The sequence below is a fragment of the Melanerpes formicivorus genome, unplaced genomic scaffold (genome assembly GCF_026170545.1).
Source record: "Melanerpes formicivorus ecotype bairdi unplaced genomic scaffold, bMelFor1.0.p_v2 SCAF_24, whole genome shotgun sequence".
Classification (NCBI taxonomy): Eukaryota; Metazoa; Chordata; class Aves; order Piciformes; family Picidae; genus Melanerpes; species Melanerpes formicivorus.
In genome coordinates this window covers 12487430-12631608 of record NW_027142376.1, presented here as the reverse complement: position 1 = coordinate 12631608, position 144179 = coordinate 12487430, and the positions used below count along the sequence as shown (strand labels likewise).

Here is a 144179-nt window from a genome sequence, read left to right as displayed (position 1 = left end):
GTGGGCTTGGCAGGTAGGTTGTGAGTTTGAACAGCCTGGTGCACAGCAGAGGTTTTATGAGGCTTCAGCAGCATGCTTCACAGTCCTGGGAGGCTTGAAGTAAATTTTCCTCCCTAGTATGGCCTTATGAAGGACATAGGTACTTACAGGTGACAGCAATGGATCAGCTAAAGACAGGACATTTGGATGTGCCTTAAAGGATGTTATCAGTATTCTGCCTTCATAGCAGAATTCTTGTCCATTTTCAGGAGTGAGAGCTGTTTCAAAGCACCTTCCTTATCTTCTGTGATGCTTTTTACCTTCTTTAAAAATAAAATAAAATAAAATAAAATAAAGCTTTGTCCTATTTCTGTTTAATGCACCAAAGAGTAAACATCCTGCTGATATAGCTCCAATCCCTTAGCAGCATCTTTAGGAAAAGTGATAAAATTCCCTTGTCAAGGAGGGTGCTGACTTGGAGAAACTTCTTTCCTTAAATAATATAACCTAGAGATAAAACTTGGGGGGAAAAAATAAACTTGGCATGGACAGTAATTGCCAGGAGAGCTGGTTGTACAAAACTGTTAGCATGCAAATAACCTTCCACAAGACCACTGTACTACCTTTTCTTCATGGGCTCTTAAATCCCATATAGTAACTGACTTTATGAAATACAGTATGGCTGTTAACCAACAGAACTGAACTCTTCAGTTGCTTAGTAACTAATCCAATCCAAGGAGAAAATAAAAATAGCACACATAATTTTAGAACCTTTAGGACCTCTGCCAAGCAAAATATTCTCACTAGTAGCAGTTAGGTTTGTGATTTGAATAAGTTAGCTTAATAAAACAGATTCTATTTGGTTGATGTAGACAAATGGCCGTTGCTTGTCCAATCTGAATTAATTGCATATCTGGACCATTAGGTCTTGTAGCTTCTGTACTCTTCCTCAAGTTTATTGCACTAAAAAAAATACCTAAATAAAATATAGATAAAAATGGGAATAATGTTTCTCTTCAGCCTTAATCTGGTTGAAAAGCTGAAGACTGCAGTATAACTCAATAAATCACTTTATATTGCCAGGAGGAATGTCATAAGCATCTGCTTAATTCAAGTGCAGTATTTTTTTTTCTATGCTCATCTGTAAACCTTGTTGAGAGGGGGGGAAAAAAGGGTATTATTGTAAAAAATATATTAACACCACCATTGGTGGAAGTTGCCATATGCATAGCTGTGGCAGTTCTAGGCTGTGGCTAGGAAATTTTCCACAACCCTTGACTAGAAAGTAGTAGAATGTAAATAAGTTACCATTGGATTTAAGAAGGGAAATAGTGATAAGGTCTAAATAGTCCCATTGGTCTGATGGATAACATGAGGTCAGTTGTGTAAATCAACTCTTTCACTTTTCAGGTTAGAATAGAATAAACCTTTATTAGAATAGAATAAACCAAACCAGGTTGGAAGAGACCTTCAAGATCATCGTGTCCAACCCATCAACCAATCCAACCCACCCAAACAACTAACCCATGGCACCAAGCACCCCATCAAGTCTCCTCCTGAACACCTCCAATGACGGCGACTCCACCACCTCCCCAGGCAGCCCATTCCAATGGGCAATCACTCTCTCTGTATAGAACTTCTTCCTAACATCCAACCTGAACCTCCCCTGGCGCAGCCTGAGACTGTGTCCTCTTGTTCTGGTACTGAGTGCCTGGGAGAAGAGACCATCATCCGCCTGTCTACAACCTCCCTTCAGGTAGTTGTAGAGAGCAATAAGGTCACCCCTGAGTCTCCTCTTCTCCAGGCTAAGCAACCCCAGCTCCCTCAGTCTTTCCTCACAGGGCTGTGTTCCAAACCCCTCACCAACTTCGTTGCTCTTCTCTGGACTCGTTCCAGCAAGTCAACCTCCTTCCTAAACTGAGGGGCCCAGAACTGGACACAGGACTCGAGGTGTGGCCTAACCAGTGCAGTGTACAGGGGCAGAATGACCTCCCTGCTCCTGCTGGCCACACTGTTCCTGATGCAGGCCAGGATTCTTTCACACTAGCAGATACTAGCTGGCTTTTGTTAGCTGTTCCTGACCTTGGCTGTGTTTCTTTGTTGTGGCTAAGGATAGGATAGGATAGGATAGGATAGGATAGGATAGGATAGGATAGGATAGGATAGGATAGGATAGGATAGGATAGGATAGGATAGGATAGGATAGGATAGGATAGGACAGGATAGACCAGGTTGGAAAAGACTTTTGAGATCATCAAGTCCAACCTATCACCCAACACTATCTAATCAACTGAACCATGGCACCAAGCACCCCATCCAGTCTCTTTCTAAACACCTCCAGTGATGATGACTCCACCACCTCCCTGGGCAGCCCATTCCAATGGCCAATCACTCTTTCTATGAAGAAGTACTATAAAGTACTAACAAGCTCTGCTCTTCTCTTTCCCTTGTCCCATGTACAGAGCGGGGGAGAGGAGGAAGCTGTTGGTAACCCCCTGGTTTTATCCAGGGGGGATTCTTGTGTTGTTTAGAAATTGTAAATACATATTAATCTTGTATGTTTTGTACAAATTAATTTAATCCCATTGCATTGTACATATGAATTGCATTACATATCTCTAGATTGTAGTTTTGCTTGTAAATATAGCTCCCTTTGAATAAACCTTTATTAGAATAAACCAAACCGGGTTGGAAGAGACCTTCAAGATCATCGTGTCCAACCCATCAACCAATCCAACCCACCCAAACAGCTAACCCATGGCACCAAGCACCCCATCAAGTCTCCTTCTGAACACCTTCAATGACGGCGACTCCACCACCTCCCCGGGCAGCCCATTCCAATGGGCAATCACTCTTTCTGTATAGAACTTCTTCCTAACATCCAACCTGAACCTCCCCTGGCGCAGCCTGAGACTGTGTCCTCTTGTTGTGGTACTGGCTTCCTGGGAGAAGAGACCATCATCTGCCTGTCTACAACCTCCCTTCAGGTAGTTGTAGAGAGTGATAAGGTCACCCCTGAGCCTCCTCTTCTCCAGGCTGAGCAACCCCAGCTCCCTCAGCCTTTCCTCATAGGGCTTGTGTTCCAAACCCCTCACCAACTTTGTTGCTTTGCTTCCATCTGAGCTAGTCTGGCAATTTTCTGTTGGGGGGGGGGTGGGTAATTTCAACTCACTACAGTAGTGCTGCTTAGTAAGGTAGGAACCTGATGCATTTGGTGCCTCTAAAAATAATTCTTTAGCCGACAAAATATGCCTCCCGTCTTAAAATACATCTTCAAAAATTGAACACTTGTCTGCACTTTTAGAGACTTGCTCTATTTATGCACACTGCCCATGCTTTTGACAAGCTTTGTACACAAGACTGCAAATTACAGTGAGGATCTGCATTTATTTCACACACACACACACACGCAGAGTTTTGTCAGCGTCGCCAGCAGATGAAGGGTTTGTAGGACTAAATCCTACTCCGTGTGAGTAGCATCGCTGGCGTTGGCTATCTTGCCCTTACTGCCAAGTGATGTAGGCAGTATGGGATCTGATGTTCACATCAGAGGTGTTTTCTGGAGCAGCCACAGTGTGTTGGGTTATCAAAACAGATAGAGCACTCCTCCTACAAAACAACCTGAATACCAACTCCTGAGCACACAAATTCTAATTTCATTCCCTGCTCCTCTGAACCATAGGTTTGGGAAGGTCTCAGTTATGCTTCCAGATTGGATGTGAGGAAGAAGTTCTTTTAGGCTGGATGAAGTTCTTCGTAGAAAGAGTGATTGGCCATTGGAATGGGCTGCCCAGGGAGGTGGTGGAGTCACCACCACTGGAGGTGTTTAGGACAACACTGGATGGGGCACTTGGTGCCATGGTTTAGTTGATTAGATGGTGTTGGATGGTAGGTTGGACTCAATGACCTCAAAGGTCCATTCCAACCTGGTCTGGTCTATTCTACTCTACTCTACTCTACTCTACTCTACTCTACTCTACTCTACTCTACTCTACTCTACTCTACTCTACTCTACTCTACTCTATTCTGTTCTTCACCATGAGGGTGGTGAGGCACTGGAACAGGTTGCCTAGGGAGGTGGTAGAAGCCTCATCCCTGGAGGTCTTTAAGGCCAGGCTGGATGTGGCTCTGAGCAACCTGATCTAGTGTGAGAGGTCTCTGCCCATGGCAGGGAATTTGGAACTAGATGATCCTTGAGGTCCCTTCCAACCCTAACAATTCTATGATTCTCAAGCTGCACCAGGGGATGTTTAGGCTGGATGTTAGGAAGAAGTTATTCATAGAAAGAGTGATTGGCCATTGGAATGTGCTGCCCAGGGAGGTGGAGTCACCGTCACTGGAGGTGTCTAGGACGAGACTGGATGGGGTGCTTGGTGCCATGGTTTAGTTGATTAGATGGTGCTGGGTGATAGGTTGGACTCAATGATCTCAAAGGTCTTTTCCAACCTGGTTAATTCGATTCCATTCCGTTCCATTCCATTCTTCAATCTCTTTCAGTTCAATAAGTATTTTAATGTAGGCTGAGAAGCACTTAGCTTCAGATTCATGTGGCTGATACATTTTGCTTGAAGAAGGATACATTTATATATTTTTTTTAGATGTAGTGATTCAGCAGTTTTTCATTCTACTTTAGGATTATCATCCTGCAGGGCAAAATGCTGCATATAGCAAGTGCATGCCTCGCACAGTAGTTTAAGTATTTTTTGCTTGATGCTTTTTTTCCACTGGTGAAGTTTTAAGATGCTGTTGTTACAATTTTTGGCATTGTAATTTATTAAGAGAATCAACAGGCTTGTCTGAAGCAAGTTGAGATGTTTTTTCATCATGGTGTGCTGTAAGAATAGCATGCCAAATTGAAGGGGAAGTTTCCCCTGGAAGATTGCTGTCATTAGTTTATGTGCCTGAAACTGGGAGTGATGCAGTAGGTATGTCCTTAGGTGACCTAATTAGGTGACCTAATTGTGGCCTTCCGGTATCTGAAGGGGGCCTACAGGAAGGATGGGGAAGGACTTCTCAGGATCTCAGGTAGTGATAGGACTAGGGGGAATGGAATGAAGCTGGAGGTGGGGAGATTCAGGCTAGATGTGAGGAGGAGGTTCTTCACCATGAGAGTGGTGAAACCCTGGAATGGGTTGTCCAGGGAGGTGGTCGAGGCCCCGTCCCTGGAGGTGTTTAAGCCCAGGCTGGATGAGGCTCTGGGCAGCCTGATCTAGTGTGGGGTGTCCCTGCCCATGGCAGGGGGGTTGGAACTAGATGATCCTTGTGGTCCCTTCCAACCCTGAATGAAACTATGAAACTATGAAACTATGAAACTATGTCAGTGACTGGGAAACAGAGGCACAGGAGTTACCCTGCAAGCACACCACAAGGCCCACAGGGGTACCTCGGGTGGCATTTGTGCACACAGCAGCAGGAGACATGGCGTGGTCATCCACATTTGCATTTGGGGTGAAACCAGCTGGAAGGGAGTGCTTGCCATGTAGCCAGTGCTTGTTTTCTCCCTGGAGGTCCTGGCCTTTGCCATCTCAACAGCTCACCCAACCTCAGAGGTCTGCCTGAACAAATGTATTTTATTGATGATGAAAAGAAAAATGCAAGTCCTGTGGTAAAATGGAACTTGAATCCCTACTGTGGGTTTTTTTTCCCCCAGAGAAGTTCAGAAAACATTGCATTAATGCAAGGATTTGTGGCTAAAATGTATTATGCAGTTGATTCAAGTAAATTGCAGTTACTCTGTAGCAAATAATTGCCCCCTGTTTCACATCTGCCTCAAATCCACTCTTAAGTACAGCAATCTAGTCATCATTCTTGTATTAATTACGTAGTTTTGTTATTTGCAGATAGAATTCTATTTACTTACCTGATTCACAACATTTTTTTTTCAGGTCATCTATTCACAGAGTGGTGAATTTAACAGCCTCCTTTTAATTTGTTTATTAAACCTTCCACAATTATGTTTGCAATGCATGACAGGGCTCCCAGTATGCCACAGACGTTCAGTGGCCTTTCTCATCATGAACCATGGTTGGAAGAGTGTAGCTTACTGCCTACTGCCCTCAGATCTCAGTGCCTATTTCACCTTCAAAAATAATCCACATTAACTTGTCACATGCAGTCTCTTCTGCTTTTTCAAAGTCACACTTTGCAGTGTTAAGGTGGAAGCTTCTGGGTGGCTTGTTCAAAGCATTTGAGATGCTTTAATGTTGGGATGGACAGTGAGGCAAGTAAGGAATTTTAACAAGAACTCTCACTTCCTGCAAGAGGGGCCAGGTATAATGGAAATGCAAAGACAGGAACAAAATCCAAATGTGTGCTACATGAAAATACTCCAAATAGTCTGCTAGCAGGGCTTCAACTTCTCATGCTTTGTGCCAAGCCTTCTCACTTGCAGCAAGATGTGTTGTCATTGTGGTTTCTTTCAGTGATGCACTTCACAACAGAACAGTGAGTGTGGGAAGGAAGGTGAGGGGTTCATTCCTTGCAGTGCATCTAGGCCATCCCCTGAAATCACAGAAGCAAAACCAGCTGAGCAGTGAGTCAGGCCACCCTGCCTCTCCAGGACAGGAATAGCAAGAATCAAGAAATCCTGCCCTCAGCTGTGCTGGCACACAGGGATACAGTGGAAAAGCACAGGGAAACACGACCAGTCACTCACCTCTGAGTTTCAGGGTTTTACTTTACACCCAACTGGTATGTATGGTTTTGCAGGTCTGATATTGACAGCAAAACATGACCCCTCCCTACTTTCATTCTGAGTTAGGGTGATTTGCCTCCCAAGATGTATTTCTGTGGCAATAACCTGTCTCCCCCTGAGTCTTCCAACTTAACTAGGAATTAACATTTACATTAACCTCTCTCACAACAGGAACAAAATTCTCCTCCATTAGAAGCATCTCTGCCTGGTTGTGATGCAGTGCTCATGCTCGGCACATGCAGACAAGGGAAATCTGGATGCATCATTCTGTTCTGACATACTGCTCCTGAAGGGGAGGGCAGTGATGGGCTGTCATCAACAAATATTTGTTGAAGGGGCAGGGGGGTGGTGGTGTGGAAATTACAGCTAATAAAAATTAAGCTTGGAGGATTCCAGGAGAATGACTTGCAAACTCAGCAGCACTATTGCAGGTCTTTATGATGCCCCTCAATACTGTCTGTCAAAATCTCCTATTAAGGAACATTGCAGATTAGTAATTATGCGCCTCTATTAGCTAAGCAACCTTTCTTTCTCCTGAATGCTTTGTGGCAATATCTCTCCAAAGAAGCACATATCTCATCTAGGTGTCTGCTGGGTGGCCATAACACCTCCCGAAGGGAGATGCCTCTGATAACAGTATATTAAAGACAGGACTTGGGTTTGTCTTTTAAACTGCTATCACACATGCCAGCGCCCAACAAAAGCCACCTCTTGTCATTTTGTAGACAAACGCTAACAAAAGCTGCCTGCACACGTGTGCACACACAGAGAAGAATTCCATGCTAGCCTTGCAGGAGGCTGTGATGATGACAGGAGTTACCTCTATTGTCAGCTTTGCTGGGGAAGAAAAAAAATAACGTGCAAATAACCCGAGCTTAGCTTTACTGCTGAGCATCCTATTTGCTTGTGAGTGTGTTTCTGCAGCTATGTGTTTAGGTACCTCTTCTCATCTTCAGATACTTATGTTTGTTTGTTTTAAACAGTTAGTGCCTTAATAATACATGTACAAAAAAATACATGAGCATTGTACAGTAAGAATTCCACTTATGTGGTGGCTTTGGTGTTCTGTTGTTTGGGGTTTTTTAATGACTGAACTTTTTACTCTTGAATTTTCCTGGATTATATTTTCTGCTCATTGATGGAGAGTGAGTCTGAAAAAGCACAGAGCAAAACTGAAGGCAGAAGATAGTAAAATCCATTGTAATTAATTAAGCTGAAATCCTCAAACATGCCTCCTTCCAACTTATCTTCCAGGCCCTGGATTACTTCATTCTTTCAGTGACTGCTGCTAGACAGACGCATCCTGTTGTCATAAGGGAGACCAGCTGGATTTAGGACCGTGAGTTTGCTTCTGTGGTACAACTGACCATATGTGATTCTCTGTCAAGTTTGCATCTTTAATGGGAAATCTCTGAAGTATTTGCACTTTGGTTCATTTATTTTCACTAGTTTGGTAACAAAAGAGGAGCTGGCGTTGTGCAGCTGGCGTGCACTAACCTCGGCTGCAGTGTGGCCTTTGCAAAGGAAAGGGAAGATCTTGCATACTTATCCTTACCAGTTGCTTTGGGTTGATTTTTTTGTTTTGGTGTGTTTGGGGATGTTGGGGGGGTGGGGGGGGGAAGTCTAGGACCAGAAACCACATTTCCATTTGGATTCTTATGCTGATTGTGGTTTTTATCTGGCTTCAACAGAACTGAATAATTCTGCTAATTGTTAATAGTCTTCCTGCCTGCTTTGTGAAATGTGTTATTTCCAGCCTCTGTAGGCCTGGGAGAGAAGGGTGGCTATTTGTGAAAGAAACATAACAAACAGCAGACAAAATCTGGAGGAGTTTGGAGTCTTTTTTTTTTCTGTTGTTCCTAAGAAGCAGCCCTATTAGACCTCTGGTTAACTTTTCTGATATTTCTGACCTCAGTGTAATATATTTGAAAGAGTGTAAAGGATGTGATTTCCAACCTTTTATGCATGTACAGTTCAATCATTGTCTAACCCCCTTTGCCCAGAAGATTGTATTTGTATAAGCTCATAGCCCTGAATTTCTCACTGATGTCTTTTAATGCATATATTCTTTATAGATAGATAGATAGATAGATAGATAGATAGATAGATAGATAGATAGATAGATAGATAGATAGATTCTTCATATATATTCTTCTCTTGCTCATACAATAATGGACATCCAGTGTCTCTGACTGAAGAGAGAAACGGTAGGTTGTTGCAAACCTTGTCCAATAAAGTCAGCATCTTTAAGAAGGTTTGTCTTCATTCTGACCTACAACAGCCTTGCTGATCCCTGAGGTTCTGTCCCAAATGCTGAATTATGCTTCCCATCCACTAAAGACACTAGTAGCTCTGGAGGCCTCTATTTCCTACAGCTTAATTAGATCTTCTGTAAACCTGGCCATCACATTATGTTAGTTCTCCCCGTACCTGAACTGTGACTTGGCTGTTTAAAAGTATGGTGGACAAGAGCTGAAGGTACCTGTAGCATTTGGCTGAAGGGAGGAGGGAGAGACTAGGCTTTATATTGATGGTAGGCTGAACATGAGCCTGCAGTGTGCCCAGGCAGCCAAGAGGGCCAATGGCATCCTGGCCTGCATCAAGAACAGAGTGGCCAGCAGGAGCAGGGAGGTCATTCTGCCCCTGTACACTGCACTGGTTAGGCCACACCTCGAGTCCTGTGTCCAGTTCTGGGCCCCTCAGTTTAGGAAGGAGGTTGACTTGCTGGAATGAGTCCAGAGAAGAGCAACAAAGTTGGTGAGGGGTTTGGAACACAAGCCCTATGAGGAGAGACTGAGGGAGCTGGGGTTGCTCAGCCTGGAGAAGAGGAGACTCAGGGGTGGCCTTATCACTCTCTACAACTACCTGAAGGGAGGTTGTAGACAGGCTGATGATGGTCTCTTCTTCCAGGCACCCAGTACCAGAACAAGAGGACACAGTCTCAGGCTGCGCCAGGGGAGGTTCAGGTTGGATGTTAGGGAGAAGTTCTATACAGAAAGAGTGATTGCCCATTGGAATGGGCTGCCCGGGGAGGTGGTGGAGTCGCCGTCATTGAAGGTGTTCAGAAGGAGACTTGATGGGGTGCTTGGTGCCATGGGTTAGCTGTTTGGGTGGGTTGGATTGGTTGATGGGTTGGACACGATGATCTTGAAGGTCTCTTCCAACCTGGTTTGGTTTATTCTAATTTATTCTAATATTCATTTTCAATTTTGTTAAGGAGGAAAGGTGAAGAGAAGGACCCTCTCTTCAGTGATCAAGATTGAGAAAGTCATTGCAGGTTGAAGAATGTTAGCATTTATTGATCTTACAGTTTTGAGAGCAATACACATAGAAGCAAAGCACAGTGGTAGTCACAAGGACATTGAGGAAATAGGAAAATTCCCTTCCTTTTGCACTCCATGCAAGTTTTACTCAGAACATGCAGTGAGTGTGTTATTGTTTTTAATCATTAAAATAATTTCTCTCCATTCTGTCTGCTCCTCCAAGCTCTCTGGATTTCAGCCAGGAAAGTCAAACGCCACAGGAAGATCTCATCTTCTATGATTTGCAGCCTGAAGGCACTTGGCAAGGCATCAAAACTTCCAAGTCAGACAAGTGTCTTGAAGTCTTCTGTTAAACAAGCACTGAGAGAAAGTGGAGGTTAACACTCTGTACCCAGCCCTGAGCTTACTGTTTGCCCTTTAGTCGAATACTTCCCACGTTTGTATTTGATATTGCTAGTGGCTCGTGGCCAGATTGTATCTTCTCTGCATCTTAGGAAACGCTGAATGCTTGAACAGGACCTAAATTTTAACAATCATTGTTTGCAAAACAGCATCTTTTAAGAGAGGGAGCAACTGATATCCACCTGAGAATGTCAAACACCAGGGACTGAGCAAAGTAGGAAAGGCAGGGAGCAGCTCCCACCTCCGTTGCTCAAGATGATGCTCAGTAGTACTGCCTTGCAGAAGATGAGGGAGGTGAGATGCTGCTTGCTGAATTGCTGCACCTTGATGGTTTTCATCCAGGACCTCTGTGATAAAGGAGTGGCAGAAAGGAGGCATATGACGGGCTGTGCAGGCATCTGAGCCTTTACTCACCTCATGGATATGGAAATCCTTATGAGGTGAGGGAGGATGCCTTTTGCTGCAACCGGAAGGGAGAGGCAAGGGGCTGATGAGCATCCAAATGCTTTTCCTGAAGTGTCCATCATTTCAGATTAGGTGCCAGAACCACTGGTCCAGGGGCTGTGTGTCTATCACATGGGGAGTGGATGAAGAGAGGTGAAAAATATTCACACTGGTGACCTGTCACTTGGTTTTGATGATAATTCCTCTGAACAAGGAACAGGTAAAACTGGTAATGAGTCACAGATTTCCTAATGAAAGCCAGCCCATTGTCACACAGATGTGAGGTTTTTCAGTTATGGAGTTTCTGTAATGGAGGCATTGCTATCCAGTCCTTGGTGAAAATTGTGTGTGTGTGTGTGTGTGTGTATAAATATATATGTGAAGGCTGCAGTATTTAAGTATGCTGGAAGAAAATGGTACACTTAAGTATTCTGTGCATATTTGAGATCCTTTTTCATGTGAGGCAAAACTTTCAATTTTTCTAAAGCTAAAAGATGTTCAAATTCAAAGGAACAGTATAAAGTAAAAATGATCACTCTGTGTCCCTGAAGAGGCCATACTACAGCACAGCATTTAGCAAGGGCCACATAGTTAGCTGCTCCAGTGGTGGGATACTGGTGGGCAGAAGGCTGCTTCCAGGTCTTCACAGGCCCTACTGATGTAGCTGTGGTGCTGGCAATCAGTTTTGCTATTTGATGTGCTGTTTTACTTGGGCTGTTCTATATTCATGCAAATCAGTTTCCTAAAATGGGTATGGGTTGGGATTTTTCTTCCTCTTAGACATGTACAGTTCAATACTTGGAAATGTTTGATTTTATGACTTGGACCCAAATCTCCAAGCCTGGAAAGCAGGTTGTGTGAAGTACCACAGAGTGCGCTCTGTCAGGAGTTCCAGCAGTGCGGTCCTCCTGCTGCTCACATAATGGCAGAAAGGCTCTGATTTGTCTCAATATTGCATTCAGCAAGCAAATCTTCATATTCTGCCTTTGAATTAGAGTGGGCAGTGACACCCTACCCTAGTATGGTGCCTATCAGAAGTGTGCATTTCATCTAAACATGTCTCAGAGAGTACTGATTTTCTCATTCTAAAGATTATGCTGGCCCAATGCAAATGTCTGAGCGGAATGCATTTTGTGCAACGAAGCAAACAGATCTAAAACAGTAGCAAGAATCAGGCCCGGGTCCTAGGAATGCTGAAGAGTGCTTGCTTTCCCTTTTGTTTTGTTTTAAACACCGTGTGAGTCCCTGTGCTCACTGGCTTCTGTCTCTGTTAGCCTCATAAGGGCAGTGACTGCACACACCTCTCTCTTTCAGAGCACAAGAAGTTACTTTGCAGAAAGCAGATGACCTAGCAGCTTGACACATGGGAGTTTTGGGTTGTATTTTAACGAATGTTTCCTTTGTCTGGACTTTAAACATTTCCATACACAGTAAGGAAAACATGAAGATGTCCTTTGTCAACAGATGTGTTGTTGGGAAGGAGTCTCCTCTGCACAAACAGGGCAGCGTACAAACCCTGTGATGTTCCCTTTTGTTGCCTGCAATCAATAGCACGTAGCAAGAGAAAATAAAGCATATGAAAGATTATTTTGAAGTACACAGGTATTGTTCTGGTGGAAACACCAGAGAAAGGCCAGAAAATCCTTTTGAATTTCACCATGCTGAAACAAAGTCTCCCTCCATCAGGATATCTAAAAGCAATCCTGAAGTCCCCAGTGATCGACGCTGAATACAAGGTGATTTTTCCAACAGAGAATCAGATCACTAAAACCCATCTTGCTGTGCATATAGAGCGTGTACCAGCCTTTATTGAGGGATCTGCTGATTATTATTCTGTTACCAGCTTTTATTTTTTCCTTCTACTCCCTCTCTTGCAGGAAGGCTGCATACAAATACAGCAATCGATTAGAGATGTTCTTCCTTTCCAAGATTAATTACAAACATAGGGATGCTGTGTCTAGCCTGCATGTATGATTGATCTTGTAGGAGGAAATGCAATAGGAAACTAATGCTTCCTTTTATCCAGTAAGCAAAGTTCAGAGATATTTACATTCTGCTAGGTAAGCACAGCTGTCTAAAGACGTGAAGATGGATAGAGTGTCCTGTCAGCACAAATTCATGAAGAGGTAACAGGCTACACCATCTCTGCATACCTCTCTCTGGCCAGGAGGCTATAGGGCCAGAATAACTAATTTAACAAACAGCTTAACTGTTTCACTTATTAATTGGCATGCAGATATAGGCAGAGCCAGTGTGCTGCAAGAGGCAGCAAGAAGGAAGGTTTTGCTGCACTGCACTGGTGGGCGTGTGCAGCAAGAAGGAAGGCTCCTGCTGATCCTGAGCATAGGGCAGCTAGCTCTTCAGAAATTTCTGGAGTTTTCTTCTTTAAAATCTGGCTGCTGTAAGGAGAAATCTGTGTATTCACTCACTCTCAGCAGCTCACAGCTTGTAGTTGTGGAAGCATCTGCAATAAATGCAGCACTTAGCTGCCATTGTTTCTATCTGTCTATAAATATAACCTTATGAGCCCTGGATTTGGCTCAGGGTCCTTCAAAAAGGTTCATTTTTTTCCCTTGGGCACAGACTAGCACTTGTATTTAGGCTGAGAACAGTGTCATTGGTGAGGGATCCAGCTTAGTAACTCAGCCTTCTTCCTCACTGTATTTTAAATAATGGATGTGCTACTGCTGATATTTAACTCCTGCCAGAGCTGCTGAAATATATGGTGCATTTAAAATAATGATAGAGTGTGGAATCTCTGCTCAGGCAGGGAAGATGATCTCCACCTGGGATTGGTTTTCTCACAAGGAAAAAGAAATCGGAGGAGGAGCAGCACAAGCCATAATATCTTGTAACAGTGTAAAAAAGCCCTTCACCTGAGGCAGTAAAGCAGTCAGCTCTAGCAGCATGTTGATGGAGAGTCCTGAAATCAATGCTGCAGTCTGCATTATCTTTACACAAGCATATGCACTGCTCTGATGACAAGGGAGAGAGAAGGCTGTTCCCTGTGTTAAAATAATTAGTGTAATAAATACAGCCTGGGAGCGCCAGAGGAAGTAGGGATCCCTTTGTTCACATCTCACCACTTAGAGCTGGGTAAACAAGTCTTGTGGAGTTAAGCTCAGGATTTACTTACCCTTTCATTCTCTGTCTAGGGGTCTTGAGTAGAACGCTCTGCTGATGCCAGACTTAACAAGCAATGCTGGATCTCTGCTGCCTTAGAGCAACCTCGAGGATTTAAGGAGTTCTTTTTCTTCTTTCTGTCCACGTAAATCCTGCCTGATAAATACAGATCCCTTTGCTGTTTAACAGGCAGTTTGCTAGGCTTGACAAAGGTTATTGTAATAATTGATGTTCCTCTTCTAATAATTAATGTTAATGAGTCCACTAAACAGTAAACAAGACAACAAAGAACTGTTAATGAGAGAGTCTTTAGCCATTTGTTTAATCTTTTAGTAAGATAATGAGCGATAAATACATTGCTATTCAGCCATCTTCGAGCCCTTAATGCATGGAGAGTGTTTTAAAAAGAGGTTTGAGCTGATTTTTTACACTTGCATTTAGTAAATTCAGCTGACTGAGGAGGTGGGATGTCTGAAAGAACTAGGAGACCTATATAATCGAGTGCCTTGACATTCTGCTTCTGAAGGACATTGGCTGATATCCAAATGCTATGTTCTGCTCTCAAACCATTTAATTGAAACCATACAGGGGGAGGGGAGAGCGAGAGAGAGAGGTCTTGGCAAAAACCTTATGTGCAGTTTTTCGCTATTGGATTGACCAGACAGGGCAACAAAGCTGATGAAACAGGATTAGCAAAATTGCATTGTTGGATATTATATGCTGTGTGACATGTACTACAGCAAAGGAATTTGGCAGGATTAACCTGTAGAGGATAAAGATGTACCAGACAAGAGGCCTGAATTAATAGACTGCTGTGATCAAAGCAAGGAAATCTATTTGCATAGGATGTTAAGGGTGGTAATAACCTTGAGGGGTGGGATGCAGCTGATGGCCCAAGTCCTGCACTGACCCTGCACCCATGCACTGCCCACCACCCAGAAACTCAGCAGACAGAACCTTGCTTGTTTGTATGGTTTCTCATTACACTTTCTGTTTCTAAACATGTTTTAAAATGCTAATTCCTGGGCAGGATTGTCTATGTTGCTGGTTTGGGGTTTGGTGGTGGTGGTTGTTTCAGAACTTTATTTCACTCTTTATAGGAGATGAGATTCTCCTCCTAATGCACTAGCGTCTTTAGGGCTTCTAGACCCAGCTGGCTGGACAGCATGGGGGAATGCTGTTCTCTAGCTGTTACTCAGCTCTTTAGGAGATTGTATACTGATAGATGCATAACCTAGCTGAAATTGTAAAACAACTTCTTAAACCATGTAGAATTAGAATTAGAATTAACCAGGTTGGAAGAGACCTTTGAGATCATTGAGTCCAACCTATCATCCAACACCATCTAATCAACTAAAACATGGCACCAAGCACCCCATACACTCTCTTCCTAAACACCTCCAGTGATGGTGACTCCAGCACCTCCCTGGGCAGCACATTCCACACATTCTTTCTGTGAAGAATTTCTTCCTAACATCCAGCCTAAACCTCTCCTGGTGCAGCCTGAAACTGTGTCCTCTTGTTCTGGTGCTGATTGCCTGGGAGAAGAGACCAACCCCCACCTGGCTACAACCTCCTTTCAGGTAGTTATAGACAGCAATAAGATCTGCCCTGAGCCTCCTCTTCTCCAGGCTAAGCAACCACAGCTCCCTCAGCCTCTCCTCACAGGGCTTGTGCTCCAAACTCCTCCCCAGCTTTGTTGCCCTTCTCTGGATGTGTTCCAGCAACTCAACATCTTTCCTGAACTGAGGGGCCCAGAACTGGACACAGGACTCAAGGTGTGGCCTAAGCAGTGCTGAGCACAAGGAATGAATGACCTCCCTGCTCCTGTTGGCTACACTATTCCTGATACAGGCCAGGATGCCACTGGCCTTCTTGGCCACCTGGGCACATTGCTGGCTCATGTACTATCAACCAGTACCCCTAGGTCCCTCTCTGCCTGGCTGCTCTCCAACCACTCTGACCCCAGCCTGTAGAATGTGAAACCTATTGCCAATAAATAAGTTAATAAATCCATACTAAGTAAAACTAGGGGAATGATAAAATTTCAGCTCTGATGTACTCTTGTGTTGGACTGTTTGACCAAAGAAGTAATGAAGCAGGAACCCAACCTCCACTGAGTACGTTAAGGGGAGAGAAAGTCTTAGATGAAGTGTTCATGTCTCACTTGTACAACATATAATACTGGTTTTTACTTGAAAAGGCTTTTAAATTGGCTTCTTTGGGGAGCAAGCAATGCATATACAGTGGCCTGCTTCTTGTAATTGGTGTGATACACTTCAGCGCCGGTTGCGTGAAGGGTTGCAGAAGGATTTAAACAACCTTGCAAAAGGCTCATATAGCTTGCTTTGCTTTTCCCACCCACATTACTAGTGATAGACTTTGGTGTTCCCAGGGAACAGAGAATGTACAAAAAGTATTTGGCATGACTCTGTGCGTGACACAATGTGCTTTGTCAAGTGTGCTCAGCGCCATCACACGCAGTGACAGATCTGCTCAGGGGAGGCAATTCACCTTCATTTGGCATTACTGTGTCACCATTGATCAGCACCAGCCACAACACAAGTTCAGTTTTCAGGCTCTTCCTATCAGGGTTGAAGGCTGAATAATAGATACACATAAAATATAAATATATTGGTCTTTTTCAGCACATTAAAATTCCAGAAACTGCTCTTTGAATACAGAAAAATCTGCCAGTACAACTTGACTGAGACTTTACAAGGCTCTGTGTGTGTGCACAGACCTCAGAAAATTTAGCTCCATTTCCTCCAGGAACTGAACTACATAACATGTCCCTCTGGAATACCTTCTCTTTCTGCTTTCTTTAGCTCTGCTGAGGGAAGTCTGTCATACACAGAATTAAGTTTATTATTTGTTTAGTGTTTTGCACGTGCCTTGTCGAATTAACCCAGTAAAAGAGTTGATAACCCTGAAGGAATGACCTGTTTCAAGCAAGTCATTGGACTTCCCACGCAGCATTTTCAGGGGAATCACTTTGAAACCTGTGTCCTTGAAACGCTGCAGGACAACCTGGGCCCGTTCCCTCCTCTGGGCTGTTGCTGTAGTGTTCAGCGTTGCAACACTGAACTCTTGTGCTGCCAAGGAGACACACTGCATGCAGGTTACAATGAGGAGCTCATCAGTGTCAGCCCTGTGCAGCCAAGGGAGAAACAGGCACAAACTGGGAACATTGAAACTTTTCACCTCAACATGAGCAAAAATTTCGTTGAGGGTGACAGAGCACTGAATTAGGCTCCCCTGAGAGATTGTGGAGTCTTCTCTGCAAATACTCAAAACCAACCTGGACACAATCCTCTGCAACCTGCTTTAGCAGGGGAGTGGAATAGATGATCTCCAGAGGTCCCTTTCAACTGCTACCATTCTGTGATTCTGTGATTTCTTTTTCCCCTGAGCATTGTGAATGTCCTGGAACCCAGTATCACAGTATCACAGTATAACTAAGGTTGGAAGAGACCTCGACAATCATCAAGTCCAACCTATCAACACAGACCCCATGACTAGACCATGGCACCAAGTGCCACGTCCAATCTCCTCTTGAACACCTCCAGGGATGGTGACTCCACCACCTCCCTGGGCAGCACATTCCAATGACGAATGACTCGCTCAGTGAAGAACTTTCTCCTCACCTCGAGTCTAAACCTCCCCTGGCACAGCTTGAGACTGTGTCCTCTTGTTCTGGTGCTGGTTGCCTGGGAGAAGAGACTAACCCCTTCCTGGCTACAACCACCTTTCAGGTAGTTGTAGAGGGCAATGAGGTCTCCCCTGAGCCTCCTCTTCTGCAGGCTAAGCAACCCCAGCTCCCTCAGCCTCTCCTCACAGGGCTGTGCTCAAGGCCTCTCCCCAGCCTTGTTGCCCTTCTCTGGACACGTTCAAGTGTTTCGATGTCCTTCTTAAACTGAGGGGCCCAGAACTGGACAACCCATAACAACTTGTGTGGATTTGAGAGATTAGCTTTTCTGGTCAGCAATGGGATGTGCTCTTCAGTTTCTGTGAGCTCCTGAGGGTTGGGTGTGTTGGAGGCGAATAAAGGGCTTGCAGATTGAGACATTCGTGAGTCCCAGCAGGACTTCTGTTGGATGGGAACATTTTCCTGAAGGCCAGCACACTGGAGAGCTTCTAGGAAAGGACCACACTTGCTGGTATCTCACCCATGTCAAAGGAGAGGGCAAGGTACAAGCATGAGGGTAAATGGTGGTGTCATGCTTAGAAAGCCACATGGTCCCTGGGGCACCACATTGATTCTGACAATGTTCTGGGATCTGTGAAAGAGCAGTCTGTTTCTCCTGTATCTCTGAGGGCTTGTCAGAGTTTCTAGGTTGCTTCCCCTGCCTGCAAGCCCACATCCCTCCTGAGATGGAGGAAATGCGTAGCAAGAATGCAGCTGTAGCATTACCAGCATCATGCTGCAGTGCCAGCCTCTACAAAACAGTAGATCACAGTGTCACTGTACACTAGAGGCTGGAAGGGACCTCCAGAGATTGAGTCCAACCCCCCTGCCAAAGGAGGATCACTTAGGGTAGCCCACACAGGAACTCATCCAGGCAGGTTTTGAATGTGTCCAGAAAAGAAGACTCCACAACCTCTCTGGGCAGCCTGTTCCAGTGCTCTGTCACCCTCACTGTAAAGAAGTTTCTCCTCATGTTGAGGTGAAATCTTCTATGTTCAAATTTGAACCTCTTGTTTCATGTCTTTTTCCTGTGCACCACCAAAAAGAGCTTGGCCCCCTCCACTTGATGCCCACCTCTCAGATATTGATACATATTGATGAGATCCCCTCTCAGTCTTCCCAAGACTTAGCAGCCCCGGGTCTCTCAATCTCTCTTCATAGGGTAGATGCTCAAGTCCCCCAGTCATCCTCATGGCTCTCTGTTGGATACTCTTCAGCAGGTCTCTGTCTCTCTTGACCTGGGGAGCACAGATCTTGAGTGCAGAGCTAGTTTTCCGCTCTCATTTCTGTTTTGCACTGGGAGGGGGGGGTTGTGTCATACACCCTTCACACTTTCACATTTTGAACATGCATATAACCTATGGGATCAACGGACCTAACCCTGTCACTTTGCTTTCCAGCTCACAGTGGTGTGGAAGATGGACCTTGGCAGAGGGCAGAGCGTGGAGGAGCCAGGCAGTGGGGTGCCCGGTCGTGGGGCCCCCTTGGGTGCCGTGCAGCAGCTGGTGTTGTGAATCAGGCCGTCACCAGCTGGAGAACGGCTACTTCACAACACCAGGGTCGCACCGCATCACAGTTCAACCACCAGCTGGAGAGAAGCAGAGGTTCTCATGGGCAGGCATGGGATGTGAAGCACCTTGGACTGCCTTCACCCAAGCCCAGACCTGCAAAGGTAATCAGGTACTCAACTCCTATTTAGGCACCAGCCTCCAACTGAAGTCTGAAATAGAAGTTAGGCTCCTAAATATCTCTGTGGGTCTGGCCTGAGACCCTGCTCTGCTGTACAGTGCAGAGCAGTGTTTCAGCAGGCACAGGCCAGTGTTGTCAGCAGCACTGTCACTGCCTGCTGGCATTCTGTGTGCGTGTTAAGGAACAGGTAACTTTGATTAAGTCTTGGTGAAGAGTTAAAAAGGCTTCTGTATGCTCCATACTCCTGACAGTTGTGTCTGTGGTGCTCATCTGTGACTAGTCCTGATTCCTTCCCTGTCTAGACACCCGATCACATGTTCTCTGTAAAGATGCTGTACATACCAAGAAGGAAGCCAGCCTCCTTGGAAATGACACTAAAACAGCCCTAGGCATTGTAATGAGTGAAAAAGCACCAAAACTACTTAGTGGGGTTGTCCAGAAGCGGTACCAACAGCTGCTGTCCTATAAAAATCAACAAAATGTTTGATTTTTATGTTGCTTAATCAATGCTCATAAATTATTAGGCATACACTGACAGTCAAGTGCACTCAAACCAACCAGGTGCAGAGTGGCCCTGTAAGATGTGCCACGTATTTCAGGTCTGAAGTGTAGAGTCTTTGCTGCTGCTTCTCTTGTACTGCCATGCCAGCAGTTTGAGAGGAGTGGGTTACAGCAGAGTTCTTTCCACTCAAATCCAGAACATGGTCATGGAGGTCAGCAGAAAGCTGATAGCTGTATTCAACCCTTAAGTCAAACTGTAATGCTGTTGAGTTTTGATCTCTGTAAGCAGTCATCTGCTTCTTGCAGCTTTGGGTTTTCTCTTGTGGGTTTTCCCTTCAACCCTCCAAGATGGACTGGCTATATGCTCTTAATGGTCAGTTGATGGTTCTCCTGTATGACATAACACTAGAAATGTCCAAAGCAATGAGTGGAGAAATGCAGAAAGCAAAAAATCAAGGTCACAAAAATTTCTTTTTCTTTGTTATCTAAACTCATCTCATTGAAGCCAGCAGCAAAAATTGCTTAAATAGCTTCCTGGATGTCTGATTGCTGGCAGGGAGATAGGTGTGGAGCACAGTCAGGGTATACACAAGATCAGAAATAGTATGGGACAGCCTGGAAACACAAGTGAGACAATGGTGATTGCATTGGACCCATCCTAATCTTTCTATTCATCGAATACATAGAATAGACCAGGTTGGAAGAGACCTTCAAGATCATGGCATCTAACCCATCAACCAATCCAACCCACCTAAACAACTAAGCCATGGCACCAAGCACCCCATCAAGTCTCCTCCTGAACACCTCCAATGATGGTGACACCACCACCTCCCCAGGCAGCCCATCCCAATGGGCAATCACTCTCTCTGTATAGAATTTCTTCCTAACATCCAGCCTAAACCTCCCCTGGCGCAGCCTGAGACTGTGTCCTCTTGTTCTGGTACTGGCTGCCTGGGAGAAGAGATCAACATCCGCCTGTCTACAACCTCCCTTCAGGTAGTTGTAGAGAGCAATAAGGTCACCTCTGAGTCTCCTCTTCTCCAGGCTAAGCAACCCCAGTTCCCTCAGTCTCTCCTCATAGGGCTTGTGTTCCAAACCCCTCACAACTTCAGGTGGGCTTCCTACAGAAGTAACCCTGAATTCCTTTTACAGCAAAAAGTCCCCAAGCAACATCATGAACAATCTAAGAGGTGTATGGAGGGACACTCACTTGTACATTAGGAGAGGCCAACCTGTTGTTGAAGACTAGCATTGAGATTTTCTCATTGATTACAGGAAAATCCAGACTGTGTTTGTAGTTCAGGCAGGCTGGCAATGAGGATTACGAATTTGTCAAACCAGCACACAAAAAGTCTGGTTTATTAAACTTGTTCTCTGCTAACAGAAACAGTGTGCTCTGTGTGGTAGTCTCATTTTTCATTATACCCTTCAAAGCTCAATACCTTTCACTCCAGGGTTTGTTTCATGGGGTAAAAACGCACAGTTGTTTTGAAACAGGAGGCAACAATGAAATAGCCTCAATAACCTCTGCATACACACAGATTTACATGAGGAGCTGTTCATATATAGAACTAAACACTCTTTCATCTTCTGTTGTGAGCCAGAAACCTATCTGACCTATTCAGTTTCTGTTGGTAAATACACATAACATTTGAAACATTGAACATTTGATGACACCAAGCTGTGTGGTGCAGCAGACACGCTGGAGGGAAGGGAGGCCATCCAGAGGGACCTTGACAGGCTGGAGAGGTGGGCACAAGCCAACCTCATGAAGTTCAGTAAGAGCAAGTGCAGGGTCCTGCATCTGGGTCGAGGCAATCCCAGGCACAAATACAGGCTGGGCAGTGACTGGCTGGAAAGTAGCCCTGAGGAGAGAGACTTGGGGGTGCTGGTGGACAAAAAGCTCAACATGAGCTCTCAGTGTGCACTTGCAGCCCGCAAAGCCAATCAGATCCTGGGCTGCATCAGGAGAAGTGTGGCCAGCAGGTCGAGGGAGGTGATCCTCCCCCTCTACTCAGCCCTGGTGAGACCCCACCTGGAGTACTGCATCCAGTTCTGGGGCCCCTATTACAAGAGGGATGTGGAGGTGCTGGAGCGTGTCCAGAGAAGGGCCACAAGGATGATCAGAGGGCTGGAGCACCTCTCCTATGAGGACAGACTGAAGGGGTTGGGGCTGTTCAGTCTGCAGAAGAGAAGGCTCCAAGGTGACCTAATTGTGGCCTTCCAGGATCTGAAGGGGGCCTACAGGAAGGCTGGGGAAGGACTTCTCAGGATCTCAGGTAGTGATAGGACTAGGGGGAATGGAATGAAGCTGGAGGTGGGGAGATTCAGGCTAGATGTGAGGAGGAGGTTCTTCACCATGAGAGTGGTGAAACCCTGGAATGGGTTGTCCAGGGAGGTGGTCGAGGCCCCGTCCCTGGGGGTGTTTAAGAGCAGGCTGGATGAGGCTCTGGCCAGGCTGATCTAGTGTGGGGTGTCCCTGCCCATGGCAGGGGGGTTGGAACTAGATGATCCTTGTGGTCCCTTCCAACCCTGAATGAAACTATGAAACTATGAAATACATTAATGCTTAATATCCACTGCCAGGCAGCCTGATAGACTGTCTTCTCAAGTCTGTGTGGAGCCTGGTCGCTTTCAGTTCCCTTTGTAAAAGGATTTCTTGGGAACATCACACTTCAGAGTCACCTTCGGGGCGTTTATTGTGCTCCCTGTTTCTAACTTCATCACACTTTATGCTTTTCTGAAATTATTTCCCAGCAAATTAATGCATGGCATAATGTAGCATTCCTACTGAAAGTCAGGCACTCCTGCTTGCCATTGAGGATCCTGATTGTGTCATCTTATGAGGGCAACTGAAGGCTGACCAGCTGACCATCATCTACAGGTAATGGAAGGCGTTTCTGCTTGCTTCCTTCAGCAGTTGGAAGTACTCGGTGTGAGCATGAAAGGTGAATGCACAAAATAAATAGTTCAGTGTGGATTTTACCTTTGTGTGGATGTTCTTTCTAAATAAGCTCCTACAGCTTGGGTTCCTGTCAACTCCATCCTGGCTGCTGAGCTGGAAGAACAGCGACTCGCTGGGCAGCCTCCAAAATGGGAGCCCCTTGCTATCTGTATGTACACCTGGAGAGCTTTCTGCTGCTTTCCAGATTCTTTTCTCCACTTGCATATGGTTATCAAAACTGGTGATTTACCCCTCAAAAAATACCCCATTAGAATTGCTGACATTTTATAATCTTTAAAAAATGCAGTGTTGGGGGGGTTAAAAAAAAGGAAGAAGAAAAAACTAAGGAGCAATGCCTACGAAAGCTGAAATGCTGGGCTGTAATCTCTCGTGAGCTGGGGTTTATTTAAGGGGTTGTTATTCCAGAAGTGCTTTTTGTATTTAAGCAAATGATACCTCATTTCACCCTTGAACCCTTTACCATTTATTTTCACAGCACATTTACTTAGTACTACAGTTAGTCTTCCGTTATCTTTTGTCTCCTTCCTGAGCTCAGCGGCAGCACACAAAGCACTTCAGAGAGTAGCATCCTTGTAAATGTTGTTCTTTTCCCTCTGCATGCATAAGCCAAGCTGACAGGCACGGTAGGGCTCAGCATCTCTCTCTCTCTCTCTGTGTTCGCAGTCACGCTGCCATAGTATTGTGGGGTTCCTCATGAAAAGTGCCAGGAACGTATTTCCTTTTTGTTGCTTTAATTGGGCTTCCTCTTTGGCAAGCTGCTAATGCAAAATTAAAATTGTATTTCAGGCAACACTGCAAAGCAAACAGTAGGTGGGACTGAATTTTGGTACCCACCAACCTGAGCCAGATTTTAGTTCACTGCTGTAACATCAGCTTAACAGGAGGGAGAAAGTACAGAAACAGTCTTTAGGCATCTTAGCACAGTAAGCAAGAGGTGATGCGAAGGAGGAAGAAAAGGGGTTTGTTCACAGAGACTGCTTTAAACACCAAAGGAGGATTTTGATAGGAAGGCTGATCAAATGAAATAACCTATGAAACTCCCATTTGTTTGTTCTGTGCTGGTTGCTTTGAAATAACTTCTGTGGGACTTGCGCTTTATCCAGCACGTGGGGGAAAAGAGAGAGAGAGATGGCTGGTGGCAAAGAAAGCAGGCAAACAGAATAAAAAGGCAAAATGAACAAGCAAAAAAGAATTGAGAGGGAAAAGGATGACATTTCTGTAGCAAATCCTGAGGCTGGTCTGCCTCACCAGCAGCAAGCAAAGCAATGGCAAAAGGGCAAGGGGAAGAGCAAGCACCACTCAGCTGATGGCACTGAGTGGACATTATCTTGCTGTGGGTAAAGCAGCTGTGAAATGTCGGTCTTTGGCAGCAGAGACATCATGCTGCTTTAGCACATGATTTTCATAGCCCTGTATGCATTGCTGTAAGGTGCTTGCTCTGCACTGCAACATGCCTGGAGTTACCCTCCAGCTTGGTTACCCTGCAGCAAATGGCTGACAGCGATTTTTACAGTTCACAAATGCAAATACACATATTAGAGATGTTTGTTTGGGTTTTTTTTAATGAGTCCTCCCAATATAATCATGCCTCACACATGCACACATAAGAGGACAAAACATCCCCATTGTGCTGTGAAGTGGCACCACAAAGCATAAAAATCACAAAGTAAGACTAAATAAGCATTTCACTCCAAGGTTGGTGTAAACAGCAGACCAGAAGAAGCAGTCTCTGAAGATCATATAAATACTCAGAGGAGGGTTAGGTGTGTTAGATTCCACTACATTAGGCAGTTTCATGGCCCAGCTTGACAGGAGTGTTGGGCCATCTCATGTAAACTATGTTGTTACCCTGAAAGGTTGGGCTAGATTATCATTGAGGTCCCTTCCAACCTGGTATTCTATGAATCTATGAATCTTTAAAGTTCCTTCCAACCCAAACCATTCTATGATTCCTGGGCTGTGACAGCACAAAAAAAGGAAAAAAAAGCAGAACTGGGAAGGTCTGTATTAATATTTTGAGTCTGTGTCCAGTTCTGGGCCCCTCAGTTTAGGAAGGACATCGAGACACTTGAACGTGCCCAGAGAAGGGCAACAAGGCTGGGGAGAGGCCTTGAACACAGCCCTGTGAGGAGAGGCTGAGGGAGCTGGGATTGTTTAGCCTGGAGGAGGCTCAGGGGTGACCTCATTGCTCTCTACAACTACCTGAAGGGTGGTTGTAGCAAGGAAGGGGTTGGTCTCTTCTCCCAGGCAACCAGCACCAGAACAAGGGGACACAGGCTCAAGCTGCGCCAGGGGAAGTTTAGGCTTGGGGTGAGGAGAAAGTTCTTCTCTGAGAGAGTCATTGGTCATTGGAATGTGCTGCCCAGGGAGGTGGTGGAGTCACCATCCCTGGAGGTGTTCAAGAGGAGATTGGACGTGGCACTTGGTGCCATGGTCTAGTCATGAGGTCTGTAGTGACAGGTTGGACTCGATGATCCTGGAAGTCTCTTCCAGCCTTTGTGATACTGTGATCTCTATGATTCAGTTAAAAATTTTACAGTTTGGGAAGAAGAACCCAAGTCTAGAGAGAACTCTTTGGCAAAAACTCAACAGCCAAATACACTGTCTCCCAAATACCGTGTGCCTTTAGGGAAGTGGTTATTAAGGTGACTAAAACCTGTATTTTAATTCCTTCCTTTGCATGGGGATCTCATGCTCTGAATTGTCATGGACTGAAGCGGCAGCTTCAAATGCATTTAATTTCCAAAACTCTGGCAGAATTTCATTGCCACAGAGATGTCAGATCTGGTGGGGCTCTGAAGAGGCAGCACTTTGTGCTGGTTTTAACTTGCCCTGCTGAGGCATGTGTCTGCAGGAGGTGGGTAGTGATAGGCACCCACCCAACTGCTACCCTCCTCAAAGCCTCCCCTGATGACTGAAATAGGAGAGGTGCCCAGCACCTACAAATAATAAAAAGCAGGACAGTCTTCTGTCTCTGCTCTCCCTGGAAGCCAAGCAGCCCTATTCCTGGTCAAATGGCAAAAGGCTTTAGCACTGAACCTACAGGGCTTCCACATGACTATTTCTTATGATGTAAAGCTACAGGTTTCTAGAGCAACTGACATAGGAGCCAGCACTTACCCCAACTCTGGACATAGGTTGCAGGAGACTCTTGTTGAATAAAACCCCCTACATGCCCCAGGAACTTCTGGACATCAGCAGGGTGTTTGCAGGGGAAAGCATTCCTATTCTCTGTAACCTCCCCCTTCACTGGATTTTGATATATTTCATGTTGTTCTACCTTAGAGACCTCCAGAGAGACACAAAACACAACGGTACCACCCTCCACATCAGTTACACTGTGTGGCAACTCTCTGGTGAGAAGCAGCATTTCTTTTCCTCCAGGGATGGTTTTTCATCTCTTTCCACTTTCAGCTAGTCTAAACTCCAATGTATTGAATCATTGCTGAAAAAGCCCTTCTAGTTTTATGACTTGAATTAAAAGCACACTTTCTTCAAGCCTTGAATTCAAAATGGCAATGACTTCGTTGTTCAATGACAAGATACAGGAAGCTGAGCTGATGACTTCTCCCAACAGAACATGCCAAGGGAACAGCATCACTCATCCTGTCATGGGGGAGAAGTATTTGCCGTCATGGAAAAGTAACCTGGAAACCCACTCACCCCTGCAACACAACAGGGAGCATGCAGGCAGGTACCTGCAGTGGGTGGTGGTGCCCCTGCACAAGAACAATCCCAGGGCCAGAGCAGTCAAAACGAGCTTTCTGTGCTCTGAACTGCAACAGACAGCTCGTTCGCTGGTAGCTGTGGGCGGAACTGCCTTGTTTTAGCTCATGTGAAAGACAGCATACCTAGTTGGGATTTTTTTGCCTCTGCAAAGCAAATAGTTATTTTTGTGCTGAGGAAAAGGGGGACATTCACCAAAAAGTCTGCAGATGGGAAGAGCCTGCAGATTTCCAGCAGCCAAACACCATTAACACCAATGCCTCCCAACACAGCGCAGCCCAGCTTCCCACTCAGCACCTGCCTGCCCTTCGCTACCCGTGTCCCATGTGCATCACACATTCAGACACCTTCAGCAGGGCTGCAGCTTTGTTCACAGGAGCTGAAGGATTATGCCCTTAAAGCTAAGCCCCAGAAAAATACCCAGTTGCAAAATACAGATGTTTCTTAGTGACTAAAAGGCTCAGTGACCACAAAAACCCTCGTGGAAGCTTTCTTTTTTAATAAAGCAAACTGCACTGCCTTGTCATGTGAATTAATATCCCCACAGCATGGCTTTGTGTGTTTTTTTTCCTTGCTGATGTTGCTTTTGATCACTGCTGGATGAAAATGAAATCTGGGATGCTTCAGGGCTGCTGTTAGGACAGATTCAACGAGATGAAAACGCATTTCAGGAAATACCACTGAAGGCAGTTTTTGTTTTAATTTCCAGGGACACACAGGGCTCCAATTCCCCAGACACAGGAGGAACTGCAGTTAAAGAAAGGCACACTGAAAACACATGTCAAAAGTCTGTCCTTCCAGTCCTCAGAAGCGAATGTCATTCAGAGACATTGCTATAATCACCCTCATCTTTCTTTTGAGGGCAATATTTGGGAAATCCAAGTCCCTTTCTTCAGCTTTTTTTGGTGAAAATGAAATGGTCCCTGAGCACAGACACAGCTGGGCCCACAGGCAGGGCTGCAGCACTATGGCATTCTCTCTACATGCTAGTCCCACAGCTTCTGTCCTGTAGTCAGTCAGTTTGCCCTACTAGCTCTGTCTCCAGTTTACTCAAACCCTTTTAGCCTGGCTCATGGCCTTGCAGTCAGGTCCCTGGCTGAAGGTACCACCTATTGCTTGAGGAGTATGAGCACATTAAACCTCACCAAGGTCCTCTTCCTTAATATGGGATAAGCTCCTTTTCATAGTTTCATTCAGGGTTGGAAGAGACCACAAGGATCATCTAGTTCCAACCCCCCTGCCATGGGCAGGGACACCCCACACTAGATCAGCCTGGCCAGAGCCTCATCCAGCCTGGGCTTAAACACCCCCAGGGATGGGGCCTCGACCACCTCCCTGGACAACACATTCCAGGGTTTCACCACTCTCATGGGGAAGAACCTCCTCCTCACATCCAGCCTGAATCTCCCCACCTCCAGCTTCATTCCATTCCCCCTAGTCCTATCACTACCTGAGATCCTGAGAAGTCCTTCCCCAGCCTTCCTGTAGGCCCCCTTCAGATACTGGAAGGCCACAATTAGGTCACCTGGGAGCCTTCTCTTCTGCAGACTGAACAGCCCCAACTCCTTCAGTCTGTCCTCATAGGAGAGGTGCTCCAGCCCTCTGATCATCCTTGTGGCCCTTCTCTGGACACCTTCCAGCACCTCCACATCCCTCTTGTAATAGGGGCTCCAGAACTGGACACAGTACTTCAGGTCTCTTGAGTTTGTATCCCTATGTCTGTCTGGGACATGTACCTGGCTAGGGAGGTGGTATGAACATCAGATAAGGCATGATGCTCCTGTTACTCAACACTTGTAATTACACAATCTGCCTCAGGCAAATAGTGCCAGACCAGATGATTTATGCAGTGTAAATCACTGCTTTTCACAATCTGCTTGGTTCAAACCCAGCATCAATCAGTTTAGAATACATCTGAAGAATTTGGTCTCTTCTCATTTAAGCACATGACAGGAATCCATCAAGTCTCATAGTTAGATCTGGTCAGGGGAAAAAAAAATCACTTTTTCACATCCATTCATAGAAGGAAGAAGCCATATATGGAAACAGTTTAATTGAAAAAGTCAGACACTCTATTATTGAACATAACCCAAATTAACAGTGACAAACTCCAGGATTTTCCCAGAGGGAAAAAAAAAATATATCCAAACCACTTAAAAAAAAATAGGATTAAGTGGGGGGGAGCAAAACTTCTGTCCACACTAGCCTTCTCCCACGGGGCAGTGGCAAGGGTCTGGGTGTCCTGAGTGACTGCTGCAAAGACATAGAGTGGGCAGGCACAGCTCTCCTCCAGACACTCCTGCTGTGCCAGCAGGGGCTTAAAAGGGCAAGAAATTTGGTTCCTTTCAGATTTTCTTTCAGCATTTCCCCAGCTTTCTCCATATACACATTGCACATAACCCAGTGGGGCTATGACACACAGCATTGTTTTCTAAACACTCTTAATAACAAAAAGTAATAATAAAAGCCCCAACCATCCCCATCTGGGTATCTCACAGAAAGAGATTTAAAGAACTCATTGTCTACAGGCAGGGTCAGAGCTCATAAAGATGCTCACAAAATCCCAGTACCCAGCTGCAATGTGTGGGGGAGACCTCCGATGCTCTACAGCCCCTATCCAGCTCTCAGCTGACTGCATCACCATTTTGGCCCCGTTTCAATCTCAGAGTCCACACCTCTCCAAAGACTTGCAGATTAGAGAAGTGAATGAATTAAGGTTGCTGCAAAGACCAGCCCCCAAACCTTGGAGGAAGGAAACGGACCTTCGACCTGACATTCTTAACAAGACCGAATGAAACCCTCTGCCATGTGTGAGGCTTGCTGGGGCCACGTATCTCTGTCATCTGCAGCGTAAATATACCAGTGAAGTGGATCAGGAATTAAGGAATAAACACTCTTCTACCTTCCTCCTATTCAAAACTCTAGGTTGAGTGGGAAGGAGATGGCTGAGCCTTTGGGAAGCAAAAGAAGTTATATCATGTTCATTTTAACAACTCTGTGAGGGAGCACAGCAACCTGGGTGGGTGAGTCTCTTACTACGCCACAGCAGGGTATTGTTTCAGCACAGTAAAATGCGGTGGAACAAAAATCTGAAACTCTCCACCAAGTCTTTCCTCTTTCCCCAGATAACCTGAGCTCTCTTATATGGCCACAACACACAGTAATTTCACCTTTGTTTAGAGCAGAAGATACTGAAATGGAAATGCAGGGAGGGGGGAAACCCTTCCAGATCAAAATCAAAACAAATCACTTTTTTTTTCCCCCGCATATTAATAAGGATCCTGATTGAAAGTGTTCTAGCTGCTCACAGAGGAATATCAACAGTAGATGCTGCTAATTTAAGCTTGGCTAATTAAATGCAAAAAGAAAAAAATTGCTCCCTAGAAACAGCCACACACAAGCTGCACTCACACAGCACATTTCATCAAGCTCCATTTATTATATCAGGGTTTAGGGAAGCAATCCCTTGGCTTTTTTTTTCTCTCTCTCTTAATGGATGGGGGTTTCACACTGCACATTGCTCTCAGCACCCTGCCTGTCTGCAAAGCCACCAGCACTTGCTGGTGGGACCACAAGGACATCTGTGGCAGTGACTGGTTTGGGGTTTCAGCAAGGCATCACCAGTGGCACTGGGCATTAATGGTGGCTGATCTGGGACTGGCCATGCAGCAGAGCCTGTAAGGATTGGCAGCTGCCAGAGCGCCATCGGGAACTTGTCACCAGTGTGCGCTGACCCTTGCCCAGCTCACTGGTAGAAACATTAAACTGCATCAGCTCCCAAACTCCCCTAAGAACCAAACTACATCTCATCTAGAAGAATACTATGGGATATTGTGGCCAAAAAAAATTGCTAAAGTAGGGACAAAGGGCATCCATTGCCATCCCCTCCCCTGGCCACCAAGGCTGGGCTGTTATATCACCTCACCACAGCAAGCAGCTTAGTTAGGCATGACCCTGTTCCTCCCCCCACCCCTGTTACTGATTACAGATCTGATCTGTACATTTAAATTGACAACAGCACACACAAATTATGCAAAAACTCAGGGGAAAAAAATTCATGCAGGCAAAGTGTAGGAGAAGGAGGGCCACATCCTTGACTGCAGAGCATTGGCAGTGTACAGTGGGAATCAGGAAAATTGGGTGGCAGCAAGATTCCACTTTCTACAAGCAGCAAGAAAAGCTGCTGGTGGGCTCTCAAAAAACCCCTGAGAGCTTTGCATTAATGGCTGAGATGTGTATGGTTTGGGCAGCACAGTTACCTATGTTCACCAGTTCAAAACAGCAAAGGGGAGAAGAATTGGATCTGTGACCATCAGTTCTGCACAAACTGAATGTACCTGCTGTCAGGCACTGCCCATGGGTGGCTGCAAGGTGGTGGCCAACCAGACCCCATTAGCTTGCTGCTCCATCAGCGAGCATCCCTCTTCAACCTCTGCTGGGTCTGGGCTCTGCAGCCCAACCAGGGAGGAGAAATGTCTCTGCAAGTCTGCTGTCAATGAGCACATTCACGCCAAAATGGATTTTGTTCTCTTCCTTTTACTCTTCTTATTTATTTTATTTTACAGTTATTTATTGTGTCTCTGAATTTGCATCCCAAGGGGTTCTGCATGACAGAATGTAATAGTATTACCATTTTACACATTAGGGAACATAATATTTAACACTCATAAAAATTTCTAGCTTCAAAGTGCCACACAAACATTAAAAATACACTGGGTTTTGTTGTATTTTCAGGGATAGCTTGTTCTTGCCTGAAGCTGTACAACTTCTCTTTGTATTCTGCCTCATGAGAAATAGGGCTTTTCTGTCACCACCTCTGTCATACCAGAGGATGCCAGTTTTTTGGCCTCTCACTCAGAGCAGCTCTGAACAAAAGGGACTTCCCTAGCTCCCCCTTCTCCCCATCCATCAGTAGCTCCCAAAAATCCAAGTCCAGGATTAGACAGCACCAGCAGCAGTCAATCAATCCTTCCTTTGACAGCTTGTCCTGTTTCCTGTAGGGTAATAACTACAAGATGTTATTTTTTTTCCTTCTTTTCTGCTGCTGCTTTGCTCATGCTGCCAAAAATTTCATTCTCTGTATAGAATTAGAAACATGTGGTGTAACCCACCTCATGCCCCTGTGGTTTGAGTTATGACAGTGACCCAGGTGACTTGCAACAGGCATGTCTGAACAGTGGTGGTCTGCAGAGCTAAAGGTGAGGCTGCTCATCATCATTCTGGGGATGAAAAGAACCTTACCTACTAAATCTGTATCCTCAGAGGAACACTGAACACATCTAATGGAGAAGTGATATCTATGATGTGGGATTATCCAATTTGTGACATATTGTCATAACTTTCATTTGTGTATTTGTTAGACCAGAAGTATAGTTTATATACTTGGTGACATAATGTTTTGCATGCTCTGACATACTATGACTCCTTGGTCCCATAGAGCACCATATGAAAAGTGGTTAAGATTGTTAAATCTATTATTTTAACACCAGTAATTTGTCCACCTGCAAGAGTCTGAAGCTCTTGCAGGATCTATGAATTTCCCCTAAGTATCTTTCAAAAGAGGATTAAGATAAACAAGGTTTTCTGTTGTTCAGTATATTTATGCATACATTACATTTCTACAGGGCTCTGCACCTGTGCTGGAAAACATTTTGCATCCCCAAATCAAAAATATCTCTTAAAGTTATGTCTCAAGAATCAATTTTTTTTACCCTTCTGCATAACAGTTCTTAATCCTGCCTTCAATTTTACTGTAGGTAGACAACTCAGAAAGGATTAAGAAACAGTCTCAGTTGGAGAAACCAGACAGGATCTCTGTATTCATTTCCTAACTGTGATTTGTAATGCATTGAATTCTCCAGAAATACCTTAGCTTGAACAATTCAGGCTAGATGAGATCTCTCTTGGGTCATCTAGCCTAGCACCCAGCAGCCATGGCTACGTAGGCTGTGACATAGGTTGCACTGAAAGGTCTTCAGCAAAAGACAAATGAGAAGTCTCTCATGGAATGTATATCACATGCTTGATCTGACAAACAGAAAATGGCAAATCTAAGAACAATGAAGCATATAAAAACGTCAATTCAGGAGTCATAACAATCCACAGTTTCCACAAATTGCACACATTTTTCTTCCATCAGCTCCAGCCTTACAGGCTTCATGCATTTTAATGCACACTTGCAATGCAAATTAGTTTCAAATAATTCCTGTTTGTCAGCTGAATAAAAACCCAAAAGTCTCATCCACAAAAAAGTTTCTCCAGACTCAACAGATGATCAGCTGTTCTTCCAGTCTCAGCCTCTGCAGAGGAGTTGGTGCATGAGCTTTGGAGAAGCAAGGACTGGCACTTGTCCTCAAACATGCTGCTTTGGGAGGGAAGACAGACTTGTGACCAGTTTGCCCTCTGATTAAATTCCTTGCCTATGTGTAATTGCCAGGTAAAATGAACTCTCTACTCACTTTAAAAGAGGAATAAAACATGCTGCCTCTTGAACTGACTGGAAAGTAGCCCTGAGGAGAGAGACTTGGGGGTGCTGGTGGACAAAAAGCTCAACAGGAGCTCTCAATGTGCACTTGCAGCCCGCAAAGCCAATCAGATCCTGGGCTGCATCAGGAGAAGTGTGGCCAGCAGGTCGAGGGAGGTGATCCTCCCCCTCTACTCAGCCCTGGTGAGACCCCACCTGGAGTACTGTGTCCAGTTCTGGAGCCCCTATTACAAGAGGGATGTGGAGGTGCTGGAACGTGTCCAGAGAAGGGCCACAGGGATGATCAGAGGGCTGGAGCACCTCTCCTATGAGGACAGACTGAAGGAGTTGGGGCTGTTCAGTCTGCAGAAGAGAAGGCTCCCAGGTGACCTAATTGTGGCCTTCCAGTATCTGAAGGGGGCCTACAGGAAGGCTGGGGAAGGACTTCTCAGGATCTCAGGTAGTGATAGGACTAGGGGGAATGGAATGAAGCTGGAGGTGGGGAGATTCAGGCTGGATGTGAGGAGGAGGTTCTTCACCATGAGAGTGGTGAAAGCCTGGAATGTGTTGTCCAGGGAGGTGGTCGAGGTCCCGTCCCTGGAGGTGTTTAAGAGCAGGCTGGATGAGGCTCTGTCCAGCCTGATCTAGTGTGGGGTGTCCCTGCCCATGGCAGGGGGGTTGGAACTAGATGATCCTTGTGGTCCCTTCCAACCCTGAATGAAACTATGAAACTATGAACCACCATAGAAGCAGCTGTAGTTTCTACAGTGCTCAAGTGCAATCTGGAAACATCTCAGCTGAGCAGGAGACCTGCACTCATATAAGCACATGGCCAAGCTCCTCACCTCCTTAGTACAGGCAGCCAACATCTAGGTCCTTCCCACGGTATTTCAGCTGGTATCTTTGTCACTTCCTTAATTTTATGTCATGATGAGTAAAGGGAAAATAGTCATGGCTTATATTTCACTGAGCGCTTTGTACAGTTACTCATTTGCTGTGGGAACCCAAGGCAGTAGTTAGTGGAATGTTTAGCTGTCTTCCATGTCTATGTGGGTGCCCAGGGAGTGATAAGTGATGGGATGTCTTGTACCTCAAAACCCTGTGAGAATGGATGGCAGTGTGAGGCTACAGGCTTGGGGAAGCATGGCTGGAGAGCTGTCTGGCAGAAAGGGACCTGGGGATTCTAACTGACAAGCAACTGAATATGAACAAGCAGTGTGCCCAGGTGGCCAAGGAAGCCAGTGGCATCCTGGCTTGTATCAGAAATGCTGTGTCCAGCAGGAGTAGGGAGGTGATTGTCCCCTTGTACTCAGCTCTGGTGAGGCCACACCTTGAGTATTGTGTCCAGTTTGGGGCACTCCAATACAGGAGAGATGTGGAGATCCTGGAGTGAGTGCAGAGGAGGGCAACAAAGCTGGGGAAGGGCCTGGAGAAAAAATCCTATGAAGAGTGACTGAAGGAGCTGGGGCTGTTTAGTTTGAAATAGAGGAGGCTGAGGGAAGACCTCGTCACTGTCTACAACTACCTGAAAGGATGTTGTAGAGAGGCTGGTGCTGGTCTCTTCTCACAGGTAATTAGTGATAGAACAAGAGGGAATGGCCTCAAGCTACGACTGGGGAGGTTTAGACTGGACATTAGGAAAGAAAATTTCACAGAAAGAGTGATTAGAATGGGCTGCCCAGGGAGGTAGTTAAGTAGCACAGGTTGCTGATTCTTGTGTGCAACAAGTGGATGCATGGGGGGCATCCAGGACCTAATATGAGTTTAAACTGGGGCCGTAACCTTGCCCAGGCCCACAGCAGAAGCAGGTCATTCAAGAGCTATTGCCAAGAGGTTTTGCTCCAGGCATGCACTTACAGAAATCTGGAGAAGGTGAATCTTCCCTGGTAGTGGCTCCTCTGCATAACACAGCATTAGGTTTGTCCAGGTTTACACTGCACCTCTGAGCTCATGGAAAGTGGCCCATTTCTGTTGCTCTACCCTCCACAAACTGACACTAGGCTCTGGATAAAGCCATAGCCTCATGACCTCTTGCACACACTGAATCAAAGCTTGTCACTGAAGGTGCCCTAGTGGCAAAGCTAAATGGCCATGCATATTGCATTCAGACAATGCAAAGAACTGATGTAAGATGCTGAGCAGCTTTAGAAATGTTAGAAGAAACCATCTTCTTCTGTGCCTAAAGAAGGAGTCATTCAACCAGAGTTTCTTCATTCCCTGTGACCCACAAAAAAAAATAGACCAAGCTAGGCAGGAGAAATAGGGAGCAAAGAGAATTTCGAGTGACTGAAAGTCAGAATCAGGAGAGGTCATAAGTAACAAGATAAGGAGCCAGATGTGAAGCAGAGTTGTCACGCAGGGCATCAAAATGAGCGGTTGCCAGTCGGCAGGGCCTGTCACTCCTCCAGCAGAAGAGTGTAGGTGAGCACAAGCCATCTCAGCCTTTTTCTGGGAGGAGCCAGTTAATTTAATGCTGCTCACAGCAAAACTGCAGCAAGAATGCAGAGTTTCAAGTGTCAAGCAAACAAACTGCATCAGAGTAACAGCAATTATACACAGCCTGCACTCACTCCCACAGGAGGTTGTGGCAGGTTTGTGATGGACTTCACTGGAAGCAGAATTATCGATACAAGCACAGTCTTCATTTTACATTTTCCTCTAGCTGCCAGAGCCTACAATGGTAAAAAGCAAAGGGTTTTTTAGACTACAGAGAGAAGGCCTGCAGAGATTTCAGCTTCTCTCTGAATAATGACATGTGATCAAGTCCTTTTGTGAACCAAAAAACAAAAAAGGTAATTTCCTGCTACGTGGATGCAATTCCAATAGTGTGATAAGTTATTTGTTTCACCACTAGTTAGATCATTGTGTAATGTTCAGTGGCACAGAAGGTTTTGGACAATCAATTCATTTTTCATCTCTCACACAAAATACTGGTTTGTGCTTTAACTGTTAGCAACAAATGGATCTCTGGTCTAACAGAAGCACAACTAATTTCAGTACATAGAATAGAATAGAGTAGAGTAGAGTAGAGTAGAGTAGAGTAGAGTAGAATAGAATAGAATAGAATAGAATAGAATAGAATAGAATAGAATAGAATAGAATAGAATAGAATAGAATAGAATAGAATAGAATAGAATAGAATAGAATAGAATAGAATAATCCAGGTTGGAAGAGACCTTCAAGATCATCGCGTCCAACCTCTCACCCAACACCACCTAATCAACTAACCCATGGCACCAAGCACCCTCTCAAGTCTCCTCCTGAACACCTCCAGTGACGGCGACTCCACCACCTCCCCAGGCAGCCCATTCCAATGGGCAATCACTCTCTCTGTGTAAAACTTCCTCCTGACCTCCAGCCTGAACTTCCTCTGGCGCAGCCTGAGACTGTGTCCTCTTGTTCTGGTGCTGGCTGCCTGGGAGAAGAGACCAACCACTGCCTGTTTACAACCTCCCTTCAGGTAGTTGTAGAGAGCAATAAGGTCACCCCTGAGTCTCCTCTTTTCCAGGCTAAGCAACCCCAGCTCCCTCAGCCTCTCCTCACAGGGCTGTGTTCCAAGCCCCTCACTAACTTCGTTGCCCTTCTCTGGACTCGTTCCAGCAAGTCAACCTCCTTCCTAAACTGAGGGGCCCAGAACTGGACACAGGACTCGAGGTGTGGCCTAACCAGTGCAGTGTACAGGGGCAGAATGACCTCCCTGCTCCTGCTGGCCACACTGTTCTTAATGCAGGCCAGGATGCCATTGGCCCTCCTGGCCACCTGGGTACACTGCAGGCTCATGTTCATCCTACCATCAACCAGCACCCCCAGGTCCCTCTCTGCCTGGCTGCTCTCCAGCCACTCTGACCCCAGCCTGTAGCACTGCATGGGGTTGTTGTGGCCAATGTGCAGAACCCGGCACTTGGATGTGTTCAATCTCATGCCGTTGGACTCTGCCCATCTGTCCAGCCTGTCGAGGTCTCTCTGCAAAGCCTCTCTACCCACTGTGCTCCAAAACTAACCACTTCCTTCAATTATACACACATCTAGGCATCTGAAAATTTCCTTCAATATATTAGGAGGTTTTTTGCCTTTTTTTTTTTTTTTTAATCTATATGTAATAACAAATAACTAAAAAAAAATCAGTTTGCCCATCCAAATGGTGGAGGGCCAGAAGAAGACACTAATGGGAAGTAACCAGCGCTGCTGCAGGTGGGTACTTGAAAGTTGCTCCCTCAGTGCATCTGAAGTTGGTTGTGAAGAGAAAGGCTTGCTACAGAAAAGCTGAGGGCTGTGAGGCTGAAGGTATGGTTACACTGATGAGCAGCCAGTGCAAAATGTGGTTGTCCCTTCCCAGATAACTGCTGTTTATTCCACGCTTCTCCCCTGAAGTTTATGAGAAAAATCCCCATTTGGCTGCTGTGCCTGGGTAATGTGAAGAAGGAAGTTCCCTAAACAGAATTTATTTTCCAAGAAGATACCTTGACCTGCTTCAGGATGAGCCCAGACAATTCCTAAGGATTGCACAAAAAATGGACTCAACATTTCCTCAAAGACCACACCCACCAGATGGTGTTGGATGATAGGTTGGACTCGATGATCTCAAAGGCCTCTTCCAACCTGGTTAATTCTATCCTATCCTATCCTATCCTATCCTATCCTATCCTATCCTATCCTATCCTATCCTATCCTATCCTATCCTATTCCATTCTATTCTATTCCCCAAAGAAACAGACAGGAGACAGGAAAGTGATAAGCAACAATTGTTCTTCTTGGGGCCACTAACTTGCTTTTGATAAGACTAAAGTGATGCAACAATCATGAGTCACTGCTCAGGGAACTGGAGCCAAGCTTCCTTGCAGTCGCTCTTGGGGTGTGCACTGCCAGCCCACTATGACCTCCCTGAACTCCATGCCATGCAGTCTTGGGTAGTGTTAGTGTTTTTTGAGGGGATGCGACATAAAGGGCATGCTCCAGCTTTTGGGTGCCCTAAGAGGAGTTCAAAATCCCAGAGAAGCTTGAAATGGAGACCCACTCAGGGCTAAAATCCATTTTGCACAATGCTGCAATTAGTGGGGGACAAAAAGATTTGCATGTGCACAAAGTGTAAAGGTTGGCCAAAAGGAGGTGGAAACAGAGAAGAGGACAGGGAAAGATGGTAGGACAGTGGTGGAGAAAATCCTCACCTTCAGCTGACACGCGGAAACTGTTCAAAAAGAGAAGGCAGGAGATGGTGGTGATATGAGATCTTAACCCAGGGAATTAGAAGACATTTTACCTCTGCTGTATGTTGAGGCTCATGGAAGCTTCCAACCTGCTCCCTGCTGAACCACATGAGTGAGGAATCATGGTCCAGTTCATGATGAGTGGGAGACAGAAAACTAACTCCCTGGTTTCTTACTAGTCCTATGGCAATCACTCTGCCTTCTGATGAGCAAAAGGCTTTCACCAAAGGCTAGCAGGATTTCTGCAGTTTTTCAGTATTTGGCTTCCCTATGTAGTCCTTGGGGGAGACCTAGTCTCCTCTTTCCTACACAAACCTCTTCACTGCAGTCTCCACTGGTTCTAGAGCAAACCATGCCTTTTTCCACTTTATCCTGAGCTGGAGGTGGTCACTGCCCACTCAAGAGCCTGAGGGCAGAACGAGACACATTCCTCCCTTGCTCTTGCAGCTTCTTGAATTTCTCCTGGGAAGATGGAGATAAGAAGCAAGAGTTGTTCATGCTCAGCTCTTCTCTGAGCCTGCGAAGATGCAAACCCTGAGACATAGAGTTGAGACATTTGCAGCTTTTCCTGAACTTTGCTTCTCTGCAAAGAAAATGTCAGAGCCTGGGACAGTGGACATTTCTCCCTTCCCCATCTGCTTTCACCTCCATGCAGTCAGGAGGAAGACAGAGCTGGAAAAGGGCTGCACAGTTCTCTCTGGTACTATTCATCATGATTGCTGGGATTAAAAGGGTTTCCACTTTCAGCACCTCCCTCTGTTTGCACTGTCTTTTGGTAATACAGCATCTTATTGCAGCTATTCTGCAAATTTTTTTAGCTATCTGGAAGAGAGGTGTAACAGGCAGATTTGGCTAGTGCCTTATGTCCTCAGACAAGGCACAAGGAGAAGAGGAGTCATAACTGATCTCTGCCTTGTCCTGGGGTCAGCCAGATTTAATGTTTGCATTTTGTTTGATTCATTCACCACACTATCAGTGTAACCCAAGACAACATGGGTGACATTTGCTGTGAGCTGGCCCCTTATTCATTAAGAATTGGCCTAAATCCACACACATTTAATGGTAATTGCTAGGCAGGCAGCACAGAGCAAATACCTTTTATTTCAAGCCCAAGACAAGCCAGTGCTGGCTGGTAGTTTGTTGGCGCTTTCCTACGTTAATTAAGTACCTCTCATCTAATATTAAATGTGGTCTTTCTGAAAATCTCTAGTGAAAAGTCTGTTTGTTAAAAGCACCAGTTGAAGTCAAAACAATGCCCAATATTGCAAATTAAGATTCCAGAATCCAGGATGAGATCTATTAGTCTTTCCCTGTTTAACTAATTAAAAACAGGGAAGGACAAAATTTGTTTTGTCATTCCTCTGTCCATAGGAATCCTTAGAGTAGCTAAGAAAAGAAAACAACATTCCTTTCATTTATCTTAAGATATTGACTGGTTTACCCATCTGTGAGCAAAGAATGTTTTTGCTTAGTTTGCTTAACTAAATGAATCTTGGTTCGCTTGCTTGCAGCTGAAGACAAATTAGTCTGATTATATACAAAAGGGCATACAGTACATCAAGGAATTAAACTGTGACTGGGTATTTAGGATGAATGAAATTAATAGGCAGCAGCAGCAGCAGCTTTGCATTGCTCTGAACAATCAGCAGTCCCCTTCTCTCGCAGTCTTTTTAAAGCACTTTCAAAATAATCCTCAGTGTTGTTCTTGTGTGTAAGTTGCTGGCTTGCAAGTATGGATTTTTAAAGAAACAAAAAGAATCCCTGTGCACACTTCCCCCCCACCCACCCCCCCATGGTATAAGGAGCAGTACCAAGCTCAGCAGCTCACTGCGATGCAGCCTTTTGTACCAAGCTGTGGAATTCCTTCCATGCCACACTGCTGGGCTGCTCTGTGTGGAAATCACAGAGGCAAGCAATGGCATCACAACCTCCAGCACTTTTATTTCCCACATCTCTCTTACAGTATAGGTTCTGTGGCATCCTGTGGAGTATCTACTGCAAGTACTTGACAGGTGGTATCCCCCATTTGCTGCTCTTGGTGGTATGGGGAGTAGGCTGAAACACTGAGTTCCCCACATGTCAATAGTTTTCAGTATTTACCACATTGAAGCTGAAATCACAAACACCCTCCCTTGAAAAGAATGATAATTGGTGACAAAATCTGTGGCATGCAGCTTCATTAAATGCAAATTTGGGCAAATAAGATAGATGATAGGCTGCACAAGGAGAATAAAAAGCACCATAATTTTGATTAAAAAGTAATTTTTGCTAACATTTTGGGCATAATGATTCTTGAGAGGGCATTTGTAATTTCAGTGTTTGCATGACAGAAGTGGGGATTTAAAATACATAGACAAAGTCTTACTGGACTGTTCTTGAAGCATACCATTGACCATCCCCTGTGCAACTCAGCATGACCACAAGAGATCAATCTATCTCAAACAAACAGAAACAGGTCCCTGTTTATGCTATTCCAAGTACTTGCTGGAATGCAGTAATTCCAGTTTTGTGCTCTCTCCTCTCAGTGTAGATGCAAAAGAGAGATGGAAGACTCTGGCTGAGTCAACACAGGCTTAGGCTGGTGCTAGCTCTTTTGCAGCGTTGGCTTCCAGCTTCATTCAAGCACAGGGTCAGGAAGATGTTTGTTCCTGTGACTTATGTCAATAGCGACATTGCTTTTCTTTCCTCTATCAACAGAAAATATACATTTCTTGAATACTGGGTGTTACCCATATACTGAAATCAGATGAAAACTGAAAGGCAAATATTTGTGCCTACGTGGGACAACCCTCTCTTCTGAAAGCCACAGCCAGCTTCTGGGAAAGGTAGTAGAGGCTTGAACCAGCCAGAATCCTGTCAGGGAAACTCCCAGGGACCTCTCTCTGGAAAAATAACTCCTCTAAGGTATTTGGAGCTTGCTGACCAAAGTCCTTCAACATCATGATCATCTTAAACAGATAAGCTCATGAGGGGTACCTTGACTTGTAATTGCAATTCCACATAGCTCCTCCCCCATTTAGTACTGCATACAGATACACTGCTACCTCTCAGGTGCCCATGGCTGGCTGAAAGACAGAAACACTGAAGTTGCTTTACCCACCAGAACACAGGGAGCCCAAGTAAAAGTACACACTGAAGCCAGGTCCTTGGGGTCTTAGTTCACAACTTCAACTAAAGCCATCTTTTCATCCCACCACTCATTTCCATTGTTCTTTCCATCTCCACTTGCTTTCCTGCAGCTTGGTCACCCTGTCTCCCTGCTGAGCCCTGCCTGTACTCCAGTGACCACCCTCCCTCCCTAGGAAGCAGTGACTCAGCTGCTATGATGCAATACCTCATGTCTCTAATACCTGGTGTTTTCTGCACACTGTTTTAACAGCATGGGTAGTCAGGGCAAGCTGAGTCCATTTCCTCATTTCAGCTGCTCTAACACATATTTAGGCTATAGAGAAGCAATAAAGCACTTTCTAGGCCACAAGGACAATTTTCTTTTAGTTAAACACCCAAACTACTGAAATGACTGCAGACACAGCTGCTCTCTGGCAACTGAAATGCTATTCTCATATCAGTGAGAAACCAGAACAAAAGTCTTCCTTCAAAGACTGCAAAAACATGGGAAACAAATATAACAAGTCAAATCCCCAGCCTGAGATAATGTAGTTAATACAAGACAGGATATAGCTTTTGGTCTGAATGGGATGTCATCTTATTAAATGGTGATAGGTACTCATGAATATTAGTGGGTTCCTTTTATCTAATGTTTTTGCTTTCCTCTGATATGACATGCACCTCTTTTAGTGTATAAACTTGCCTTTGATGTATTTATGCATTGAGAATTTATCAATCATGAGGAAAACAAGACAAATTATCATAATATTGGGGGTTTTGCAACACAATTGTCGGGCTTTCATGATATAAGCATCATAGTAAAATGATTAGCAACATACAGGAGTACACATCTAGCTTGCTTTTGAACAATTTTATTCCAAACACACACATTTCTGTAACAGTGATATAAATACAGTCATATCCTAGCTTATAAAACATACAGAACTGGCAATTGGAGCGATAAACCCCTTGTCTCACAGCTTTGTTGCTTCCCTTGCTGCTATTCTCTACCACATTGAAAACAATTTTGCATCTCCTGCTGTAGCCAGGCTCTGACACGTGAAGGCTGTTACACCACCTTGCCGTACAATCACTAAATGCCAGATTAAAATGTACATAGCTTCCATATTATCCCATTGTTCAGAGAGCACAAAATGTCTCCTTTCAGTCATTACTTATACATGTTTAGGAAGCTGCATTTCTTTCCAGAAAAAGCAACCTGGGAGAATTCCCCTACTTACAATATAGTAATGTTACAGGTTTCTAAAAGGGAAAAAACCAAATGCAGGAATTCCTATTACATGTGTATTTGGATAGAGTGATTAGCTTCTTAGAAATTAGGAAGAATCTGTCAGAGATGTGAACATTCTGTGCATAAACAGTGTTTTTCTTGGTGTCATGAAGGATGACATGTAATTAATGTTTCCCATTACTGCTGAAATGCATTTAATGTAAAAACACCACCACAACCCAAACAACTAACCACCCCCAAACCCTTACTAACGTTAGTAGCCAGCTTGCTCGAATGGCTATCCATAACAGATTCTCACAGGGATTTCGTGTGCCGCAGAAAGCCACAGTACCCCCAGGAGTCTGCATGCAGGGAAGTTTCTAAAAGTCTCATAGCAACAGATAACCCAGAATCAGAACAAAAGTAACTCCAGAAATTCTATTTTATTTGAGCCCTAGAGATGTGCCAGCTGTTCTCTCATCTGCAGCACTGAGGTTTCTTCACAGGATCGCGTCAGTGGGAGCCCGGCAGCTCGGGAAGCAGGCACTTCTGGGGCTCAGCATGTGTCAGGAAATTCCTCCTCTTTCCTGCTGGCAGCACAGCTTAAGGAGCAGAAGAGGGAAATGTGATGCAAGGGCCCAGGGAGCTGGGGAGCACCTGGGAATAACCCAAGGCACACTGGCCTTCCGCCTCACAGGCACCTGCAGGAGTTTCTGCAGGGAACATCGGATTTACAGACAAGCTTTATTTTCTGTGATGTGCAAAAATCAGACTGTGACACATACACACGAAATTAAACCTACCTACACGTGGTGGAATTGCAGCCTCAACTCAGCTGCCTTGCTTTCCATTGCTGCTGTATAAAGAAAAGCAATTAAACCCTGACCTAAGCCCTTTTAGAATAGAATTAACCAGGTTGGAAGAGACCTTTGAGATCATTGAGTCCAACCTATCATCCAACACCATCTAATCAACTAAACCATGGCACCAAGCACCCCATCCACTCTCTTCCTAAACACCTCCAGTGATGGTGACTCCACCACTTCCCTGGGCAGCCCATTCCAATGGCCAATCACTCTTTCTGTGAAGAACTTCTTACTTCTAACTTTCACAGGGCTTCCCCAGGCAAATGTCAAAACAAATGCCCAGGTAATAGGTGGAATGAGTCTTGAAAATACTATCTTTGTCTAGAAAAATCCCTGTGTACAGATATGAGCTGTGGCCAGAACTCTTAAACGATTCACAAAAAGCTAGTTGTTAATAATCTAAGATTCCTCATACAGGGTCTTCCTCTCCACTGGAAAACAAGTGGAGGCATTTATAAATCAATTGTTTATTAAAGGTTGAAACCTGCTGTATTGGCATCATTGAGATGCACGGGCAACCAGCAGGGATAGATAGTATCATTAACCAGACTGGCTGCACCAGCTGCTTTCACCATCCTGACCAGTATGCAACTGGGAGGCTCCCCTGGGGAACCAGCTGATGGAAAGACCAGCAGGGTCCTTGTGCAATGCACAGAAAGAGAACAAAGCTAGAACTTGGTCTTGTTTTGACTGAAATTTACCTACAGGATGCTCCTTCAGACATCAAGAGACACCAAACCTCTCCCAAGTCCAGCATCTGTATATCCCTAACGCCAAGCTGACACAATGCTGATGGGTGAGCCACAGACAGCAGTTTGTGCAAGCCCACTGCAAGGAACAGCACATAATCCAGGAATGAATCAGTACTAAATTTTTCCCAGGATAAAACTGATTTTACTCCATTCAGTTTCCTACTTTTCCTCAGTACTTTTTGGCTTTACATACACTGGCATTTCCCAGTTCTGAGTGAAACTGAACATAAATGACAGCCCTCTTCCACAGGAGAGGGAAAGCACAGACTGCTTACTTGACTTCTTGTCAAATCTGCAGACTCATTGCTTTCTCAAAGCATCTAAAATATTTGCTTGCTAATTCCCGTTTACCCAGTAAACTCTTCATCTAGGAATTCCTGGAAATGACCAAGCTATTTAGGATATTCAGCAACCCTTTCCTGGAGGATTCAAAAGCTAGGAAAATAAATGTGCCAATTGAGAATTTTAAAGGAATAATTAAGACAGCAGGAAACATGAGCCAGAAACGGAGCCTGTACCCACTATCTTCGAATATTTTCCCTCTCATATTAGCAAAAGAACAAGCTGTAAAGCCGGAATATGAAAACCCGAGCTCAAAACAGAAGCTGCTAGCGACAGCCATTTCCTAAAGCTGCTTTAGCAGGTGTTTCCTGCTGAAACGAGGAGGGTCAGAAATGTAAATCTCATTTGGAAAGTTTCTAACCCCGGGGTTAATATTCAGTGGGGCTGCCACGCTCACTGCCATCTGCACTCGAAAGTGGTTCAGACTGAACTAGATAGCGCTCGATCCCACTGAGTGAGACCGATTGTTTGCATTCTTGCACAAATGTGTGAATGGCAGCCTTCGGGCGAAGCAAATGCTGGGTCTGCTCCCTTCAAAGCCTTTGCCAGTGATCCTTGCCCTGCTGGCTTCATCTTTAATTGGCCTACACGGTGGGGAGCAATTGAAAATAAATGGTGACTTGCTGTGCTGCTGTAAGGGGGAGTTCTGCAACTCCAGGCATGAGCACAGCTACCTTAGCTCACTGCGTATGCCCAGCGCACGGAACCGCAAGAGGGAGAGAGAAGAGACCTGGCTGCTCTGAGCAAGTAGCAGGGTGCAAAAATCCCATTGTAAACTGCAGTAAATCATCATCAGCCTCACGATTAAAGGCTTGACTCTCTGGGGCAGAAGCATGTTTTCCCTGGTGCTTCTGTGGAGTGTGGGAATGGCATTTCCTACTAAGCCTGTAGTCTCGAAATGGGATTTTTCATACCACCTTCATAAAGCTGACATGTCCCCCCCTTCCACACAATCTCAATGGAGAGCACAGAATGGCTTTTATGCACATCAAAATGAGGTTTGTTCAGACCTAACATCCAAAACCAGAAGTTGCAAATTAATGACGCTAACCAATTAATCATTAATGAAAGACAACTCATCTTTAAGAAAAGCAGTGTCCCATAACTGGATCATCAGGCTGCCTGAAGCCTTACTCATAAGGGGGGAGATTCTGAACCAATGATAAACTCACCACAATAATCTGTGTCAAGCAGTGGAGTTCCTCAGATAATTTCCTGCTACTTATTAATGGGAGTCCTCTATAACAATGAGCCATACTCCCCAGCTGGTTATGCAGTTTAAAAACAAAAGCTTCTGCTACACACCAACCCAAATTTCCATGACATTCAGAAGCAGAATAAAGCACATACACCAAAAAAAAACCAAAAACATACAAACCACCCAAAGGAAAAAAAGACAAGCCACACCACAAAAAGAACAACAAATCATGGATCTGAGAGTCACTAGATTTTCCATTGAAGATATTTGACACTGAGTGTGGTCAGATTTGTGCAGGAACAAACTAAGTAACTCATGTCAGCAATAGCCATTTTATAACCACCACATGTGTGTTATTTCCTAATGACTAGGTTGCACATCATTTTTTTTTCCCTCTTGCTACTTTACTGTAAAATGTCTCAGTGCTACCTGTATTGGAAATACATGGTACCTTCAGCCATGTCTCTTCATTTCATAATGGAAGAAACAGGGACAAAATCTGCACTGGAAAAGTCTCCAGGACATCCTTTTGTCTCTCTTTGTTGATCCTAAACTGAGGCTAACAAAAGGCTTTACTTGGATGATATCCCAAACAATGTGTGATGCAATTTCAAGAGCTCACCATCCCTGGAATAAGCTACCACTCTTTTAATGCAGATTCAGTGAGCATGGGACAGAACTCTTGTATGGGCTGGAGTAGATAATGTAATCCATAATTCTTCAATAAAGAAATGTCACTCATCTAAGGCACTTTTCTTTTAGCCCATCCATTTGTTACACAGTTTCTGAAAATGAAGAAGTTTGAGATGATGCAAATCTCTTTAAATCAATTCTAAGCAGAGAAACAGTGAGGGGACAGTTGCTTAGTGATAATCATAAAGGCAAAGATGAAAACGCTGCAAGCCCTGCTATATCTCCACAGTCAATGTGATGAAAAGGCCTTGGCCTTGCAAGGGAAACACTGCACTGCTTTGTTGTGTTACTTGTGAATATTTCTTATATGCCCATTCTGCTTGATTACACTCAACACAGACAACCAGGTCTTTTAACTCTAGTGTTAAAGACTTCCTACCATAGAATGTCAATGGCTGTAATGCACTGATACTATGACCTCTGTAACAAGGTCTTTAAAAAAAAATCAGGTGGTATTTCAAAGCACAAGGTTATCCACAGTATTCTGCATATACTTTGCATTGCTCCCCCATGTTTATAACATTTAAGGACTTTGAAGCGTGTTTCTGTGAGGCACAAAATACATCAAAGCTATGAAGGCTGCCCCAAGAGGTTTGTCTGGTCAGATGACTTGACAAATTCTGTGGGAGAACTTCAATATTAAAAAGTTACTATTGCTAGGGCTAGACTTATCAAGCCATGAGGTCACTTAGGAAATTCCTTCCCCACTGCTCAGGAACTCTGTGCCACAGACAACCGGTCCTTCATAAGACAGGATGATGTCAGCAAAGTAACTTCTGACTGCTGCCAGTGTCTTCCTGTTTGAGAAAGACAAGTCAAAGCCCAGTGCCCACTCCCAATTTTAGTGTCAATTCCTGAGTACAGTGCTTGCAAAAAGATGTGATTTCATAAAACAAATCTACTAATTGCAGTTTTGCTTACCTAACTGCTAGGTGATTTTCACATTTACACATTACTCAAATACAGTAGAGGATGGGGGGGGGGGGATGAGAGATTCCCTTTTGTTGTCAAAGCCCTCAGTAATTCTTTAATCAAAAATGGAAGAGGAGCACTGCCCTGGCACATCTAAGACAACTAATGAAATAAGGGCACATATAGTTTCTAGTGCAAAAAAACATGTATATATTTATACAAATTATGCAAACCAATAGTGCAAATGAACCAAAGACTAACACAAACATAAAATGCCACAAAGGGAAACTCAGATTGCACAGCACCTATGCATATGGGTAAAACAGAGCATTTCCACACTGCACTGTGGCACTTGCCTCAATAAATGTTGCATCTCAAGCTGCAGATCACAAAGTGCTGGACAAGATCTAGTACTAGGATCCTTTGCTCATGGCCACCAGAGCAGCACCATCTGCTGGAAACACAGACACCTTGGACAAAGCTTTCCAGCACCCGTGTTTGTCACCACCTGTCTTCCTAAAAACAAGACTCCTTGAGGACTTCTCTCTGCTTCTTCACCCTTCTTTTCAGCAGAGATGAAGCCATTAATCAATGCAAGCTAATCAGATTATTGTTACTTGACCAGTTGGCATATGGACTTGGAAGACTTGGCAAAGAGCACAGTACAGCCTGCAGACAGTTTGTGTTTCAAGGTCCTATCCACGAAGTCACTCTGATAGAGTGGCCACTGCTCTGTGAGCTAACTTCACAGGCTGACATTTTTAAGAGGCTGATGCAAGCTAGCGATGACAAAAAGAAGCTGAGGCTGAGCCCCTTGGACTGCACAATGGTTTCAGATGCTCAACCTTTCCAAGAAAACTGGTTTCTGACATTCAAAAGTGGGATAGAAGAGATCATAGTTAATTCAGCAGAAAGTGATGCTAGGTGGGAGCTCTAAGCTAGTAAGCATAGCACCGAGTATGTTATTTTGTCAGCTTTAAATCTGTAGAAGAGTTAATGACATTTCAACAGCCAAAACTGAGCTTCATTATAAAGTAGGACATCAACATCTTTATTAGCTATGAAAAACACCATGCATTCTCCCTGCATTAACAGCAAAAGCCAGCTGGAAAATTTTGGCAGGCTATTCTTTTTTTTCCCCTCTTGGGATTCTTTTTCTGCTCAGAAAAGCATCCATCAGAAGAGTTTAAATCTTTGATGGAAATCAGAAGTCTTCCACCCTGAAAGGGTACTCCAGGACACAGTTTCTGCACCCTCTAGTTAAGGGCACGGGCAACTAACTGAGACAACCACACTGCTGCAGGAAATTTCTCAATTTGTCCTTCCTCAGGCACTCTCCTCACCCCATCATGTCATGTGTCACAGGCACGATCAGAAGGACTACTGAAAAATGCTCAGTTTTCTGCTTGCAGAAGGAAATACTCTTGTTCAGTGGGATCTTGAGGGATTTGTGGGTTTGGGGTGGGGCCTTTTTGGCAAAACCCTTATTCTTGGATCTCCTTTAAAAGCCTCCAAGAGCTAAGAATCCCTCAGTAAGATGTAGGCAAGAGTGAGTTGAATTAAATGATTTTATCTTAAGGTATAAATGTGTGCCCGGTTACACCCATCCTTGATGGGGGCTGAAAAGAACCCAGCTCCCAGGTGGAAAAAAGAAAACCTGATCCAGGTGAGCAGGGAGACTTGGTTTTCCCCCTCCCAGGAGGAGGAGGGGGCCTCCTGGGTCAGAGGTGGTCTATTCCACTCCCTCTTCCCGTCCAGCAAGTCTATTTAAAGCAAGACAGCTGTGAGCTTTCTCCTTCCCCTGCACATCACCTGCTTGACAGACCTCTCTGTTACTGCAACTGAATCCACTTGCATCAAGGGTATCCAATGCCAGCTGGGCCTTGTTTTGCCTATTTTTCTATTTACCCTATACCTCTGTAACCTCCCCTGATACTGCTATATGTGTATTTTGTTAAAAAATTACTTTCTATACTTCCAAACCAATTCCAGACCATTTTCTTTCGTGATTTTTGCTTCTCCTTCCTCCTGCCTAATTTGCTTTACCTTACTGGGAAAAGGGAGAGGGGAAGGGAATCTAAATCTGTTTCGGCTTTTGGACTCTGGGTAAAGCTCAAAACAGCACAAAATATTACAGTGCCAGAAATACAGTAAAGATGCACAAGAATTGCTGATGCAGTTGTAGACAATATTTGTTATCAGCTACTGGTTATGCATGCTGTTAAAGTACTTCAAGATAACAAACTATATCAAGAGATTTAGAGACCAGATGCAGTCAGGAGAGGTTGCTGTTCTACTTTGTTAAAGAAAGTCTTTCACTCTCAATAGTAACTCCAGTGGACTGAGTTAACACAGGCAAATCTGCTTGTGTGTTTAGACTTTTAGCAAGAAATTGTTAGCCTCTGAAGACATTCTCAGCAAATAAAAATCAAGAAAACATCCCCCATTATGTTTTCAAAATTAATTCTTCCTGTTTACATTCATTAATGTGTCAAAATATTACTAGGTTTTCATCACCTGCAAAGCCTACATCTCTGCCAATTCACTACACTGCTTTGTCATTTGCCCCACGATGGTACCTGCAAGCAGAGCAGCCACTCGCTCTTGAAAAACCTGATCTACTACCCACAACAGTTTATGATTCTGGAATGCAATTGCTATCATGGGAATTTCATAAAACAGGGAAAATGAAGTGTATAAATCTCTATAAATACCTAATCTCTGACACTTCGACATAGTTTAGTTTCCTCATAAAAGTGGTTTTATTTCAACAAGGGCGAGTGTAGAGTCTTGCACCTGGGAAAGAAAAACTCCATGCACCAGTATAGGTTGGGGACAGACCTGCTGGAAAGCAGTGAAGGCAAAAGGGTCCTGGAGGGCCCAGTGGATGGAAGGATGGCCATGAGCCAGCAAAGTGCTCTTCACACACAGTATCACTTAGGTTGGAAAGGACCTCGAGGATCATCAAGTCCAACCTATCAACACAGACCCCATGCCTAGACCATGGCACCAAGTGCCACGTCCAATCTCCCCTTGAACACCTCCAGGGTCAATGACTCAACCACCTCCCTGGGCAACCCATGCCAATGATGAATGACTTGCTCGGTGAAGAACTTCCTCCTCTCCTCGAGTCTGAACCTCCCCTGGCGCAGCTTGAGACTGTGTCCTCTTGTTCTGGTGCTGGTTGCCTGGGAGAAGAGGCCAACCCCTTCCTGGCTACAACCACCCTTCAGGTAGTTGTAGAGGGCAATGAGGTCACCCCTGAGCCTCCCCTTCTCCAGGCTAAACAATCCCAGCTCCCTCAGCCTCTCCTCACAGGGCTGTGCTCAAGGCCTCTCCCCAGCCTTGTTGCCCTTCTCTGGACACGCTCAAGTGTTTCGATGTCCTTCTTAAACTGTGGCCAAGAAGGTGGATTAGAAGGGGTGTGACCAGTAGGTCAAGAGAGTTTCTCCTCCCTCTCTACTCTGCCCTGGTGAGGCTACATCTGGAATATTGTGTCCAGTTCTGGGCACTGCAGTTCGAGACACTGAGCTACTTGAGAGTCCAGCACAGAGCCACAAGGATGATTAAGGGAGTGGAACATCTTCCTTATGAGGAAGAACTGAGGGAGCTGGGGCTCTTTAGCTCAGAGGAGACTGAGAGGTGACCTCATCAAGGTTTATAATATGTAAAGGGTGAGTCCCAAGAGGATGGAGCCAGGCTCTTCTCAGTGGTGCCCAGTGACAGCACAAGGGGCAAGGAGTGGAAGTTGAGGCATAGGAAGTTTCACATAAATGTCAGGAAAAAAGCTTTTCCCTGTGAGGGTGACAGAACACTGGAACAGGCTGCCCAGGGAGGTTGTGGAGTCTTCCTCTCTGGAGATACTCAAAGTTCACCTGGATGCGTTCCTGTGTAATCTGGTGTAGGTGATCCTGCTCTGGCAGGGGGTTAGACTAAATGATCTTTCAAGGTCCCTTCCAACCCCTAAAATCCTATGATCCTTGAGCACAACCCTCCTTGGATACCTGAAGGTTCACCTGCCAAGTAGCTTCATGTCCCACCCCAAGGGTCACAGGAACACAGAATTGTTTTGGGTTGAAGAGACCTTTAAGAGCATCAGGTCCAAGCCAGCACTGCCAGGTCCCCTCTAAACCCCTGTCCCACAGCACCACATCTCTAGGGCTTTTCAACCTCTCCAGGGAAGGGGGACTCTACCACTGCCTTGGGCTGCCCTATCCCAAAGGGCAGGGAAACAAGAAGAGGCAACAACAAAACCTGCTCCCCCACCACCGCCCCGCTTCATCTTCCCAAAGCAGCTCCTGCTCCCTCTACACCATCCTGCCCCCTGCCTAAACAGCTTCTGCTCCACCACCACCATTTTTGCACATATCCCAGAGCCAGCCAAGATACCACACAGAGGAGTTCAGCCCCAGTAAGGAAGCCCAGCCAGCACCCGTGGATGATATTGAAAAGGTCATCAATTGTCATCCTACCTAACCGGGGGGCCACCAGGCCCCCCGGCCTTTGTTGTCACCACCACCAACACCCAGTGTGCACCAGGGGCACTCACCAGTGATGAGAGGAGGATCCCTCAGCCCAGAAGGGCTCAGCTTAGGGCTTCTGCCTTTCCTGGGGGGGATTATAAAGGGAAGTGTGTGGGGAGGACCAAGTGGCCACACCTGGGGTGAGAGGAGACTCCCAACAGAGCCCAGGTGCTCTGGGTTTGAGGAGAAAAAGGGGGAAATTAGGTGGGTGGGGTGGAAAAGGGACAGATGTGGTGGGGAAGGGGAGGTGGTGGTGAAAGAAGGGGGGTTTAAAATAACTTTATTTTCCATAAATGTTCCATAATGCACAACTGCAGCTCATGGTTTGCTTTGCCTCCATGCAAAAAGAACAAACCCACCAGTACTTCACCAAACAAACCACAGTGGTGGCTGTTGCAGTGAAACCTTCCCATCATGATCACTTTGCTTGGTGGGAAGAGCTGTGCTTTTCAGGTCAAAATAACAAGTTTTAACAAAAAAATAAAAGTTCTGCAAGAGGGCATTTTTTTCCCTGGACACCAGCAGACAGCAGCAGGATGATTGAGGTACTACAGCATGTGCCCTGCGAGGAGGGGCTGAGAGCCCTGGGGCTTTTTAGCCTGGAGAGGAGAAGAATGAGAGGAGATTTAATAAATGTTTCTAAATATCTGAGGGCTGGGGGTCAAGAGGGAGGGGACAGGCTCTGCTCACTTGCACCCTGGGATAGGACAAGGGGCAATGGATAGAAACTCCAGCACAGGAGAATCGACCTCAACATGAGGAGGAACTTCTTCACTGTGAGGGTCACAGAGCACTGTAGCAACCTGCCCAAAGAAGTTGTGGAATCTCCTTCTCTGGAGACTTTCAAAACTTATCTGGATGTGTTCCTGTGCAACCTGTGTTAGATTCCATGGTCCTGCTCTGGCAGGGGGGTTGGATGTGATGATCTTCAAAGGTCCCTTCCAACCCCTAACATCCTGTGATTTCACAAAAGGTACATTTGAACGTAAAGATTACTACAGTTTGAATAATCTGAATTACATTCCTGATTAATTCTTTTCTCCAGCTACTTTTAGTAACAAAAAATGAACAGGAGGGAAGGTCACTGTGACCAACAGTGTTCTCCAAATCCAGCTGGAGACTGCTAGCAGTAGCTATTAACAGTTTTAGTAGGCAAATCCACAAGCCTCAAATATTTTTCAAGCGCTAAATCAATTAGTCAATATTTAAAGGCCATATATTATAATATTCTTTCTTCAGTTGCCCCTGCAAACATTGCTGTAACCTCACATGTACAAGGCACAGCAGCAACTTGCAGGCTCCACCAGCCAATGCCTCGCTCTGCGACTCAAAGATACCCAGAATAAGCCTGCAGTTCAAATGACAAGTGTCCCCAAAAAATTGACATAAAGGAAGTGTTAAGAGAGGGGATCATAAAAATTCACATTGTGTATTCTAGTGAATATTGTTGAATAGCTTTTAGAACAGTATCTCTGAATCTCCATCCAACTAATAAGGCATGCTGCTTGAGTTTGCTTTTACTTCACAAACTCACATTACAGAGCTTGAAGTCTTCATGCATGGTGGAGCAGCGAACAGAGGCAAAAAGAAATGGCAGTCTCCTCACAAAGCATGCTAGTATTTCTGTCTAAGGTCTCCTCCTTCTCCTTTTTACCTTCTTCTCCCAAAGCACGGAGGTTTCTACATGTGTGAAGTCTGGCCACAGTGGCAGAGCACAAACTACAGATCATGGGACCAGCACATGCTGGTCAAGGAGGTTAGCTGTCAGTCTGAAAAAGAACAGCAGGTAAAAAACCCAGGTGAGTGTTATCAGTCCTGGTGTGGAGGGATTTGTTGAATGAAAACTAGTTTTCATTCACAGTGGAGTATGCCCTTAGCACCTAGTCGTCAGTAGAAGTGAAAGATATAAGTACCAGGGGAACCGCTGACCAGCCATTGATTTCAAACAGCTTTCAGGCCATCTTTAAACCCTTACATCACTTAAAAGAATACCAGAAACTTGAGCAGTTACTCAAAATAAAGGGTCAACTAAAGCATCAGCTAATGCTTCAAAGCCTGCAGAAGCAAGAGCAGAGCTTCCTAGCAGCCCCCCTGCTAGTACTAGAGGGCTGTGCCTGCCTCAAACAGATGCTACAGGGTTCTGCCTCATTTTTACACTTTATCAAGACTTGTGTTAGGTTTTGTATTGCTAATAATACCCAACTGAATCTAATTGAAATTACAATCTCTGCCTAGCATTCATTGCTCAGGTCTTCTGGGGACAAAGGAGCATATCCGAGTGCAAAGGTGGTTTACCAAGAAATCAGGCAGCAACTTGCCCAGGACCACTCCATTGGTATTTCTCTGGAGCTAAGCAATCCCAAAAATCTCCATTGCAGAGCTCTACATGACACCATAGTAGCCTCTTGCAGTGTGCTATGTCCAGCTGCACCAACACATTCCAAAGCAAACAGAAGGACTCAGTGCAGCCTCTGAACTATTCACAACAACCTCCTTCACCTCCTTCTCATCTCATTCCGTGGAAGACATTTACTTAGGCAAAGAGGAAGGCGGAGGCAACAGAAAACAGGTCTCTGAAAAAGACTGCATCAAAAGTAAGTGCTGACGTTTTTTAGGAGGCAGCAATTTGTTCATTCATCTTTGTGTTTTAATAAATACAGCCTGTGAAGTAAGGGAATGCACTGTATTCACAGAAGCCTGTAGCTACAGCACAGAGAAAACCTTAGGAAAAAATCCAAACAGATTCTTGATTAAAAACAATTATTTGGTTTTGGTAACATTTTTTAGTTTCCCCAATGGCATGGAACAACAAGATAACAGCCTCCAGGAAGACCACAATGCAAATTTCTGTGACAAACCACTACCTGAAGATGAAATATAAAGGTTAGTGGGTGGGGAGTGGGGGGCAAAGCAAGGTATCAGTTGTATTCTGCACCACAGTTAGAGGTTTCAGTTCAGCACCTGCCTAACCCAGATCACCTGAATCCCTGAAGGCATCATTCTTAGCCTACATAAGGCAACTGACTGCTTTCACTTGTCTCTTTTCAGACTGCTGAGCATGCAAAATGAATACAAATTATTACCTGGCTCCTTCCAAGAATCAAAACAGAACAGGAAATTCAAACACAAGCTTCAAAGATAAAAAATTATTTACATATTTACAAGAGCAATTCATATTTTATATTGTAAACAAAGATACCATTTACTTACATTTAGAATTTTATTACACTACATAAGCTATATGTAAAAAAATGTTTTCTCAGTTATTAGAACAGTCCTGAAAAATCAGTCAGGTGCATTGCATATAGAAACATACTAATCCACATAAACATTTGTACTGCTTTGCAGCTACTAACCTGTGTGCCCCAACTTTGAGGAAACCCTCAAGAACACCACTTGGGGATTTCTGGTCATGAACCCCTAATAGCAAATGTAATTCCCATGGAGGCTCTCTCCCCTCCAGTAGCTCTTCTCATAAGCAAGATGTTCCCTGACAGTGAGTTCCCACCTGAAACTCTTGTTGATGAGCTTCTAACTGGTACCTCTGTAAGCAGCAGGACATGACCTGATATCTGTAAAGGATGAGCCTTTTATTCCATGGATGATATCTCATCTGTGTGGATGTCCATCTTCATGAAATATGCAGGAACTTAATAGCTCTGTGATGCCTATTCCATCACAGTCAAATTTAGACAAAATCACCCAATGTTTGATACTTATTCACAGGCCAGGAAGGAATTGATTGACACGAGCAGGCATGCAAGCGGTGAGTGTACTATCACCACTGCAGCCTAGGAGGAAATAGACTGCCCTGCTGTCTGCCTTGTCTGTTGAATGGTGACAAAAGCATGGTATTAAATGAGAATTATTACTTATTGCCAGCCTTATTATAGCTGAGTAAGCATTTTAAAGAGAGGTTCCCAAGGTGCAAGGAAGGTGCTTATGCATAGATAAAGCAGTAACAGAGAAGACCTATTTTTCTTGATTTCTGTACCCTACTCCAGGCAAATGTGTAACCTCACTTCTCATTCTAGATTAATACAAAGCACCCCAATTCTCATGTTCAGCAACATGCCAAATAACAGTTTTAATTATCATAATGAATAAAGTCTTTAAACTACCAATGTACAGTCTCTGTTCAGAACATCTTTGTGAAAGAAGAGCACTTGAGATGTCTCGTTCAACCATCCTCAGCTGACTGGCCTGGGCAGCAGGAGTATAATTAATCATCTTGTCTATTTATGTAATAGTAATAGCAATAAATAGTAATAGTAATATTATGCAGAAAGCCTACAGTGTAGCCATGACTCATTGTTTCAGAGCTGCTGTGAGTGTTCTGTCATTAAAGGAGTTTTTCTTTATTTAGAATCAAAGGAATTGCTCTAGAAAGCAGCAAGGCCAAGAAGCAGTCCAGCAAGTCTTTCCTCCTTTAACAGTGAAACATCTAATTTCTTCAGTAATTACACATTTGTCTACACCTGACAGGTACTAAGACATTCTGATTAGCTCTCTGCAGTCAAAGAGTTGCAATTAGTGGGATATTGAATCCAGAGATAACACTATCCATAATTACTTACCTGTTCAGTCTAACTCAATAGATGACAGTCAAGTAGAACAGTGGATGCTTGCAGTTAACCCAGTATGGAACCTGGGCTGCCATGCACACATCACCAATTCACGTGCTGGGTAGAAAAATATTGATCTAGGTAAAGAGATGAAAAAGAAATTATCCATCCCCAAACACTAGTTAAGTAGCAGAGCATACATGCAAGGAATATTTGTATTTCAAATGGACCTATCTTCCCATACACAGAATACAAATAGATGAGATACTGCTTAAAGGCTATGACCCAGCCACTCAGCTCATCAAAGTATGAATATATGTAAGTGATGTTGGTATTACCTGAAGAATTTATGCTGGATGAAACTCCCTGCTGAATGGATGCCTTGCTTTGACTTAGCCTCAATGAATTTCACCTCAGACTCTCGCTACAGCATCTGGTATGTGCCTGTTGTTTTCAAACAGCATAATTAATCACATATGAGGAAGTAAGCAAGCCAGTGAATGCAAAAGTAGATCGGTCTTTGATCTCCTCTCCCCTTTTCTGCACAGCTATTTGCTGCACATATGAACCAATAATGTCAATTTTCACACAACTATTCCCATGCCAGTGAGAAAATGTTCAGCAGTACAGTCAGTAAATGTTTTTAAACAGCTGTATGCTGCTTTACATAGGGGAAGCTTTATAGTAGGTCCATTTGCTCAATACAGTCATCACAGATGAAACAATTTTGCTTTATCCACTGTAAAAGCTACTTGCATTGCTAGAGAGTAATACTGCCTCAAAAAAGAAATCTGCAGCACTAAAAGACTCACATTCAAATTCTGAAAAAAATACAGGAACTGTAAATACACTCCTCAGATTCAAAGCTACACATACAAAGATGTATTATACATATATAATACATTGAGGGATCTGGAGTGATCTGATGTGTATAGATGAATTGCCCAAGGAAGAAAAGGAACAGCAAGTTATTCTGAGGAAGCTCCACACTGAGTATGTGATCCATACTGATGCTATTAAGCAGACAGAGATGTAAGGACTTGGTGGATAAGCATAGTACAAGAAATTGAACCTAAAAGCCTTGAGCACTGAACCTGTTCAATGCCCAACAGCAAGATTAATTAGGATTCAAATCTGGATTCTAGTTTGTGATTGATCACTATCACCACTCAAAGTTCAAGGATTTCTTGACTTTTCCTAGGAGCACTGCTGAAGATGATCCTCCACTGTTTCTTCAGTCAGTCTGAACCACAGAGAAGTTTTCTATTGCTGTGCTTTGTCTTCACCTTGCCTCTATTTTTTAGAGCCATTTTCTGAAACCATTTGTCTTCTTTTTTTGGGGGAGCGAGAGGTGGGGGAGTGTCTGTTTCTGTCTAGCACTGTGTTTTCTGTTTATCTATTGGTTTATCACACTCTATCTATATCTCATTCCACCAGTACCATTTCTAATCCTAGGCTTTTTCTAGGTTTGATTTACTCAACTTCCATTTCCTCTGTTCCTTTCCTTTTTAATTTTGCCATTTAGAAACCTCATTTCATAATCCTTTTTGGCAGTGAGATGGAGGTGTCATGTACTTGCTGGTGTGCAGATGTTTTCCTCATAAATGCATCTCTTTCATCCAGTCACTGAAAGATGTTGAGTCCAAAGGCATATTCAGTGGCAGGTACATGGTTATGTACTATCTAGTTAAAGCAGAAATATGCTTTATCTAGAGCATTTTAATATAAACTGAGACTGAATGTGTAGTCTGCTGTTTGACTAGTTAATCCTGTGCTGCATCTGTATTTTTTGAATCTCAAATTACAGGTAGCTAGTTAGTTTGATCCTTAAACTCCTAGCATTGGGGGGGAAGACCAAAAAAAGCCATAAATGAAGGGAAATAAACCAATACACACATGCAAACACGGAAGTTCCCTTGTGGAACCTTAAAACCTATTGGTGCCACTTTCTGTAGCATTCCGATCAGATGTGATCATCTGGAAAGTCGATCTTCCAGAACAAATGTCAAGCAGCTTGATTACCTCAAGACAGGTAAATGGTATAGATTACTTTCAATCTTTGCAAAGCTCGATGTGAGAAGCCCTTATCCCTCCTATGACTGTCCTTTGGCAGAAACTGAAGGAGCACAAAATGTACATTGATTCCACACAATCAATAATTTTGATTTTCATGCTGTCACAATGCAGTAGTAAATTAGGAATCAGAGGATCTACCAAGAAATGCCAGATGGTTCATTATGAAATACACCAGCTGTCCTTTTTCCTCCATCTCACTTTAAACTGATGGAAAATGAAGTTAGTTTAATCTACCCTGTACATCTTTACAATAAAAACAGATGAGAAAACAAAGATTGAAATATCCAGCTACTCACTGGATTCGACTAGTCCATATCATGATGCCATGTGGTGTAATCCATCAGCTACTTCACAAAACAGATCATACATTCCCACTGAGGTACTTCTGCTGCTCTCAACACTGTTTTGGCCCTTATCTAACAGACCTCATAGTATCAGGGTAGACAGGCAGACAAACAGCTGTTAGTATAAAATGGATCAATGTCTATACAGTCGAGCTACCCAGGACATGAGTTTAATGTGCACACTGTACCTGCACTTTAACAAGCACAGTTAGCATGATTTTCACAAGTTGTCATGTATAAGTGACTCCTGCCTTAAGTGTCCAGGAAGGGAAAGCAAAGGCAATTTTAGAAGGCTATACATGAACAGCTTGAGACAAAGCTTCTAGTTCAACAGATTAGCAATACACCTACTTGCAAAGCAGCCATCTATTAGAATGAAAGGCAAGGAGTAAAGAAGTTACTTAAAAAGCTTATCTATGTTTACTACCTTTGGGTTCTACCTCCACAAAATCAATAGCTCAGAAATGCTAATAGATAAATACTTGGGGTTATAAAAGGATACTTTCTTAAACATATCAGACTAAAATTATTTCCTGTTTCATCTTAGTTGTATTACTTAAGGGATTAATCTGGCACGTTTCAAGAACGTAACAGACTACACTTGTTCTTCAGATCTCAGTCTCAGCATGGCCAAGCTCCTTCCACTAAGGTTTGCTAGAGTTAACAAATCTATCCCTCAGCCAAGCAAAGGTATAAGCAGTTTAAAGAAAAAGTGATCCAGGGGGATATTTTCCATGCTGACTCATAAAAGAACCCCAATTAATTTTCAGGTTAATGCTTTTCAGTTCCCCAGCTAAAAAAGACAACTTAATTCCTCTTTCTAGGTGAGTGTATTAGCAAAGTCTAAAATACAATCCAGTAAAAAATGTGTATTATTTCCTCAGCTAGGTAGCTGGTTTATGCATTTATGAATTTCAATCCTTCAAAAACTTTTGGAAGGTTACTCAAATGTATCATAGCTAAAACTCCAGCCACAATTTTTCCACAATACTAATGTGAACTGCATTAGCTGGGGGGCTAAGTGCACACACTCCTCCCAAGAAAACAATAATTTCATGGACTTCACATAAACAGAGTCACACAAGTTCTTTTTGCCTTTTTGGAGATTTCCAGACGTATCTGGTACACTGGTTATTCAGGAAACACATATTTTTAAGGCACCAGGGTTATTTTCTTACTTCCAGACACTTCTATCACTAAGTATCTACAATCAACAAGAAATCATTGAAACAAAGCAACAGATGAGCAAACGTTGAATTAGTTCTAAAATCTGGGTATAGCATTGAGATCCAGGACTTCTTAATATGTTTTTTGTAAAGTTATTTCCACTTTAATAAGCTACCATTTTAATAGACAACACCACTTCTTGAAATAATATTAAAATTCTCTTTTTCTTTCAAGCATTTTTAAGATGGTTAAATTGATCCACTTTGCAAGACAATGTTTGTATTACCTCTTGTTACCAGTATTGCAAACTGAATGCAATCTGGTTTTTAACATAATCCACAGCTGTTTCAAAATATCCTTTTTGAGGCTCCAGCCCTTTTTTTCAAAGGACATGAAGAATGTCTTTAATGAATATCCATTTCAAGTTACACTTTTTATTCATTTCATGAAAATCTGGACTGACTAGAGTTCTCACCATTGTAAATAACTGCCTAAATCTTAAAAATTGTACAGGAGATAATTCATAAGTCATTCTTCCAGTTTTTCTTTACCATTACTTTTTGGCATATCTTTATCTCTCTTGACTTGCTATCAAACTCCAAAGACTATGTACACATTGCAGAGGGTTATATTTGAACTAGAGAAGGTTAGATTTTGCCAGAGCTGAATGCAGAACACTGATGATGATAAATGCTGCACAGTGAATTCCCTTTTATTGGGTCTTTTCTATCCCAAGGACCTGAAGCACAATACTGAACTGGGGAAGAAATTGCCTAACAAATCTCTTTTTCTTCTTTGCTTAGCTTTAGTTAGCCCCTGGCCAGCTTTTTTGTTGTACTTAAGCATCTACATGCAACCTAAGATGATAGGCAAAAAAGACAGTTAACAGCTTCCCAGCTTGCCTGTTCTTTTCTCATTTATGGAAAGCTTTTGCCAAAATTTCACCGTTCTCTGTCTTTATTTGGACAGTGATGTATTATCTTTAACAGAAGACAAAGAAACAGAAGTAAGAGTAACATGAACTGAAATCACATGGTGAACCAATGTCAGTTGGTAAAAAAATGCTTTTACACTTCAAACTACTCTTTTGCATCCACAGTTCTGCGCTTCCAGAAGGGTTTTACTTCTGTGCACATCTCAAACCAAGACACATCTAGTGCGAACGTTGCCAAGTATTAAGCCGTGGTGGAATGAATTTGTGAGTAAGGCACTTGGTGCCATGGTTTAGTCATGAGGTCTGTGGTGACAGGTTGGACTTGATGATCTTTGAGGTCTCTTCCAACCTTGGTGATTCTGTGATTCTGATTCTGTGATCTCTTCAAAATCACTTGTGAACAGCAAAGGGCTGCTCATACAACACAGTGATTTATCAACCAGATAATTTTGCTGATCTCACTGTTGGCATTGAAGTATCCTAATTAAGTTTAAAATTGTATGATTTTTCATAGCACTTGTCACTTAGATTCAGTCTTTGTACAACATTGGTTTTCTAAGCCAACATCATCTCGCAGTCAACGGTCCTGAGCCTTTGGTGTCCTACACTCGTGTTGAAATTATAAACACATCTGAAGCCCTAACATCAACTCTGGCTGATTTCAGACTATACAGCCTAGATATTTGAGCTGCTGGGGTTTTTTTTCTTTGCTTTTTTCCTTAACTCCAATTGTGAGAAACGATGTTATTTGAAATAGAAAGGTTACGTAAACTATAATTATGGAAACAGAAGCATCGCCTCTCAGATTTTGGGAGCTTCCAAAGTGCTGTGGGCAGAGGAGGTAATGCTGCTTCACTTAAACACCTGAAGGAACGAGCGAGCCTGGAAGGATGGGGTTTTTTTTTTGCCCCACCAGTCTCTCAGCTCTGGCTGAGTTCAACGCTTGCCACCATTTGGCATTTCTCAGGGTTTGGTAGTTCCACACATGTCCGCGGTACCTCGGGCGACCCCTGAACCCACGGGTATAACTGTGCCTGTCAGCAGCTTGCCCCCCTAACCGCTGCGGCACAGGGCTTCGGGCAACACGTGAGCAGCACGAAGGCTCGCCCGCTGAAACTGAGACACCTCCGCCTCGCCGAGCTCTGCCGCCCCCAGCAGCAGCGTTTGCCGCTCTCGTGCTCACTTTATACCATGAAGGCGGCACCGCTGGCCCCGAAAGAGTGCGAGAACAGCGAAAAAACTAGACCGCTCCGCCTGCCCCTGACTGCCAGCACGGCAGCGGCGTAAGGTTGCCTGTCCCGTCGGCGCACGCCGCAGCCTCCCTCACGCCGCAGCCACCCTCAGGCGCCTCTCGCCCTGCGCCGGCCGCCATTAGCCAGCTCGGGTGACGCCTGCTCCTGCCTGCTGGCGGCGCGTGCAGGCGGCGCTGGCGAGGGTTAGGCGAAGCGTAGAGGGACGAGCCGGTGAATAACAGACGAGGCGAAGGGAGAGGGAGGCTGTTTTGGGGGTGGGTTGTGGTTGCGGGGATAGCGCCAGAGGCCGCGGGCTATGTGGCATGGGCGGCCCAGGAGCGCTCTTTGAGGCGGGGGAGGTGCGGGGCTGCTGCCTTCTCCTTCCTCCGCCGTGAGGGGCAGCTGCCGGCGGGGAGGACGGTGGGGGGGGGGTCGTTGATGGCCCTGGACTTTCCGTAGACAGTCTGGGCTTTGTTTCTATTAGGGTGAGCTCCTCAGGGGTGATCCCTGCCGCAGTAGCCCGAGGGAGGTTGTACTGGCTGCCTGGTTAGGCCTCTGCCGCCCTGGCTGCCGGGCTGGCTGGGTGGGGTGCCCGGAACAGCGCACGGTGATGAATTAGTGTCGAGGGGGTTGTTGCTGTCTGTAGGCAGGCTCCTGTGATGCCGCAGTTAAGGTCAGGGAAGGTGGTAACTGGTAGCAAGGTGAAGTCATCTGCCTGGACGGTCACCAGTCCAGGTTCTGTGACTGCCGGGGTAGAGCACGACTTAGTGAAAAACCATGTAGTCGAGAAGAGTCTTCACCTGGCACCAAAGAGGAAATCTGAGCAGCCTTTTTCACCCTGTCTGCAACCTGCCATACTCTCCAGCATTTCCTGTGAGCAGTGTGCTTCACTTGCACCCATGCAGAAGGAGCAAGGTGACAGTAGCCAGAGACCCGCAGATGAAAAAACAAAGGGGAAACGGTGCAAGAGAACTGCCAGAAGCAAGGAGGGTGTAGCGCTGCCAATTTCACAGGCTCCGGTATGCGAAGATTGGCCGGCAGTGACCGCGGCTGCAGCAGCATGCTGGGGAGAGCACCTAACGAGAGGAACGGGACAAGGAGAACAGCTCTTTTTCTCAGGAACTACTTTGCAAAGTAAGATCTCAGCAGAGCCTGAAAGGAAAGAACATATCTCAGAAGAGCTGAACCTCTCAAGTTTCCAGGACAGTTCAGAGAGCCCTGGAAATACAGAAATAAAATTACAAATGTCATCCTCAGAGGAGGAGCTTGAGAGCACAGAGAGCCATGGCATTGTCTGTTTGCCAGAACCAGAGGTGCTGCAACCTAGGAGGGATACCTTCACTACTGGAATGAAAAGCACTGACTCAATACTGAATTCGGGGACTCAGGAGTCTTTGTCCAAACCAAAACATCCAGAATTGGTAGATGTGCCAGAGAAGTTAGATGGATGTCCTTTAATTGAGTTGAGGAAACCAGGGACACAGAAGAAAAGAAAGAGATGCTTGTTCAAGAAAGGCAAAACATCTTTGATGAAAAGAAAACTACAAGGGCCCCGGGACAGGGGCAGATTTGCCTTGCTGCAGGGTCTAAGTGGCCAAGAACAAACAACTAGAGGAAAGATGCACAAGTTTTGCATGAAAGAAGAGCAGCAAAGCTCAAACCCTCAGGAATCATCAGACAGCCTGGGAGAAAGTGGTAAGTGCTTGTCCCCCGTTGTGGAAGTACTGATCTACAATTTGGGCTTGCAGGACAAGAAACTGGTGATGAAGTAAGACCCCGGTTAAAAAGTGTTAAAAACAAGAGATAATTTTTCTTCTGCAGGTGTGTCTCTGTGAAACAAAATAATGAGGGCAGGAAAGAGTGGCCTGTATGCTACCTTAAAGTGACTCTTGATGTGTGGCTGCTAACTAAATGTACAGATAAGACCTAGGGGTCTGTTTTACAGTTCTGTGAATACTAGTCAGAGTTGTAGGGAGAGAAAATACTTTTCTTGAAGGAGAAAAAACAGTTCTTTTGCACAAAGGAGGGAAGACTAGATACCCTTTGGGGGGGGGGCATGGGGAGAGGAAAACAATTCTTTTTTAAATCAAAAGCAGTCAGTTCATTTATGCGTAGAAGGTCCTGTACAAGAGATACTAATTTCTTAAACTATATCTATTATTTGGTTATTGTTTTTAATATGTATCACAGTGCCTTGTTTTAGTGCTCACCTTTATAGGGTGTTGGATTTTGTTTTGAGAACTTTTCTGGGGTTTAGTTGCTATTCTCTGCAAGCTCCTAAAAAATACAGAAACAAAGATTGGGTTTTGATGTTTTAGAGAGTGTTGTATCAAACTGGAACTATTTTTGAAAGGGGTTTTAAAAAGTTTCTTCACAATAATTGTCTAGAAGACTATTCTTTTTTTACTTTTGAAGGGGGTACATTCAAACAGGAAATACTTGTTGTAGATTATTATTAATATCTAGAAACCATATTCTGAAAAACCTGAGGTATTAGAATTGTATCTTACTGTGAAAACTGAAGTCTAAAAATCCAAACATGCTGCTACTTCATTCTTGAGCCCATTCTTCAGACAAATTTTCAGATGCACAATTTTTACATAATCTGTTTGGTTTTAAGTAAAAAGTAGTACTTTATAAAAATGGAAGTGCTGTGGTTTTCCTGGATCTTGAATGGTCTAATGCATCTGGTTGGATTATATATCTGAGATAAACTGCTATGTCTTATGAACAAGCTTTCCTATTACTGAGAATTAACCGTGTAAACAAAAGATTTTAAGCCTGAGTGTATGAACAGAGTCTGCATTTTCTTGCCAGACTTGATGTAGTTTGGTTTCCACCTATGTGTTACATATACAGCTTCCAATGTCCTTGCTATACCTTAAGACTCTGTTCATCTTTGCATTTGTTTCTAAAGACAAAACCTCATTTAGTATCATAGTATCATTCAGGGTTGGAAGGGACCACAAGGATCATCTAGTTCCAACCCCCCTGCCATGGGCAGGGACACCCCACACTACATCAGGCTGGACAGAGCCTCATCCAGCCTGGGCTTAAACACCTCCAGGGATGGGGCCTCGACCACCTCCCTGGACAACCCATTCCAGGGTTTCACCACTCTCATGGTGAAGAACCTCCTCCTCACCTCCAGCCTGAACCTCCCCACCTCCAGCTTCATTCCATTCCCCCTAGTCCTATCACTACCTGAGATTTGTTACTGAGTCTGCTGATAGTGCTTATTTAAAAATGAAACTGATAAATCTTTCCAGAAATGTTTTAACCTTATACAGTGCCTTGCTATTTAGTAGCCTTGAATATTTTTCATTTGTTCACTTTATAACATACTGCTGTAGGGTAGTCTTCTTCCCTGAACACATTTTAATGACACTTCTTTGGTTTTTAATCAGCAAAGGAAGAGTTGAAAGCAGTGGAGCAAGACGTCAGTACACAGGCTGTGGAGAAGCTTCAGACAAATCAAAATGCATCAGAAGATTCCAAAGAAAAGGAGTATCACTACACTAAATCTCCTCCACTTGCTACATTAGGTGAGACTCAAAGCAAAAGCTTTTCATGTCATCCTGTGAGAAGAAAGTGTGGTGTATGGTGTGAAAAAGCAAACCCCAGAATTGATCAAATCAAGTGCTTGCAAAGTTTTAGTGGACCTATAGCTGAAAAAGTGAGAAATGTAGCTGCAGAATGTTATGCTGAATGTTGTGGAAATGCCCTAAACCATTGTGATAGGTTGCTCTGTGCAACACAGAAGAATCCATTTGTGAGATTAGAGGCTTGTAGTTACATCAATAAGTTTGTGAAATCTTCAGCTAATGGGACTACCAGCAGTTATAATTTAGGTGAACTCTTCCATGTAACCCAGGATAAAAGAAAACATGTTTTCCCTGATAGTACTGTAGAGCAGAGTGATGTGAAGTGCAGCACTAGTGAAATGCAAAATGAGAGATCACCTATAAAAGGTGGTTTATTCTTTAATAGAGAAAAGCATCAGAACAGAGAAGGGTGTTTTTCATGCTGTCAGAGTGAAAGCAGTAATAGTTTAAGGCAAAAAAAGCAGAAAATTGGTAGAAAGCCTAGAAAAAATATGAAAATCACTGAGAAATCAACAATGCAGAATATTTTCACAGGTGTGGTTAATGAATGCAGCCAGTGTGAACTACAAACAGAAGGAACAGTTGCCATGTCAAGCTCCTTTACAGTTTCAGGATTAAGTCCTAAAGAATTCACACTGTCAGCTTCATGTGGTCATACATCAGATCTTCCTGCAGGAAAGAAAACTCCTGACGTGCAAAAGACATCAATCTGGAAAAAGAGTGACACTGAAATACTTGCATTTGAGGGTGATTTTAAGAAGATGTCTGAGCTCTCTGTAATGGCAAAAGGAGAAAATTCAAACAATGTAGCACATCATTCTGCTGACTTGGATAGCCTGGGAGTGCTAGCTCAGGTTCATGAAGTTTCTCATTCTCACAAAAGCAGGCCATATGAAAAAAAGAAGAAAGGTAATAGGAAATTGCAGCTGTTGACCTGTCAAAGAGTGGTACCTATGACTGGCAAAAATATTTGGCCTTATGAATCTTGTGCCAGGACTTCTGCATGGGTTCACAAAAAACCCAGGCCCATCTCAGAAAGAAAAAGACTTTTAAGGGCTGACTTTGAAGAATCCCCTGATGAAAGCAGTGTTAAAGCTGTAGAGAAGAGTCCTGTGACTGGGCAATTAGGACACTTGGATTTGTATTCATCATCATCAGAAATTAACAAAGAATCTACATGTCAAATAACAGGTAGAAATAGTCTGACTTCACTTGAACCATCGGAATACTCTGCCACGGGTACTTATGAGACATCGAAAATGAGCCGTGAAAATACGGAATCACTGGTCGATCGTGATAAAAGTGCTGTGGCTTTTAACCAGGATGATGAACAAGATGTTAAGGCAACCTTGAAATTTGCAACAAAACTAAACAAACAAGAAAAAAGAACTGTAGCAAAAAGAAGCCTGTCTGTGACAGTCCAGGTTGATATGTCTAGAGCTGACACAACCGGAATGAACTGCAGCCGTAAAGTATCATTAGTGTCTGGTTTGAAGCCAATGAAAGTATTGAGCACTAGGAAACTGAAAAAATTCAAAACTCCTTCATGCAGAAACAAGCCTAAATCCAGAAAACTGGAATCTGCCCATTCATTTGAAAGAGAAACGTGTAGCCCACTAGAGGTTCTTGACAGCTCTAGTATTTCAAGAAGGCAGGAAACAGATGAAGAAACTTTTTTAGTAAATGCCAAGCAGGAACCTCTTCCTGTTGTGAGTTATGCTACATCTCCAGCTTCCATGAAGCAAAACGTAGATGACATTGACAGTGAGGGCTTTAAGCATGATTGTTCTGAAAACCTTTCAAATGAGATGCCTGCACTGCATGAGCATTTTTCTTCATATCCACATTCTTTTCTTGACAGACCACTAGAGCCTTCTGTGCTTGATTTCTGTGTTACTGAACATGTACTAAAACCTAATTTTCCTGATGCTTCTTGGAATACAGTCGACGACTGTATTGCGTTAGAAATAAATAGTGATGGCAAATCAAGAGGCAGTGTTCCACAACACAAAAGCCAAAATTTTCCAGATATCCTTGAAGCTTACAAAAAAGATGTTCTTGTTATTGATGTGATTCAGGATGACCCTGACCTTTTTGGAACCAAGAATGAAAAGGAGCTTGCACTTGAAAGTTGTCCTCTGGAGGCAGCCTATACTAGCATCTGCATTAAAGATGAAAAGCAGGATCGTGCGCCAGAGTATCCTGTTATCTCAGAAAATAGACAATCAGTAGGTGATCAATTGAGGTATGTATGTCATCTTTTTATTATAATAACCCTAAATATTCTTCTGTCAGTATACTTTGGTTGTAGTGGTCAGGCTTCCCTACAGAATTTCACTAATTTGGGAGTTGCTTTTAAGTGTAAAAATTTGATTAAACATGACAGTATTCAATGCAGTAAGTAAATTAATTTGAACTAGAATAACCTCTAAACTGAAGGAAAATATATCCTAAGGAATTTGTTTAGATCAAGTGAAGTGAAATATGAAGCTAATTACGAGTAATAGAATAGAATAATAAACCAGGTTGGAAGAGACCTTCAAGATCGTGTCCAACCCATCAACCAATCCAACCCACCTAAACAACTAACCCATGGCACCAAGCACCCCATCAAGTCTCCTCCTGAACACCTTCAATGATGGTGACTCCACCACCTCCCCAGGCAGCCCATTCCAATGGGCAATCACTCTTTGTGTATAGAACTTCTTCCTAACATCCAGCCTAAACCTCCCCTGGTGCAGCCTGAGATTGTGTCCTCTTGTTCTGATACTGGCTGCCTGGGAGAAGAGACCAACCTCTGCCTGTCTACAACCTCCCTTCATGTAGTTGTGGAGAGCAATAAGGTCACCCCTGAGTCTCCTCCTTTCCAGGCTAAGCAACCCCAGCTCCCTCAGTCTCTCCTCACAGGGCTGTGTTCCAAGCCCTTCACCAACTTTGTTGCCCTTCTCTGGACTCATTCCAGCAAGTCAACCTCCTTCCTAAACTGAGGGGCCCTTAATAATCAACATAGTACTTAAAAATATGTGACTTGAAGTAGCCTGACTTGAAATACCCTTTGAGGATAGTTTTTTAATTGTAAAGTGGTGGAATATTTACAAATATTTTTACTTTTTAAATGTAGCTTATCCTTTGGCTGGATCTGTATCACTACAGTAGTGTTCCATTCTGCCATTCTCCTTCCCTGCTTTTCTCTTACCCCAAGACATGAGTAGTTTTTGTATCTGTAATTTGACTAATTCATCATGGAGATTTATGGTCCTGCATCTGCAGCAGGTTCCTGATGTAAATTATTTGGCATTGATGTTTGTCTGTATTCTGAGATGCTAAAGTCACTGAAGGAGGAAGAGAAGTTTAAAATAGAAAGAAACTTCCATAAAAGGGATGGTAGTCCTTCATGGGATGAATTTACCAACTGTCTAGTCTGTTTTCTCACTAAGCTTTCATACTTCTGTTTGATAAATGAGTTTTAAGATTGCATTTTTCATCTTGCAAAGAAAAATGTAAAGCTTAAATAGAAATGGTACAAAATTTTCCTCTGATAATTAGTTTAGTTTTTATTGGCAGGGGTGTTTTAATTTTCTTCCTCTGCTCTTTCTGGGTGACTTTGTTATCCCTATTTTAGGGAATGTTTTACTTATTTTCAACATTGTACCATCTTGTAACTGCATTAGTTTCTAGTGCTTTTTTTAACTCTTTGCCCTCCTTATCCTTTCCCTTTCACTAAACCTATGTGCAAAAGAGGAAAGGAATCTTCTTTGAGGTGTTAAACAGTTTTTTTTGAGACATGAGACTATAAAATTTTCAGTTGTTAATAGAATACAACTTCTTCCAAAACAAGCCTCTGACGATCAAGGCAAGCCTTTGGTAGGAGCTTCCAACTTCTTAAGAAGCAGCCAGGCTGTATAATAGTGAATTTCTTAGAATGAGTATTCATTTTGTGTGAGTGTACATGACATACAGTACAGATATGGTTTCCAACTGACTGGTTTCCCAGGTGGCCAAGAAGGCAAATGGCATCTTGGCCTGCATCAGGAATAGTGTGGCCAGCAGGAGCAGGGAAGTCATTGTGCCCCTGTACTCTGCACTGGTTAGACCACACCTTGAGTACTATGTCCAGTTCTGGGCCCCTCAGTTTAAGAAGGACATTGAGACACTTGAACATGTCCAGAGAAATGCAATGAGGCTGGGGAGAGACCTTGAGCACAAGCCCTACGAGGAGAGGCTGAGGGAGCTGGGATTGTTTAGCCTGGAGAAGAGGAGGTGCAGGGGAGACCTTATTGCTGTCTACAACTACCTGAAGGGAGGTTGTAGCCAGGAGGGAGTTGGTCTCTTCTCTCAAGCAATCAGCCCCAGAACAAGAGGACACAGTCTCAATCTGTGCCAGGGGAAGTTCAGGCTCGAGGTGAGGAGAAAGTTCTTCACTGAGAGAATCATTCGGCATTGGAATATGCTGCCCGGGGAGGTGGTGGAGTCACCATCCCTGGAGGTGTTCAAGAGGGGATTGGACGTGGCACTTGGTGCCATGGTTTAGTCATGAGGTGTGTGGTGACAGGCTGGACTTGATGATCTTTGAGGTCTCTTCCAACCTTAGTGATTCTGTGGCTGTTGAGAGAGCTGTTGCACAGAATAGAAAACAAGAACTTCTGAGCCCTTTTACACTGATATCTTAGTTGTGTTTGTAAAGTTTGCTATTTATAAAAATGCTAACTGAACATTTTATTTGATCTTGTTAGGAACAAATAGTTTTTGCTATGTGTTTAGGCCCTTTCTTTACAAGAAATTATAAAGTGCTTCTGTAACTATTTCACACTACATAGTTAGCAGAATATGGTAAAGATTTGGAAGTGGCTTTTAACCTGAAGATTTCAGTCTCTTCCTGCTGTTAAAAGATTTTCAGTCTGAAGCAATGCTTATGAAGATGATAGCTTTCTGGAGCTCTCTGCACTGCAATTTCACAAAAAAGAAAGTCAGTGTTGTTATTGCAGGCAAAACCACTCATACTTTACATCTCAAATTAAATGCGAGAGAAGAAATAAGCCTACAGAGAGCCTGCCTCTAATAAAAATCCCTCACATCTCTGCAAACTCGTTGTAAGTTCTTATACTCAGAAGCAGAGTTTTCCATGTGTCTGTGCCTGAATATTTGTATACTTCCAAGTTAGGCAAGCTGGAGAACTTCCTCATTTCCACTAGGCTGTTTCAAATTTTCATTGCTCCATTTTATTATGAAGCTTGCTGTCACTATACCAGGTGTCATTCACCAGGTACAAGCTTCCACAATCTGTGATGATGATATTTTTTGTTTATATATTCTATATATATTTTAACAAGGCTTTCTACCTTCTGAGATTTTTGAAGGGGAAATACTCTCCCCCCCCCCGCCCCACAACTTACCTTTAAAATAGGTGAAGTATCTTTCTGTGAACAAATCTTTCTGTTCTCATTGAGATTCATTGTTGTACAAATTGTCTCAAATACAAAATTACTGTAAATCCCATTTTGTGGAAACTGATAAATCGACTCATTAGCATGGTGATTTGCTGTAGAGATTTCTCTTCTCAGTATTTTAGGCAAAGGTGAATGAGCTTTTACTGACATGTTTTTGGATTAGGAATGTCTTGGGCTTACATAATGTTTAGCGGTATCTGTAGGGACAGACATAAGAATAGAATAGAATTAACCAGGTTGGAAAATACCTTTGAGATCAAGTCCAACCTATCATCCAACACTATCTAATCAACTAAACCATGGCAGTAAGTGCCTCATCCAGTCTCGTCTTAAACACTTCAGTGATGGTGCCTCCCCCACCTCCCCAGCCAGCCCATTCCAATGGCCAGTCACTCCTTCTGTGAAGAATTTCTTCCTAACATCCAGCCTAAACCTCCCCTGGTACAGCTTGAGACTGTGTCCTCTTGTTCTGGTGCTGATTGCCTGGGAGAAGAGACCAGCCCCCACGTGGCTACAACCTCCCTTCAGATAGTTGTAGAGAGCACTAAGGTCTCCTCTGAGCCTCCTCCAGGCTAAGCAACTCCAGCTGCCTCAGCCTCTCTTCATAGGGTTTGTGCTCCAAACCCCTCCCCAGCTTCGTTGCCCTTCTCTGGACACATTCCAGCAAGTCAACCTCTTTCCTAAACTGAGGAGCCCAGAACTGGACACAGGACTCAAGGTGTGGCCTAACCAGTGCTGAGTACAGGTGCACAATGACTTCCCTGCTCCTGCTGGCCACACTATTCCTGATACAGGCCAGGATGCCATTGGCCTTCTTGGCCCCCTGGGCATACTGCTGGCTCATGCTCAGCCTACTATAAACCAGTACCCCCAGGTCCTTTTCTGCCTGGCTGCTCTCCAACCACTCTGACCCCAGCCTGTAGCACTGCATGGGGTTGTTGTGGCCAGTGTGTAGAACCTGGCACATGGATGTGTTAAATCTCATGGGGTTGGACTGTGCCTATCTGTCCAACCTGTCAAGGTCCCTCTGCACAGGGAAAGCCGAAAGAGAGATTTAAGAACAGTGTTCTAGATGTGTTGTGCATAAGGATTCTGTCCATAGATTACCGAGGACTTTATTACTGAGAACTTCCATTTTCCGTAACTGGTTAGTTTAAGTCTGGTTTAATGCAAGATAGAAATCTTAAATGCACTTTTTGTTTAAAACAGGCACATTGCTATTCAAGAATCTGGAATGTTAAATGATACTGAAAATTCCTGTGATTGGGCACTAAAAGGTAAGAATCTTTGGAGATTTTTTGAATGCATAATCAAGAGAAGAAAACTACAAAGATGTTCAGTAGCAAAACCCAGGCTCTTGGCTTTAAATGTCAGATGAGAACTTGTCAGCTCACTAGTGTCTTTTTATTGTAACAGTGATTTGTTTCTTAATGTTTATAAAATGGATGCCTTTTGAAATGGTACAAGCCTGAGCCTTAGAGGGAGCCTCTACTTCTCTAGGACTTGTCTGATGGTAGTATTAGGGGGTGGTGGTATGTTAGGTTTTGGTTGTGGGGGTTTTAACTTATCACTGATACAACAGGCTAGGAATTCTGTTAGTTAATGAGTGTACCCTCAGCAAGTTTGCTGATGGTACAAAGCTGAGGGGGGATGGCTGACACACTGCAAGGCTGTGATGCCCAACAAGATCTGGACAGGCTGGAGAACTGGGCAGATGTGAACTTCACAATGTTCAGTAAGGACAAGTGCAGAATCCTGCATCTGGGAAGGAACAATACCAGGCACCAGTACAGTTTAGAGGTTATCCTGCTGAAAAGCCCATCCATGAAGAAAGACGTTGGAGTCCTAGGGGACAGCAGTTTATTGGTAGGACAGACAAAAGTTCTATGAGGAGGAGTAGGGAGGGAGCACACAGGTAATGTAAAGAGCAAGTGTGGCCTGTCTAGTGGCATCTGTAGTACTGAGGTGATGGAAAGCAAACTTGGAAGCAAGTCCTGTACCTGTAACTTCTGTTTGTTGCATTCTTTGTGTATAATGAAATTTGAGGCTAGAAGTATTTTGTTATTACTTTTTTTGTAATTCAGATTTTTTTTTTTTAAAGGTTTAAGTCCTTCTTCATAGATCTAAAACTCAGGATCACATCAAACTCTTAGATCAATATGCACATGGTATCTTACTGCGATACATGACTTCCTAAAAAGATCCGTGCAGAACAAAAGGTTTTTGTCAATTACTGGCAATTTATGTATTTATCTAGAAATACGTATTACTTCTTTGCTGTCTCATGTTGTGAGGTCATGGCCACTTACTCTGTGGCTTCACAGTGTAAGAAGGGCAACAAATAGTACAGTACCACGTGGAAACGTTACGTATATTGTCTTGAAGCAGATGTGTTCAGTACTGATGACCATGCAAACACTAGTGACTGTGAGAGAAAAAAGCCTTTCCAAAATATAATCTGATTCTTTCTTCCTGTATCTGGACAATACAGTACATTTGAAATTCATTCATGTGAATCAATCAAATAGTGAATGTCTTTCCTATGTAGGCCTCTTCTATTGTAGGTAAACAGCTCCTTCAGAAAGCTGCAGTCAGGTGTTCTGTTCATTTCCTGTAGCAAAAGGGGATGAAAGGTCCTGATGCTGAATTCTCACTGACTTGACTGTATTACAGGACTTTGGAGTTTCTCACAGCTATGTATGGCTAATTCAGGGTTGCACTGGGTCATTACAATTAATTTGTCCCCTTCTCTAGCAAAGACTCTAGGAAAGACTGAGGGAGCTGGGGTTGCTCAGCCTGGAGAAGAGGAGACTCAGGGGTGACCTTATCACTCTCTACAACTAACAACTACCTGAAGGGAGGTTGTAGACAGGCAGATGATGGTCTCTTCTCCCAGCAGCCAGTACCAGAACAAGAGGACACAGTCTCAGGCTGCGCCAGGGGAGGTTTAGGCTGGATGTTAGGAAGAAGCTCTATTCAGAAAGAGTGATTGCCCATTGGAATGGGCTGCCCAGGGAGGTGGTGGAGTCGCCGTCATTGGAGGTGTTCAGGAGGAGACTCAGGGTACTTGGGGCCATGGGTTAGCTGTTTGGGTGGGTTGGATTGGTTGATGGGTTGGACACAATGATCTTGAAGGTCTCTTCCAACCTGGTTTGGTTTATTCTAAATAAAGGTTTATTCTAAACATGTCCAGAGAAGGGCAACGAGGCTGGGAAGAAGCCTTGAGCACAAGCCCTATGAGGAGAGGCTGAGGGAGCTGGGATTGTTTAACCTGCAGAAAAGGAGGCTCAGGGGAGACCTTATTGCTCTGCCTGAAGGGTGGTTGTAGCCAGGAGGTGGTTGTAGCCAGGAGGGGGTTATTTCTTCTCCCAGGCAACCAGCACCAGAACAAGAGGACACAGTCTCAAGCTGTGCCAGGGGATGTTTATGCTGGATGTTAGGAAGCAGTTCTTCACAGAGAGAGTTGTTAGCCATTGGAATGTGCTGCCCAGGGAGGTGGTGGAGTCACCATCCCTAGAGGTGTTCAGGAGGGGATTGGATGTGGCACTTGGTGCCATAGTTTGGTAGTCATGAGGTGTTGGGTGACAGGTTGGACTTGATGAGCTTTGAGGTCTCTTCCAACCTTATTGATTCTGTGATTCTGACTAAGTCTTTACTTGCTTAGCAAATTACCTGATGTATATTTGGCTTTGTTGGTAACTAAGCTTAACTGAATTTATTTCAAAAATACTGATTTCAGTATTGTATAAATCAACCTGTTGTACTGTTCTACAGGGACCATTACAGAACACTTGGATAGAACTTCAACTGCAGATTCAGTTCAGTATATAGTTGAAATGGTTCATGTTTAAAGGTGAAATAATTTTACATATAAACATGATATTTAGCAAGTCTTAGGTGTTCTTAAATGTCATTCATATGAAGGCTTTGTAATATTTATGAAATAAAAGACTTGTTGTTTTGTGGCATTGGGAAATGCCTCCAGTAATGTGTTTATTCATTTCCAGCTAAAGATACTGAAACCCACCAGTCCTCCAGAGGAAGCAGTCTTTTAGGAGGTGTTACTGAGGACTTTCTTGAAGATGGGAAATTGAGAGAGCTAGATGAATTTCTAAAGAGTTTTGATGTGGATGAAAAGGTATTGAGAAATCATGCTTCCTGTCACTAAAGAGTTTAAGAAATTAGTCCATGCAATTGGATAATTTTAGCTACTAATGCTGTTTTATCATTAACTCTTTTAATTTCCTGTAATAAAAATGATGGTGGTGTTTCAGAGATTATTACTGTGCTATGGACAATGTTTTGCTTGACAGAACTTGGTGGGGTTTTTTCACCTTGTCACTTACTATTCATCTTCAAAATTGAAATGAAACTAGATACTCTTACATCAGTTGTTAACAGCAATTCTGTGTTATCAGCTGTATGAAAATTACTGTTCCAATGAACACCTAAGAGCACTACTGTACATACCTAGTTTTAAAAGTTGGTGTTAGTGCATCTCACCACACAGTCTTAGAAGGGTGGGGGGGGGTGTTGGAAAGCTGGGGAGTTGTATAGACATCACACATCTGAGGAGGATGGTTCTGTGGCTCATTACTTGTACAGAAGGGTCATTAAGTTACCATACTGACATGCTGGCAGTTCAGAGGGATCATTAATGCATTTTCATGCTCACTGACTTTTATCTGACCTTTCTACTCTCTCCATCCTCCTTCCTCCAGATAACAAGTCTAAGTCTTCTAAGACTTGCTGAATTTTCATACTATTTAGTACTTTGACAATGGATTGGAATTTACATCTTTCTGCCACTCAGGCACGGCTCCTGACAGTATTTACTGTTTTCCTCTTCTTGCAAGAGTAAATAATGGTTTTAACTGGATAAGTTAAACTGTAAAATTCACATGGCTAAAAATTGGTACTTGACAAGGTAATCAAACAGTAGGGCATCAGTTTCCCTGGCAAAATCATTAATTGAAGGGAGAATAGAAACATTTTCTTCAGTAAATGGAATTAGGCTGCTAATCGCTGATGCTCAAAGTGAGCAGTGCAATTTTGGTGCCAGATCTCTTACAGAGGGTAAAAGAGTGTCAAATACTATAGGTTACTGGAGGTGTAGTGCTTGTTGCAATATTGCCAGATCAGTCACATAGGGGCTATGTCATAGAGCATCCTAACGTTTGCTTTTTTGTTGTTTGGCAATGGTAAATACATACAACTTCAAACTTAACCAAACTGAAGCCACAAAATACATGCTGCAGCCCATAACCTGTGCATGGGAAAACTAGCTGTGCAGCTGTGGGGAGGGAATGGAATGGCAGAACATGTGTATTCTACTTTTGGGGGGTTTGGGTTTTGGATGGCTTTGCCAGGTAGTAATACTGTGAGAAGGACAAAAACAAAACAGGGAGGAAAGCGTAAAAAATATTTTGGGAACTGATAAAGTGAACTTTGGAAATCTGTTGAGAGCATACCCATCTCTAATTCTTCAGCTGTCACAAATTTGTGGTGTAATATGAAGTTCAATTACTTCATGAATAATGGACAAAACAAAGCCAGGATTCCATGACTTTGTTCTGTACCAGTCCTTTCACATTCTCACCCCTAAACACATGAGGTAGTGTCATTTTCTCTTGTACCTTTGGGTTTTTTTCCAACTTAGATACCATGGTGCAGAACTGAGCAAAAGCCTTAGATTTCTCCTCAATACAGCTTTAAAGTTTCATTAATGGGATTTTTTGGTGGGTTTCTACACATCTGTCACACAGCTGAAGTTGAACAGTAGGCCTTAAAATTCCTTATCTTTGGGAGCAGCCTGAAGACAATCATCTCACCCATTTTCCAATTAAAAATCACTGTTTTAAAGATTACAGAGCATTAAAGGCAGTGCATCCACTGAAAGAGATGGTGTGTGAGGAACCCTACAGTCCAAGTTATATTTTTTAAGAGTAGGTTATCACACCTTCCAACAATCACCAACAATTTTAAGTCTGTAAAGTAAAGTGTAACAGGCTTAGTAGTGCTGTTCTATAAATGAAAGTACATTTTAAATATCTTCACAGTTGTTTGCAGATGGAGTGCCTGATATTAAGCATGAAAAAAAGGATGAAGCTGACAAAAGGTATACATACTGCATGTAAGCTGTGATGTTCCCTTGTTACCAAACAAATTAAATGTGGTGTTTTTACTGAAACACCATCAGTGTCTTAATTCAGTTTTTCTATGCTAGTGTGATTATGTGATGAGGAAAAGAAATATGGAAGTAATATAATTTCACTGTGCAAAGTACAAAACAAGTATGGTCATAGACTGACAGGACAACAGAGGTTATTTTGTCTTCTGGCTGGTGTTGAAATGTAACCATTTTATGCTAGTGTCTCATCTTGGCATTGCAGCGCAAGTACAGCATAAGATAGATTTCCAGCCATAACTGTGCTTACCAGAACTTAGGAAAAAAGAAACCAGTGAAACTTTCAGCCTTCCTTTGTTTCCCTTGGGACTTTCTAAACTGATGAAAGAATTGCAAAATCTCATTCAAATTCAGGCTGACAAAAGATGCTTATCAGCATGGCAGGTGGAGTTAAGAACATGTTTTACTCTTCTGCTAGCTTCCATCTAGCTCTGTTCACAGGGTTTATTGTCAGACTAAGAAACTTCCATTCAACATCTGCCTAGAAATGAAGCAGAATAAGACTGTAGAAAAAGTACACTTCACTGATGGAATACTGAAGTAATTAGAAGAGAAATAACAGATCTTTCAGAGTCCTTTTCACACTAATCAAGAAAACTTAGCTGGCATAGAAAAGATCATTGCTTTTTACCTGCACCAGTCACGTTTCTGTGACAGATTGGAAGTGTACCAGAAACCCGTTAAATGGAGAATACTGCATCTTTTCAGTAATTCAGTGGGGAGATCCAAGCTTGTCCTTCTGGTAAAACAAGTGTTTAAATTTACTTCTGTAGTACAAGTAGTTCTTCATACTCTACAGTAAGTAGATTATGCCGGATAAAATACATTTGTGAAGTGATACTGTGTTATTTCTCTTCTTGGATGAAATGCAGCACTCTGTGATTAGAGAGAAGACATTTATGCCTTCATTTGGAGTCAGTGTATCTTCTCTAGGCTTACCCAAAGATGTTATAGGTTGCAAAGTTTCATCTAGAGCAAACTCTGCTTCTAGTGAGGCTGCTACTTAATAAAATAAATTGATTGTAGAGCTATGTCGTTTACAGTTCCTTCCAAAATTCTGTGTAGTCTCATGTCCACATTAAAAAGCGAGCTGAAATTGTTATCCTGAAAGTAAACAGTTGCAGAAATCCTCTGGTGTCAGATTTGAGGCTGGCATCACAAGGAAGCATTACAAAAATTTGACATGGTAGCTTGAAAATTCTGAGTAACTAAATCTGTCAGTTCTTCCTCCCCCCAGTGACCAATACAATACATAATAATAAAGATTGATACTGGGGAATTTGGGTTTATTAGACAGAATTTATTTTCTGCCATGTCATTTCTATTTCAAACTCTATTAAAAGCAGCCTGCAACTTAGAAAAGATTTGAATTAACCTGGCTATGAGAAGACTTAAGTATCTAGGATGTCCCCCCTCATTAGGGGATAAGCAAATCTGTTTCTGTCTCCAAACATCAAGCAGGCTGAAATCGCCTTCGTACTGAACCTAGATTCTTAATTGAAGGGGAGAGGGGAGTAAGATCTCATGAAAAGAGATTTTTGGTTTTTTCCCATTTTGCTGTCAATATTTGCAGCTTATTTTGGAAAACATCATGTATCTGGGGTGTACATATTTGGGACTGTTTAGAATAGTCTTTAATTGGAGTTCCCTTTGAAATCGCCTACAATTTGTGCTGAGTAGAGTCAGTCGCTAGGAAAGATAACAGTTGCCTCTTCAAATGTAATTTCACAAGCTTTGTGGATTACTTCTTTGGCAAACATTACATAACAGACCACTGAAAAATAGATGTTTGTTCAGAGGTGGCAGAAATCATCTCAGTCATCCTGTCAGCTGTGATTCATGGATGCCTTTTCTACTTATTTACTGAATTTCGTTTAGTTACACTTTAGGACAGAATAATCTCAGCTAAGATTATAATAAGATTGGACCAAGCAAGGAGACTAATAAAAGTAAGGTTGCTGGGAGAGGTAGCTATTTAAATTTGCAGCAAGTTTTAAAGTATTGTGTAGATTGTTCCAAGAAATTCTTACCTTTTATCCACCTAATTCCGCTTTTTAGTCATTTAGTATATGGGAGAAGCATCCATTTAATGTGGTTAAACACATTTCTGTTTTTTAATACTCAGCAGTGACTGTAAATACAAAGATCTCGTGAGCTATCAGATGCTGTCAGGATTGCCCCAGTATGCACCAAAAGTAAATTACCTCAGTGAAGCTACAGTGATGAAACCCCGGACAAATGGTATCGTATGCTTGTACTGGTGAATCCTTCAGGACTTCTTTTTACATGGGTTTTATTTACCTATAAAATCTTCAGGAATTTCTTCAATTCCTCAAGGCACTGACTTGAATTTGTTTTAGTTGGCATACATAGAAGCAAAAATGGAAGCTTTTATATGGTAGGTTAATGAGATTTTTGGGATTGGTTGGGTTTTTTTTAGCAGAATCCTGTTTGGTAGGTTCAAATTATTACATTATATTTCTGGTTCCTATCCTGTGACACTGTTCAGAATGGCATGCAGGTTAAGAACCATGTATCTAGTGCAAATCTCTAGTAGAACATGCATCCTTATTGGATGTTCTTTAGTAGCTATAGTTTGTCAGAAAGGGCTAAGCACCCTGCCTTTTGAGTACTGAGGTCTTTCAAGGAACCTGAGGGGGGAGCACTAGAAAGCAAGGCATTCAAAACCTATTATTTCTCTTCAAATATGGAGCTGAAATTTTGCACTTTTATCTTCCATTAGCATTATTCATTTTTCAGAGAAAGAAGTCTGTTAACAATGATAATTAAAGTTCTAAACCCAAGTTTCACAGTTAGGAAACTTATATTTGGCTTAAGTTTGATACTGCACTCTTCAGTCCTGGAAAAGCAGTTTAAATGTATGGCTAGTGATGTGGGAATAAAAGATTACTGAGAAGTGATTTAGCTTTTCTTCCCTTTGAAGTTAAAACTTCTGGAGTTTTTTTATTCCATTTCTTTTCTTATCTCTGTAAGTTAGATTTGGAACCTTGGATGAAGTAGTGAAGTTTTTTACTCAGTTGTGCTTACTCTTGATGTTTGTGTAAAGTCTATTAGGATGATTAAGAAAACTAACTGGAATTACTGGGTTTAGATTGTATTCATCAAACGTTCATTAATCATTGCTGTGACTATAGTTGTAAAGGAAAATAAGATAAATGAGATCAGTTTGAGTCATTATGATTCATTTTATTGCATGACATATTTGTTGCCCTCATTGTGATGTTTAGATTACAGATTTTCAGGGAAAAGTTCTTTACTGCCATTGCAAAATTACGGAGATGAGCCATGGAAGATGGAACAAAATGCAATTGTAAGTTGTTAAATGCTTAATGTTTTCTGATCCTTTGGCAGGGATTTTGTAACGGGTATTCAGACATTTGCCTTGTCTGGAACTATATATCCTGTGTATGTTTGTGTTTCTACTACTCTGAAGATGTTATCACTGAGTAAACAGAATTTGTGAGAACAAAATTAATAACGAGGGCACAGCTGTTCACAGTGGAACTTTGTTGGTTTCCATTTCCATCTTAAGCAAAATCAGCCAATGGTTTTTTTGCTTTATTGTTTATGTAGAACTGAAGAACAGACAAGGTTTCGCAAGTTTAAGACAGACTGCATTACCCATTATGCTGGGTACTGAAAAAAAAAGGGTAAAGGAAATTGATGCCTCAGAGTTCTCAGGGTGTTGTGACAAAATCCTGCATGTATCTGGACCATCTGTCCGGACCTGGACCGACTGGACAGATGGGCAGAGGCCAACAGGATGGCATTCAACAAGTCCAAGTGCCAGGTGCTGCACTTTGGCCACAGCAACCCCATGCAGAGCTACAGGCTGGGGTCGGAGTGGCTGGAGATCTCCCAAACAGAGAGGGACCTGGGGGTGCTGATTGACAGCTGCCTAAACATGAGCCAGCAGTGTGCCCAGGTGGCCAAGAGGGCCAACGGCATCCTGGCCTGCATTAGGAATAGTGTGGCCAGCAGGAGCAGGGAAGTCATTGTGCCCCTGTACTCTGCATTGGTTTGGCTGCAACTTGAGTCCTGTGTCCAGTTCTGGGCCCCTCAGTTTAGGAAGGACATTGAGACACTTGAACGTGTCCAGAGAAGGGCAACAAGGCTGGGGAGAGGCCTTGAGCACAGCCCTGTTAGGAGAGGCTGAGGGAGCTGGGGTTGTTTAGCCTGCAGAAGAGGAGGTTTAGGTGTGACTTCATTGCCCTCTACAACTACCTGAAAGGTGGTTGTAGCCAGGAAGGGGTTGGTCTCTTCTCCCAGGCAACCAGCACCAGAACAAGGGGACACAGTCTCAAGCTGTGCCAGGGGAAGTTTAGGCTTGGGGTGAGGAGAAAGTTCTTCACCGAGCGAGTCATTCGTCATTGGAATGTGCTGCCCGGGGAGGTGGTGGAGTCACCATCCCTGGAGGTATTCAAGAGGAGATTGGACGTGGCACTTGGTGCTATGGTCTAGTCATGAGGTCTGTGGTGACAGGTTGGACTCGATGAGCCTCAAGGTCTCTTCCAACCTTAGTTATACTGTGATACCTTTCTAACTCATCTCTGTTATCTGTGGTCTACAAAGCAGATTTTTCTTGTGTTAGACACATGACAAGGGATTGATCTTGGTCTGCTTTGAAATGCTGCAAATACAGGATAGGCATGAGGATTCTTTCAAAGATTTCATTGTAGATCACCTCCTTTTTGCTTTTGTTTATAATTTGTACATGTTTCGATATTCTCAAAAAAGGTGAGCATTTTTTGCTGGACCAATACCATCAGTTGGGGATTTCTGCTTGTTTTATTTCATTCTATTTTAGGATTCTCATCATTCGGTCCAGCAGATCCTTGGGGCGATTGAATTGCCCCGTAAATACTGCAGATTTTATTTCATGACTTTGCGTGGATGTTCAAGAGCAAAATGCTGGTTTCGGCATGTTCCTGAGCAAGGGGATGAAAAGGTAGGACAGTAACGCGTTGTAGGTATGTGAACACTTTTAGAATGCAAAACAACAACTCTCTTTTCTTAATTTATATACAGAAAGAAAGGGACCTTCAGTGATTGGAGGATCAAAAAAACAAAAAAAGTTTAGAAATTCTTCCCCTGAAGATATTTTTTTTGATAGTAGAATTTTGAGCTAGTAGACTTCCTTGCCCAGGGAGGTGGTGGAGTCACAAAGGGCAACAAAGTTGGTGAGGGGCTTGGAACACAAGCCCTATGAGGAGAGGCTGAGGGAGCTGGGATTGCTTAGCCTGGAGAAGAGGAAACTCAGGGGTGACCTTATTGCTCTCTACAACTACCTGAAGGGAGGTTGTAGACAGGCAGAGGTTGGTCTCTTCTCCCAGGCAACCAGCACCAGAACAAGAGGACACAGTCTCAAGCTGCGCCACAGGAGGTTTAGGCTGGAGGTTAGAAGGAAGTTTTACACAGAGAGAGTGATTGCCCATTGGAATGGGCTGCCCGAGGAGGTGGTAGAGTGACCATCGCTGGAGGTGTTCAGGAGGAGACTTGATAGGGTGCTTGGTTGCATGCTTTAGTTGATTAGGTGGTGTTGGATGATAGTTTGGACACGATGATCTTGAAGGTCTCTTCCAACCTGGTCTGGTCTGGTCTGGTCTGGTCTATTCTATTCTATTCTATTCTATTCTATTCTATTCTATCACTGGAGGTGTTTAGGAGGAGACTGGATGGGGTGCTTGGTGCCATGGTTTAGTTGATTAGATAGTGTTGGATGATAGGTTGGACTCAATGATCTCAAAGGTCTTTTCCAACCCGGTCTGGTCTGTCCTGTTCTCTTCTGTCCTGTTCTAACAGACATCAGCAAAAGAGCAAAAATTAGGCTGTACAAATATAAAGTAGTAGAGTAGGGAGATTCTGAGACATTTCTATCCTAAGGATCAGAGGCCCATAAGGAAACATAGACTTGTATGTGTTATTTAAGGCAAAAGCCATTTATGGTGTATTACTTCTAGCAAGTTTTGTGCAACAGGGGCATCTTTGTTTAAGCATCCTGTAATGTCCTTAAATGCAGCAGCAATTCTCATAATATTTGCAAGCAAAACCAGTTTTCCAGCAGTGGGCAAAGTAGTTTTAAAACCATTCAACAAAGATGAGTCTGTGGAATTTCCAAGAACTGCATGCAGAAAGCAAGCTAATTGGACTGTCATGTAGTGAGATTTTGGAACTGGCTATATGAAATCCAGACTTAGTGTAGGTCTGTAAGTCACTTGGAAGCAAACATAACCATTAAAACAACGAAATAAAGACAAATGCTCAAACTTTGCCTCATCAGTTCTTAGAAGATTTATTTCTTATCTACTGTCTTATTGGTATGAGTACAATTTTATCATTGGTGTCAATAAGCAAGAAATTGCAGAATTAAAATGTGAAAAATAACTTGTGGTGAGCAGAATAGAATAGAATAGACCAGGTTGGAAAAAACCTTTGAGATCATCGAGTCCAACCTATCATCCAACACCATCTAATCAACTAAACCATGGCACCAAGCACCCCATCCAGTCTCTTCCTAAACACCTCCAGTGATGGTGACTCCACCACCTCCCCAGGCAGCACATTCCAATGGCCAATCACTCTTTCTATGAAGAACTTCTTCCTAACATCCAGCCTAAACCTTCCCCTGGTGCAGCTTGAGACTGTCCTCTTGTTCTGTCAGACTTGTTAGAGTTAAATGCTCATTTTAAAAGAAGGGTAGCATCTAAAGCAGCTTATCCCCCTCCTAGATATCTTAAATACACTGTGTCAGAATTTGAAAAATATGTCAGTGTAATTTGGTTTTAGTCTTCCTGCTGTTTTCTCATTTCTCAGGAAAGAGATGGTTTTTTTCCAGTGCTTTCTATTGCCTTTGAAAATTTATGACAGCTTAAAAACACTGAGATCATTTGAGAGTAATTTTGTATGGGACTTTTCCCTTTTTCTCAATTATGAAATACCTTTGGCAGGCTGTAGTGAATATCAGTAATTTCCAAGTAGTGTCTGTGGATTATCATGGTTTGTGATTCCATATATGCAGACACATTAAAATAATTAGATTATTTTGCCTAAAACTATTAAAGATCCATTCCATTGCTTTTACTTGTAGTGCAGTCCTCCAGCACACTTCCTGTTCTGCTTAATCAAACCTATCCTAATTTTCTTGGTAGTCTGGAAGGTTTTGTTTGGTTTTGTGTTCATTTTTTTTTTAGAGCTGTCCATTTAAAAATAACAACAAACCAAGTACCTCATGGTGGCACCAAAGTACATAAATGGAAGACGGGTAAAGCAGCAGCAAAGTCATCTAGTCAAATACAGGGAAAATAAATCTCTTTAGGAGCTGTTGTACAGACTGGTAGTCCACTTACTTTGTGCTGTGCTTTCAGTGATGATCATTACCAGAATTTTTGAAGAGAAATACCTTTCACCATAATGGATATTACTTCCTTTTCATTAAGTAACTGGGTGATGCTTTAATGCATAATTTACAAGGATTTAATACTCTTCACATTTGTGGTTGATTACACAACACAGCAGTGATTTAATTCATAAAAAACATTATATATTTTGAAAATCAGCATACTAAACCTCAGCAAGTTTCATAGTTTCATTCAGGGTTGGAAGGGACCACAAGGATCATCTAGTTCCAACCCCCCTGCCATGGGCAGGGACACCCCACACTAGATCAGCCTGGACAGAGCCTCCTCCAGCCTGCTCTTAAACACCCCCAGGGATGGGGCCTCGACCACCTCCCTGGACAACCCATTCCAGGCTTTCACCACTCTCGTGGTGAAGAACCTCCTCCTCACATGTAGCCTGAATCTCCCCACCTCCAGCTTCATTCCATTCCCCCTAGTCCTGTCACTACCTGAGATCCTGAGAAGTCCTTCCCCAGCCTTCCTGTAGGCCCCCTTCAGATACTGGAAGGCCACAATGAGGTCACCTTGGAGCCTTCTCTTCTGCAGACTGAACAGCCCCAACTCCTTCAGTCTGTCCTCATAGGAGAGGTGCTCCAGCCCTCTGATCATCCTTGTGGCCCTTCTCTGGACACGCTCCAGCACCTCCACATCCCTCTTGTAATAGGGGCTCCAGAACTGGACACAGTACTCCAGGTGGGGTCTCACCAGGGCTGAGTAGAGGGGGAGGATCACCTCCCTCGACCTGCTAGCCACACTTCTCCTGATGCAGCCCAGGATCTGATTGGCTTTGCGGGCTGCAAGTGCACATTGAGAGCTCATGTTGAGCTTTTTGTCCACCAGCACCCCCAAGTCTCTCTCCTCAGGGCTGCTTTCCAGCCAGTCACTGCCCAGCCTGTATTTGTGCCTGGGATTGCCTCGACCCAGATGCAGGACCCTGCACTTGCTCTTATTGAACTTCATGAGGTTGGCTTGAAGTTCTAGAAGTTACCAGTTTTTTGTTTGTTTGTTTGTGTGTTGGGGTTTTTTTTAAGATGTGTTTCATTTCAAACACTGAACTCTCTCTTGTATTAGGCAAAGTAAATGAAGCTGTTCAGACTGTTTTAAATACTCTCCAAAGTATGTAGAGGGAGTAGGGGATCTTAATGTCTCTCTGTGTATGGGAGGGGGAAAAAAGATGATGAAGCCAGACTCTTCTTAGCAATGCCCAGTGAAAGGACAAGAGACAGTGGGCATAAATTGAATTTACAGGAGGCAAATAGCTTCCAAAAGAAAACAAACTAATTTACATAATGTGAGCATGTGCTGAAGTATTTTGTTGGAAATGCACTCAGCCACCCAGGATTGTAGTTTTGGAGTACATAATGCATTGCCAAGTGACCTTGCATATACATTAGGTAACAGGTTCTACATGATTTTCTGGAAGGTACATTTTAAACTCTAGTTCAACAATATTATGACACTGTTTCAAAATAAAAACAATAACCTTTGTTTATATTCAACATACTTACAGGTACAAATTTTGTATACTTTGACTTGATCATCTTAACAGGCTAATGGTTTTTAAAAACAGAAAGACATCTTGGCCACAAACCAGTATCTTCTGCTTTGTTGGTAATTCATTTGCTGTGTAACAACCTCCACGAGTAGATCCTATCTGATTTTCAAGTTGTGCATGAAAATAAACATGATTTAGTTCTATAATAATGTGAATAATTTAGGGGGCATCTTCTATCTCTTGATGTTCAATATTTCATGAAATAGTATTAAATAGAAGGGCTCTGCAGAGGGACTTCAACCGACTGGGCAGAGTCCAACAGGATGGCATTCAACAAGTCCAAGTGCCGAGTGCTGCACTTTGGCTACGGCAATCCCATGCAGAGCTACAGGCTGGGGTCGGAGTGGGTGGAGAGCTCCCAAACAGAGAGGGACCTGGGGGTGCTGATTCATAGCTGCCTAAACATGAGCCAGCAGTGTGCCCAGGTGGCCAAGAGGGCCAACAGCATCCTGGCCTGCATTAGGAATAGTGTGGCCAGCAGGAGCAGGGAAGTCATTGTGCCCCTGGACTCTGCTTTGGTTAGGCCGCACCTTGAGTCCTGTGTCCAGTTCTGGGCCCCTCAGTTTAAGGAGGACATCGAGACACTTGAACGTGTCCAGAGAAATGCAACAAGGCTGGGGAGAGGCCTTGAGCATAGCCTTATGAGGAGAGGCTGAGGGAGCTGGGATTGTTTAGCCTGGAGAAGAGGAGGCTCAGGGGTGACCTCATTGCTCTCTACAACTACCTGAAAGGTGGTTGTAGCCAGGAAGGGGTTGGTCTCTTCTCCCAGGCAACCAGCACCAGAACAAGGGGACACAGTCTCAAGCTGCACCAGGGGAAGTTTGGGCTCAAGGTGAGGAGAAAGTTCTTCACCGAGAGAGTCATTTGTCATTGGAATGTGCTGCCCAGCGAGGTGGTGGAGTCACCATCCCTGGAGGTGTTCAAGTGGAGATTGAACGTGGCACTTGGTGCCATGGTCTAGTCATGAGGTCTGTGGTGACAGGTTGGACTCGATGATCCTCAAGGTCTCTTCCAACCTTAGCGATACTGTGATACTGTGAAATACGACCTGTTTGCAGTGTTATGCAGAAAGAGTTGTAAATGTTCCACAAGTATAAAAGGGTGTCTCTGAGGGTGGGTGGGGTTTTTATCTAACTTGGAATGCTAAGATTTAATCTCAGTAATATTTACTTCATCATCCGCAGAGATGGAACAAAATGTATCTTACACAGACTGACAGCTTAAGATGGTATGAATATTCCAATAGCAAATAGCATATTAAAATATCTAGTTATGGATTTTATTTTCTTGAATCAAGTGTATCTGGAGTGAGATGGTTCATTAAATCCCATCAGGTCTTAAATGTTTCATCTATGTCCTTATGGGTGATTCTATATTGTGATCACTGTTAACCAACTTGATTTCTAGATTTTTGACTTCTCTAGTTGGTACATTGGTGTCATTTTTTGTTTATTGTATTTTCACTTTCACTTTTTTGCTTCTCTTTCTTCTGCTTACAGTCTGCCACATTTATTCTAATTCTGAAGGAACTGTCTTCAAAATCATTTTTCTGTTTGCTGTGAGTGTATACACAGACAGGCTTGCAGTTGTGGTCCCGCTAGCTCCTTTCCCCAACATTTCATTCACTGCTATTTGAATTGCTGTCCTTTTGACAGTGCCACTGCCTATAGACTAAGTTACTGTCTTAAACCTTTGTCAGCGTGTATGGGTTAAATAGGAACAACATAAAGCTAATTTCTTTATAGAACTCATGCTTGTGGGTAGTTTTGTTTGACATAAACTGCGGTAATATTTTAATTCAGATTTTTTTTTCCTCTTTTCCTAGATTTGCATGGCAATACTTAGGGCATACATTAATATCAAAGAATCAGTCCTTCTAAAACGTGCAGGTATGGCATACTAGTAGCTTTTGATCTGTCTTTGATTTAAATCAAGTTAAATAGGCTGCCAGGAGAGAAATGGTATCACTTCCACAGTGAGTAGGAAGTTCTGATTTTGAAGGAATACATTGAATCCATATGAATTGGATCCATAGGAATACCTCCAATATGTTTTCATGTTCCAGGCTAGGTATTTAGACACACAATTATCTCAGGGGATTGTTACTAAGTCTTATGTAGAGTTAAAGTTAACTTAGGCTGAATAGAACAATACTTCACAGTAGAAACGAGTAACTGGGGCAGGGCAGAAGTTTAACACAACCACATTTTTAAGGCAATTTTGAACACCTTGGGCAAAAACCACAACTCCAAAAACTTTAGAACTCAGCAGTTGAAAAAGGAGTGCAGCTTCACTTCAGTCATTTCATATTACCATGCATACAAACAGTTATGGTTAACACATTATAGGTACTGTAGTTGATTCAGATACATCTGAAATTCTACTCTGTAAAATTCCTTTTCTACTTGTCCTGAGCAGTCTTAAGTTTTTGAAAACATATTTGAGCATAGCACAATATGAATGTGGGATCCAGTTCCACAATATGAGTGTAGGATCCATTTCCACAATATGAATGTGGGATCCAGTTCCACAATATGAGTGTGGGATCCAGTTCCACAATATGAATGTGGGATCCAGTTCCACACTACGTAGCAGTGTTCCCATGATGAAATACTGAGCATTGTAATGCAGGTAACACTGGCTACCAGCAGAATACAGTACATCTCTTACTAAGGCTCTATCAAGGGAGCAGGTTAAGAGACTATCCACACAGTAATAGTGCAGTTCACTTCCTAGAGCTTCATGTCTAGAAAGGCCTTACTAGCTTGATGCTGAACCTGGTGTTGCACATTTCTCTTGTGCTTCACCAAATCAGCTAAGCTTTCTTGAAACCTACAGGTCTTACGGTGTTCAGCTCAATGACATATTTCAGAAGAGTAAGTCTGAGTCTAGTACAGTTAACACTGTATTCAAATAAGATCCTTTCACCCATTTTTTCCCCTCCATATCCCTGCCCCATAATACCATAGATACTTAAGGGTTGCTACATTGCATTTAAAATTTAGGAGATAACTTGTTTAAATAGTTGGCATCAGTTGCCACAATGAGAAATGACTTAATTGTTTTTTTCCAGTCCAAATATTTGTGAAATATTACAGAGAAGTTACTCCAGGAATGGATTTTGCTTCTCAAGTGCTGAATGAGCTTCTCATTTCTTTGCTCAAGAGCTGTTTGTTGCAGGAAGTATTTCAGATGTTGAATGTAACTGTACAAATCCACACACTGGTAGGTGACCTCATAATATTTTTGGAAGTCTTCAATCCGTAGTCTCTTAGTTTTGGGAACGCTCTGCCGTTTGCAGTAAGAAGTTTGGGTTTATTTTGGTACTCAAAACTCCCAAGTTCCTATTATAAAGCCCTCTAACCCTCTAGCTTTCAAATTGAAGAGAACTGCTAAACTGACTGTGCTTTTTTTTGTCTAAATTAGCCATCTGTAGATGTTCTTCTGAAAATTTTTGAGCATGTGGCTTCCTTGAATATAAGAGACGCTGTGCCTACGTTAATCAGTACCTTTCGTAAGGTATGACTTTGATTATACTATGGCTGCTTTTTGGAATTCTTGAAATACCTTGCCTGTTTTGAAACTCAAATATATCACTTCAATGGTATTTCAGCACTATTTTTTTAAGTTACTTTGCAGCTGAATTTGTGGTACAAGTTTCCATTTATCCCTTCTTTATTGATTGAGGCTCACTGTGTCATATTTTTCCCAATGTTGTTTGCTCCTTGCCTCTGGAAACCTCTAAGGCTGGTGAGAGGCCTTGAACACAAGCCCTATGAGGAGAGGCTGAGGGAGCTGGGATTGTTTAGCCTGGAGAAGAGGAGGCTCAGGGGTGACCTCATGGCCCTCTACAACTACCTGAAAGGTGGTTGTAGCCAGGAAGGCGTTGGCCTCTTCTCCCAGGCAACCAGCACCAGAACAAGAGGACACAGTCTCAAGCTGGACGAGGGGAGGTTTAGACTCGAGGTGAGGAGGAAGTTCTTCACTGAGCGAGTCATTCGTCATTGGAACGGGTTGCCCAGGGAGATGGTTGAGTCATCGACCCTGGAGGCGTTCAAGGGGAGATTGGATGTGGCACTTGGTGCCATGGTCTAGTCATGGGGTCTGTGTTGATAGGTTGGACTCGATGATCCTCGAGGTCCTTTCCAACCTAAATGATACTGTGATACTGTGATACTGTAAGTGATCACAATTTTTTTTGTACACTAACTTTTCTTCCCCCTGTTTGATATTACAGCTCATGGATGCTGGTATGTTGCTTGAGTTAGAACATTTTGATTATATTATTAAGTTCCTTCAGCAGATGAAAGTTTCCACTCAGGAAATAAATACTGTCTGGAACATAAAATCCAGGTATGTCTTTAAGGAGCTATTTTATATTTATGTTTGTCTAGATTCTCCTTCAGATTCCGTTTTTACAAATTTATGTTTGAAAGGCTATTAGTGCAAATTTAGTGTTTTGGATGAAAATACTATCATGCCATGCATGATTGTGTTTTGAAGCACTATCAGTCTAGTGTGCTTCAGAGACGAAGGACTGTTAAGGCAAAACTTTGGTTCTGGTAAGATTTTTCCATATTGATCATCATTGTACAGTCTGTTCCCAGCTGTACTACAAGTTTCATAGTTTCATAGTTTCATTCAGGGTTGGAAGGGACCACAAGGATCATCTAGTTCCAACCCCCCTGCCATGGGCAGGGACACCCCACACTAGAGCAGCCTGGCCAGAGCCTCATCCAGCCTGGGCTTAAACACCCCCAGGGACGGGGCCTCGACCACCTCCCTGGACAACCCATTCCAGGGTCTCACCACTCTCATGGTGAAGAACCTCCTCCTCACATCTAGCCTGAATCTCCCCACCTCCAGCTTCATTCCATTCCCCCTAGTCCTATCACTACCTGAGATCCTGAGAAGTCCTTCCCCAGCCTTCCTGTAGGCCCCCTTCAGATACTGGGAGGCCACAATGAGGTCACCTCGGAGCCTTCTCTTCTGCAGACTGAACAGCCCCAACTCCTTCAGTCTGCCCTCATAGGAGAGGTGCTCCAGCCCTCTGCTCATCCTTGTGGCCCTTCTCTGGACACGTTCCAGCACCTCCACATCCCTCTTGTAATAGGGGCTCCAGAACTGGACACAGTACTCCAGGTGGGGTCTCACCAGGGCTGAGTAGAGGGGGAGGATCACCTCCCTCGACCTGCTAGCCACACTTCTCCTGATGCAGCCCAGGATCTGATTGGCTTTGCGGGCTGCAAGTGCACATTGAGAGCTCATGTTGAGCTTTTTGTCCACCAGCACCCCCAAGTCTCTCTCCTCAGGGCTACTTTCCAGCCAGTCCCTGCCCAGCCTGGATTTGTGCCTGGGATTGCCTCGACCCAGATGCAGGACCCTGCCCTTGCTCTTATTGAACTTCATGAGGTTGGCTTGTGCCCACCTCTCCAGCCTGTCCAGGTCCCTCTGGATGGCCTCCCTTCCCTCCAGTGTGTCTGCTGCACCACACAGCTTGGTGTCATCAGCAAACTTGCTGAGGGTGCACTCAATGCCACTGTCCATGGCACCCACAAAGATGTTGAATAAGACAGGTCCCAGGACTGATCCCTGAGAGATTTCGTTTGTCCCTGGCCTCCACTGGGACATGGAGCCATTGACAGCCACTCTTTGGGTGCAGCCATCAAGCCAGTTCCTTATCCATCTAGTGGTCCACCCATCAAACCCATATGTCACCAGCTTGGAGACCAGGATGTGGTGTGGGACAGTGTCGAAGGCTTTGCTCAGGTCCAGGTAAATGACATCAGTTGCTCGCCCCTCATCTATTAATTTTGTCACCTGCTCATAGAAGGCAACCAGGTTGGTCAGGCAGGATTTGCCCTTGGCAAAGCCATGCTGACTACAATCAAATTAGAAACATCATCTAACATATCATTTCAGCTTGCATAAGCAAACAGTTCTTCTGCAATAAACAACCCTTCTAAACAATAAGAGGATTAGTTAGAATCTGAAGTAGTTAACCAATTGCATTTAGTGTGACTGCACAAACGCTTGTGCCAGTACGGGTAGGGAAGAGAGTCATTTTCGACGTGCTGCTGGGCAAAATGTGACAGCCCAAGTCAGTTCCAAAACGGATGCCTGCCCATCACTTGCACATCAGTATCACCCACGCTCACCCAAGCTGAGAAATTTGAGATTTCCTAAAGCAACTTTTGATTTCTAGTGGAAAGTGAATGTGCAGCATCTACTGTGTGAAAACAAGCCATCACTGTTTCAGGTGAAACTCTATAGAAAGTATTTGCAGCTTTTCATACTTTTCCTGAACCTTTCAGCTATGGATCTCTGTTACCAGTGCAACTTACCACACGTTGGAGATAATTTTTATCACTCTTCAGATCAAGAATCTGATTCACAAAGGAATGGCCCCTTCCAGGCTGCTTCAGTGTGTATGTGTTTCCAGCCCAAACTGAGAAGCAGTCTGTATCTATGAAGACTTAGCTGCTGTGCTACTTCTACTACATGTGTTAGCTAGTTCATGCATAGGTTGTGTATCTCTACATGATAGCATCACACTAGGTAGATGTAGCCTTTCTTTCATAGTTTCATAGTTTCATTCAGGGTTGGAAAGGACCACAAGGATCATCTAGTTCCAACCCCCCTGCCATGGGCAGGGACACCCCACACTAGATCAGCCTGGCCAGAGCCTCATCCAGCCTGCTCTTAAACTCCCCCAGGGACAGGGCCTCGACCACCTCCCTGGACAACCCATTCCAGGGTTTCACCGCTCTCATGGGGAAGAACCTCCTCCTCACATCTAGCCTGAATCTCCCCACCTCCAGCTTCATTCCATTCCCCCTAGTCCTATCACTCCCTGAGATCCTGAGAAGTCCTTCCCCAGCCTTCCTGTAGGCCCCCTTCAGGTACTGGAACGCCACAATTAGGTCACCTTGGAGCCTTCTCTTCTGCAGACTGAACAGCCCCAACTCCTTCAGTCTGTCCTCATAGGAGAGGTGCTCCAGCCCTCTGATCATCCTTGTGGCCCTTCTCTGGACATGTTCCAGCACCTCCACATCCCTCTTGTAATAGGGGCTCCAGAACTGGACACAGTACTCCAGGTGGGCTCATAGATGTTTGAAGCTGAATAACTCTTCCTCCTATGCAATTACCTTTTTTTTAACCTTTGTCAGAAATACATATGATACAGTTACACATTTGCATAACAAATCTTATTCATACCTTTGATTTACATTTTTTCTGAGTCAAAGGAATTTATGTGTGAAAACAGCTCTGCTCAATTATTTGCTTCATATGTGTACTGACTTCCCTAGGCCTAATTGTAACAATGTTTGGTTTCAGTGTCCAGGTTTTGTTTAAAATATTTCAAATCACATCAATTTTTACTTCATATATGACAATTTCTTGATTGCCTTCTGCTAGCTCATAGTTTAGTTTAGTTGGATGTGTTAAAATTAACCTTTTTTTTTGGTGGTTGTTGTAGAATATTTCAGGAGAGATACTTTGACAAGAACTGGCTTTTTGACTTTAATTTGGCAGTGGCTGAAATTCAGGTACAGTATATCTATCCAAGCCTGCTGGAATAATTTAAACCACCACTTCTTTTAACCCTAGAAGAAATCACAATTTGCATGGCATTTAAAATTAGGCTTTATTATTAAACATGTTGGGATTATGATAAAATACTTTTATGCAAAGACATGTTTGGGAAAGAATGACATGCAGGAGGAAACTGTCTTTGCCGTTTTCCTGTGATGTCAGTATATTATTTTATGTACTTAGAGTTTTTATCTTTGTTTTGCATTTAACTCAGAGATGCTCTAACTTGTAAGGCAGGGGAAGTAATTGCTTCATTTGTTGTGCTTGTAACTGGTAGTAGACCAAAGAATTATTTAATATCCTATTCAGTAGATAGAATTCATAGTTTCATAGTTTCATTCAGGGTTGGAAGGGACCACAAGGATCATCTAGTTCCAACCCCCCTGCCATGGGCAGGGACACCCCACACTAGATCAGGCTGGACAGAGCCTCATCCAGCCTGCTCTTAAACACCCCCAGGGACGGGGCCTCGACCACCTCCCTGGACAACACATTCCAGGGTTTCACCCCTCTCATGGTGAAGAACCTCCTCCTCACATCTAGCCTGAATCTCCCCACCTCCAGCTTCATTCCATTCCCCCTAGTCCTATCACTACCTGAGATCCTGAGAAGTCCTTCCCCAGCCTTCCTGTAGTCCCCTTTCAGATACTGGAAGGCCACAATGAGGTCACCTCGGAGCCTTCTCTTCTGCAGACTGAACAGCCCCAACTCCTTCAGTCTGTCCTCATAGGAGAGGTGCTCCAGCCCTCTGATCATCCTTGTGGCCCTTCTCTGGACACGTTCCAGCACCTCCACATCCCTCTTGTAATAGGGGCTCCAGAACTGGACACAGTACTCCAGGTGGGGTCTCACCAGGGCTGAGTAGAGGATCACCTCCCTCGACCTGCTGGCCACACTTCTCCTGATGCAGCCCAGGATCTGACTGGCTTTGCGGGCTGCAAGTGCACATTGAGAGCTCATGTTGAGCTTTTTGTCCACCAGCACCCCCAAGTCTCTCTCCTCAGGGCTACTTTCCAGCCAGTCACTGCCCAGCCTGGATTTGTGCCTGGGATTGCCTCGACCCAGATGCAGGACCCTGCCCTTGCTCTTATTGAACTTCATGAGGTTGGCTTGTGCCCACCTCTCCAGCCTGTCAAGGTCCCTCTGGATGGCCTCCCTTCCCTCCAGCGTGTCTGCTGCACCACATATTTAATATAAAAAGGCACAATTATAAAAGGCTGTAATTGGCAACACTAAGAAGGCATTTTAAAGAATGATAAAATACTATTTTAAAATTCTGCAGTTGGATGCTTGCCTCTTTCATATTCAAGGTCAGATTACTTCTTGTGCACAATTACAATGTAGTTCACCTATTACCACACTTACTGCACAGGTTCTAAACCCAAAATTTAGTATCAGGAATGATGTAGTTTGGGTTTTTTCCACTCCTTTACCAGCAAAGTCATAAGGCAAGCGAAAGACTAATTCATATAGAAAATAAACATCAGTTTGACATGCATGGTGCAAAACAGTACCCAAAAACACAACAGTAAAATGCTGGATGAATGCCACTTCTTAAATACAACTAAGAAATTATGAGCTTCCTCAGTCATGGTCATGACCTAAATAGAAAAAGGATTTTAATTTCTTGAGGGACAAAAATTATTAGCAATCCATGCAAGTTAGGCAACATGCAAGTGTGCCATATTGAACATGAGGGCTCTTGGCAGTAGTGTTTCATCTGCATGTATTTTTTTTTCTGCTTTAAATCTACCCTCTAGATTTTTTCTGTTTGTTGTTCTGGCAGCAGGTTTGCTTATATTTATGCCTTGCCTTCTTTGCAGCATTGCAAGGAAAAGAGTGATTGGACAAAGCTGGGAGCTTTGTATGTTAACGGAAGAACTGGATGTGAACATTTTGATGATCTTCAGAAGTTCTCTTTATGTATTGCTGAAATATTAACCAAAGATTCTGAGACAGACAGACCAGGGGTTCCTTTCTGTGATTTTGCTGATGCAGGTAAAATTAAGATGCAGGAATGATTTGTGTTTATCCCTGTTTGTAGGGTTTTTTAATAGAGGTAACAAGCAAATTCGTGTACTGTTGTCTGAGTATTAGTGAATTTTATGTGTGAAGTGCAAATACAATCAGCTGAGATTCTCAGTAGAAGCCATTTTCTAGTAGAAGTAAAATCCACAGTGCTTGCGTTTGAAGTCAAAGAAGGTTCTGAAAGAAGGATGCTTGAGCTTTGTGAAAACGATAAACCAAAATTGGTCTTCTAATAAGAATGTCTTATTCTCAGGACAAAGGAAAATGTATTTAAGTATTGTCATGTAAAGTGTTATTATAGCATCATAATGCTATTGTCATGTAAAGTGTTGTTAATAGCATCATAAACTTTAGAGCTGTAAATACAGCTCCATATATCTATTTGTAGCCCTGTTCAATGTACTTTGAAAAATACATCATGTGTATGTTTGAGGGGATACTAGGGGGGATGGGTGTTTTGGGGGGTGTTCATTTTAAGTCATTTGCATTTTCATTCTAAAGAACCAAGACTTTCTGCAAGGGCTGGGTCCACAAAACACTTTCTAGTTTTTTAATAGCCCTGGTAGGTTTTCTTACCCCTGTCCTCCTGTGCCTCTTTACTGAGCCTCCATTTTCTGCAACCAGAATAGAATGGAATTAACCAGGTTGGAAAAGACCTTTGAGAGGAACAGTACATATATGTAAATGAAGTGTCAATAGTATGTTAATGCATATTATAATGGATGACTCAGATCTTGTTTTCAACCTGTATTAACTACTAAAACGTGATGAATATTTATCCTGCATGCGTAACATAACATGACTTTTCTGACCACAGGCTTTCATATTACAAAACAGCTATCACAGCTTCCAGTTGTGATACAGACAGAAGATTTTGGTGGAGCTTGGAACTTTGTCTTTCCTAGAGCAGTGGTCTCTAGACTGATAGGCACCGCTATCAGTAAAAATTGTTTAGCATTTATTTCCAATTTATTTACTTACTTAGAAAATATATTAGTGCCATAGTATATGCATACAGTAAGGACATTCTAAATTGCACACCAAAATAGAAATAAAAAAGATGTCATAAAGACCAAATAAAGCACACTTTAAAGAATACTTCATTTGATTTTTTAATAGCACAGGAAATACTTTGCTCCTGCACCTGATTGTTTCATTGTTTCATAGTTTCATAGTTTCATTCAGGGTTGGAAGGGACCACAAGGATCATCTAGTTCCAACCCCCCTGCCATGGGCAGGGACACCCCACACTAGATCAGGCTGGACAGAGCCTCATCCAGCCTGCTCTTAAACACCCCCAGGGATGGGGCCTCGACCACCTCCCTGGACAACACATTCCAGGGTTTCACCACTCTCATGGTGAAGAACCTCCTCCTCACATCTAGCCTGAATCTCCCCACCTCCAGCTTCATTCCATTCCCCCTAGTCCTATCACTACCTGAGATCCTGAGAAGTCCTTCCCCAGCCTTCCTGTGTGGGAGACCACTGCTCTAGAATGCCAGCAGTGCTTCCAAAGTGGTTGCAGAATCTGCCTGTAAAACCTTGTAATTACTAAGCTCTGTAACATTCAGAAGTTCCTACTTTTGATGGTAGGTATTTAAGAGTGTTTAGTATTTTCACAATGACCATGTTTTCCAAGTGTGGAGTTTCTTTGACACTGCATCTCCATGTAAAATTTCAATAAATATTTATTTTTTTTTTTCTTTCCAGTAATAAAAAAATTACCACATAATGAAGCAGACAGAATTTTCATTGGAAGGACTGGGATAAGTGTAATGTATTCTTATCACAAAGTACGGCAGTGGACAAAGGTATACTGGGCTACGGGAGGCTGCCTAGAAGAAAAAGAATAAGTCATTTCTTTTCACAGAATCACAGAACGTTAGGGGGTGGAACAGACCTGAAAAGATCATCAAGTCCAACCCCCCTGCCAGAGCTGAGCACTAGACTACATTGTGAATATTTACTTACATTCTGCAACATTTACAGTTCCTATTTCCTATCTTGAAGGACTTGACTGTGGTTTATTTTTCCTTCTTACTACTTCAGAAGACTGATCAGATGTTCTTTCCCATTTAAGGATCTTACACCATAACTGCATTTTTATTGGGTGCTCTTCATTTATAGATCATTTGTAGCTGCAAGCTTTTCATCTTTGTATGAAGACCCAACTCTTAGTGTCCCTTCCTTTTGCTAGAAGGACGAAATAGACACAGGTCCTACTTAAGTTTGTATTTTGGCTTGGTTTGCACTTAGATTTCAAGTTTCTATTTTGCTGTCAATGTTTAACCTGAGTTTTTCCGGTATGTATTTTCCCCTTTCAACCACATCTACAGTTGACTGGGTTCTTTAAATGTTAACTGCAGTGATGTAGCTAGTATCCTTTCATGGGTTATGCTGATGTAAACCATTGCAGATACTTGTAGACCTTCCAGGTTTGAGCATGTGTCAATTCACAGGATAAAGCATTTTCATAAAAGGACTTTCTTAATAAGCTAATTTAATTTTCTGTCAGCTTCTCCGTTCTGCTGAATCTCTACCTCCATGACCCTTGTTCCACCATCACAGTGTGTGCACACATCACCACAATTCTCCCTCCTCATTGATTACCCACTAAGCAAGAGCTAAAACATGTCTGGTTAGAAGTTTCACTTGCATTATTTCACCATCAAGGACAGGTGCTGAATCCTGCCTCTCTTTGTTTCTCTAGGAACTTCACAATCTTTTTCAGATTGGTCAGATCTTAATTATCTTTGAGACTGCTGCCTTTCTTTCCTCTTTGACTGTAAAGGCCAAACAAAAAAAGTTCAGAGGAAGCTTTTGAAGGAAACTAGTGTAAACATCAACCTGGAATATGATCATTAAGTTGTTGGCTCTTGCATTGTTAGCAGATAGGTTCAACTTTTTCCGGTTCATTGTCCTGCTGGGTACAACTATCAGTGTTGTCTTTGGCTTATGCTAGAGTAATTATTTAACAGTTGGGTCTCTGGTGCCAAATTAGAACTCTCCATGCAATCTGTTTAGAATTTTGTAGGTTATATAGGGCTGAACAGAATCAAAAGTGTAAAAATACTAATGTACTGAAGTAAGCAAATACAAATTCTTTACAAAGTATGTTAAAAATACTGTATTGGAACATTGTATAGTAGAAATCATGTCATGAGAAATAGTGTGCTGGGAACTGTTAAGCAGTGAGTTGGTGAACATCAGAAATTTTACTGTATTTTTTTTTCCCTGACCTTTACCTTTCCATTCTGTGCTAGGGAAGGAAGGTTTTGGATAAACTGCATGAGCTACAGATACATTTTACAGTCTTGAAAGGACTTACAGATGCAGAGAGGTTGGCATCAAGATGTCAAATTGTTAATAAAGCTGCAGAAATTTTTCTCAAAACTGGAAGTTTGGAAGGAGCAACGTGGGTATTGAGAGGTAAGCTTTCTTATAAAAAAAACCTGGTTTTTGCTTAAATTTGAACAGTTCCCTTCTCTCAGAGATTTTGCATAAGAGTCATTGGAGGGGGTTGCCCAGGGAGGGTGGTTGAGTCATCGTCCCTGGAGGCGTTCAAGGGGAGATTGGCCGTGGCACTTGGTGCCATGGTCTAGTCATGGGGTCTGTGTTGATAGGTTGGACTCGATGATCCTCGAGGTCCTTTCCAACCTAAATTATACTGTAATAATAATAATACTGTTAAAGCTGAATGAAGCTACAAATATTGGGACAAAGATAAAATGTAATCTATCTTGCTGGTTAGAATTCTTGATGCGTGTAAGAAATATTATTACTAGCACTCAATGGTTTTTAGAAAAGCTTTCACAGTGTTCTGCCATCAGCACCATTCTACTCAAGAGCCTACAATAATAAGGGAGAGGTGCAGCTTGGAAAGTTACTTTGCCTCATGTAGATTTCTTCTGAGCCAAGTGACATTCATTTAGAATAAACTTTATTTAGAATAAACCAAACCAGGGTGGAAGAGACCTTCAAGATCATCACATCCAACCCATCAACCAATCCAACACCACCCAAACAGCTAACCCATGGCACCAAGCACCCCATCAAGTCTCCTCCTGAACACCTCCAATGACGGCGACTCCACCACCTCCCCGGGCAACCCATTCCATAGCGCAATCACTCTTTCTGTATAGAACTTCTTCCTAACATCCAACCTGAACCTCCCCTGGCACAGCCTGAGACTGTGTCCTCTTGTTCTGGTACTGGGTGCCTGGGAGAAGAGACCATCATCCACCTGTCTACAGCCTCCCTTCAGGTAGTTGTAGAGAGTGATAAGGTCACCCCTGAGTCTCCTCCAGGTTGAGCAACCCCAGCTCCCTCAGTCTTTCCTCACAGGGCTGTGTTCCAAACCTCTCACCAACTTTGTTGCTCTTCTCTGGACTCGTTCCAGCAAGTCAACCTCCTTCCTAAACTGAGGGGCCCAGAACTGGACACAGTACTCGAGGTGTGGCCTAACCAGTGCAGTGTACAGGGGCAGAATGACCTCCCTGCTCCTGCTGGCCACACTGTTCCTGATGGAGGCCAGGATGCCATTGGCCCTCTTGGCTGCCTGGGCACACTGCAGGCTCCTGTTCAGCCTGCCATCGACCAGCACCCCCAGGTCCCTCTCTGCCTGGCTGCTCTCCAGCCACTCTGACCCCAGCCTGTAGCACTGCATGGGGTTGTTGTGGCCAATGTGCAGAACCCGGCACTTGGATGTGTTAAATCTCATGCTGTTGGATTCTGCCCATCTGTCCAGCCTGTTGAGGTCCCTCAGTTGTCAAAAAAATGTTCAGTGTCAAAAAATGTTCAGACTGGGGCAGTGCAGTGTTTCTTTACCCTCCACAGTATCCACATTTAGGAAAACAGCTTTAGAATAGCATCATGTTTTTGCAATTAAATGACAAGTAATTACTGGCTTATAAAAATTCTGATCTCCTGAAAAGAGAAGAAACTAAGAAGTGTAAACAAGAACAGGTGTTCTATAAAGTAATATTGAGGATCTAAAATCTTAGCATTCGGTATTATGTATGTATTGGTATACATACATATTTATAGATGCCACTGGCAGTCCATTTTACTACTGTGGTATTTAAGAAAAGGTTTTACAAAATAAAAGCTTACAGCCTGTGATAAGGAATAAATGGCTTCCTGGCCTGCATCAGGAACAGTGGGGCCAGCAAGAGCAGGGAAATCATTCTGCCCTGTGCTCAGCACTGCTTAGGCCACACCTTGACTCCTGTGTCCAGTTATGGGCCCCTCAGTTTAAGAAGAACATTGAGATGCTGGAAGGTATCCAGAGAAGGACAACAAAGCTGGGGAGAGGCCTTGAGCAAAAGTCCTACAAGGAGAGGCTGAGGGAGCTGGGATTGTTTAGCCTGCAGAAGAGGAGGCGCAGGGGAGACCTCATTGCCCTCTACAACTACCTGAAAGGTGGTTGTAGACAGGAAGGGGTTGGTCTCTTCTCCCAGGCAACCAGCACCAGAACAAGAGGACACAGTCTCAAGCTGCGCCAGGGGAAGTTTAGGCTCAAGGTGAGGAGAAAGTTCTTCACTGAGAGAATCGTTCGCCATTGGAATGTGCTGCCCAGGGAGGTGGTGGAGTCACCATCCTTGGAGGTGTTCAAGAGGGGATTGGATGTGGCACTTGGTGCCATGGCTTAGTAGTCATGAGGCCTTGGATGACAGGTTGGACTTGATGATCTTTGAGGTCTTTTCCAACCTTGTTGATTCTATGATTTTCTGTGAAATTCTGAAATTTGTCTTTGTTACAGTTCACAGTATGTTCTTAATGGCCAAAAGTCTGTGTGTCTAGCAGTTTCAGTTCGTAGAAATAACACTGCACTGTTGTTTGCTGTAGAGTCAGAATGGACCACAAATGCACCACTGTGGCCCTGTGATAAAACAGATATCCTGGATCGGCATAAGCTGTTGTGCACATTAGTGCACGAATACTTGGCAAAGAGTTTATACAGACAGGCATTCGAAGTTCTGCAGAACCTGCCAGGCTTTCAAAATCATTCTGGTAAGTAAAGAAAAAGGTACTGTGTGAAGAGCTAAAAAAATGTAGCAGGTGAATCTCCTGTTCTTTTTGTTCTCTGGCTAACTTTTTTCGGTTTTTTTTTAGAAGTAAAATGGTTTTAGACAAGCTCAGTTTTGTTTGTTTGTTTGTTTTCCAAAGAGTGTAATGTCAGTTACAAAACATATTGCACTCTGCACTTCTTGCTGCACATGCCCACACATGCAGAGTTCATACACCTCTTTTCTTTTTCTGATGGACCCAGTTACACTGGGCAACTGGAAAGACCCACTACACCTTTAGGGATCACACACAGTCTGTACAGTAAGGTAAAAGAAGGATATCATTTGAAGTGTTTCATTTTATCTTAACTTTATATGAATATATCAGGGGGGTTTCTGGAACTGAGGCGGCTCACCAAAGCTGCTTCTACATACCACATTAAAAACTCAGTGCCTTTTTGGGCTGTAATTGTCTGACAGATTTTGGATGTGTACTTCAAGGTGAAATGCATAATTACTTAGCCTCCACTGAGGAAACCTCAGCTGATTCCTGTGCATAGGTCTCAGTGTTACTGCCAGCGTGTTTTTAGGTATCTGGGTAGAGTTTGGTTGGAAGAACACCTACTTAGATGGTTGGAAGAACACCTACTTAGAGAATACTGAAAGAATCTGAGGCATGAGGTGGATGAAAGGCTTGCTCAGGCTTGCCGAGATGACACAGAAGAGAAAGTGGACACTTCAGTATAAGAGTGGAAGCAAAACTTCAAGCCCCAAAGTTATTCTAATTGGTGCAATTTCTAAGTCAGTGAAGATTGTATTTATGGGCTTGGGCAAGTAAATGTGTTTTAATCTCATCCTAATGGTTTTGTCAGCAAATTATTACTTGGATCTTAACACTTCTCTTTTCTAACACGAATGAACTAACTCTATGAAAAGACTTTTGTTGAACAAAGCAGTATTATAAGTTATCATAACCTTGCTCTGTTTTACTGGCAGAAACAACAGTCCTGATTTAGGTACTGATTGAGAAGCAATTCTTTAATTAGATTTGCATTTATCTTAATTCTGTAGTTAATATTCTTTATTTCATTTCAGATGCTATAGACATTTCTCAGTACAGCCACCTTTTTAACAAGCTGATAAATGCCTGTTTTGAGAGCAAGAACCTTGGAGTCTCATCTTCTGCTGTAGACTTCATGCTTTCAAAGAATATAGCTATTGATTTTTTTTTACTTAGAGGATTAATCACAGCTTTGGGAAGAAGTTCTTTGTGGTCTAAAGCTAGGACCTATTACAAAAGTAAGTTGCCGCTTAAACAATATCCTTCTCTTATATTCTTTGGATAACACATGCTCATAACAGCTTAGTATCTTAGGGGAGAAGTGGGCAAGAGTGTATTTTGTAAGGAAACAGTAATTTCTGTGTCACTATCAGGAATTTATTTGTAATCAAAATGCTTACTGGGACGTAGTGACAGCTGAAAATAGGAATCAATGCATACTACCTGTAATGAAATAAAGGTAATTCTGATACCATTGTTGTTTTACATTTAATTTCATAATTTGGAAACCCTGATATGGTTAAAAAGTGCATCATCTTCACTTTTTCCTCTAGGCAAACTAGATTTCTTTGTACTTCTGTTTAGAGCTGTGGTGGTAAAATCATTCATCATCATAGACTGTAAGAGTGGTTTGAATTGGAAGGCATCTCAGAGATGGTGAACCAGAGAACATCCAACCTGGCCTTAAACATTTTCAGGCATGGCACATCCACAACTTCTCTGGGTGACCTTTTCAGTGTTCCACCATCCTTGGAATAAAGAATTCCTTCCTGATCTACCCTCTATCTGTCTTATACTGCTACATTTCATCCTATTGCTACACTCCTTGACAAAGAATCCCTCCCCATCTTTCCTGTAACCCTTTTTTGAGTACTGGAAGGCTGCTACGAGGTCTTCCTCATAGGTCTTCCTGGAGCATCCTTTTCTCTAGGCTGAACACCCCCCAACTGTCTCAGACTGTCACAGGGCTAAGAAGTTTATCCTGCAAAAGAAAATTCATTTCAACTAAAAGCTATGCATCTTTGATTGTTTTCAACTCCCCATTTCTGAGCTAAGATGATGCTGGGTGTGCCACTCTGATAGAGTCTTATGAAGAGCCAGCACTCTGCATTGTCACATTAGTTTTTTCTGAAATGGCTGGATTGGGATCACTTGGCAGAAGTGATCCCAAGCAAAGCTTCTGTCTGACCTGTCCTAAGTTGTACTTGCATTATTATGCACTTGGAATCCTCAAATTTTTGACATGGCCTTTTAATCATCGCTGATAATATTAATTGATAAATAAGATTTTACAACAACGAATATTACAGGCGAGTAATACTCACTGTGTTCTCACACCAGGCCACTTCACAGGTGAAACTGTAAAACCCATTAAGAGTTTGATGGGGTTTTTTTCCACGTTCTTAGCCATGTGCCAAAGCAAACAGTATTAGAAGGACTCAGGATTACCGTTTCTGCGTTTTCTTTCAGGTGCTTTATCAATGGGTTGCTACCCACCACTGCAGGGAAACTTATATCACAAGCGTTTGATGATTCCATCTTACCTGTCTGAGATTGAGATGCTGTTGGCCATTGAAGTATTTCTTGTATCAAATGCCAGTGATATTCAAAGTCCGATGGCTACCAGTCAGACTCTTCAAATAATACTGAAAAGGTTTGTTGTCACTTGTGTACCATTCTGATAGTGTTTATCTGTGTGGCTGTGTAATGGGGGATCTTACCTTCCACTGGCTGGGAAAGAGAATGCTTGGGTTTAAGCTTGGTTTTGATGCTTCTTTCTGAACTGGTTAAAGAACAGTAAATGTTGGAGAGTTTATTACTGTTACTTGTCTGTAGCAGAAACGTAATTGTTCCAGAATGACCTGTGTTCCCTAACTGAATATGCCTACTGCACTGAGAGTGTGCATTTTCAAATACAGAATAGCTTGTTGTCGTGGTCAAACATTTCTTTGTGAAATGTGCTGTGAGTATTGCAGACCTAGTTTGCACTGGCATTAAATCCTATTACTTTTTATTACCCTAGATTATGTTTAAAATATACTTCTTTTCTACTTTTTTTAATTCTTCAGAATAATCAGCCAAAATTTACCTAGAAATCAGCATAAGTCATTATAAATGAAGTGAACAAATACACTTTTTTTTTCATGTTGTGTAATCTTACTAAAGTGTCAGGCTGTAACAGAGGGCCTGTACAGTACTTAATTTTGTATTTGTGAAAATTCACTTAACAGATGTGAAGATCCAACAGTTCAGAATAACAGCGACTATCAAGCAGCAGTGGAGAGACTCATCCTGGCTGCTCGTATATCTGATCCAAAACTTCTGCTTAAGCATATGACAATGAATGTTAATATGGATGGAGTTTACAGCTTGGAGCTTGCATCTGCTCTGAAATGGCTTCAGGAGAATATGAAATGGGCTGGGAAGGTCTGGCTGTTTCAGTAGTCATTAATAAAGATTATTGGGGTTTAGTGGTTAAAGAATTGTTGAAAATAATACAGATTACTAAAGCAGTTCCCACTGTGTTCAGACTGTGCCTTACAGATTTACAGCAAGGCTTTATAAACTTATACTGTGTTTTTAAATGCTTACATTGATGGTAACACAGATAGTAGCATAGAAAGAGCAGATGTTTTCCCTAACTATATAGATGGTCACACTGACTTACATGGTTGTTTTGTAATAGCATAATTAGATAACAAGGAAGCTTCAGTATTGGTACCTACATTCTCCTTTTTTGCAGGGAATCTAGCACTGTTACTCTTCTCCCAGTGTGAGAGTCAGTAAGTGCATCAATTGAGTGTATCTCCTGTTCTTGAGTGAGATGTTTCCCACGTTGCTTCATAGTCTGCACAAGTAATGTTTCTTTTTGTCTTCCTCCCAGTATTTTTTGAGGATATTGTTCCATCTGTGTGCCACTTAGATTTTAATTTCCTTGCTCCAAAAACGCTGAGAATAAAATCACTTCAAAATCACTTGAGATATGCCTGACTTAGGACACCTTCCTTAACAGAACTAAGTCTAAACCTTGCTTACAGCTGAAGGTTTAGTCATATCTTTAGAACTGCTTGTATACTTCACATTTGTATATATGCAAAGTTCTCCTGAAAAGGAGAACCTGCTTTCTCTCTTGACTGTGCTTTTAGAGAGAAGTGGGTTTGTCCCATTTTTTCATTTTCTGCCAGCTTCATGATGAGATGGAAGCTTCTAGCAAGCCAGTTCTAGCATTCCTGAGTCTTTCAGAAGTTGGGTTTTTTTCCATCTGCAAATCTTGAATCAGATTCAGAGCATGAACTACTTAAGACATACTTCATCTACTGACCTGCAGCCTGCATAAGAAGAACCAAACATTTCATATCAGAAAACTTGTGGCAAATCAATGTGACCTCTGTCAAAGTTGGTATTTGCCTTAGCTCCCCACTTCTGTAGTGCTACTTTACATCTCCAGAACCAACCTTCACTGAACGTGCCATTAATACAGCTCTTGTGGTCCTGCTCTCTTCCTTTGTGCCTCTGAATCATGAAAGACGTTATAGTCCTAGCATTGTATGGTTTTGGAGGGGTGTTGGTAGGGTTTTTTTGGTTGAGGGGGGTTGCCACTCTAGTCTTGAAATTCATGCTGTTAATCTCACGTCAGTCTGACTATCTCTTCATGGTCAGGTCCTGACCCTTTTCAGTATCACTCTCATCCAGTCTGTCTGGGAGTTGCTACTCCCAGAGGATTGAATGCGATGACCACCAAGATCACAGCCTTTCTTCTATGCCACCTGTACAGAAGAATGACAGGATAGAGGCTCTTGTGTTTTCAGAAGATCTTACCTGCTTTGCTTTTGAAAAACGGTAGACTCAGTACTACAATCAGATGGCATTTATTTAAAAGTACCTTAGTCTGGCACTAGTTCAAACTCTGAGTTCCAACACTTGGTATTCATCAAGATGGCTCTGCTATTTGTAAGGCTGTCTACCTGGTCAAATCCAGTAGCATTCTGCTGCTTTTGTTCCCCAGTGGCTGACAAGACTGTATAAGAAGTGATTAAGTTTCAGGTGCAGGATCTGAACTGATGTTTGTCCAGCCACTCCAGCATTAGTGGCAAGAACAATTCTGGAAGATTTCAACAAATTAAAACTGGCAGTGAGCAATTAAGTAATTTTTGGTAATTACTTTTTGTAAGATCCTTTGTAGCTTAATTTCCCTTGGAATTAGTGGTTATCTGAACCTTAGCTGAATCCCGTATTTTTGTAAGTGGTACCAGATGTGGCAAATATTCTGTTTGAGAGTCACAGAAGGACAAAATTCTCTTGGTAATCGGTATGGTTTCAAAGCTGGGATGTTCTTGTGACAGTGTTATTTTCTTCATTATAAGCAACCTTGAATCTTCACTTAGATCATCCTCAGAAAAAAAATGCAAATGTTGCTGCCTTTTTTTTTCCCCCCCAGACAGAGGTTAATCATTGACCTCCAAGCTTAACTTATAACTGTGTAAAATTTGTGCAATGTTTTGGCTCTGTCTCCTGAGTATCATCTTTAGCTGATAGGATGCAATCTCAGTCATGTTTTATATTAACAAGCAAAGCAGGCTGCCCACGTCATTGCCCAGAAGTTGTGTTAGAACTGGTGGTGTTTCTGTTAGTAGAGCATTGCTTCCTGTCATCATGATAAACCAGTGGGCAATTTAGACAACTTCACTGCTAAGTACGGTAATTCACATTTTTGTACTGTCTGGGTCCACTTGAAATGCCATACAAATCTAGTCATTTTTATGTGTATCAAGATGCAGAAAGGTTTCTTGAGCAACATTCACAAAACCATTTTGGTGCCAGAAATTCCACCTGCTAAACAGGACAGAACTCCAGTGTGGAAGGGAAGCAAGCTTGTAAAGATGAAAAGAGTCTTCCAAATAACAAAAGTGAAGTACAACAGAGAGGATGCAGTTTTGCAGAGCCAGCCAAAAATACAGTATCTGTATTTTCCCCTATGTATGTCATTGTTTCTTAGTAGCTGAAAGAACTTCTGTTTAACTTTTCATACAGGAAATAAAGTGTACCTTTACCTGTTTGCAGACAGAAACACAAGCACTGCACTCAGCAGCTAGGTCTAAACAACACTGTGCTCTTTTCAGTATGTTATTAGTTGCCTGAGAAATTCCCTTTGTGAATAATCTTTCTTCAGTTTTCACTGATTACAGGGTATGCTCTTGGAAAAATTACTTTTGTTATGTATGGACGGGGGGGGGGGTTAATTAAACAGAACAGTGTTGTTTGGAATACTTAGCACAATTCTGTTTCAAAGCATTTTGAGAGTGTCATTATCGACATCGAGGACAGAGATATGAGGCTGGAAATAGAAGTTGTTTGTTTTACAGTGTTTTGTGAAGAGCATTAGGGAGGTCAGTTTGGAGGAATTGTTAAGATGTTAATAAATGGTTTTTTAGTCTTGATATGATGTATCCAAAATATCTGAGTCACTATTGTCTAAATGATTTAATTCCATTTACATCTCCATAAATAATATCCCTAGGTATGCAGAAGGATAGGGAAGTGGCAAAGTACACTTAGATGTATGTCTCATAACACGAATCTTGAGTATGATACACTGCAGGAAGAGGTTTAAGAATGTGTGAAATCAGACTATAGAATACAGAATTGGAAAAGACCTTTGATGTTAGGAAGAAATTCTTCACAGAGTGATTGGCCATTGGAATGTGCTGCCCAGGGAGGTGGTAGAGTCACCATCACTGGAAGCGTTTAAAAGGAGGCTGGATGAGGCACTTAGTGCCATGGTTTAGTTGATTAGATGGTATTGGGTGATAAGTTGGTCTCATGTTCAGCCTACTATTGACCAGTACCCCCAGGTCCTTTTCTGCCTGGCTGCTCTCCAGCCACCCTGACCCCAGCCTGTAGCACTGCATGGGGTTGTTGCAGCCAACGTGTAGAACCTGGCACTTGAATGTGTTAAATCTCATGCCGTTGGACTCTGCCTATCTGTCCAGCCTGTCAAGGTCTCCCTGGAGAGCCCTTCTACCCTCTAACAGATCAATACCTGCCCCAGCTTGGTGACATCTGCAAATTTACTGATGATGGACTCAATGCCCTCATCCAGATCATCGATAAAGATATTAAACAGGATGGGGCCCAGCACCTGATCCCTGGGGGACACCACTAGTGACTGGCTGCCAGCTGAATGTAGCACCATTCACCACCACTCTCTGGGCTCATCCTCCAGCCAGTTCCTAACCCAGCACAGAGTGCTCCTGTCCAAGTCATGGGCTGACAGCTTGGCCAGGAGTTTGCTGTGGGGGACGGTATTAAAGGCCTTGCTGAAGTCGAGGTAGACTACATCCACAGCCTTCCCCACATCCACCAGGCAGTCACCTGATCATAGGAAGGAGATCAGGTTGGTCAGGCAGGACCTGCCCTTCCTGAAACCATGCTGGCTGGGCCTGATCCCTTGGCCATCCTGTAAGTGCTGAGTGACTGCACTCAAGGTGACCTGTTCTATAATCTTGCCTGGCACTGAGGTCAGGCTGACAGGCCTGGAATTCCCTGGGTCCTCCTTCTGGCCCTTCTTGTGGATGGGCATCACGTTGGCCAGCTTCCAGTCATCTGGGACCTCTCCAGTGAGCCAGGACTGGTGGTAAATATGCAGGTTTCCACCACACCATAGCACATAATGTAGTAAATGCTCATGAATAAATTTGGTTCAAAATTCCCACTGCGGACAGGGCCAGCTTCCAGTTTTAACTACAGGCTCAAATGGAGCCTACAGCTAGGCTGTTCTCCAGATGCATCTTGCATCTCGGGGGTTTTTTTGGCAAATCCCAGGTCTATGTTTTTGAAGTCTTCACCCCTTCTGCATAATTATTTTCTAAAATGACTAGTATGAGGGGTAGTACCAAAAACTGATGCTGACATGATTGGCCTCAGAGCTTCTGTGCCATTGCATGTGATGGGACTGGAGAAATTAATGCCACTTTATGACCATCTGCAGACCAAGTACCAGAACAGAAACTAAGGAGCAAGGAGAAAATGGCTCACTTGCTGCATATGGCAACTTTACCATGATGGTTAGAATTCTTCAGTTAGAGAGTGAGGTAGTCGAAATACCAACTTTCTCAGACATTATTTTAATCTGGTATAAAAGAAGCTTTCAATCCAGGAATGTTTGGGCCACGCTGGCTTAGCCAGTGGGATGTATCCTAGGAACTGATAGTGAATAATCAGACAGCATAAAGCTACACTGCTACTCCCATGGAATATTGTAGTGATATCCATAAGCAGTAAGCATTGACAACTTGATCTTAAGAGTTCATTTCTGTGCTTGAGTGGCAGGGGCAGTGGTGCTCTTGGCTCCATTAGAAAAGACACTGCCTAGGCAGTGGAGCTGGTATCTGGTACTGTCACCTGCTGTTTACCTCTCCCAATTTATTTTATCCCTCACTGAATTTAAAAAAAAAAATAAATAAATAAAACTCCTAGGTGAAATGAACAGCACACTTTTCTGTTGAATCAATTAAATTTATTTCTCCATCTGTGTAATTATGCAACCAGTTTGCTTACATAATTAATGGCTTCTGTCAGGAAGTGAAAAACATGCTGTACATTGTGGAAGTCATGCAAATCTCAAAGGTTGGTGAGAGTGTTTAACTTGATTTAGAGCTTCACTGAACTGCAGATAGTTCCTAAACCTTTTTAGCCCTCTTTTTATCCATTCTGCTCGGAAATACAATAGAGTATATGCAAACAACTCAAATCCCAGGCAGCTGGTCTCCCTGTGTTCTGAAACTCTTCAGCAATGGACTTTTTTCTTCTGAGGCTTTACGTCCCTGCATCACCTGTTTCCTGATACCAACTAGCCTGGAAGAGAATTAGATGTATGAATGTACATACACGCTGAGCATTAGCAACAGCAGGAAAATAGATCTTGCTTTTCCTTTTGGGACTGCAGAGCTGCTAGTTCTTCACCCGTTTTGCATTTGCAGAACAAGGAAAATGCCAGGCGGGTGCGGGTATTTGGATAAGCTGCTTCCATCCTCTTTGAAAAAGAGCAGTGATTTTTTTCTGTCCGGGGTTTTCCTTTTATGTCCCCCGGTAACACCTGCGGATATGCTCCACTTACAAGCAGCCGCAGTCACTGGAACGCATCTTGTGTCACAGGCCTTCGAGAAACTGATGCGGGACCGTCTTCGTTTTACCAGAAGGGGTGCAGCGTGCAGCCAAGGGCAGCAGCACTACCTAAAGCATGACATCAATGAGCATTACATGCGGCCCCCCACACGCTGACATTCGCTAAAGCTCTCGAACTGCCGCGACCCACCGGAGACCCTGAACAGCGCTCCGCGCGCTGCCGCCGGCGGGAAACTGCGCCTGCGCGCAGCGGCCGCGCGGGGAGACGCCGTCGAGGTCGGGAGTGACGGTCCCGCCCCCGGCGGGAATCTCCTGGCTTGCCTCAGCGCTGCTCCGCCCCCTCCCGCCGCCTTCGGGGCCGTCGGCCGCAGCGGCTGCGCCAGGCGATGGGGGCCGAGCCCCGGCGGGCGCTGTCCGGCCGTGGCGGTAAGCGGGGCCAGGCCGGGGCCTCGAGCTCTCCTGCGAAGGGGCGCACGGGGGAGAGGAGGAGGCAGTGCGATCCCGCCGCTTTCCTTCCCGGGGGTGGTCGTCGCCAGCGTCGGTGGCTGGAGAACGGTGCGAGGTCGAGCCTGCGGGGTGGGAGGTGTGAGGGGGTTGCTGTGTTGAAAGCGAGCCGGGCCCTGTGGTTCTTCTGGGCCGGTTGTGTGGGTGCCGAGGGCCAGCAGGCTGCGCGCGCTGCGGCGGCCGCTCTGCGTGCTTGTATCGGTACGTGCGCGCGGGCATGCGCCTCGGCTGGCGGCGGGGCGGGGGGCGAGACCGCCTCACTCGGGTCCTCTGGCGGCGGTGTCTCCTTAGACTGCCTTGCGAAGGCGGTGTGGTGGATGCCTGCGCATGCCTCCCCGCCTCGGCGCCGCCATGGGTGTCGTCGCTGTCCGGTAGCTGAGTCCTCAGGCACCTGCCGGCGCAGGCTACGGCCCGGGGTGGTCACCATCGACGTGCCCGAGAGCCGTGGCGGTCAGGCAGGCGGTCAGGCAGGACCACGCGTTCGTTATCCCCTGACATTTTAACCTGAGGGGCGGGGGGGGGGGGGGGCTGTGGCACACGACATCCATCGGTAATAGTTGTGCCCGTTAAGTAAGTTATATCTGCCTGTAGTGACTGTCACAGCGAATTCTGTGCGGGCGCTGTTTTGGTTAAAACTTGCATCGCTGTAGCCTCTTCTCTTTCGAGAGGCGGTGAGTCCGTTCCACTCGAGCTTGGGTGCAGAACGCCGGCTCGCTGTTTGTTTCCTCGCTGTGTTCTGCGTATGCCTCATGGGCGAAGCGCAGGTAAACAGCTGAAGGATATCATCCCCATAGAGATAGAGGTAGAAGTATTACATTTCCAAAGTCTTCTGCAAAATGACTGCAACGTAGTTAATTAATACTTCGATTTGCCTTAGTGAGCAAAGTAAGTTTGAGGTGGGGTGCAGATGAAACTTACTGGAAAACCGGAGATTCTGGCGTTTTAACTAAGCAATGTAACGATTTTTCTAAGCAGTCAATAGAGCATTTGAAACAAGAAACAATGATGCTTTTGTCTGGTTATATAAAGTGTCAGGGCAGATTAGTGAGACTGTTGGGGTTTTTCTATCCTGTCCTAATCCCTGACGCTAAAATTACAGAGAGAAAACTGTTTTATTGCCAGAGAGCTTGTTCCTGCATTTAGGTTGGTTTATGAGTAAGACCGTCGTTAGGGACACGAGGCCCACCCAGAAGACAAAAGTTGCTAAGAATTTTGGGCAGCTTTTAGCACAGCATTTCTTTTTCTCATCCTATTCACTGCTGGAAAAATATTTAGTGAACAATTTATATTCTTCTATGTATATAGTATATATAATATAGTATATATATATAGGATATAGTATAGTGGATATAGTATAGTGTATATATATTAGTAAGATGAACTTCTAAAACTTCCAAGTGTTTTCCAAATCAGTCATAGGAGTTATTGTGCTATATCGGAGCAGGGATGGTGTTTCCCCAATAACTGCTTATCTCAGGTATCTTAAACTGGCATACTTAGTGTGCAGATGTTATCTTGAAAAGTGCAATTAAGAGTTGTGGGTTTTTTTAAGTGCATGAAAACATTGCCGATAGGGAGCAGCTCTCAATTAGGTGTATGTTTGCACTCTGACATGCTAAGTAGTTTGTCCTGTTGGAAAAGTCTCAGTTACAGTTTAGTGCAGAAGTTCCTGGTAGAGATTGCTAATTAATTTTAATGGATGTCATGTGAACTTTTGATGAAGGTTTCCAGGCATTGTTGTATAGCAATGTCCCTCTCTTTGGGTTTATATTTTGCCCCCATGTAATAGTTGGCATATGCATTTTAAACTATTATAATTTGTTTGAAAGCTTTGAACTCTGCAGAGTAAAAAAGTTTGCATGGAATTCCATGATCTGGTATGTGTTAGTGCTTATGGAAAGCTTCTGTATTTTTTGTTTCTATGCTTCAAGACAAGAGAGGGAGTTTGTTGGTTGGTTGTATTTTTCCCTTGACTGCAACACCTTTAAATATTTATCTTGGAATCAAACTCTTAGTATTTGTAAGAGTCACTGTTAGTAGAGGAAACTGAAAACGTTCTTATGTAAAGCTTGAGGTTTTATGTGTCATTTCTCAGTTTAATGTTACTACTGTGTCTTTGAAAGTTATCACCTAGGATTTAGAGAATGCACTGATAAATAAGTGGGGAAAATACTCATGTCCATTGCTAAACAGGATTTTTTTTTCTCTCTTTTAAGTGAGTTAGTAGATGGCTGGAAGTTGTCTTGACCATTGAGTTGCTGCAATGTTTTGCTGTTTGAGAGCCGGGAGAAGGTACGGTATGTTGCTGACCTAATTTGCCTTTAGTATATGTTTTTAAGTGTTTGCTTATGACTTGCAAATACATAAAAGTGGTTTGGTATTTTTGTTTATTTCTTACTTCTTTGGCTTTCCCAGCTTTACAGCTTGATGCTTTCATCAGAGCATCCACAGTTGAAAAATCCCCAAGAGTCATATGCCTGTTCTCAAGTGAGACATGTAAAACAAAAAGAAAGGGAGGGTGGGAAGCTGTCAACAAAAGAAGGTTTTTAAAATATAGCTTGATTATAAAGGAGTGATAGTTCAAAATTGAATATGAAAACAAATACGTTCACAGAATCATGGAATTTCAGGGGCTGGAAGGGAGCTTGAGAGATCATCTAGTCCAACCCCCCTATTAAGATATTATTGAGTTATTAAAACTTGGCGTTTCAAAATGAAAGAATCTGTCTGTAAGAATGAGCATAATGACACAAAGCCTTTTAGTGCTAAAGCTATAAACCAAAAAAGTTAGACTTCAAAGAGATGTGAAGTAAAAAAAGTAGTTGAAGGGAATTATTTAATCAATAAGTTAAATCAGTCCTAGAGTATGGTTGCATAATGTGTTCTAGTGAAGATTGTGTTTCATCTCTCTTGTGGAGACGGCTGTTGTCAAAGCGGTTATGACCTTGATTTTAACATGAAGCCTTTCTCTGCTCTTCGGATCTGAATGAAGCTCTTGAAACAATTCTTGCTCCTTGTGAGCAACGCCATAAGCATCTTTCTATGTTTTCTCTCTTGAAATTTATTTTAATTTATTCATTTTGTCACTTCACTTGAAGGATGCCTCAGAGTTCTTTCACCTTCAGTGAATGAATTCTTCCTTCTGTCACGCAGACTAATTTTGGCCTCTGAGTGTTTCTCCTGTAAGCAAGTTCAAAATAGACTTTTGGCTGAAATCCTGAGCCTTCCTACTAGCATGTCAGGGTTGTTTAGATACAAAACAAGAGAACTAAAGTTAGCCATACTTGGCTGTTTTTTTTGTAGGATGCCAGATGTAACTTTCTGGTTAATAAATTTGGATGTATGATTAAGAGTTTCCAGGTATGTTGGAATGTTTTTCCTAACTGCTGGAAACAGAATGCAGTGTAGCTCAAGAGTAGACATGGGAGATAGTGTACAAATAAGATGAAGAAAGAACTGAGCTCCTTAATGCCTCCTGTCAGCTGTGTCTAGGAGGATGTGAGTTTCTTGCATGTCTGTTAGTCAAAACTGCTACTGGATAGGTAACTAGTTCGTTTACTGTTTGTTGGGAAGAATTTCTCTACCTAAAAACGTGGCATTGCTGTGGAGCTTCATGATCTCCTGCTACTTTAATTAGCATCATGGTGATGAGTAGTCTTGGAGGCTTTGAGATTCAGCCAGCGAGAAGATAGAGGTGTTTGCCATTAATGTTTTATCTTTTAAGTCTTTCACATAATCCACTCCCATAAAAATTGGTTTCAGTCATAGCAATTTGAAACTTCATCACTCCTCTTAACATTACAGATTTTTCCATCCCAGTTTGGTACAAAAACACGTCCTTGTTTTCAGCAAGCTGACTTTTAAGACCCTCTAATTAAATGTTTGCCTACCTCTTAGGCAGAAAACATTAGCTTTAACTGCTTTCATGTCCTTAATTGAAAGGCTGAAAGGGTTGACAGACAAAAGGTAAAGTAAGGGTCATTGCCTCTGCCTGACAACTCAACTGTTGACATTTACTCTACCATTTGCCATTTTACTCTTTTTTTATTATTAATGAATGCAATCAGGAAATAGCCTCATCTGTTTCTGTATCCAGGGAAGTTACTTGGCCTAGGAAGCTAAACTAGCAGCTCTTTGTAAAACAGCCTTGCTTACATTGCATTACTTAATAAAAGTAACTAGGTTTTTCTGCGAATGGGCAGCAGCTTTTGTTACAGGTTGAGGACTATGTCCTAACCATAGACATGATTCTTCCAGGGTACCAGGAGCTGAACAGTCCAGCCCCAGTGGGTAGACACAGGGAATCATGTTATTCCATCCCGTAATATTGTTGATTTATCTCCTGTATGTAAACTGGCTGCGCAGTCAGTTTTGGCCCTTCTTCTCCCTGCTCCATTCCCAACCTGGACAGCTATCTTTCTTGTGATCACAGTATCACAGTATCGCTTAGGTTGGAAAGGACCTCGAGGATCATCGAGTCCAACCTATCAACACAGACCCCATGACTAGACCATGGCACCAAGTGCCATGTCCAATCTCCCCTTGAACGCCTCCAGGGTCGATGACTCAACCACCTCCCTGGGCAACCCGTTCCAATGACTAACGACTCGCTCGGTGAAGAACTTCCTCCTCACCTCAAGTCTAAATCTCCCCTGGCGCAGCTTGAGACTGTGTCCCCTTGTTCTGGTGCTGGTTGCCTGGGAGAAGAGACCAACCCCTTCCTGGCTACAACCACCTTTCAGGTAGTTGTAGAGGGCAATGAGGTCACCCCTGAGCCTCCTCTTCTCCAGGCTAAACAATCCCAGCTCCCTCAGCCTCTCCTCATAGGGCTTGTGCTCAAGGCCTCTCCCCAGCCTTGTTGCCCTTCTCTGGACACGTTCAAGTGTTTCGATGTCCTTCTTAAACTGAGGGACCCAGAACTGGACACAGTACTCAAGGTGCGGCCTAACCAAAGCAGAGTACAGGGGCACTATGACCTCTCTGCTCCTGCTGGCCACACTATTCCTAATGCAGGCCAGGATGCCATTGGCCCTCCTGGCCACCTGGGCACACTGTTGGCTCATATTCAGGTGGCTGTCAATCAGCACCCCCAGGTCCCTCTCTGTTTGGGAGCTCTCCAGCCACTCCGACCCCAGCCTCTAGCTCTGCATGGGATTGCCATAGCCAAAGTGCAGCACTCGGCACTTGGGGTGATGCTGGGGAGTGGGGCCTGGTGCTAGCAAGCTGATTTTTTTACTGTATCATTCAGGCCTGGGTAGGGAGGTATGGCGAGGTGGCCTTGGGGGCTTTAAGGCCTGGAATATGAGGCCTGATTTGGGGGAAGGTTTTGGAAATGTGATGGCCTATTTTGGTTTTTGGAGAAGCCCAGACTGGGGAGCTGGGTTGAATATGAATTGTTGAGTATTTTTGCATGTTTTTGTACTGTTCTATTCAGTGATGAGTAGTACTTCCATTTAAATTTCTAATTCTTTCCAATCCTATGTGGAGCATTTTCTTTCACTCCTTTGGGAAGGTGTGAAGAGCCTCTGTCTTGCTCCCTAAACTGAAGACAGCTTTGCCTTCAGTCTGCTGTGTATTTTGGTGTTTGGAGCTTGTAGTTCTTGTGATACTGTGAGGAGTGAAAGAGTATTGTGTTGCTTAACAGAGCAGAATCACTGCCTCTCTGAGTTACAAACTAAAACAATCAATCACAGAGGAAATGGTTGGCCCATTGAATTTGTTAGCCTGTGGAATTAGCTGAAGAAGGATTCTGCTGTTAAATGTTTACCAGCTCACTTGTTTTTTTTTTAACATATACTGTCCCTTGGTAATAATTTTGCTAACCTGACAATGAGCTTTGAACTATGGCAAGAAATTTTGGTGGTCTTTAATTCAGAACTTTTGCCTTTCATTTCAGTCTTCATTTCAGGTGTGCTCATTGCAGATCTATCGTCTAATTTATGCATAATTGGAAATGCTCAGTCTTTTGTACTCTTTGAACTTCCTAGAACTTCTTAAACTTTCTCTTCTCATCTTAGGCAATGCAATCTTCTTTTCTTACTACTGAAAATTCTTTTGGTCTTTGTTTACTTCTGTCAGTGAAAAATCAAAGGGTGAAAAAGTAGTGTCTTTTGCTTGTCATTTATAGAAGAGTACATTTGGAAAAGTAGATTCAGTTTTTATATGCTTGGGTTTTTTAATATGGACACAAGTATGTGGACCTCAAACTAATGCAGAGCTTCTTTTGATTGAATTGTAATTATTATTCCTAGGCACTGCTTGGAAAATACTGGGTTTGACTTTTTAACTTGGAGGTTCAAAAGTATGTGTGTGTTTTTAAGAACTGCTTAAGCAATAACTACAAAAATTGCCACTAAACCCAGCCTTCAGCATTTGAATTGGCTGGCTGAGAAATTTTTATTTGAGCTTGCTGTGAGAAAGGAGAAGTTACTGCACTTAATTACATGTCTTAATCAGCTGTTAGCATCCACCATCACAGTATCACTAAGGTTGGAAGAGACCTCATAGATCATCGAGTCCAACCTGTCACCACAGACCTCATGACTAGACCATCTTTGAAACCTGTTGGGCCTGGCTCTTTATAAATACAGATTCATGAGTCCCAAGGGAAAAAAAATCCAGGTTTAAATTATTATACTTGCAACTGTGAGTGTTTACTTCATTCTGTCAGTTTCTGATGTAATTGGTATCACTTCCTCACTTGGTTGCATCATACCTAAACATTTTATTACTTTATTAGGTTATGTCTGGAGAAGATACTGCTACAGTGTGTTCTTCAGTCAAGAACTTTGTCAGGAGCTGATGCCATCAATGCTCTCAGACCTTTCTATTTTGCTGTGCATCCAGATTTTTTTGGCCAGCATCCCAAAGAGAGGGTAAAAGTGTTTTGTACGCTTTCTTTCTAAATGTTCTATGTCAAGGATGCAAATTTTCCTGCTGAGAGGAAGAAAATTAGTAGTAGAATTGACTATGACTGTTACCAGAGAACAAAAAGATGCACTTCTGTTATTAATAAACATCCTTTATGAATTACTCATATTTTGTGTTGAATTGTTATAAAGAAAACAGAGTTTCCTTTCAGACCAATTTGTAGCACGTTTTACTTGGTCTATCATTTTCTAATGCTGTTTATTATATTGGAATCAACAGATTTCTTTACATTTGAAAGCCTCAAGGGTAATGTGTTGGAATGTATTAGAATGTGCAAGTATGCACATCATCCAATTTATTCATGCAAGGCAATTAATCATACCTAGAATGTGAACTATATCACTACTCTAGCTGACAGTTTGTAATAACTAATCCTGTGTGTAAGACTCAAAAAAGGTCTAGATGAAAAAAATCACAGAATTTATCATCTAATGATTTGGATTTGATTCTATTTTTTTAACAGGAAGTAAATGAAAACTCTCTGAAGAGGTTAAATGGTTACTTGGAGAACCTTCAGAAACCAGGGTTTCGCTCCTTTAAGCCAACTCAGCTTACTTTTTATGTAAGAGAAAGAGAACAAAACTCTTCTAACGTTCAAGAATCCTTCAGTGCTTCAGGTGCTTTTATTTTATGTACAATGTAGTTTTGTGTATTTGTAGTCTCTCAGATCATTACTTAGCCTTCTGCAGTCATAATGGATTTTCAGTTGAATACAATCCTGTCAAACCATGAAAATATGCATTAGATCAGACAGCTAGGTCAATCCCAAGTAATTAAACATCTTAAGCTCTAAAAAGGCATTGAAAGAAGGAGAAATTACAAAATTGAGGTCAAGTTACAGAATAAGGGTGTAAATAAATAAATTTTTACTGCTTCTAATACCATTATGTTTAACTGGAACAACAGTTTGGTCCTTGTTTTCATTGCATATAATGTGTAGTACTTAATATCTGGGTAGCTGTAGGTTCAGTTGGAACTTACTGTGCAATCAGAAGTTGTCATACCTGAAGCATCAGTTTGCCACATTGTCTCTTAGTTTTGAGAGTACAGAAAACACCACCAAAGTTGGAGTATCAGGGTTGATTTAATTTTATTCTCCATATTTGTCTCTGATATACTGATATGCCTTATCCAACAGATGAGTTTGATGTTGTAAGTCCTGCTGACACTTGAGCAAATTGTGAGGTTTCCCATTAGTCCAGTTATTCAGATTAAATAGTTTTAAAGGTTAAACTGCATGTGAGTTTTTCAGTGAGTATTGAAATTATCATTTCTAGCTATGTGTGCCTTGTTTGGGTTCATGGAAGGTAACTGAAATGTGAATGCATTTCAAATAGTTTTGATTAACTAATACTAATTTTGTGGGACTTGTACCTCACAGGATTTCGAGCAGTCAGTTTCACGTTGCATACGAGGGATCTCCTCAGCACTGTATTAGATATTCTCAACTCCTGCAGTTTGTCTACAGAGCACATTCAGAGTTTGAATGTGAACTCCGAGCCCCACAAGGAAGCAAGAAGCACAGTGAATAGACCTATCAAATGGGATAAGACTTATTATTCATTTACTGGATTCAAGGATCCTGAGGAGGAGCTAGAGCAAGCCCAGAGAGTGGAAACAACTTTAATGTATGTAAGGCTTCTATTTAACTGATACTTTGTAACCTAATTTGGTTTTACTCTAGTACTGAGGTTTTTAAAGGCAATCAATAAACATTCTGAACAATGCAAAACTTTATTGTCCAGCATGTAATTCTGTCACGCTTTTTATAATTAAAGGGAGTTTAAATGAGCTCTTGAGATGCAGTGCCAGCTGAGCTGAGGCATTCTTGTCTCTTTGCCCAGCATTCACATTTGGTCAGTTCAGTTCTGCTTGATCTAGTTTTTCTGTTTTGTGGAATATTGGTGGCAATTCAAAAGGAGGCAGAGGTTCCACTTGCTCCACATAGTTCCTTAGCTCTTACAGGCCTTCTGTAACACAAAACTATATGCTTTTTATGTTTATTGTTAGTATTTAGTTACCACATTCTGTTGGGATGCATTCTAATTTGCCAGAGCATCTGATTTGTTGCTCAGCACACCAACCCTAATACTTAGATTGAAGCAATCATACACTGAACTTGGATTAAATTCAGTGGGTTGAGTATTTAAAGTTGGTTGCTGATAAAAGCTGTATGTGCTGATATTCAGGAAGGGTTAAAAATGCTGCCCTGAAAAACTTGGTAACAATGAGGCTCTAGCTGCCATTTGAAAGGAATATAGAGCTATGGCAGTAGTGTGGTCTGGGCGAAGAATACCCCTCATCCTGCCTAGCACCTTGCAAACAGAAGTACTGTAAACCACTGAACTATGATTTAACATACTTGGAAATTACTTTACTTATTTTTTACACATTCACAAGAAATCTCACAGCTAGTTACATATTAACAGGCTGGTTTTAATACCTTGACAATTTGGCATTGCACCTCTCTTGCCTAAGAGTTGGAATTTTTTTCACTTAAAATCCAGTATGAGAATGGAAGTGTTTGTAAAAATAAGAGTATGAAAGTAAGTTTGTGCTCTGAACAAAGGCTAAATCTTTTGAGTAGCTTTTTTCTTAGAAACAGAATGGCCTGGTCGTTGCAAGTTTTACACGTGTCCCGTGGGTCGTGTTTGCCTGGTTGCGATTATTGACAAGAGAACTGTAAAACTTTGACCTGCATTCATCCCAGCTCTGCAAGAGATACCTAACTTAGCCCTCCAGTACCACCCCCTTTATTTCATAGTCTTCTGTGATCACTTCAGTTGTTTTCTTAGGCTTTTTGCAAACCCAGATATGTGGAAATTTTTCATTAAAGCATTAAATTCGGAGGCTGCTCTACATCTTTCATACCTCTTAAGTCTCACAATTTCAACACTCTCAGTGTCTTTTCAGTTTGATTCCCTAGTCCTCACTAAAGACATTAAGCACCAGATTTTTCTATGTAGATATCTTAAGGTCATTGAAGCATTTTCAGTTTCTGTCCTCTACTTTTAAAAAGAAACCCTTAACCTGGTTACTTAATCTGTTAACAATAAGAATTCAGGCATACTGTTAGCAAGAAAGCTGATACAGCTGTGGTTTTGTTTTGTTTTGTTTTTTTTCCTTCTTTCAGATCTTGGCTAGATGATAATGAAGCAAGTGCAGTAAAAAAGCTGAAAAAGAGTTTGCCACTTAGAAAAGAACTAGAACGTTTAAAATTTGAACTCTCTCATCAACTCCAGCTCTCAGATATCAGGTAATAAATTAGACCAGTTGGGCTTGTGTTGTGGCAGTCAAAGCAAGGAAATGTTGTGTACACCCTCAGCTTTAATGGCTTATTCCAGCAAAACAGACATATTTCATATATGGGAAAATCTTACTGAGCTGAATAATATTTTTCTTTGGAAATTCTACTGGGATAAAAATTCTCTGTTACAGTCAGCTCACAAAGCATAAGCACTTGAAACAGGAACTAGAATTTGCTTTACTTGGGGTGTTTTGCTGAATTCAGGTAAATGTTCTCCAAGGTAGCTGCATTGACAGTGAAATGCAGCTTTTCATGTGGTACATGTTGACATCTTGTGAAGGCTTAGTAAAAATGTTTGGGTTTTTTTTCTAGTGTCTTGTTCCCCACACTCCAGAGGAAGGTATTTGTTTGCTTGAAAGGGTTGTGTGCAGTTGTTGATCTTAATTCTTTAGAGGGTTTTTCAGGAAATAATTTACTGTCTGTTTTTAATGTGCTTTCTAATGAGTGAGTTCTGGTGGGGGATACTGAGGATGGGAAAATGGCAGTGAGAGTTTTCAACAATGGAAAAACGAACCAGGAGATTCTTTCAAGGCCTGGTTAGTCTTTAAGTTCTTCTTTTAACCAGGGAAGAGAGAGTTGAAGCTTCTGAAATCATGCCTTTGCCTTTTGAGCCTTTCACCCTGTAAAAAACTCTGGCTTCCTTTAAAAATAAACCAGGTGTTTGGATGTAATTTCTAATCCTCTGCAACTCTATTGTAGTGGGGGTTTTAAGGTGCTGAAACAGCCTTCAGAATTAAATGCATAGGTTTGGGTTTATTTGTGCCTTGTATTTCATTTTCTTACAGTTTGTGCTTTTAAAATGCACAAGAAGTACTGAGTTATATGAAGAGTTACCGATTTTCCATAATCCAGAAAAGAACCCATGTGTCAGAAATATCACAAGCAAGGATGTTAATAGGCAGCTACTACTTGTGATACTGTGGCCTAATGCTAGTGTTCACAGGGGTGTGATAAATAACTGGGTCATTAGCTGTATTTCATGTGTAAGTTTAGGACAACTGAAGAGAAGGTAGGGTTTAAAAGCCACCTTTTTACATTCCTTTCTGGTGCTACTGAAAGCCAAGTGATATTGCTAGGTAACAATAGTTATTTGGATGCCTTGCATTATAATAGATTGAATTGTCTGATAAGTGCTGTGGCATAGTGCCATTCTCTGCATCCCAGAGTGGGTTTTTGTCAGGTAGCTTTCCCTAAATGAGATGTTGTGGCTTGACCTCATCCAGCAGCTAAGCATTCACACAGCTGCTCTCTCATACACCTCCCCTGGAATGGCAGAAGAAAATAGGAAGAGCAAAAGCAAGAAAACTGGTGGCTCAAAGTAGAAGTCTAGTAGCTGAAGTGAAACAAAGCTATATGTGTTCAAGCAAAACAAAAGGAAGAATTCATTCACTACTCCCCGTTGGCAGACAGGTGTTCAGCCCCTTCTGGAAAACAGAACCTCAGCAAATGCCAACACAGAATAACAGAACAGCTAGAGTTGGAAGGGACCTTAAGGATCATCTAGTTCTACCCTCCTTGCTGTATAATGCTTGCTTGGGAAGACAAATGCCATAATCAAAAGGGTCCTCCCTTCATCCTTCTTTCATTAAGAGCATAATATCATGGTCTGGAATACACCTTTGGTCAGTTGAAGTCACTGTCCTGGCTGTGTCCCACTCCTAATTACTGATGGAGGAGGACAGAGGGAAGAACAAGCCAAAACTTGGATAGTATGCCAGCACTGCACAACAGTCAGAACAGTGGTGTGCTGTCAAGACATTAAAAAATGTAAACCAGAGAGGCTCTGTGAAGAAAATTAACTCCATCCCAGACAGACCCACTTGAGACAGCTTTGTATTAGCTAGAAGTTTGTCAAAGGATGTCGTTTTTTTAATACACTGGGACTTTAAATACTGCTTGAAATTTAGCTGGGAGTTTGTCTGGTTTGTGATGGAGGAAGTGTCAAAACTACGTATCTCCAGTGTAAGCCCTGACTCCTCATTTTACAGTGGAGTCATTTTTGTTAAATCAAGGAAAAATACATATAGCAGCTTATCACTGGAATCATAGTAATGTTTTGGGCTAGAAACTCAAAGGGAAAAAGCAGCAGTTCTTAGATATAGTATTTGGTCCTCTAGACAAACATTATACCCAGTACAAACAAACTGCATGCCACATGACTAACCTTCTGCTGGGGACAGATTTGCAAGTTCTGTCTAGTAGGTTGGTTTTTTTGGTTTTATTTTTTTTCTATATGTGAGTTTTAGACCTTTTTAAAGAGACTGAATTTTTATGTGGGCTTTTTGTCTGTTTAGCATAAAATGATGCGACAGTTTTTCAGCATGCCTTTGCTTTCGTTGCTGAGGGAATGTTACTTTGTGTTGTAAGACTTCCAGCTGCATCTCAACTTCTGAACTTTGTATTATTAATAATGTTGAGAACTAAGTACTTTCAACTGTATTTTTCTTCAGGTGGCAGAGAAGCTGGGGTATTGCTCACCGCTGTAGCCAGCTACACAGTCTAGGTCGCTTAGTCCAACAGAGACCTGAAGTATTAAAGAATGTTAAAGGTATTTCAGTTGCTTGCTTCATACACCCTAATACAGCCTTGATTCCAAGATGAACATGAGTCTTTGGTGACAAAGGAGCTCTATGTCTTTTCACAAATGCTTTTGATAACTGCAAAACCAAACCTACCAGGCTTCCTGCAAAGCTGGTAATGACTTAAAATTACCTGGTAGCTTAAAATGTCTATTTTTCAGTGACCTTTCCTTACAATTCATTTGCTGCATTTACTTCTTAATGAATGAAAACTGAGTGAACCAAAGGCAGTAGACTTAGTACTAACAGTGAAAGTAAACAGTTCAGACTGAGCCTCTGAAAGGATGGAGGTAGCAATAAATGTTACACATGGTAGATTCAAGACAAAAAAGCGAGTAGGTTGCTAAAGAGTCAGTATAAGGAAAACTCACTCAAATGCTTTCAAAATCATACTGTCTTCTCTTACCATCCATATACCCTAAAATCTCTATAACAAACTCTCTATTTTCTTGGGGGAAACTAAAATACTCTGTAAACCTGACCTACCATTCATTTCATACAGCTATGAAAGTAGCTGTTTCATCTAATTGGAGTTCCTGTGTTTTATGCCTGTCTCTAGATACTCAGTTTTGAGTGGCTTTCACGTGAGGTTTCACCTACTCCTTTGTCAAAAGACAGAGTGGGTAGGACAATAAGCAGTAGTTTTAAACTGTGTCAGGTTTCAAATTTGTTTTACCTGAGTGCTGGAGAAGTTTATTTTGTGAGCTTGTAGTCTCCATCTTTGAAGATCTTTCATAATACATTGGGCAGCTTGGAAATTCTACAGGTACAGTTGGTCTTGCCTTGGAATGCAAGGATGGGCTATATGCCTTAAAGTCAGTGTTGCTATTAAGGATTTTGGAAAACTCACTTCTGAGATCAAGAGCTTCTACTTGAGCCTTTTCTTGTAGATTAATACATCACACTGAAGACTGTTGTGGAAGCTTATTTTGATAAATAGTTGCCTGTGCTTTTACCCTGAAGTAATACTAAGGATCTTTGTATATCACTTAAAAGACTCAAAACTGATTTGTTCTCCCAAAAGTAAACTTAATGTCTTTTTATGTTGTCTCTATTATTTCTCCTTTTTAAAGGCAAAAGCCTGATGTGAAAGTGTTTATTACAGTTTGCATGTTGCAGAGAATTCTGTGGAGGTAGTGTTCAATTACTGTGCTAGTTAATTGGGTTTTGACCAACTCTTACCTTATTTATATATACTTTAAGCATATAGTGTAAACTTTCCTACTGTATGCATGACTTGTGCAGATTCTTTTGAATGTGCTGTGTGCTGAGCTACTCCTTATTTTAAAAGTAGCTTTAGTATGAAAAAGTCCAGGTAACTAAAACATACCTATAAAGTTTAAACAGAGAGAAGGCAAATGCTAGGTAAGGTTTGTATAAAAAAAACCAATCCTGAACTGGGGTTTTCAAGAATCAGTCTTTCAGCTGTTGAGAAACACACAAGCACCTACTTGTGTGTGTTGGTGGTGTGGAAATGTGGTACTTGTGACATGTTAGTAGCATAGATAAGCCTTAAATGGTCGTGGAAGTAATTGCAATAACCCAAATTAGCTTTGTTCAATCTGCAGGACGCACGGTGATATTTACAGACCGTTCAGGTATGAGTGCAGCAGGCCACATAATGCTGGGGACCATGGATGTTCACCATCACTGGACCAAAGTAAGAAGATTTCAAAGTAAATAATAATGCCTTCTGTAATGACATCCCTTTTTTTAAGCTATGAGCAATATGCTAATTGGTGTAAACAACTCATGAGTAATTTAAAGCAAACACATAGCTACTATGTTTAGCATCACTATGACATTGCATTCTAAATTTAATCCTGTCATATGCTGTTACAACAATCTTTGTCAGATCTTCCCTGCTGCTTTCACTAACAAACCAGTCCTACTTCTGGTCAGATACAGAGTAATCCAGTTTGTTACATGGTGCTCCAGTCTATGAAATGAGCACTGGCAAAATCTTTCATTATCCATGGAAAGCTCATTTCTGTGAAAAATTCAGGTTTCTTAGAGAAGTGGGGCTTAAAGGGAGTTGTGAAGTGGTCATTTCTGTCAATGCCTGCTACCCAACCCTGTCATTCCACATCATTCTTCTAGGTAGGTAACGTGAATGTTGCAGAAATCTATTTAGCAGCTGGAAATTCTGCTGCCGCTTGTGTGAAGTTTGGAGTTGATGATTTTTCTGGCGGCATAAATGAGAAATGTGAGGAATCACAGAACAGGCAGCAATATCAGCATGAGATTTCCTTGAGTCTTAAGTTACTGAAATGTCAGTGATATTTCTGTCAACAGTATTTCTTTATCAAGCAGATAATCGGTGGAATTTCACGAGCTGGAATATCAGAACATTCTATATCCCAACCAGTGAATAGTACGAAGATTTAGTGCACAATACAAATCTTGCTCTGGCGGCTGTTTGAATTTTCACCTATATATGTTTCACCTAAGGAGAAAACTATCCATGTTTTGTAAATGTGAATGATTTGCAGATACCTAAACCAAGACACTAGCATTTAATGCAAATCTTCTGCTGTGCAATTTGCAAGTGTTGAGACCCTTGGGAATGTAAGTGTTCTTCTGATTAATAATAAAAAATGCATTCTCCTCTTTGAAAAGAGAAATGCTTCATCATTTTAACTTCTGCCAAGGGATTTTCTGAAGGGGTCATATGTCAGTGTATGGAGTGGTTGTAGTGATGGTATTTGCTTTGGAAGATAGAGGAGAGGCATGTATTTGAACCTGAAGTCAAGAGCTTTTAATATTAAACTGCACTGAAGGTCATGTTAAGCAATGCAGAAAGGTCTGAACATTTTCATGAGGTTGGTTAGTCATTTGTATTTCAGAGAGCAGAGCTTTTTGTCATTTTAGAAAACAATCCTGAGGGCTACCACAAAGTACTATTGCTAATTATTAGAAAAATGAAGCAGTAGTGTTCAAGTCATTCTATAGATTGCTGGTCAAAGGCACAGTAGAGCAATTACTCTGAAATCATTTGACTTTATCCAGCAGGAGCTGCTTGTTTGGAGTTTTTTTTAATGCAAAACTGTTGTAGTAATAACTGGGTAGATGGTAAGAGATGACTATTACTACAGACTTTACTCTTTCACTTCATTGCCCTGTTCCAGCTTTCTCTCTTATCATACCCTTCTATGTCTCAACTCATGGGTCTGACCACTTCTTAATCTTTGCTGGTATAGGCTTTGTAAATTAGATATCTGGTTCCTTCCTCCTTTCTGCTCTCCCTTCAGACTAAAGACAAACTAGGTTATAATCCAAACCCTTGGAAAGTACTAATTCCAGCAACAGAGACTTCGTTTTTGAGAGATGGTATAAATCAGGCTGCAGAACCACTCTGGACTGTATGTGAAACAGCTTTACCACAGTAACTGTGATGATAAAGCATTTTACATGGGCCTCAGATGATTATTGGTTTTAATTTTTATTTCTAAATATGAATTTCTGTAGATATAGAGAAAGACACCATCCATCAGTCTTGATGTAGCCTCTTGAGGCCTTTGTAGTATAAATACTGAAAATACATGCAAGCTTAGAATAGAGTAGACCAGGTAGGAAGAGACCTTCAAGATCATTGTGTCCAATCCATCAACCAATCCAACCCACCTAAACAACTAACCCATGGCACCAAGCACCCCATCAAGTCTCCTCCTGAACACCTCCAGTGATGGTGACTCCACCACCTCCCCAGGCAGCCCATTCCAATGGGCAATCACTCTCTCTGTGTAAAACTTCCTTCTGACCTCCAGCCTAAACCTCCCCTGGTGCAGCCTGAGACTGTGTCCTCTTGTTCTGGTGCTGGTTGCCTGGGAGAAGAGACCAACCTCTGCCTGTCTACAACCCCCCTTAAGGTAGTTGTAGAGAGCAATAAGGTCACCCCTGAGCCTCCTCTTCTCCAGGCTAAGCAACCCCAGCTCCCTCAGCCTCTCCTCATAGGGCTGTGTTCCAAACCCCTCACCAACTTCGTTGCCCTTCTCTGGACATGCTCCAGCAAGTCAACCTCCTTCCTAAACTGAAGGGCCCAGAACTGGACACAGTACTTGAGGTGTGGCCTAACCAGTGCAGTGTACAGGGGCAGAATGACCTCCCTGCTCCTGCTGGCCACACTGTTCCTGATGCAGGCCAGGATGCCACTGGCCTTCAAAAAGCATACACTTGGTAATTCTTGTTTTTTGGTACTCTCTGGTTGCTATTTTTTCCCTCGGGTTCAGTGTTTGCATCAGTAAGTGTTACTTTATTTATAGTTTCTTTTTATTTCTTGAAATTAAATGTGATGATTTGTAACACAGGAAATGTGGTTTTGTGTATGTGCACAGATTTTTGAGAGATTGCCAAATTATTACAAACTTCAAAAAAGACTGCTATTCTTGGAAGATCGGATAAGCCAGCTTCTGGGAGGCATACAAGTGATATATATTGAAGAGCTGCAACCCCTGTTGACTCTAGAAGAGTACTATAAGACTCTGGACTCTTTCTATAACAAGTTATGTGACAGCAGACTACCTTTTCATCCTCGCAGTCTGCGAGGCTTGCAGATGATTCTGGAAAGGTAGGTATTTCACAGTGTCACTAAGGTTGGAAGAGACCTCCAGGGTCATTGAGTCCAACCTGTCACCACAGACCTCCTGACTAGACCATGGCACTAAGTGCCACATCCAATCTCCTCTTGAACACCTCCAGGGACGGTGACTCCGCCACCTCCCTGGGCAGCACATTCCAATGACGAATGACTCGCTCGGTGAAGAACTTCCTCCTCACCTCGAGTCTAAACCTCCCCTGGCACAGCTTGAGACTGTGTCGTCTTGTTCTGGTGCTGGTTGCCTGGGAGAAGAGACCAACCCCTTCCTGGCTACAACCACCTTTCAGGTAGTTGTAGAGGGCAATGAGGTCACCCCTGCGCCTCCTTTTCTCCAGGCTAAACAATCCCAGCTCCCTCAGCCTCTCCTCATAGGGCTTGTGTTCAAGGCCTCTCCCCAGCCTTGTTGCCCTTCTCTGGACACGTTCAAGTGTCTCAATGTCCTTCTTAAACTGAGGGGCCCAGAACTGGACACAGGACTCAAATACTTTGCAGGAAAAGTTTGTTTATTTCAGAGCTCCTGCTCTTCTCCCCCTCCCCCAATTATTGCTTTCACTAAGAAAACAACTAATTCTGTCTCAGATTTTCAGTACATCAAAGTCTCTTTGTTTCTAAACGTTTTAAATGCGTGTTTACAAATAAGGAAGAAACCAAAATGAAGAAAATCCTGCTTCTTTCATTCAAGTTAGAGTCAAAGTTCTGGGTTTATCTTGCAGTGTTGTGATGGGTTAAATCAAAGATTCTGTGCTGCCAGCTCAACATTCAGCTATGTTGCTGCTATTTGTATTTTTTTAGCATTGTTGAGAGATGCTTTTAAAAAGGTCCATTTACAATGCTTCTGTGTTCTCCTGAACCAAACTTGGTTCATCTTTTTAGCAATTATTTTGATTGCAATTAATTGATACTCTTTTATCTTCAGGATTAATTCTGAAAGTAGTTGATGTCAATACTTGTGGGGGGGGAAAAGAAAAAGGGAAAAAGAAACTTCTGTTTTCACTTCTCCTCATGTTTCATTAGTGACAGATGCGCACCAAGCTTACATGAATCTGGACACTTCACAATCCCAACGGTCTGTGATCCAGCAACACTTCAATGGTTTATTTTTGCTAAAGCACAGGAAGCAAGAGAGAATCTGAAAAGAAAAGAGGAGTAAGTGTTAATATGACTTGATAAATTTGGCTTATTAAAATCTTTGCATGCCTTATGTTTCATTAGGAGGAGGAGAGCTTTGAAGAATGTAATCATGCTCTTTTGGTGGAAAAAGAACCCCTTCTGTTTATGAAATAGGACTTTGCCTATCAACTTTACTAAGTCAAAAATGTCATTGTTCAGTGAACACAAACCATTGTTAGAAAATACCCATCCTTCACACTGTAGAAACAGTTGTGTCTTACTCAAGTTAAAGATCTTTACTTACAAGACAAAATCACGTAATCCCCAGAGGAAAGATGGAGTTTTTAAAGAGACCTTTTTTAATTGCCTAAGAAAAGTAACAAACTTCTGTTATGTTACTGAAATTGTGACAAGAAAGCAGCAAAATATAAACTGAATGTAACTGAGACCAACTAGAGAATTGTTCTTTCTAGTTGTCTGTCAGTTAATTGAGGAACAGATTAGTTACAGTATCACAGTATAACTAAGGTTGGAAGAGACCTCGAGGATTGAGTCCAACCTGTCACTACAGACCTCATGACTAGACCATGGCACCAAGTGCCAAGTCCAATACCCTCTTGAACACCTCCAGGGACAGTGACTCCACCACCTCCCTGGGCAGTACATTCCAATGACGAATGACTCGCTCGGTGAAGAACTTTCTCCTCACCTGGAGTCTAAATTTCCCCTGGCGCAGCTTGAGACTGTGTCCCCTTGTTCTGGTGCTGGTTGCCTGGGAGAAGAGACCAACCCCTTCCTGGCTACAACCACCTTTCAGGTAGTTGTAGAGGGCCATGAGGTCACCCCTGAGCCTCCTCTTCTCCAGGTTAAACAATCCCAGCTCCCTCAGCCTCTCCCCATAGGGCTTGTGCTCAAGGCCTCTCCCCAGCCTTGTTGCCCAACAAGGGGAAATAAAAACAACCTGGAACAGATTGGTGCAATAAATACCTTCTTGGTACTCTTTCACAGCTGTGAGAGATTGAGTCCATGACTTGTAATATCTATCAGAACTGGTAATTTTCTTCTTCCTCTTGTATGTTGCTTGTGTCTTTGTGGATTGAGAGCTTGAAGTAGAGATGCTGGATTTATTTTGAATTAAATACTGTGAGAGGTAACTAGGTGTTACAGTCCTTTTAGAGTTTGTTGCTGGAATTGTATTTTTCTGCTTTGGAAAGCTTTTAATGAGCCATTGAAACATCACACCACTATGGGTGTATACATGATGGATAGCTCCAGATATTTTTTGGTGAAGGTTATTTTAGGTTTGAGTCTTACTGAAAGTTTCAGGGTTTTATCTGTTGAGACCATGGAGGATGTATTTAGGAGATGGACCTTGGTAAAACATGGAGGCTTGTTGAAATTTTTCCATAACCCTGGTCTAGCTTTGAAGTTAGATTATACTTTTGCCATAGAAGTTACAACTGCTGAACAGCTTTCTACGTAGCTCTCCATATGTGACATATGTCTGTAGAGGTTGGGAGGAATGTTGTAGCAAATGTATGCATTTGCTTCTGGATAACTCACTCAACAGAAGCCATGACACTACCCCACATTGTATACAAATCCAAGAAAAATGTGGGGGTCTCCTCAGAGTGTAAGCAGCTGTGCTGTGAGAATGCAAAAGCCACATACCTCACATCTTGTATGTTAGGTGACGGATGGTTGGTACAAAGTGGTAGAGAACAACCATACTGGGTCATATGGAAAGTCTGTCTCCATCATCCATTAGCCAGTAGAAAGGCTGTGTGGGGCAAAAAATAGGGTGGGTTTTGTTTTGTTTTCTTTAATCTCTGCTCCTTCCCAGTTTCTAACTGACAGCATTCAAAAAAATACTTGAAGCTGGAAAAAGAGCATTCACTGTAACTTCTTCCCACCCCCCCACCCGCCTTGTCTAATTAATTTTGAGCTGATTTATATTTTGTGGCTCCAAAATACCCTGTGGCAGCAAATTGCACAGCTGAATTACATGCAAGGTGTGTATGAAGGAGGAAAGAGGTGTTCTTTGTTTTATAGACACACAGCCTGATGATTTCATTTGTCATCCTCTTGTTCTCGTGCTGTAGGAAATGCAGAACAGTCACTCTGTGTTTATCACCTCTGCCTTTTTTTTTGTGGAGATGTCATATTTCCATTAGTTGACCTTTATTGAAGCTGAAAACTCCTTTTCCACTTAATGCTTCCTTGAACAAAACCCATTCTGTACTTCTGATTTTTTTTTTTCCTTAGCCTCCTGTGGTTCTTAAAGGGAGGGCTGAGATAAAGTGTTTTGAGATGTGCTGGATTTACTTGGCACATGCCATGCAGAGAAATGTTTTGCATGCAGTAAATGGCATGGGGGAATTCCTTATGGACTGATGTGCTGGGGAGTTCAAATGCTGCTATTGCAGAGAATTGCCTTTTCTGTGTGGATAATAGTCTTCCAGTAATGCAGGATTTAGTATCAATCTTCTTCCATTGCTTATGTCAAGTAGGAGTTTTGTACTGTGATAGAGGTGAAGCCCTCTTGTGGAAGTGACTAAAAACTAACTTGCAGTTCCTGCTATGTGTAGCTAACTGTGTATGCTTCAAGGGAGGCTGAGGTTTCACCCTACAGGAACATGCTTCGTCCTCAGTTATTTGAGAACACTCCTAGGAGAGTGGCACAAATAGGTCAGTAGGGAGGGCAGGCTTGCCCAGGTTGGCTTACTGGCCCACTTCATCCCAGGCTGCCAGATCTATGCTGGGCTGCTTGTACAGCAATCAGAGAGCCTCAGCTGAGCCTAGTGGTATGACAAGTACATGAAGCTCTGGAGTACTGAGCTCTGGAAAAAGTAGTGTTAAGCCCCTACAGTAGTGTTCTTATGAGTCCAACAGTAGCAGAGTCCATGCTTATCTTGAGCCAATTTACATCCCAGCAGGTCTGCAAATGTGCTGCTTTGTGTCTCCTCCCATTTGGCACGGTGTCTGTTGTAGGCTAGCAGTGGAGCTGTTCCTGTAACCAAGCTGGCTCTCAGTGTGTCTGTGTTAACGTGGCACAGTAAGCTAGTAAGGCTTGCTGAATCTGAGTTGTCTGTGCATCAGATGATCAGTCACAGTTGCAGTGACTCTTAATGCTGTATATTAACCTTTTTTTTCTGAATAGCTTGAGCTTGCCGTGGGCTGTCTTAACTATTTTTTGTGAGGGGATGAATACAAAAAAGTCATCTGCAAGCTATGAACTCAATATTCATAGAATCATAAAACCATTTAGGTTTGAAAGAAGCTTTTAAGATCAACGTGTCCAACCAAATCCCTATACTTCTCCAACTGGCGAGTTATTAACACATTTAATATCCATCAGGTGACTGTATCTGTCGTCTGTTGCTTTGATGAGGTGCAGAGTACTGGTCTTAGTTAAGATGACAGACTAATTGCTAGAATGATTTTATTCTTAAAGCTTGCACTTTCAAAGTGTACACTTTCATCCCTTACATTAAAAACAGAGCCTTCCTGGAGTTTTTGTTTTGGAGCCTTCCAGGAGTTTTTGTTTTGCTATTTTTCCCCCCCTATTAACTGTACACTGCCCCTGTACACTGCACTGGTTAGGCCACACCTCGAGTCCTGTGTCCAGTTCTGGGCTCCTCAGTTTAGGAAGGAGGTTGACTTGCTGGAACGAGTCCAGAGAAGAGCAACAAAGTTGGTGAGCGGTTTGGAAAACAAGCCCTATGAGGAAAGACTGAGGGAGCTGGGGTTGCTTAGCCTGGAGAAGAGGAGACTCAGGGGTGACCTTATTGCTCTCCACAACTACCTGAAGGGAGGTTGTAGACAGGCAGATGATGGTCTCTTCTCCCAGGCACCCAGTACCAGAACAAGAGGCCACAGTCTCAGGCTGCGCCGGGGAGGTTCAGGTTGGATATTAGGAAGAAGTTCTATACAGAAAGAGTGATTGCCCATTGGAATGGGCTGCCCAGGGAGGTGGTGGAGTCGCCGTCATTGGAGGTGTTCAGGAGGAGACTTGATGGGGTGCTTGGTGCCATGGGTTAGCTGTTTGGGTGGGTTGGATTGGTTGATGGGTTGGACGCGATGATCTTGAAGGTCTCTTCCACCCTGGTTTGGTTTATTCTAAATAAAGGTTTATTCTAAAAATAAAGGTTTGTAAGGGGGAAAAAATAAGGTCATGGTGCAGGCTTTCAAATTTGGCTCTGCCTTGGTGTGCTGGTGGCTGTAGTCATGGAAACATGTTCAGTCTAGCCTCTGAGGTAGAGGTGGCTATCCACCTGCACCAACATCTCAGTTGTGCCATAGCCCTGCGTGAAGTGACAGCTTTGTGTACGTGCATGTAGCCTACAAATACTCTTATTTCAAGTCTGTTGTTTTGTTGGTTTTTTTAAAAAGAGGTGAAGTTGTAATTTTGTCACTCTCTGTTGTCATTTGCTAGGATGATGATTACAGAGAAAGAGCTCATTGATACTTCCACTGAAAAATTTTCCTTGGATCGGCTGTATAAGGAGCCCAGTGTTTCCAGTGCGCAGATGATAGACTGCTGTAAGCGGCTGCTGGAGGAATCGTTGCCATACCTACAAGGCATGCACCTTTGCATTTCACATTTCTACTCTGTGCTGCAGGATGGAGAGCTGTGTATACCTTGGAACTGGAAAAACTGAGGACCTATCTGATAATCAGACAAATTGTTTATTTTATGTAAGAGACTCTAACTATGAGTGTTTTAAAGAGTAAATTATTTAAATCTGTATTTTGATAAAAGCATTCAGCCTACACATTTCTAACTGCTGCTTAAGAAGGATGGAGTCCTAGGCAATTTGCACAATGCACAGCATTGCCGTTTCTGGGAGAGACATCTGTACATTCTCCATGCAGCTGTGAGGATCCCAGTGGATGGTACCAGTTGTGAAACCTCATTTTTGTAGTGAATTATGAAAATCTATTACGTTGCAGGTCTGCAAGAATGTGCATGTGTGTTTTAATATGCCTAAATATTGCCAGATCCTCTTAAATGGAGTGTACAACCACAACCAGACATCAGATAGCCTCTTAAGGAATTCACTCTACATAAGTTACCTGCTGGCAATATTGGCATTTTGTATTCCCTGTTACTGAACTTTTAAAAAGTTACAGGAACAACCATCAGAGTATTTCTATTTTGCAGAAGAAAGCAGTTACATTAACTTGGTCTTTACAGTAGAGTTTCATATGCTGCTCCAATATTGTTGCCTTAGAATTTCAGAATATGCCATTTGTACTGTCTGCAGTCAGTTTAATGGAGCTATCATTCTCTTTGTTTTCCAGCCTTTACTCCCATCAATACAGACAATCCTCTCTACTTAACACTATAACAGATTGCAAATCCCATTCACAACACTTAAAACATGAGTAGTTTAATGTGACATCTAAGGAGAGAAAGCATTGATTTGTGTGGGATTGTCTGCAAGAGTGAAAAGCAAGGAGTCTGCAGTAAGGCAAACAAGTGGATTGTTATTCCTACTTTATTCCATGAAAAAATGAAGTAAGATGTGAATGTATGTCAACACTTTTTTGTTGTAATACGTGTCAAGATGCATTTTGTACTTGCAAAGTATCACTTGAGAAGAGCCAGTTGTTTAATTTTCCTAGACCTGAGTTCACCTATAAAAATTTGCAAAAGAGGAATTGTCAAATGCTTACTTGCTTTGTGTTTACATTTGTGTTGAGTATGGAAATGGTTGTGGGTTTTTCTTTTCTTCACAGGCTCAGTGTCAATTGTTTGTTGAGTTGCCAAACTGAAACTCCCCACTGTGATCTCGAACTCCATTATAAAACATCCAGAGGGAAGCTGCAGCTTTCTCAGGCCCTTAATTCAGCTGAATTACTAGCAATTCTTGTGTAGGTTTTGAAGGCCAGTTAATAGTTTCTTCCAAGTGGTTAATTTCCATTGCATATTACTTCCCCTTGCTCCATCTAGCATCAGTGATACTAGCCATGTCCCAGTTGTGGTAAGCAAGTAATCCCAGCTGCATCAGTTGCAGACCAGCAATATTCCTGTAACTGCCCTTTGGCAGTAGGGTGTCTTCAAGAATAAAAGCTGTGTAGTATTTTTTTTTCCCTTGCAACTCTTCAGGCAAGAAGCAGTTTTCCACTTTGACTGCAGAGGAGTTAAAAAAACAGTCTGAGGGAAGGTGAGTAGACTCAATCAAGAGTCTGATGCAATTCCATGAGGACTGATGAGAATGTCACAGCAGTGACTAGACAGGGACCTTCTATTTTCAGCATAGAGAAGACAACTACAGCTGGCTTGAAGGGGAGACACAAACTGCAAAGAGCCTTCATGAAGCCTGCAATGTTTCCACAAGTGAACTGGGACAGTGAAGACTGACCTGGAATGGGGATTGTAGTAAGTAAGGGCAGGAGAGAGAGAGAATGGGGCTGAGTTTAAATGTGTAAGTGATGGAAACAGTTGCTGTTAAACACTTCGGTCTGGGATTTTCTCTTTCCCTTCCAAAGGGAAAAAGCCACTGTCCTCTGGCAAAATGTGTCAGCCCTCAAAGGGGTCACATGGCAGCCTGCTTTTCTGTTATCTCCAGGCTGGGGTCTGAGGTCTGTGCAGTAAGCCCAGAGGCGGTCCCCTCATGTGCTGTGGGAATGGTCCTTCCCTTTTCTGTTAGGTTTTGGTTTGCTTGCCTAAGTTCTGAAGGAGACACCTGTCAGAATCTAAACCTGCTCAGTAGCTGAGCAATATGAAAATGGGTTTGAATTAATATTAACATCTACTATATAAACATTATTCAGTACAGAATTTCTCATTGATCTGTGGCCAAGGACCAAAAGTGTGCTTGGTAGGAAGGTTCATAAAGTATTCTCTTTAAAAAAAACAACCAAAACAAAACCCCAACAAATCCTAATACTAAATTGATGTCTTGCTGTTCTAGTCATTATGTTTTGCTTAGAGGTTGGGGGTTTTTTGTTTTTACTTTTTTTTTTCCCCTTCCTCCTGTTCAGAAATTTATAACAAACATTTGAAAAACAAGTGAAGAATCTCTGCCAGTGATCAAAGACTTGAAACGCACGCCGGTCATCCGTCATGAGTCAATACACCAGATCGTGTCCTTCAGCCCCTGTGAATGGTTTATTATTTCAGTGCAGATGTCAGTAGGAAATCCAATGCTAGATTCAATACCAGAATAAAAAGAGGTGGAGGCTTGAGACAAAGTTTATCACTTGTAACAAGTTCTTTTGGTGCTGTTTAATACTGTGCCCTTGAGATGCGCTCATGGTTGAACAGCAGTTTCCATTTTGTGGGGTGTCAATGTTTTAGCCTGTCTGTTTTGTATGAATTCCTGTGTTGCAGGTTCTTGTCTGTTCTAACAGCTTGGTAAGTGAGTTTTAGTCTTAGAGCTGTGTGACAATTGTGTGAAATAATGCCCATTTTGTTGTTCTTCTGGCTATTAACTGCTGGGATACAGCCTCAGGGACTAATAGGCTTGTATTCATGTTTAAGACACAGAAGATGTTGATAATGAATCATGAAAGAGACTTAAAAAGGGAAAACCTTGTAGAAGATTAGAGCTGGTGTATCAAAGCATATCCAAATTTCATCACAACTGTTTGTGAAGAACATAAATCTTGTTTAGTTTGTGTACATTACAGCTAAAAAGAAACCACCTGTGAAATTTTAAAGCTTATTTGAAGTTGTCTTTCTGAGAATATATAGTCTTTGTCTGAGCAGGGTTTTCTCTGTGATTCCTTGGGCACATGCATGTACTGTTTGTGTGTGGTACTGGTATCCAAAGATGTGACATCCCTAATATTTCTTGATAAGCCTAACAGTGTACCCATTTGTAGAAGAGCAGGGCAGTTAGTGGGGAGGGGATGGCAGTCTAGCTGATGAAAACAGAGCTGTAAATACAGTAAAAATGTTAATTTCAAAAGAGAGAGACCATACTTTTGCATATAAATGCTAGAATGATTTTACTTTAAAATCAAGTTAGAATCTCAGTTCTGTGCGTGGGGAAAAAATGTTCAGATCTGCATATGGAAGGTCCTGTTATACCTTCAGAATATACTGAAGTAACAGAAAAAGAATCTGGTTTTGCAGATACATATTCCTTACACGACTGCTTACATGCTGAATACTTAAGTACTTCATTTTTGCTGTGTCCTCCACTGGGGCACTGTGTATCGGAGTACCCAACCTGATCGACTGTCATCTCAGTCATGTCTTTAAAACGAAAAAGCTTTTGAAGGTGTCATATAGGCTGAACATGAGCCTGCAGTGTGCCCAGGCAGCCAGGAGGGCCAATGGCATCCTGGCCTGCATCAGGAACAGTGTGGCCAGCAGGAGCAGGGAGGTGATTCTGCCCCTGTACACTGCACTGGTTAGGCCACACCTCGAGTACTGTGTCCAGTTCTGGGCCCCTCAGTTTAGGAAGGAGGTTGACTTGCTGGAACAAGTCCAGAGAAGGGCAACAAAGTTGGTGAGGGGTTTGGAACACAGCCCTGTGAGGAGAGGCTGAGGGAGCTGGGGTTGCTTAGCCTGGAGAAGAGGAGACTCAGGGGTGACCTTATTGCTCTCTACAACTACCTTGAGGGGGGTTGTAGACAGGCAGAGGTTGGTCTCTTCTCCCAGGCAACCAGCACTAGAACAAGAGGACACAGTCTCAGGCTGCACCAGGGGAGGTTTAGGCTGGAGGTTAGGAGGAAGTTTTACACAGAGAGAGTGATTGCCCATTGGAATGGGCTGCCTGGGGAGGTGGTGGTGTCACCATCGCTGGAGGTGTTCAGGAGGAGGCTTGATGGGGTGCTTGGTGCCATGGGTTAGTTGATTAGGTGATGTTGGATGATAGGTTGGACACGATGATCTTGAAGGTCTCTTCCAACCTGGTCTGGTCTATTCTATTCTATTCTATTCTGTTCTATTCTATTCTATCTCCAATTTGCTATTTTCTTGACAGCTTTTATGTCCTGATAATGTATTTTTCTGTTATTTCCATAGCTTTTGGCTCTTTTGTGATTCCATCTTGAGCAAGTTTCAATACTTATTTTCTTTAACTCTTTTGTTTTTCCTAACATGTTTACCAAAAGAGCACAGGGTTTGAATTGACCCCTTTTACACTGTGAGCTGTGCTAAACACAGACCCTCCAAACATGCCTTAAATTGAGCTGCTTAACTTCCTTGTCAGCTTCTCTTGGATTGTGACAGGGAATAAGATTTCAGAAAAGTTAAGAGTGGCCAAAGTTTGTGCCAAGTGTAACAGCTGTAAGGACAACATGAAACAGTGTTGAACACTGGGGTTAGATAAAAAGAGCAGGGTTATAATTTCCTTCCTAGTGTAGTTCCAGCATTTCTGCCTAGCTGCTCAGGAGAGCAAAAGGCAACTTGATGTAGCTTGAGATAAGAGTTTTAATTTTGGGTTTATTATTTCTCTGTAACAGTCTGCTTTGTCATTGGATTTTTTATTTTTGCAGGGGCACAGTTGAGCAGTCAGCTAATGCCTGTGGTAGCTGTGTGCACCCTGTGTCTGTAATAGGATATTCTGGGACCATTTGCTAAAAGCAGCAATTGGATAAGAGCTTGATGTCCTCCCCTCGAGACTGTTCTGTGATCTGGTAGCCACAGTTCAAGATCAAGGTGCTTCCTCGTTAGTTGCTTTATCCAACCCACGCGTTATTTCACCCATCAGTTTGTCATGCTCCTGGGAACCTCTCATTCTGGGCTGTTTGGTTTTTTCTCTTTTATTAATGGGATGTTTCAAGTTCATTGAGTCAGTGGCTCATAGTTGTAGACAGAGTTTTCAAATCCTGCTTGTGTTACAATCCAAGGGCGTGGGTAACTCTGGTTTTCAGCTGGCATGGGGTTTAGACAGTCCATCAAGACAGAGCTTTAATAATGCACAACTGCACAAGGCTCAAAAATGAGGAGTAAATGCAATCCCTCAGTTTCACACTTAATTAAAGTTATTAGAAAGTACTCAACAAGGAGCACTACCAGCTTGATTTCTCTCACCTACCTGCAGCCAGGGCACTGGCCACATGATTAGAGGTTCACCCTGCTAGCAGGGATTTGCAAAGGTGATGTTGGCTCAGAGAAGCAAAGCTACCAAGGGTGAGTCAATGCTATCTTCATCAGCACTGCCTATGCAGCCCCAGGGAAGGCAAACAGTCACAGCAGCCTCTCTAGTGAGGTGGCTTGAGGAGCCTTGCTCATTTGAAGGGAAAAAATCCGAGAACACAACCAAGCAAACAAAACCTCCAAAACAAACAAAGCCAAAACAACAACAACAACAATCTCCAGAAAAAGTGAGGAATGGCCTTTGAGAAAGTGCTCTGTGGTTTTGTGGCAGTGTTGAGAGGTTAACAGCTCACAGTGCTATGAGCTAATTCTCTGTTGCAGTTTTGCACATTTCAAGTAAAGGAAAATCGCTGATGGATACTGCTGCTGTTTTGAAAGCGGACAACGCCTCTAGGCAGGTAATATTTAAGCACAAAAGCATTAGTGTATTGCCTCATCAGATGCACATTCCTCTCTGCTTAATCTTCGAGTTTGAGACCTTTCTCCAAAGGTCACAAAGCATTAATCTAAATGTGACTAACATGTTCACAAGGGTTTTAGCAACAGGGAATCTTGTCTTGCTTAATATTTGTATGATGCCTGGAATTGCTGAGTCTCTTGCAGTCTGTATTACCACCAGGGAGAAAAACAAAAAAACAAACAAAACAAACCCCAAACCAAATTAATGAAGCCTGCATGGTTTCAAATGGTTTTTTCACAGCTCAGATCTTTGCTGTCTTGATAAGACAGACTTTGGAGGGCAAACAAGCTGTGCTGTAGAGCAAGGGATGTACATGCATTCTGGGTTGAGACAGAACTCTGTGCTGGAGCACAGGATGTCCTGTGTCAGTTTTGAGATGGTGAAAAGTGTGTGGGACAAAAGGCCCCACAGGTCTGAACTTCTCTTGGTCAAGATCAGGACTTTAATTTTATATTTATTTCTATTGTTTTTCAGTTATGTCCCTTTGTCACTGCTGTATGGCTCTTTCCATCTCTGGCAGGTGTGCAAACTGTAACTGTAATCTTCTGGCATGAACCAAATTTCATCTGTGATTTATGCTCTGGTCTAAAAATGAGGAAAAGGAACAATAAGGTTTAGAGGTTTTGCCCACCTCCTTCCTAATGCACTTTGTTATGGTCAACACTGAATGGCAGATCTTAAGAGCAGGTTCTAGCTGAGCTTTCTAGATACAATTTAGTAGCATATCACTACCTTGGTGGCAGCCATTTGAAAGCCATTCAGACCTTGCTGCCTTTCTAGGTATCTTCATGTCCTGACAGACTTTCTCAGCTCACATGTCTCTCTTGGAAGCCTTGAAAATAAGTTACTTTTTTAATGGGAAAAATCATGTGTGAAGATACTCTGTCATTGAAATAAAGCTGTTTAGGGATGTATGATTAGGCAGTATGTCTGTATAGCTGGTTTGGTCTAGAAGTATCTATTGGAGAAAATACTTGTTTTTCTGGATAGGGGTGTGTGCCCTGAGTTTCTCCTTCATGTTGTTAGGTACAAATGAGAGATTAGTGTGTTCTAAAGGTCTGTGTTCAGAAGTGGTTAAAAGAGAGCATGAAGTAGTTGGGGTGTTGAGCACACCTGCCTTCCTCCTTCCTCTCTTCCACTTGCCTCAAGCACTAGTGCCATTGAGTGAACATGGACCACTGGCTGCAGTGGTGACAAAGCACTTGTCAAAGAAATTACAGACCAGCATTGTCACTCTGTGTCTTAAAGCTTCATGATCCCCATCCCTCTACCTGCATTCAAATAAGTTCTAGCATGCTGATTGTCTCCATAGTGGTCTGTAGAGACTTTATCAAATGCTGGCTCGTCCATGGCACACAGTATTTGGTACTCCTCTTGATTGTTTGTTTAAAGTTTGTGTTGGTTTTGTTATTCTTTCATGGTTAATATCACAGTATCACTAAGGTTGGAAGAGACCTCGAGGATCATCAAGTCCAACCTCTCACCACAGACCTCATGACTAGACCATGGCACCAAGTGCCATGTCCAGTCTCCTCTTGAACGCCTCCAGGGATGGTGACTCCACCACCTCCCTGGGCAGCACATTCCAATGACGAATGACTCTCTCAGTGAAGAACTTTCTCCTCACCTCCAGCCTAAACTTCCCCTGGCTCAGATTGAGACTGTGTCCCCTTGTTCTGGTGCTGGTTGCCTGGGAGAAGAGACCAACCCCTTCCTGGCTACAACCACCTTTCAGGTAGTTGTAGAGGGCAATGAGGTCACCCCTGAGCCTCCTCTTCTCCAGGCTAAACAATCCCAGCTCCCTGAGCCTCTCCTCACAGGGCTGTGCTCAAGACCTCTCCCCAGCCTTGTTGCCTTTCTCTGGACATGTTCAAGTGTTTCAATGTCCTTCTTAAACTGAGGGCCCCAGAACTGGACACACGACTCAAGGTGCAGCCTAACCAATGCAGAGTACAGGGGCACAACGACTTCCCTGCTCCTGCTGGCCACACTATTCCTAATGCAGGCCAGGATGCTGTTGGCCCTCTTGGCCACCTGGGCACACCGCTGGCTCATGTTTAGGCAGCTGTCAATCAGCAAATGCTTTATTGTGTTCATTTATTCCAAAAACAAACCAGCCATTCTGGAGGACAGAGGTAATAGTAAGGTGAAATTCACAGTGAGGAATGGAAGCCTAGGTGCCATTAGCAGTTGCTTAAAATGGGCTGGATTTTCTAGTGGTGATTTTCTTCTCTACAAATGCCGTTTGCAAACATCACCTTCTACTGAAGTCTTCTTGGGTAATGAATTTGTGAAGTGTTTTCAGTATCGCCCTGAGACAGTAGCAGGAAATGTCCCCTCATTGACTATGTATGGTAAATAGCCAACATGGATTTAGGAAGGGCAGGTCCTGCCTGACCAACCTGATCTCCTTCTACGAGCAGGTGACTGCCTGGTGGATGTGGGGAGGCCTGTGGATGTAGTTTACCTGGACTTCAGCAAGGCCTTTGACACCATCCCCCATAGCAAACTGCTGGCCAAGCTGTCAGCCCATGGCTTGGACAGCAGCACTCTGAGCTGGGTTAGGAACTGGCTGGATGGCTGAGCCCAGAGAGTGGTGGTGAATGGTGCCACATCCAGCTGGCGGCCAGTCAGTAGTGGAGTCCCCCAGGGATCAGTGCTGGGCCCCATCCTCTTTAACATCTTTATTGATGATCTGGATGAGGGCATTGAGTCTATCATCAGTAAATTTGCTGATGACACCAAGCTGGGGACAGGAGTTGATCTGCTAGAGGGTAGAGAGGCTTTGCAGAGAGACCTCGACAGGCTGGACAGATGGGCAGAGTCCAAGGGCATGAGATTTAACACATCCAAGTGTCGGGTTCTGCACATTGGCCACAACAACCCCATGCAGTGCTACAGGCTGGGGTCAGAGTGGCTGGAGAGCAGCCAGGCAGAGAGGGACCTGGGGGTGCTGGTTGATGGTAGGATGAACATGAGCCTGCAGTGTGCCCAGGTGGCCAGGAGGGCCAATGGCATCCTGGCCTGCATTAAGAACAGTGTGGCCAGCAGGAGCAGGGAGGTCATTCTGCCCCTGTACACTGCACTGGTTAGGCCACACCTCGAGTCCTGTGTCCAGTTCTGGGCCCCTCAGTTTAGGAAGGAGGTTGACTTGCTGGAACGAGTCCAGAAAAGGGCAATGAAGTTGGTGAGGGGTTTGGAACACAGCCCTGTGAGGAGAGACTGAGGGAGCTGGGGCTGCATAGCCTGGAGAGGAGGACACTCAGGGGTGACCTTATTGCTCTCTACAACTACCTGAAGGGGGGTTGTAAACAGGCAGAGGTTGGTCTCTTCTCCCAGGCACCCAGTACCAGAACAAGAGGACACAGTCTCAGGCTGCGCCAGGGGAAGTTCAGGCTGGAGGTCAGGAGGAAGTTTTACACAGAGAGAGTGATTGCCCATTGGAATGGGCTGCCCGGGGAGGTGGTGGAGTCGCCGTCACTGGAGGTGTTCAGGAGGAGACTTGAGAGGGTGCTTGGTT

General features: G+C 43.0%; 2 protein-coding genes and 1 long non-coding RNA gene across 12 annotated transcripts; 2 read left to right on the top strand and 1 right to left on the bottom strand.

Annotated features, from left to right (window-relative positions):
- Positions 1–42106: 42106 nt before the first annotated feature.
- LOC137448437 (uncharacterized) lies at positions 42107–51814 on the bottom strand. Its single transcript, XR_010989092.1, has 3 exons — positions 51793–51814; positions 43284–43336; positions 42107–43193 (listed from the first exon to the last, which is right to left on the bottom strand). It is a non-coding gene; the product is annotated as an uncharacterized lncRNA (long non-coding RNA).
- Positions 51815–62482: 10668 nt separating this feature from the next.
- On the top strand, positions 62483–105930 carry TOPAZ1 (testis and ovary specific TOPAZ 1). 3 transcript variants are annotated; one of them, XM_068152936.1, is made up of 21 exons: positions 62483–63779; positions 65492–65629; positions 66224–67934; positions 72346–72413; positions 75144–75274; positions 77196–77254; positions 79449–79564; positions 80572–80654; positions 82152–82292; positions 88122–88185; positions 89370–89521; positions 89723–89815; positions 90534–90649; positions 93777–93846; positions 95716–95890; positions 97631–97731; positions 99184–99349; positions 101768–101932; positions 103024–103227; positions 104459–104642; positions 105220–105930. In XM_068152936.1, the coding sequence occupies exons 1-21, from the start codon at positions 62744–62746 to the stop codon at positions 105431–105433; spliced, it is 5187 nt and encodes a 1728-aa protein (XP_068009037.1). In that variant the 5' UTR covers positions 62483–62743; the 3' UTR covers positions 105434–105930. The 3 variants fall into 3 exon arrangements, with proteins under 3 accessions (XP_068009037.1, XP_068009035.1, XP_068009036.1); XM_068152934.1 differs by having other exon boundaries at positions 65492–67934; XM_068152935.1 differs by lacking the exon at positions 82152–82292 and having other exon boundaries at positions 65492–67934.
- Positions 105931–111435: 5505 nt separating this feature from the next.
- TCAIM (T cell activation inhibitor, mitochondrial) lies at positions 111436–137852 on the top strand. 8 transcript variants are annotated; one of them, XM_068152932.1, is made up of 12 exons: positions 111437–111538; positions 113833–113908; positions 118356–118491; positions 119010–119163; positions 119928–120174; positions 121680–121802; positions 124304–124401; positions 126001–126092; positions 128767–128999; positions 130044–130175; positions 134575–134720; positions 135444–137852. In XM_068152932.1, the coding sequence occupies exons 2-12, from the start codon at positions 113880–113882 to the stop codon at positions 135488–135490; spliced, it is 1437 nt and encodes a 478-aa protein (XP_068009033.1). In that variant the 5' UTR covers positions 111437–111538; positions 113833–113879; the 3' UTR covers positions 135491–137852. The 8 variants fall into 8 exon arrangements, with proteins under 8 accessions (XP_068009034.1, XP_068009033.1, XP_068009032.1 ...); XM_068152931.1 differs by having other exon boundaries at positions 134575–134837; XM_068152925.1 differs by having other exon boundaries at positions 134575–137852.
- Positions 137853–144179: the final 6327 nt, after the last annotated feature.

Bases quoted from the DNA above. Each gene is read 5' to 3' on its own strand.
- TCAIM (XM_068152931.1), top strand. From the start codon at position 113,880: ATGTTTTGCTGTTTGAGAGCCGGGAGAAG. The intron at 113,909-118,355 runs GTACGGTATGTT...TTACTTTATTAG, and splicing joins TGTTTGAGAGCCGGGAGAAG to GTTATGTCTGGAGAAGATAC. The intron at 129,000-130,043 runs GTAGGTATTTCA...ATGTTTCATTAG, and splicing joins TTGCAGATGATTCTGGAAAG to TGACAGATGCGCACCAAGCT.
- TOPAZ1 (XM_068152934.1), top strand. From the start codon at position 62,744: ATGCCGCAGTTAAGGTCAGGGAAGGTGGTAACTGGTAGCAAGGTGAAG. The intron at 63,780-65,491 runs GTAAGTGCTTGT...GTTTTTAATCAG, and splicing joins AGACAGCCTGGGAGAAAGTG to CAAAGGAAGAGTTGAAAGCA. The intron at 82,293-88,121 runs GTAGGACAGTAA...CTCTTTTCCTAG, and splicing joins CTGAGCAAGGGGATGAAAAG to ATTTGCATGGCAATACTTAG.